The 103,136-nt window shown below is 38.2% G+C and overlaps 3 protein-coding genes across 6 annotated transcripts; 1 reads left to right on the top strand and 2 right to left on the bottom strand.

The window, feature by feature from the left end:
- Positions 1–33,555: 33,555 nt before the first annotated feature.
- selenol (selenoprotein L) lies at positions 33,556–49,439 on the bottom strand. Of its 2 annotated transcripts, XM_052098637.1 has the most exons (10): positions 49,281–49,439; positions 43,609–43,687; positions 43,435–43,488; positions 42,948–42,993; positions 42,693–42,820; positions 41,767–41,881; positions 37,732–37,854; positions 37,057–37,194; positions 36,618–36,760; positions 33,556–34,690 (listed from the first exon to the last, which is right to left on the bottom strand). In XM_052098637.1, the coding sequence occupies exons 1-9, from the start codon at positions 49,381–49,383 to the stop codon at positions 36,638–36,640; spliced, it is 909 nt and encodes a 302-aa protein (XP_051954597.1). In that variant the 5' UTR covers positions 49,384–49,439; the 3' UTR covers positions 33,556–34,690; positions 36,618–36,637. The 2 variants fall into 2 exon arrangements, with proteins under 2 accessions (XP_051954597.1, XP_051954596.1); XM_052098636.1 differs by having other exon boundaries at positions 33,557–36,760.
- A 239-nt stretch (positions 49,440–49,678) lies between these two features.
- ttc13 (tetratricopeptide repeat domain 13) lies at positions 49,679–90,410 on the bottom strand. Its single transcript, XM_052098587.1, has 23 exons — positions 90,207–90,410; positions 85,673–85,767; positions 81,903–81,978; positions 81,736–81,806; positions 80,987–81,052; positions 80,421–80,513; positions 75,067–75,183; positions 73,204–73,314; positions 72,401–72,483; positions 72,022–72,163; positions 71,151–71,325; positions 70,253–70,409; positions 69,964–70,094; positions 65,990–66,122; positions 65,720–65,812; positions 64,786–64,869; positions 64,387–64,471; positions 59,259–59,368; positions 58,653–58,788; positions 58,097–58,176; positions 52,122–52,200; positions 51,578–51,657; positions 49,679–51,042 (listed from the first exon to the last, which is right to left on the bottom strand). The coding sequence occupies exons 1-23, from the start codon at positions 90,373–90,375 to the stop codon at positions 50,928–50,930; spliced, it is 2,481 nt and encodes an 826-aa protein (XP_051954547.1). The 5' UTR covers positions 90,376–90,410; the 3' UTR covers positions 49,679–50,927.
- On the top strand, positions 90,275–98,697 carry arv1 (ARV1 homolog, fatty acid homeostasis modulator). Of its 3 annotated transcripts, none has more exons than XM_052098639.1 (6): positions 90,275–90,400; positions 90,503–90,670; positions 91,905–92,024; positions 92,356–92,509; positions 93,768–93,989; positions 97,046–98,697. In XM_052098639.1, exons 2-6 carry the CDS (start codon positions 90,575–90,577, stop codon positions 97,171–97,173), a joined length of 720 nt encoding a protein of 239 aa, XP_051954599.1. In that variant the 5' UTR covers positions 90,275–90,400; positions 90,503–90,574; the 3' UTR covers positions 97,174–98,697. The 3 variants fall into 3 exon arrangements, with proteins under 3 accessions (XP_051954599.1, XP_051954601.1, XP_051954600.1); XM_052098640.1 differs by having other exon boundaries at positions 90,399–90,436; positions 90,531–90,670; XM_052098641.1 differs by lacking the exon at positions 91,905–92,024.
- The last annotated feature ends 4,439 nt before the right edge of the window (positions 98,698–103,136 follow it).

The following is a 103,136-nucleotide window of genomic DNA, read 5'->3' as shown; positions in this document are numbered from 1 at the left end:
AGTTGTAATGCTCAGAATTTCATATAATTTATATTTGAGTAATTTACTAGGAATGTATTTGCAATGTTTAGTCAGTTAATTATTTACATACGTGTTTACATATTTAACACGGTCAGGATATTCTGCTGAATCTGCCATTCTGATTCTCTCATGTTTACCTCAGTCTAAGTTCTCGCTTCTGATTGGTTAGGGCAGTCACGTGGAAGGTCTGAACAACAAGGAAGTGCTGTAGCTGTGATCGGTGTTCAGTAAAGTACTACTTCAGAAAGTCCTCCGTCTCCATTCTGTTGTTTATTATCATAAGGAGTGATCCACCACCACATACAGAACCCTCACGTTACACACGTATAACAATTAAACGCTTGTATTGTGAAAAAGTGCAGTGTGTCATATCTGTCTGAATGTGATCTGCCAGTTCCAATTTACCTTTGTGGGTGTCAGGAAAAAAAAAACATTTAGAGTGACAAATAAAACAAAAAAACACATCACTAGCATTTTTATGCAGTAAAGGCGTGGAGCAGACTCACACCGTCAACTCTTGGGTAAAAATACTTTCTGTGCTTCCACAAGTAATCCATTTTGATAAACTCTTTTTTTATATATATATAAACTCAGTACACTTCAATCCAAACAGATTGTACGGAGCATGGAAAGGGGGCAGGGCGAAATAAGGTGTTAATTGGTGACGTCACTGTTCTGTGAACATTTCCTGCACATCAAAACAGAGATCATTTAGCAGAGACGGGCCACTTCTATTAAAATTAATGCAAGAAATTGGAACATTCAACGAAATAAATACAGCCTCATCACTGCTGCTTTTAAACACCGAGCGCGCCTCTCCTCGAGAGACCGGTCTCTACCTGCTGGCGTCTTCGCGGGTCCAGGAATGGAGAGGTGAGGGTCCGGTGCGAGTTAGATCCGACGGTATTGGAGCATGCATTGCGGCCGGGTGAGTTAAGCTGATGTGATCAACTAGGGATCGTGTTATCTGGGGGATGTGCGCGTACATGTGAATAATTGTACTTACCTTTTCAGCCGATTCGTTTAATGTGAAATGTCAAGGAGCAAAGAAAATAAGATTTGCACATTGTAAAATATGTTGGTATCATTATTAATCCGAGTTTTTTTTTTTCACAATGTCTGTTCTAATGAATTTGACTTATTTAAGAGCGCTTTTAACCATTTCACAGGGTAACATGGTTGACCATGTAAACGTGGGGCATTGGTTTGAATGGGAACTGGCGATTACATTTGTCAGAACAGTAAATCTCATGTCGAATTATTTTATTTGCAATATTAAAGCATCATATTCTGTTATGCGTCAATAATATACTTTCAATTGCTTTTTATTTCTTTATAATGAATAATGGCTTGTTTGACTAATAATTTGAGTAACTTTCTCCTACCATTAGTCAAGTCAATTTTATTTGTATAGCGCCTTTCACAACACACATCGTTTCAAAGCAGCTTTACAGAAGATCAGGTATTAACAGACGATAAAACGTCTCGGTGAAGTACGTAACCTCGGTTCCCTGAGACGAAGGGAACGAGACATTGCGTTACTAACGCATATGGGGAGTGCCTTCATACACGACCTATTTGAAACCTCTCTACAATAACGCCAATATTTTAATATTGGCTATGGTGTTTGAGCCAGCCTGTTTTGGCGCGAAACTGACCGCTCGTTTCGGCGCAAACTGACCGCTATAAAACAGGTGCACAGACACCATTTCCTCAGAATTTCTGACTGAGAACAAGGAGCGCATTGCTCGTGCCTCAAGAACTCTGAGTCTTGTGGTGCGGCTAGCGTTCGCAATGTCTCGTTCCCTTCGTCTCAGGGAACCGAGGTTACGTACGTAACCGAGACGTTCCCTTACGACTTCAGTCCACTCGACATTGCGTTACTAACACATATGGGGAACAGAATCCCATCACGCCGCACTACACGACATAACTTCCTAGAGAGGAAACATGGTGGCGCAGTCTTATGGGATGGCGACAGACATGTGTATGCCGCAGTGAGTGATCCTCATGATGGCCAGGAGGAGAGCACTCATAATGAATATATGAGCTATAACCATATAGTATTAATTACTCCTTATGAACCCGGCCGGGAAGGGAGTTTATTTATAATGAAGTGCTTGTGATTTATGGCATTATAACAGCCTGAATGCAGGCGGTTGTGTAAATGATGTGGAGCCCGTGACTTAAAAGGGGGCATAAGTATATATATATATATATATATATATATATATATATATATATATATATATATATATATGTGTGTATATGGCCAATGAATAGCAAGGACTTGTGAAGGAAGAGATGTTACTTCTAGATTGTAAAACCTTGCAAACGTGTTTTGCGAGGACCATCCTGCTGCAAAACATATGTCTTGTAAGGACACACCATTCGCCCATGCCCATGAGGAGGCCATGCCTCTATTTGAGTGTGCTTAACACCAATTGGACAAGTCTGAACCTGCAATTCATAAGCCAGGGTAAGAAAGTCTTTGGTTGGAGAAGGACATCCCTTTTGCACATCCTGCATAGCATACAAAGATCTGATCAGACAGTCTGCACTGGCAAGTATGCTCAACGTATGTATGTAGCGCCCGCACAGGGCATAAAAAATGCAATGATTTTTCCTCATCTGAATTAAATGGAGGAGGGGAGAAGGCCTGAAGATGAACCACCTGCGCTTTGAAGGGTGTGGTCAGGACCTTGGGTAAATAGCCTTTCCTGGGTTTGACAGTGGCTCTTAAAAGACCAGGCCAAACTCCAGACATGAATTGTCGACTGATAATGCATGTAGGTCAACGACCCGTTTTTCTGAGTCCAGAGCCAGCAGTAGTGTGGTCTTAATAGAGAGCATAAGCAAATCAACAGAGTCCAAGCATTTAGGACTAAAGTTAAATCCCAAGTCGGGACTGTAGCCTGCCGAGATGGGTTTAATCGTCTTGCTCCTTTAAGGAACTTTATGATTAAATCATACTTGCCTATAGAGGCGCCGGTTTCATGTGCGTGATACGCAGATCTATTTGCCACATACACTTTGAGCTTTGACGGGGTGAGTCCTGCGTCTAATCACTCTTGAAGAAAACTGCCCCATGTATGGGGCAGTTTACCGGGTCCTTGCTGTGTGAGAGACACCAATCAGCGAACACCTTCCATTTTAGTGCATAGAGGCGTTTAGTGGACGGTGCTCTGGCTTGTAAAATGGTGTTTATGACTGAACACGTCAGTTCTGGTGCATTTAGTATGCTCCATTCAGCAGCCACACATGCAGGTTCCACAGCTGGGGCTGGGGCTGGGGATGCCAAATTGTGTGCCTGAGAGAGGAGATCCCTCCTCAGTGGTATTTCCTATGGTGAGCTGTACAGCATCTCCATCATTTCCAGAAACCATGGCTGGTTGGCCATTTCGGTGCAACTAATAGAACGTTTCCTTGTCCTCTCAGACTTTGCATATGGCAGAGTGGATCAGGTATACTGGAGGAAACGCATATTTGTTTTTCACCGGCCATTTGTGTGCCATTGCATCCCTTCCAGCGGGGCTTGGGACTTCGAAGAACAGAGGGATAGTGGGCATTCTCCACTAAGGCAAATAGATTGATTTCTGCTTTGCTGAATATTTCCCAAATCCTCAGTATAGTTTGAGGATGAAGTCTCCATTCGCCCGGTATCGCCCCTTAGCGTAACAGTAGACGTGCACAGTAATTCAGGCAGCCTGGGACATATGTCACTCTCAGGGAGAGATGATGCTCGCTCCATAGGAGGGGGTGATGTGTCATTCTCGACAGTGGCGGTGAATGAATTCCGCCTTGGCTGTTTGTATATACCACAACTGTCATGTTGACTGAGCAAACCAGGACATGACAGCTCACTATTTCAGACTGAAAGCCTTTAAGTCTAGAATTACAGCCAATAGCTCTAAGCGCTTGATGTGCCACGCCCTCCACACACCTGTCCAGGTGCCAAAAGTTGGGTGTCCATTGCACACCGCCCCCCAACCTGTGTTGGAAGCATCCATGGTCACCTCTTTTCGCCTGACAACTTGGGACTTCGAGTACCAGAGGGGACAGTGAGTATTCTCCACTGAGGCAAATAGATAGATTTCTGCTTTGCCAGATATTTCCCAAATCCTCAATACAGTTTGAGGGTGAAGTCTCCTGAATTCTGCCTTGGCGGTTTATATATGCCACAACTGTCATGTTGTCTGAGCTAACCAGGACATGACAGTTTGATATTTCTGACTGAAAGCCTTTAAGGCTAGGAATACAGCCGATGGCTTTAGGCACCGCATGACACTTGCCCCAGTGCGACACCTCGCTGGTAAAATGCAAGAGGATCTGTCCGTGGTGCTGAACAGAGGCTGGATATAGTGATGCGCATGCGTCATCGGCGCTAAGCACGTCACGCCACCCGGCGCTTCAGCCAGCACTCAAGAGGTCTCATGTGTAAGAGAACTAATGGAATGACGGCGGATGCCGCCGCCACATATCCCAGTGCTTTCTGAAACAAGTTTCAGTGGAAATGTTCTCCCCAGTTTTAACTGAGATGGACACTGTAAAATGGCTGAAGCAGTAAAACTGTGCTGGCATAAAAAAACCTCTGATTGTGGCAGTAACAGCCAATTGTCGAGGTAGTTTAGGATGCATGCCACTCAGTCTCAGAGGGGCGACAACCACATCAATGCACTTTGTGAATGTGCGAGGAGCCAAAGACTGTCCGAAGGGCAGGACTATGAATTGATACGCTGTTCCCTCGAATGCAAATCTCAAAAACATCCTGTGATGTCGTACAATTTGGATATGATAGTACGCATCCTTCAGATCTATCAACGCAAACCAATCATGTGGGCGTACATGCGATAAGATCCTTTTCTGAATAATCATTTTGAATAGGCGCTACAAATGCGCCGATTAAAATGTCTCAGATGCAGGATTGGTCGAAGCCCGCCGTCTTTCTTTGGAACAAGAAAATAACGGCTGTAAAACCATTTTGTGCTTGACAATTTGGCACAATCTGGATCGCATTTTTCACGATGAGAGGTGTATTTCGGCTCGTAACACTGGCGCGTCATCGGACGAAACCGTGGAAGACAGAACGCCGTTGAAACGGGGTGGCCGGTGTGCAAATAAGGATCGTATATCCTTGTTCGATCGTTTTTGCACCCATTCTGAAATACCCGTTAGGGATCACCACGCATCCGCATAGTGGGACAGAGGGCAGTTTGGTTTGCTCACTGTATGATATGATGCGACGCTCACACTAGGGAAGCGGTTGCGCATAATGTGTGTGCTTTGAAGAGGAAAAAGGGGCTCTTTATTGAGAATGTGTGAGCATCTCGTGCATTTGCAACGAATGCTGTATTCTTTTTTGCACTTATTGCATTTTTATTTTTGCATTTATTTGAGTGCAAGACACAGAAACAACATTTTGAATAACAATATCCCTTTCCCGACCAACAAAAGTGGGGAGATGGGGAACAGTGTTTTGTGTCTCTCCAATCAAGCCTTTTTTGGAGCAGACCCGGAGGGAATCGCAGCTCTGCTTTCTGCTTCAAATGCTCTTGCCCGTCAGAAGTGCTTTGCTGCGCGTAATAATACGCAGGTGCCTGTGAGGCTTTTAGTCGCGCGCTGACTCGAAACAGAGCGAGGGCGAACCGGCTGTGATATACTCCATGTGGGCATAAAGTGTCTCATAGCCTGTGACTGCTGCTGAATTGCGACATAACGCTCAGCAAACTTATTCATAGAGCTGCCAAAAAGGCCGGCTGGAGACACAAGAGCATCTAAAAGAGTGGCTTTTTCTTTATCACTCATTTCTGCCCTGGAGCGCCGCCATTGTGTGGAGTGCTGATCCAGCTTGTTCTGCTGCTGAGTAAGCTTTTCCCGCCAGTGCGGACGTTTGTTGACACGGTTTGGAAGGATGTACATGTTACTCCCTGGGCAGAGGTGTGCCGCTACCGCCTCCTCCACAGGGGGTAATTGGGCATATAACATTTTCTTTCCCAAAGAAATTATCCACATTAAAGAGGATGGCGTCACTGTGCGAGCACGCCATATAAGGTCGCGCGCCAGGACTTGAATAGTTTTCATTATGAACTCGGGAAGAAATGTGCGGATGCTGCCGCTTAACGGCGCCCGCACTGCTGGAACCATTCATCGAGGCGAGACGGTTCCTCTGGGGAGACCAGTCAGGGTGAAGCTCTTCGACTGCCCTTGTAAGGACGCGGAGCATCTCCTGTCAGTGGCGCTGCACGTTCCTCGCCCTCGCTGGGGGAGGGGCGGCAGCATTATCCACTGATCATTTGCCTGATGTGGCGAGAGACATGACATCGTCATCATACCCAGCGTCAGATCCACCAAACGAGACGAGGCTGCACGCTCATCAGAGGGCCGGAGCTCGTCTCGCACATATAGCGTATGGGGATATATGCGCTTCGTGGAGATTGAGGGGCTCGTGGGGCGTGTGCCGGCACGAAATCCACCTCAAGTTCGTCCTGCTCGGCCTCGCCGTGCCTCCTCGTGTGAACCCTCGGGAATCACAGAAGAGGCTGGTGGGAGGGCGCGAGAGGCTGAATCGTCCCTCAGAACGAGGGCGATTCGTGAGCGAAGCGACTTGAGACTCATGTCTTCACAGTGAGGACAGTCTGTCTCCATGAGAGCTGACTCTGCGTGGGCGTGGCCCAGACAGAAAACGCAGCTCTCATGCTTGTCTGACGGCGGGATGTGTCTCTCACACAAGGAACACTTACGGAACAACATCTTGAAAAAGACATGAACACGTAAGTGGCTCTTCTAGATATATAAATATAAATATAGATTTATATTTATATAACTTATATAACTTACATTTATACACACAAGTACAATTTTGCTTTAAAAGGATACTCTACACCTGACGACGGCCATGGAGAATCAGGATGCTGAGGTCCATTCACCAGCGGCGCCAAGCGGCGAGGCGGAGTGATGTTCGCCGGAGCACTGCAGGGGAGCAGAGAGTCTTCTCGCTGCCGTGGAAGATTCCGGTCCGCTGACTATTGTGAATCGACGGCGAAGGTAGAGGGCTTCGAGACAAGAGGTAATCGCTGTCTTGAAGGAAGAAATTCTGAGGAAATGGTGTCTGTGCACCTGTTTTATAGCGGTCAGTTCGCGCCGAAACAAACGGTCAGTTTCGCGCCAAAACAGGCTGGCTCAATCACCATAGCCAATATTAGAATATTGGCGTTATTGTAGAGAGGTTTCAAATAGGTTGTGTATGAAGGCACTCCCCATATGCGTTAGTAACGCACTGTCAAGTGGACTGAAGTCGTAAGGGAACTGTAATTAAATATAACAAAGTGAAAAAATTATTATAAATAGGGTACTGGTCCAGTGGTAAGTCATTCTGGCAGTAAACGTGGTCCCGCTCAATCAAGACAAATTTGCTGCAGATGATGTATTTTTAATAGCAGATAGGAGTTTTACTTACTCAAAAATTTTCTGAGGGCAGAAAGGAAAATGATTGGTTTACAGCTTCAACCAATGAAAATGAAGCAAAGGCGGGGTCAAGACGTTTGAATGTACGGAGGGAATCAGTCGGACTCGGGAATACAAGACAATACCTGTCAAGTGGTATTGTAGAATAATCATTTTTTAGATGGTATAATAATCATTCTTAGATATCAAAATACTTATATGAGTTTCTAGGCCTTTGTGTGAGCCAGGAGAGAGCATATGAGGTTACTAAAAGTGTTGATGCTGCAGAGAACACAAAGAATGGGATACAACCTTGAAATACAGGATGTACTTCTTTAATCAGTTATTATATGAATGGTGTCTTGTATTTTTGCAGCTGGTGTTTTGCTGTTTTTGTTAATTAGTAGTATTCTGACATATATCCTTGATGTATTTCCTTTATGCTGACACGTATCTCTAAAATATATGGTGTGTCTCATTAAAATACAGGATGCACTTCTTACAAAAATACTTTTAATAAGTTAGATATCTTTGATATGATATGTTTCTGGCATGGTGTTTTACCCTGATGAGTTAAATATCTTTGGAGCTTGTATTTTCTTTCATTAATCAAATGATACTGTGTATGAACAAACAAGGCCAGCCTCATTATGAGGGTACACTGAAATGTAGGGCAAAGGTAAAAGGTATGTGATGGGGACATGGCTGTTTGTATCATACACAGGTGTTTCTAAAATTGATGCACTTTTACCATGAACTATGACTTATGTCAAAAATAAGTGGAGTTACCAGTTGATGTATGTTTTTTTTAAAAATTAGATGGGGATTTTCCACCAATATTTAATTAGTGAGGAAAATAGAACATATTGGTGGCGAAGGAAAGAGACAAGAGTAATTATTCTATTGGTCAGAGATAATGGGCAAGAAGATAACAAAAAGGTATATAACTGAGAACTCAGGAGGATAGAGTCAGAACAATCAGCTGACTGGTCTCTTGTTTGTTGGTGATCAATAAACTACAACTTTGGCATCTGGAACTCAAGACTCTGAAAGTTTTCTTCAACTTAGAGAAACTCTTCGCAATATTCCACGACAGTGGCAGAACGCATTTTTTGCTAGGTAAGTGAATTTACTATATATTTTTGTTAAAATGTAACATCCTCTAACGTTTACTAAGGTAATTAGCGTACATGCACATAACTAATAATCATAGCCTAAATATTGTATTGTATGCATTTTAATTCGACTGTTTCATCAGTCGTCCGGTACAAATCTGCAATATGGAGTAACTTTTGTAAAACATGCTTTTCCAATGCTACGTAGCTCGCTGTCTGTGAAGTTGATGCGACAACAAAAGTCGTTCAAATCTCCGTGGCATTTCGACGGTAAAATTGATAACTGTTACATCTCCCGCCCTAGCGCTGCTCTCAGGGCAGGAGTTCTCAATAGGTTCATATCACTGTGTTATTGTTAGTGAACTACACGCTGCTCTCAGGGCAGGAGTACGCAATAGGGTCATATCACTGTGTTATTGTTAGTCAACTACGAGCTGCTCTCAGGGCAGGTGTACGCAATAGGTTCATATCGCTGTGTTATTGTTAGTGAACTACGCGCTGCTCTCAGGGCAGGAGTACGCAATAGGTTCATATCGCTGTGTTATTGTTAGTGAACTACGCACTGCTCTCAGGACAGGAGTACGCAATAGGTTCATATCGCTGTGTTATTGTTAGTGAACTACGCGCTGCTCTCAGGGCAGGAGTACGCAATAGGTTCATATCGCTGTGTTATTGTTAGTGAACTACGCGCTGCTCTCAGGGCAGGAGTTCTCAATAGGTTCATATCACTGTGTTATTGTTAGTGAACTACGCGCTGCTCTCAGGGCAGGAGTACGCAATAGGTTCATATCGCTGTGTTATTGTTAGTGAACCGCGCTGCTCTCAGGGCAGGAGTTCTCAATAGGTTCATATCGCTGTGTTATTGTTAGTGAACTACGCGCTGCTCTCAGGGCAGGAGTACGCAATAGGTTCATATCGCTGTGTTATTGTTAGTGAACTACGCGCTGCTCTCAGGGCAGGAGTACGCAATAGGTTCATTTCGCTGTGTTATTGTTAGTGAACTACGCGTTGCTCTCAGGGCAGGAGTATGCAATAGGTTCATATCACCGTGTTATTATGAAAAGCAAAGGCACAGAAAAATACCAGAGGAAAAGCTGACTGGCAAGGGTGTGCAGCCCACAAAGCAGACCAAACTGACTTCACTGTGCACTAAACTGTGTGAAGGTAAAACATTTTAAGTGATTTTTAAGTGTCTTTTTAGGTTGGGTATTATATTTTTTTAATAATTCTATTTGTTTACATCGTTTTGTTTCAGATGAATGCAGTGAGCTGGTCAGTGACGTAATGCTCCTGGCAGCAAAGTTTACTCCACAAAGAAAAGTGGTCCAGGAATTGTGTGAAAATGAGGATGTCCATGATGCAATTTCCAAAACTGAAGCCTGCAGGTAAAGTACATTTTATTATGCTGAATGTTTTTAATGACTATGTAAATTGAAACCAAAAGCTTTATGTACTTCAATTGCAGGAAGACCTTACAAACACTTCTGGTGACTTTAGGGAGAAACTGGGAGACATTTGAACAAGCAACCCATGGGCTCAAGGCCTGGTTTAATGGTGGGCACATTCGAGTTCATTGACTCGTGCCTCAAAGAAACAATTCAAACACTTAAATCCTCTACGAAAGATGTGAACTAGTTAAGGTACAGCTGTTTAATAATACCTTTCTGTTGTAATAATATGTTGCTGTGTTTTATAGATACTTATAATCCACTTAATTTATTTTTTTAATTGTTTTGTAACTTGGAATTCAATTTTGTTACTTAATACAAAAGTATTCAATATTTTATTGTAATGTTAAAGCAAAAGACCATTCAATAAAAGCATTATTTTGTGAATTATTTACAATCACCATTTCTTCTTTTATTTTGTTCTCATACAAAGCATCTGTACAACACTCATTGACCAAAACTAAGCATGTTGGCTAGGCAGAGCATATAGTTATTGTTTCATCAATGAAACATTTCTTATCTCTCTACAAGATCAACCACGTTTTTTCTTCTTTTTGACCGTGTAAGTTACAGTGACTGCATCGTTTGCTTTTTTTACCCTTTTACGATAATTATGAAGTGCAGTCACTTTTCTTTTCCTTGTTAGTTTGCTAAACTGTGAAAAAACTAATTTGTGTGCTCTCTGTACTAAACTGTGCACTTCCTTATCCTCGTGAAATTTTCTGATTGGCTCCACTCATGAAGACCTGTGAGCATGTGTTGCAGTGTTACATTTTCTCACTGGATTTTGAGCAGTGTGAATCCTCAGATATGTTCTCACAGGATGTTGTGTAGATAATGTTATGAACTAAGATACATACACACACCTCTCCATAGCTATTTGCAATGCATGTGCAAAATTTGGCCCCTTTACGACGTACAATTCCTACACTCCCATCAAAATGATATACAACAAGGTCTTCATTATCTGCGAAATAGGATTCACTATCAACAATTTTTCTTGCTGCTTCTACTCTAAGGTCTTGAATTACAAGTCCTTGTTTCTCTGCAATGGTTTGTGAGAAAATTAAGTGTTTGCACACAGATCCACAGTGGAATATTTTGCAATCGCAATTATGCATCACCAAGTCAACTCTGTGAGATTGTGTGCTTGTATCGGGTGGAACCAAACACACTCCATCTCCACTTTTGCATCCAGGCCTTTTGCAATCATGCAATGGGCAGCATTTGTGGTCTCTTCAGTGTTCGCTCCTTTTATTCGTCCAGTGTCTGTCAGGTCATCCAGGTAACTGAACAATTAAATCAAAGAACAAGTTGTCAAATGATTTAGACTTTTTAGACATTTGTTATACCCTTAGACATTTGTATAGATTTCATAGGCTATAAACTAATTAAAATAAACAGTGGGGAAAAGACTATTCTAAATAGAGGGAGTGCAGGGGGGGTGGTTGGCTCTTTGTATACTGTGTTTTATGGGATCGAGTTTTATAACAACCAACAATGCCCTCAGAGCTGACAGACCTTTTTACTAAATGTTTTCATTAGTGTGCTTTTTAAAGGAATTGACAATAATAAGGCTATAGAGAATAGCTAATGTTTATACTAGAGCTTCCTGTATCCAAACAAGTTGATAATGGCAACAGGTTGTGGCCAGAGGTAATATATATGCAATTTATAATCAGGGTACCACAACTTGGTCATATTATTTCTGTCATTACAATTTAGCATCATAACAAAAGTAATAAAATTAACTTATATTTACCTGTAATATTTTTGGACATCACCACACAGCAAGCGAAGAAGCTGATCAATCCTGCTATTCATCCTTCCCTTAAGAAACTGGTATTTCATTGTGAGAAAAAAATCTGTGTACAAAAGTTAAAACATTTAGAACATCCTTAAATGTAACGTAAATAACATGATATTCATTACAAATATTCATTAAGTAATTTGAGGGACAAGGTGTTATAATTTTAATAGTTGACCTCTCTGCCTTGTTGTTGGTTTCGCTGTTGTGGTGATAGAATGTCCTTCCAAAATTGGACCACAAATCTCCCAAACAAATCCACTGATTCTTGAGGTAGGTCAATACATGTGAACTGCCCAGACAGGTATCAAGCTCTTTGCACTTTCTAGCGGTTTGACATGCTGTTAAACTCTTCTTCCTGTAACAAAACAACACAACATTGTAAAGTTATGCCACCTTATGTTTACACTCATTTAAAGGCAGTGGCGGTTCTACATTGAATTGCACCCTGGGCGAGACCACCTTTGAGCGCCCCCCCCAAAAATTATAGTTTTTAGTTATATCGAACCATACAGTCAGACGATTGTTCTTAACAGATATAATTTTGACTCTCCTTTTGTGTTAATTTCATATGTTTTGTTCCCGGCACTGTTATATCAGATTACAGATTCATAATAATACAGATTATCACCTTTTTTTGTGATAGATTTTTTATTAATGTTTTGTGAACAATTCTATTTGATATTTATTGCGTGTAACTTACGTTAAGCTCATAAAAATCTTTTTTTTAGCATAATGTATAAATTATTTTGACTAAAACAAATACTCTGACTAAACATATTTTGCTACTTATCACAAGCTTTTTTTTTGTCAAATTCTGTCATCAGATAAACACGCATCACTTCATATCATTGGGTCTAGATCAACATGAAGTTGAGGCAACAGTAAGTTCTATGTTTGTATGTAAAACAGTACGTTTACTGCCACATAAGAAATGCTTCACATACATTCTCAAAAACCTTAATTGATACAATTATACAGATTGCCAATTGCTGTTTCCAAATGATGAGCGATATTGGAATACATCAGGTATATCGATATGAATGATTACTCTCTCTCAAGGCATTTTGCATGTTAACTACTGTGTCAGGTCTAACAATTATTGAATTGATTCATTGTCAGGGAAAGGATGTACATGCCATTGATGCATATGTAATAGCAAGCTGGATGCCCCCTTTAAAAGCAGATCCTAATCTGTCTCTCCCAGTAAGTGAGCACTTTCTTGCTATTTCATTTTGATGCTTAAACACAATTGCATTTTGTGCCCATTAATAAAAACTGTTATCTACTTTCTGTATTTTCTCTTCAATATTATCTCAATAGGTTGATGTAGCATCGAAGGACATGATTCTCCTTCCCGTGTGGAAAACAGGACACTGGGTGTTGTGTGTAGGTTTATTTTGATTTGTAATATTACATGAATATTGCAATACTATGTGGAATGCACTGTACAACTAACTTACCGTGGAATTATTAAACAAATAATCAGGGAAACATTTTATTTTGGAGGCTAAGAAAATGACATGAAATGGAATATTACACATCTGTAGACTATGTATTTCTCAGGTCTTGAAGCCAAAAGAGAGAGTGATGCACTTTATTTGCTCAAAAAATCTCCATGGCTATGGCGATGGCTCACATGTGGCGTTGTTCAGGTTTTACATACCCATTATAAATTTGGCTTGAGTTCAGCCGTTCAACATTCCCCGTTCCACTGTTTAAAAGTTCTTGTTTTGCTTGTTTGGCTTATTGGTTGGTGTTTTCTACAGTATGGTAAGTACATAAAAGTTTTAGGCACTAATGAAAAAAATATATTAAACTGTCTAAAACAAAATGTTTGTGGAACAACTAAAGTGCCCAAAACTTGCACAGTACTGCATACTTTTCACTTGCTGTTCAGTGTTCTTTGCATGTGTTCAGTTGGTCTCAATAATAAGTTATTAAATTCATTGTCTTCACTGCAATCAGTTCAGCAGTGCTGTAGGACAAATAATTTTTTTTTTTTAAAACATATATTCATGTTGCAGCAAACTTGCTATGACAATAGCACCAGGCCGTTGGATCATGATGAAAAACAAGGTAAGGGTATTTTGTTGTCGTATTTTCGTAACACTTTAACGTCCTGTTTGATTTCTTTGTTTTTCAAAATGCAGTTTGCCATTTCAGCATATCCCCCATCAACTTGATATGACATCCTGTGGGGTCTTCATGATTATGGTAAGTTACCAGACTTTTATCAGTCTGTATCCATTCTGTTATATCAAAAATAACATATTGCAAAATTAATGTTTCAGTACGCCCTACACATTGTATTAAATGAACCCGTTGATTTCACTGCTGTAAGTCTTATTTCTACATTATATTAATATTATTATTGTTAATCTTATTCATAGTATTCATTGAAGTATTGCTTTTTTCTCAGCATGACATTCCAGTCATCAGGCGGTGGTGGTGCCTTCTCCTCATGGAGAATTTTGCTCTTGGAGGGTAGGGTTTCTGATTATGCTTTTTTTTTAACCAAATTATTATTATTTGTCATTTAGCAGACACTATTATCCAGAGTGACTTTTAGTAAACTAACTTTAGGGACAGTCCTTGCTCAGGACTGTCCAAGTGCTTTGCTAAGTGCCTTGCTCAGGGACAGAATGGTGACAGCCCCAGGGATTGAATTCACAACCATACTGTGTTCCATTTGGAAGCACAGACTATTGATGACTAGACAACCACCTGATGTATTCTGCACAACTTTGTTCTCATTGTTGTCTTTTTGTATTTTGTCAGACATGGAAGGTGGCTTGCACACTGGGCTGAGGAGGCCATGGCGGTTGGATCTTGCCTCACTGACAGTGAAGTAAGCTTTTGTTGTCAAAGTATTTTTATTTATTTTTTTATCCGATTTTCAGTCGACAATATTCTATACTTAGACTTTCAGGGGACACAGAGATCAGCTGGGTTCTAAAAACACACACCAAGTAAGTCCCATTGATCCAGGGTTGATCCTTGAAAGACCCTAAAAGACCCCTGTGAACACATGTGCCCCAAGCCAAATGGTCTAGAGCTAGTCTGATCATTACAGGCATGTACTACTTTAAATGTATGTTCTTGCTAAATGTAATGTTGTAGTTTTATGATGCAGTATTAAAAAGGGCTTAAAAGTCTTAACTGGTGGACACCCTGTATTAGGGCAGGGACATTGACCTTTGTTATTTTTGTTTGTTTTTGTAAAGTGGATTGATACAAATACCTGAATTCTCTCATGTGTAAATTAGAAGTATATCAACTCTTTGTTTGGTTCTGCATTGAGTATGCATGAAATTATAAATTTTATTAAATGATAATTTTGTAGTCTTATGGACAATTGAAATACATTACATCACATTGTGCTCTTCTACAGCCGATGAATGGACAGGAGAAATTGAGTATGGCGTAGGAGGCTGGAGGGGTCACGCCACCACACAATCTTGAGGTATTTTGTAGAGTTCTGCAATGTATATATTTAGACTTCAAGTTTTATTTATTTGAAACTATAAAATTGTTGATTGCTGTTAATTTTCAAATATTTTTCATAAAGAATGCCAATATGATGAGCAGCATCAGGAAAGGTGTTGAATGGTTGAAGGAAAATCACCAGCTGATGAAGAGCAAGTACTTGCCACCACGCATTGACTGCATGGAGGAGGAAGATGCACTGAAAGCCCTTGCTCGACTGCATACACATTGTGACACAACTTTGGATGAGGATGATGAAATAAGAGCCCCATTCTATTTTACATTTAAAAACAGGGAGGACATGCTCCTTTTCATGTCAGAGGTTAGGGACAACAAAAATGTTAGAGTGTCATCATTTTACAACCCTGATATTTAAAAATGTTTTCCCTATTGGTGACAGACTTGGTGTCTGTCTGTCTCTGTATCTGTCTGTCTGTCTGTTTCAGTATGTCTGTCTGTATCAGTATGTCTGTCTGTATCTGTCTTCTGTATCTGTCTGTCTGTCTGTTTCAGTATGTCTGTCTGTATCAGTGTGTCTGTATGTATATCAGTATGTCTATCTGTGTATCAATATGTATCAATATGTCTGTCTGTCTGTATCAGTGTGTCTGTCTGTCTGAATCAGTATGTCTGTCTGTCTCTGTCTGAATCAGTGTGTCTGTCTGTATCAGTATGTCTGTCTGGTAATTAAATTGAATTATTAAATTGTATTCTTGGTAATGTCTCCAAAATTAATAAAATATTTGAAATTATTGTAAATAATTTGTGTTCAAGTCATTTGTTTCATCAGGCAGATTTAATTAACTTAAGAATAATTAGACATACATTGACTTAGACTAATAGTTCGCCTTTGAATGTCTAATCAGAAGTTTGTGTGTTATACCAGGCATTGAACAATTAAGTGTGTACATATAGGCCAGGCTGTTCGTTTTTGGAGGAAAAACGTAAAAGACGTAAAAAAACGTAAAAGTGTTCCTGACACAAGCATTGTTTTATTTCAGTAAAGGACCCTGAAGGCCTGGGAGTAACCAAAAAATAACTAATAAGCAAAAATAATTGGTAACAATAACCATTAGATCGTTTTAATACTGAACAATATGACAGCGCATGCGCAGGTACAACTGTTGTGGTGAAACTGCGCATGCGCGGGGTAAAACTGTTGTGGTGAAACTGCGCATGCGCGGGGTAAAACTGCTGGTGTGAAACTGCTGGGGTAAAACTGTGGCTCTACGGCTCTGCAGACAGATATTATTGGTTTATTTGGCACTCGACAATGAATCAACAGATTTCCCATCCCCCGCCCCCCAACACTGTCACTCACGTTACGAGTCACGGCCAGAAGTCAAGACTAAACCAATTCACCTTGGTGAGGTGACCACATAATCGTTTTGTATTACTTATTTTTATTAGCCATTTCACACAGAAAAACAAAAATGTGCAGGAACTATAGGCCTGTATTTATAATATTATGAATAAAATGTGCGTTATTTGGAAGAAAGTTGAGTGTGACTGACTTTAGCCCACTAATTTCATTAGAGTATTGCTCTGTTATACAGTGGACCCCCCCCCACCCAGTCAGTCACCCAGAGGTGAACTATCCCCCAGTGTTGCCAACTATTTTCAATAGAAAGTAGCTAAAGCCTGCTCGAAAAGTAGCTAAATGTCGCCAGATGACGTCACGCGTCATTAGCATATTAATGACGTCATCGCGTCGTATTTGCATTCTGCCTAATTTGTCGGTACTGTAGCCTACTTCAGTTTATAATAACGGTTATCTCCCCTAAACCGTGCTCATACTGTTTTTATATAAGTATATAGCCGAATGTCCAGTAAAACGGTTCTCAATTACATATTTTCTGTTAGACAACGGAACGGAACTTAGCTAATGTTACATGTTTATGAGTTTGAAGAAGGTTTATTGTTGTGTTTGGATAAGTAAAATGTATAGAGTCTGTAAATATACGATCTGAAGTTGGAGAGTTCAGAAACCGAACCGGAATGAATTAAAACTCTGATTAGCAGTGAATATAAGCGCATGCCAAGAAAAAACGGTGAAATTAAATGTTTTGAATTAAAACAAAGGAGAAGGCAGCTGCTATGTGATCACTGATTGGTTCCTGCTAACACAGCGCGCACATGCGCAGCTCATTCATGTCTATGTCCGCTGGCGTGCAGTCAACGGAATGTGCTGCTCCTCTCATCTGCTCACTGAACAGAGCAGACGCCGCGGGGAAGTAAGACCTCACGCTTGCAGTACTGGCGATATTTGGAATTTGGAAAGTTGCTAAGGTTTGTCCAAAAAGTCGCTAGATTTGTCGCTAGTCGCTTTTTTGAAAAAATGTCGCTAAAGGGGTCTGAAAAGTCGCTAAAAATAGCGACAAAGTCGCTAAGTTGGCAACAATGCTATCCCCTGCCCGCTGCGCCCCCTCCACTTTCCTCTTCTCACACATGGCACCTTCTCAGCACGCAGGGGCGCCAATTTGCCAATTCCCCACACAGTGAATTATGATAGATAATAGAAAACCTCTATGTAGAAAACCGCTTCGCGGCGCAGAGTTTTTTAATTTTTTTATTTATTTATTTATTTTTTTTTTAATTATTATTATAACTGCTCGTGCCGCCCCCCAAGTGACATGAAAAAAATGCCGCCCCGGATTCGCCCGTGCCTAAAACCGCTACTGTTTAAAGGGGTAGGTAGTCCACCCAAAGTTGAAAATTGTAATTTTGTTACGCATGTCATAATTTACTCACCCTCATGTCACTCCAAACCTATATGACTTTATTTCTGCAGTAGAACACAATAGATATTTTGAAGATATTAAGATATTTTGAATAATGTTTCTGAGTTTGTTTGTTTTTTATGTAATAAAACTTAATTGAGTCCAATACAACATTATACCCCATTGACTTCCATATACTATTGGCGGGGAAAAAAATTAAACATTCTACTGCAAAAGAAAATTTGCTGAAAATGAATTGGAATGACATGAGGACGAGTAAAGAGTGATAAATTGCCTTTTAAAACTTTTAACACAAAAAATTTAAACAAAATATAAACTTGACCAATCCTATTAAAATCCATAGTATACAATTCAAGATTTATTTTCATTATTGAAATGATTTCTAAGTGATTTATTGAATTAAGTGATTTATAATATACAAATATTACCGTTAAACAGGATTTCATTGACACCATTGCTTGAATCACAATATTTCGTTGATTCACTGACAAGTTTCCTCCATCTTTTCTAACATCCACCTATGCACGGCCTACAAAAACATTCGAAAGCTAGTCAAGACATTTTTATATGACCTTTTAAATCAAATTTTAGTTTTAAAATGAATAGGTCTATGACAAGTGATAATTTCCTTTAATTAGCAGTATTGAGTTAAAATAAAGGCCCAAGATAAAGGGAAGGAAATCCAGTAGGATATATCTACCTGGAGTACATGAAACCAGCAAAGAAAAATCTTGGCTTTTGGAAAAACTCTTCTTATAGCATTTCTTAAGGTCACGGTCAATCATTATCGACCTACATGATAAGGAATTAAGAAGGAATTAAGGTCTACATCTGTAGTTTGTCAAAATGAACAGCTTGTGTAAAAAAGTAGTTTACAATTTCTTTATGCAAGTTTTTTACTTCTGACCTGGGAAGAAATCCAGGGTTGTGTTCTGCAAGCTTTTTTTTTTTCCAAGCAGAGAGCAAGTATGTCCGCTGATTCCTCACTAATAATAAAGTAAGCAAATGGGACTGCTCTTCCAATACTGTTGGTCAAAAGAAGTGCATAAAATGCATAACCATATGATGTCATGGCTTTGTAAGTGGCGTCCATGAATACCATGGTGTGAGCATGTTCTCCAAGTACATCTTTTTGCCAGGGCGTCTGCACTACAATTATTAGTGGTTGATTTTCACTCAATAGCTGGAAGTAACAAATGTTTTCCCTGCAGCTCAGATGTGACTAGCTTGTCCACACTAATGCAGTCTTTCGCATCAGGAAAACTAAGAGCATTAATGGTCTTTTTGATTAATCGATTATCTTCAGGCGTAACATAATACCACTGATTATATTTGTCCATATGTCCATGACGCTCTGCCCAGTCCACACATTTTAAAAGTGTTTCTGATATTGACTGTCCTTGATCAAGCCACATTTCAATAAAGGTTAATAACTGGATCAATGCGATTTTTAACACCCTCTTCTTTCAAGCACACATCATGTCCATTATGTTGAAGCATTTTGATGACCACAGCACCTGTGAAACAACCTTCTTTGATTATTTTGAATTACACATAAGCTTTGCAAGAATTAGCTCTTGTCTTTGTTGGATCTCCTTTGCTTTTCCCACTTGCTTTAGTTGATCTTTCACATGCAAAGTAAAAGTAGTCTTTATGAGTAGACACAGGGAACATGAAGATGCTTTTTGTTTCCTCTTCCAGTTTCTTAATGTAACCCTGCATGAAATCAGTTCCTCCCCAGAAAAAGGTATGACCTCCTGAATGACTCGAGCGTCCTTTACTTTCTTTACCTTTCGTCTTATCCCTTCAAGCCAAATATTCTCCATTAACCTGCAAAAGTAAAAAAAAAAAAAAATGAAGGTACGAAATTCAAGTTATAAATACAAGCACGTCTTTGTACAGAACAATAACACTGACAAAAAGCAGCGATATGAACCTATTGCGTACTCCTGCCCTGAGAGCAGCGCGTAGTTCACTAACAATAACACAGCGATATGAACCTATTGCGTACTCCTGCCCTGAGAGCAGCGCGTAGTTCACTAACAATAACACAGTGATATGAACCTATTGAGAACTACTGCCCTGAGAGCAGCGCTAGGGCGGGAGATGTAACAGTTATCAATTTTACCGTCGAAATGCCACGGAGATTTGAACGACTTCTGTTGTCGCATCAACTTCACAGACAGCGAGCTACGTAGCATTGGAAAAGCATGTTTTACAAAAGTTACTCCATATTGCAGATTTGTTACGGTCGACTGATGAAACAGTCGAATTAAAATGACACAGGGGACCTGAAGATGCTTTTTGTTTCCTCTTCCAGTTTCTTAATGTAACCCTGCATGAAATCAGTCTCCTCCCCAGAAAAAGGTATGACCTCCTGAATGACTCGAGCATCCTTTACTTTCTTTACCTTTTGCCTTATCCCTTCAAGCCAAATATTCTCCATTAACCTGCAAAAGTAAAAAAAAAAAAAAAAAAAAAATGAAGGTACGAAATTCAAGTTATAAATACAAGCACGTCTTTGTACAGAACAATAACACTGACAAAAAGCAGCGATATGAACCTGCGTACTCCTGCCCTGAGAGCAGCGTGTAGTTCACTAACAATAACACAGCGATATGAACCCATTGCGTACTCCTGCCCTGAGAGCAGCGCGTAGTTCACTAACAATAACACAGCGATATGAACCTATTGGGTACTCCTGCCCTGAGAGCAGCGCGTAGTTCACTAAAAATAACACAGCGATATGAACCTATTGCGTACTCCTGCCCTGAGAGCATCGCGTAGTTCACTAACAATAACACAGCGATATGAACCTATTGCGTACTCCTGCATTGAGAGCAGCGCGTAGTTCACTAACAATAACACAGCGATATGAACCTATTGAGTACTCCTGCCCTGAGAGCAGCGCGTAGTTCACTAACAATAACACAGCGATATGAACCTATTGCGTACTCCTGCCCTGAGAGCAGCGCGTAGTTCACTAACAATAACACAGCGATATGAACCTATTGCGTACTCCTGCCCTGAGAGCAGCGCGTAGTTGACTAACAATAACACAGTGATATGAACCTATTGAGAACTACTGCCCTGAGAGCAGCGCTAGGGAGGGAGATGTAACAGATATCAATTTTACCGTCGAAATGCCACGGAGATTTGAACGACTTCACAGACAGCGAGCTACGTAGCATTGGAAAAGCATGTTTTACAAAAGTTACTCCATATTGCAGATTTGTACCGGTCGACTGATGAAACAGTCAAATTAAAATGCATACAATACAATATTTAGACTATGATTATGTTATGTTATGTTATGTTATGTTATGTGCATGTACGCTAATTACCTTAGTAAACGTGAGAGGATGTTACATTTTAACAAAAATATATAGTAAATTCACTTACCTAGCAAAAAATGCGTTCTGCCACTTGACAGGTATTGTCTTGTATTCCCGAGTCCGACTGATTCCCTCCGTACATTCAAACGTCTTGACCCCACCTTTGCTTCATTTTCATTGGTTGAAGCTGTAAACCAATCATTTTCCTTTCTGCCCTCAGAACATTTTTGAGTAAGTAAAACTCCTATCTGCTTTTTAATAGGTCTATTGAAAACAATTTTCTAAATCACATACACAGACACAATTTATTATATTGTATTAATAAATCAAAATTGCAACTGAATCTGACAGCCAGTGATTAAAGTATACACTACAGAATTTTCTGAGAATGGTTGAATTACTGAGAGAGAGAGAGAGAGAGAGAGAGAGAGAGAGAGAACAACATTTTCTAAAGTTTACAGGCTTTTTAAAACTGTCAAACAATTTTAAGATTTATGATTGAAAATCTTTATGCTTTATAAATATTTATGATTGAAAAGTTAGATCCAAGATGGTGGCGCGGTAGCACTCAGCGGGCACAGCGGATCCAAAATTGTGCTATTTTTGTCACTTAGCCCGACTTTTACGGCATATGGACATCGGAGAAACCGTTGTTCGTTGTTCGCCAGACACTGTTAAAATATAATATTCATGCAACAACCAAGCTGCATGATGATCTGGAGGAGAAGCTACGCAAACTCGGCTTGCTGCGGAGACCAGGCCTCCAGTCCTCTGCGTCGCCTGATGCCGGTGACCGGTGGAGGGGACGTCGTAAGCGGTGTGCGAGGAAGCGAAAGCACGGCAAGAGCTAAAAACAAACCCTAGCCGGCCGGCTCTCCCGTCTATCCTGCTCTCAAATGTTTGCTCCCTGGACAATAAACTGGACTACATCCGACTCCAGCAGACTACGCAGCGTGAGCTTAGAGACTGCTGCGTCTTTGTTTTCACGGAGACGTGGCTCAGCAACAGAGTTCCGGACGCTGCCATTCAGCTAGACGGGCTTGCCTCGTTTCGTGCCGACAGAAATGCAGCTCTGTGCGGTAAGACTCACGGCAGTGGATTGTGTGTTTACATCAACACGGAATGGTGCAATAACTCTATGCTAGTCTCTAGTTACTGCTCATCGCTGGTGGAGCTTGTGACTGTTAGATGCAGACCTTATTATTAACCACGGGAATTCACCACTGTTATTAAAACCGGAGTTTATATTCCCCCCCAGCACTAACGCTAAGAGGCGCTCGGTGAACTGTATGGGGCTATTAGTGAACTGCAGAATGCTCACCCTGACGGACTGTTTATTGTCGCCAGAGATTTGAACCATGCGAATCTCAATACAGTGCTCCCTAAATTCCATCAGTATGTGGACTTTGCAACGATAGGGGTGAACACGCTTGATCTTGTTTACACAAACATCCCAGGCGCGTACCGGGCAGAGCCCCGGCCCCACCTCGGCTACTCAGACCACATCTCTGTTATGCTAATTCCAGCATACAGACCACTCGTCAGATGCACAAAACCGCTCCAGAAGCAGGTGAAAACCTGGCCAGCAGGAGCCATCTCTGCTCTTCAGGACTGTTTTTTGTACTGACTGGCACATGTTCAGGGAGGCTGCAACATATGGCGACTCTACCAACTTGGAGGAATACACAGCATCAGTGACCAGCTACATCAGCAAGTGCATTGATGATGTCACATTCTCCAAGACCATCACCACACGCTCCAACCAGAAGCCGTGGATGACTGCAGAGGTGCGTGCGCTGCCGAGGACCCAAGACTCCGCCTTGAGAGCAGGCGACAAGGCTGTCCTAAGAACAGTGAGGGTCAAACTGTCCCGGACCATCAGAGAGGCAAAGCGCGCACACGCCCAGAGAATCCACAGTCACTTCCAGGACAGCTGCGACACGCGGCACATGTGGCAGGGCATCCAGGTCATCACCAAATACAGGACAACATCAGTTGCCTGTGACAAAGATGCCTCCCTTCCAGATGCGCTGAACAACTTATACACACGGTTTGAGGCGCAGAACGATGTGGTGGCAAGGAAGACCACCCCTCCTCCCAACGACCAGGTGCTCTGTCTTACCATGGCTGATTTGAGGAAAACTCTACGTTGAGTCAACCCACGGAAGGCTGCTGGACCAGACAACATTCCTGGCAGGGTGATCAGAGGATATGCAGACCAGCTGGCAGATGTTCTTACCGACATCTTCAACATCTCTCTGAGCAGCGCAGTCGTTCCAACATGCTTCAAGGCCACCACCATCGTCCCCATGCCAAAGAAGTCTTCAGTGTCCTGCCTCAATGACTACCGTCCCGTCGCACTCACCGAATCAAGTTCGCCGATGACACGACCATTGTGGGTCTCATCAGCAAGAACGACGAGTCAGCATACAGAGAGGAGGTGCAGCGGCTAACGGACTGGTGTACAATTAATAACCTGTCTCTGAATGTGGACAAAATAGATGGTTATTGACTTTAGGAGAGCACAGAGTGACCACTCTCCGCTGAACATCGACGGCTCCTCTGTGGAGATCGTCAAGAGCACCAAATTCCTTGGTGTTCACCTGGCGGAGAAACTCACCTGGTCCCTCAACACCAGCTCTATTGCCAAGAAAGCCCAGCAGCGTCTCTACTTTATTCGAAGACTGAGGAAAGCACATCTCCCACCCCCCATCCTCACTACATTCTATAGAGGGACTATTGAGAGTATCCTGAGCAGCTGCATCACTGCCTGGTTTGGGACTTGCACCGTTTCGGACCGCAAAGCCCTGCAGAGGATAGTGAGGACAGCTGAGAAGATCATCAGGGTCTCTCTTCCCTCCATCAAAGACATTTGGACATTCTGGCATGGTTGTTGGTGCCAGACGAGTATTTCACAATCTGCTCAGTTACTGGGATTTTCACGCACAACCATTTCTAGGGTTTACAAAGAATGGTGTGAAAAGGGAAAAACATCCAGTATGCGGCAGTCCTGTGGGCGAAAATGCCTTGTTGATGCTAGAGGTCAGAGGAGAATGGGCCGACTAATTCAAGCTGATAGAAGAGCAACTTTGCCTGAAATAACCACTCATTACAACCGAGGTATGCAGCAAAGCATTTGTGAAGCCACAACATGGGCTACAACAGCAGAAGACTCCACCGGGTACCACTCATCTCCACTACAAATAGGAAAAAGAGGCTACAATTTGCAAGAGCTCACCAAAATTGGACAGTTGAAGACTGGAAAAATGTTACCTGGTCTGATGAGTCTCGATTTCTGTTGAGACATTCAGATGGTAGAGTCAGAATTTGGCGTAAACAGAATGAGAACATGGATCCATCATGCCTTGTTACCACTGTGCAGGCTGGTGGTGGTGGTGTAATGGTGTGGGGGATGTTTTCTTGGCACACTGTAGGCCCCTTAGTGCCAATTGGGCATCGTTTAAATGCCACGGCCTACCTGAGCATTGTTTCTGACCATGTCCATCCCTTTATGGCCACCATGTACCCATCCTCTGATGGCTACTTCCAGCAGGATAATGCACCATGTCACAAAGCTCGAATCATTTCAAATTGGTTTCTTGAACATGACAATGAGTTCACTGTACTAAAATGGCCCCCACAGTCACCAGATCTCACCAAATAGAGCATCTTTGGGATGTGGTGGAACAGGAGCTTCGTGCCCTGGATGTGCATCCCACAAATCTCCATCAACTGCAAGATGCTATCCTATCAATATGGGCCAACATTTCTAAAGAATGCTTTCAGCACCTTGTTGAATCAATGCCACATAGAATTAAGGCAGTTCTGAAGGCGAAAGGGGGTCAAACACAGTATTAGTATGGTGTTCCTAATAATCCTTTAGGTGAGTGTATATAAATAATATAGACATTTTGTTGACACATAACAGCATATGATGCTTTAGTGTTGCAAATAAAACACTTCAACAAGCAATTTACTGCTCTGACAAATGTAAAAGCTAGTTCCCATTCAAACCCATGTCAACATGGTCAACCATGTTACCCTGTGAAACCTGTGAAAAAAATTTTAAATCTCACTTTAACTGTGTAAAATTATTTTGCAACAGACATCGATCATACAAAGCAAGGTAAATAATGATATGACAATTTTTTTATGATGTGCAAAACAATCTCCTTGGCAATTCGCATTGAACATTGACCGTTAACACTATCCCCAGTTGATCCATACCACCGGCGACACACACACGCGCCTCTGAAAATACAATTTTACTGCTTATTTGAAATATGTTTTTATTGTAATCTTGACCAACCATTTTGGAGATTTCGGTCTTTCCCCATTCAAGTAGATAGGAGCAGCATTGTCATGACACTTGTTTACATAGAAAATATGCCCAAGAGCATTCCAGATACAGAGTGGACCTGGAAAAAGACACTTTTGTTTAAAGGATCCAGAAATACTTTTGGACAGTTCTAATTAATTTGTTTTGTTCACATTCTTGAAATGGTCTATAATGTGCTCATTAAAGCTACAGTATGTAACTTTTTTTGTTAAATAAATAAAATTTTTTTTTTATTAAAAACCATGTTCCAAACCATGTCTTCACTTTATGCAAATACACTTTGATAAACCTATAATAATGATGAATAATAATTTTAGAGATGTCTGACGGATTGCAGGGAAATTGCATACATTGCCTATGGCTGTGTCTGGTTTCGAAGGCTGCTTGCTAGGAAGGACATGTTCTTTGAGGGCTGCAGTATACTGAGTGTCCTCCTTTAAACAAGTCTCATTTAAATGAGATGGCCTTTGTAGAACAAACGAAAACGGAATGTAACATGGTTGCTATGACAGCACGCCACTCTTTAACAAGTAGGAACGCTTTGAGTGCGAAGGGAACGAAGTCCCTTTAGAAGGGTATGATGTAAATAGAAAAGACAATAGATTTTACAGGTGTACTTTTAGTCTAATACTTTATTTTAATTATATATTAATATAATGATACATATTATATACTCTGCACCCATCTACTGAGGTACTTCAACTTGAGATTTAACATTCCTTGCCTTTGAACATCATATTTACGGGCAAATTGGCATAATTATTTTTAGACATTTCCGTTGAAGCAAAGAATTGTGGGTTGTGAGTGCCCACGAAGGATACACCTCATGCATCCTCCGAATTCCCATTATAGAATGTCACATTCGAAGGCTGCATTTGAAGTGTCCAACTCGCTTTTTTAAAACGAGACAGCCTCGATGACGTATGCAGCAGACAAACGCAACCTCTGGAGGGCGCATCCTTCCAAACGAGACACAGCCATGTCATTCTCCTGTGCGTTTTGACGTCATATCCACACACAGAGAAAATAAGCTCCTGCTACTGTAGCGTGTGAATGGTGTGGGAGTAGCGTGAAGCTGAACATTTTTTGTCTCAATGAATGAGAAAAATTTACCATGGATCATTAAAATGGCAAACCTTCGGTTTTACCACTGGTGGTAAAAACAAAGAAACCCTGAACAAAGCAGAGTCTCCGAGCAAAAAGGAAAGAGTCCATAAAAAAACCTGAATCAACATCGGATTGGCTTTTCAGAGGTAGCGACAACTCCAAGATCTGAAAGGATATATAAGCAACCCTGAAATAGCTTTTTCTTACTCAACAGGTAATATATTTTTATTAATATGGTTTATGTATAGTTGTGTCATCACACACACACACACACTCACTCACATCTGTGTGTGTGTGTGTAGAGAAATACAATAATTATACTGTAATCAGTGCAGAACTTTTAACTTTCTAGCACACGTGTGTATTTTTCTTAATAACGGCAATAATTTATATAAAAAATTATGTGTTAAAAAAATTTACGCAATTCATCGCAATGCCCCCGTATAAGGAATATTCCTGAGAAACGCAAGCTTGTAGTACCACCTGTTTACTCCAGAGGGTAGTAAGTGAAACTTGCCAGCTGCGTGGCAATGCGTAGTTTTTACAGTGAAGAAAACAACCTTCAGCAGCAACAACACAAGCATGCGTTACGTATTTAAAGATAACTATGTATAATTATTTCATCATCATATGTTCAATTATTGTTATATGAGGGGCTTTCTAATTAATGTAATTAATTCGATTAAAATTCTTAATCGATTGACAGCCCTAAAATAAATCCTTTAGTCCTAGGCTTGCTAAGGACATGTGAGTCTTGAAATGATGTTGACCACTGGTTGGTAGCAATGACAATCTATAAATTAGTTACTACCATGGTCTGTTTTGCCAGAATATCCTGCAGTTATAAAAACTTTACAACTTTTGACCTTATCAGACTAGCAATTGTTATGTCTAATGTTACCGAACGTTGCCTAACTTTTGTCATTTATTTCAAAACATCAGTGTTTCCAATAAGTCAAAACAACAGCAGAAGATATGGCTCTTACCTGCTCAGATGCTTTCTTTCGCTATTTATTTATCCATTCGCTCTGATAAGATGACCTTGTATCCATGTGTACACCGGTGCCTCAAACCAAAAACTGCTAGTTTCTCTTTTACATGGGTAAATATTTAAAGGTCTCAAGTGCTGGAAAGTACAGATTAACAGGCTTTTTAGTCATTCTCACTGGATTAGTATTACCAGGGGGTACGTTTTATAGTAGGCTACCACGCTGTAATTTTTGCTGGCACGGAAACACACAGTCCGGAAAAATTACTGAAATAATCGATTGGCACAGGAATTAAAATTACTGAGAAGCTCTGGTAAATATTACATTACCCCACGTCCCCATATAAAACTAATTCCGTCCGAATAGGGCTAGAAGCAGGGGCATAGCAGTCATTTTAAATGTGGGGGGGACATGGCTATCAGTAGGTGGCTCGCACAGACCCAACACCTACATTTATATATTACAGTATATATTATTATTATACAACTATGATATAAGCATTTGTGGCCTGTGCATTTTAAGTCTAGGCCTTCAGTGTTATTCATGCCATTAAGAAACACAGTTCCACAATGATCAAGATCAATGATTATGAGCATCATACATTACCTTGCAGCCAACTAATAATACCAATTGACATTTTAAAAACTTGTCGACGGAGGAATGCCAAAACTTGAAATGACACTGAATGCTGAAGGTAGCCTAACCTTAACAGCAGCATGATTGTTTTGTGAAATATATTATTAAATTAAGAGTCGGATACATCTCTCGAACGGATATTCAAAAATCATCATAATCTGATAATATTTGCAATTTAAATGTTGCTTGCAATAAATCAGACAAATGTCTGATTCTTGAACGAATCGTTCTTTTGAGCCGATTCTCAGCAAGTAACTGGTCGTGCCAGTTCACATCATCAAACTGAATCAAACTTTAGTTCCTGGTTAATGACGCAAGATGCACAGCTGAAGTACATGTACTGTCTACGCAGCACAAAAGCAGAGGGAATTTCAAGACTTGCATATGCTTCCATCTCTTTAGACCTTGATAAAACAATCTGTAAGGCAATTGACAAATTACTTTATAATTTTGTTTGGAAAAATAAGATGCATTATATACTAAAATCTGTATTAGCAAATAGCTACTGTAATGGAGGTCTTAGTAGATTTCACAACATTGAACTACACATTATAATCACTAAAAAGCTGTCACTCATCTTCATCGCGATTTCTAGCACCCCCGTAGGACCAGGCCTATTAATAATGAAAAAAGAGTAAGCCTAAATGTTTCCAATTTATCCAAGGAATACAAAAGCCCCGACATGGATTGGATAGATATAGTTGAAATATATATAGAGAGAGAGAAAATTACCCCTCAAAAAAGTCAGTAAGAAGCTTTCTCTTCCCGACTGCGAGAGGATGTTTATTATTCTCCATTTTTTTTTTAGCTAAACTGAGCTTAACCAGAATGGTGCCAAGTAAGATCTCATGCGCTCAGCGGTCTTTAGATGTGTGACGGGCATTTACGGAAGACATGACAACTAGCCTATAAACAAACTTAATATAAAATATTGTAAATAATGAATTCACGAAATTTACCATATCCACTTCATGAATTTAAGCAGATTTGTCATTATTATTTTTTACTCAATTATTTTACCCAATTATCCTGGGACCCCGATAAGGCATTTGGGATCCAGGACCCCGATAAGGAATTAGGGCTCTGTTCGAGCACTGTTTAGGACTATAGTTTTATTAAATAAAACTTTTATTATAACATGCCAAATCTTTCCAATCGAGAGATGTAAATTTAATTTACTATTGTTTATTGTGCATGCAGATAATATTTTAAATTGTTATAAAGGTGAATCTGGTGAGCTGATTAATTTTATTCTCTTTATATGTTTTAGATACGTAGAACATATCAGCGTTTGTACATTTGTGTCTCTATTAGGTACTCTAGATGCAAAACTTTAATACTGAAAACGTTTCCAAGATGTAATCAGTTGTATTCGACATGTAGGATCACATAATGAAACACTGATGACAATAAATGTCATTATTATTATAACTTAATTGAATAAAATGTAATAATCAGCAATATGCATTCACATATGGCTTTATTTAAATGATTGAGCATGAAAATCCCTTAGAATGAAAATGATTACACAGTCTTGCAGAATGTCTCGAGTTTATAAATCTACAAGGATCCTTTCTCAATGGTGATAACGGCAGTGATGACTGCCGTCTCTGTCTTGATCTCAAGCTCTTAGCTTTCGAAATTACGTACATTACTTAATGCGTGATTGCATCACTCCAGGCCAGCAATAAGCAAGTATAGGTCTCTACAGAACATTAATGGGTGTTTTCAAATCTGTGGGTGTTTTCAAACTGGGATGGACATTTCTAAACTATCCAATAATGGTAGGTAATCGCAGTGTAGTAATCAGTGGGCATTTCAAAACTAACCAATAAAGTAGGGAATCTCAATGGTTTGAAAACGCCCACTGATTGTGAAAGCCCATTTTTGCTCTGCAGAGATACAAGTCTGGCTAGAAGGGACATATCCTAAAGAGCACACTCACCTAGAGCAAATAAATAAATCTAATTTGCTAATGAATCAGACAATAGATACCCATTCATTTGCACTGTTGAGGGATTCAGTGGGAATTCTGAAGGCTTAAGAGGGTTGAGCTCAGACTCATGCACTGCTTCGGAATGCGAGGTGTGAAAGAGCCAAGTATAGGTCTCTGCAGAACATTAATGGGCATTTTCAAACAGGGATGGGTGTTTCTAAAATGAAAGTAGGGACTCTCAATGGTTTGAAAATGCCCACAGACTGGGAAAAGCCCATTTTTGTTTTGCAGAGACATAAGTCTCGAAAGTGCCATTTTGCTTGTAAGCATCAATGTGTAAATTCTGATTGGAACTTTTATTTTTTCCCTATTCGTTTGTAGATTAATTTGTTGTGGAAAGCGATTATCAATACATTCAGGGTTCCCACTCTTTTCAAGCCACAATTTTCCAGGACATTTTCAGTGTATGAGCGGCCGGCCATACACATTTATTTTGAAGCGCTTATCACTTGCAGATTATTTCTATATTCAATTAAATCAGACACTTTTTCTGTATAATTATCACATTAGAACATATCACAATTTTAAATGTACATTCAAACAGTCATTTTCGTCCAAATGCAGTTTATTGCTATTGCCATTTTTATGACTATATTCCATGTTTTCTGCATACTACATGTTGTAACTGCAGAATAAGGTGACTCTTAATTCACATTCCGAGATGATAAGGCTGAATCATCACACTACAAACCCAGTGTGAATGTTTTTTTTTTTTTAAATCAGTGGTCCGACGGTCATCATTGTCTAAAGTTTATAACTTACAGGGATGCAAACTCATGAGGGTCCAAAAAGTTGAGACAATCACTAATCCACAGACACGTTTTCTGGGGTTATTTTTTTTAAAAAAAGAATAAGCTAAAAGCCCCAACTTAAGCTATTTTAATGTTTCAAGTATAGAAAATTATCAGCACAGCTGTGTAGAATTAGCTGCAAAAATAAAGGGTATTTTGGTGTGGCTTGCTTTTATTTCACAAATATGTTCAGATTCAATAACACTGTGTAACACATTTCTTTTTTTTTTTTTTAGTTCCTGGGTAGTATGTGTTATTTCCTAATTGCTATTGCCTCAAACATATAGAAAATGGCTATTATTCTCAACAAACTTTGCTTTTGTGACCAAGACAGTGATATTATAAAATGTATCTATTTTCCAGAACATTCCAGATATGTTCAATGCAGAGTAAACTTGGGAGTAACTTCTAGAACATTCTAGATCTTTCCAGTTCTAAAAATAGTATTATAATTACAGGGGCCTTAAGCCCACCAGTTCAGTTTAGTTCCAGCTGCCTAAGTGGATACATACCAAGACCTTGCTGGATGCCTTGAAGTATGATGAGTATGGCTGGGAGGTCATAGGAGACTTCAAAACGGTGGCATTCCTGATGGGTCTCCAAGGCGGTTTTATCATGTTGACAACAGACCGAGTTCTCTGTGGGGAGGAACAATGTCAAGTGGGAGCCACTGTTGGACCCTCGGAAGCTGCCGGTGCCACCACTGCACATCAAATTGGGCATTATGAAACAATTTGTCAGAGCTCTAGATAAGGAGTCGGCAGCCTTGAAGTACCTTCAAGACTTCTTTCCTAAGCTGTCTGAGGCAAAGGTCAAAGCCGGTGTCTTCGTCGGACCACGGATAAAGAAGATCCTGGAGTGCAATGAATTCCCCAAGAAGCTCACTAGTAAGGAGAAAGTGGCTTGGAACAGCTTTGTCGCAGTGGTTCGGGGCTTGTTGGGTAATCACAAGTCCGAAAACTGTGGAGCTGGTTGAGACTCTGGTGAAGAACTAGGGCTGTAGGATGTTCCTCAAAGTCCATATCCTTGATGCTCATCTTGATAAATTCAAGGACAACATGGGAGCGTACTCAGAGGAGCAAGGCGAGGGCTTCCATCAGGATATACTGGACATTGAACACCGCTACCAAGGACAGTATAATGAGAATATGATGGGAGACTACATTTGGGGAATGATTTGTGAAAATGATTTACAGTATAATCGTAAATCTCAAAAACCTACTCACTTCTAAATCTATTGTAGTCATTTTTGTATTACTTTATTATAAACACGTTAATTTACTTAATATGTTGTTTTTTTATGACTTTATGTGAATGACAAGACACAAATTCTCCTGTTTTTCAAATTTCAAAACATCACTGTCTTGGTCACAAAAGCAGTGTTTTTTAATAATAGCCGTTTTCTATACATTTGAGGCATAAGCAATTAGGAAATAACACTTACTACCCAGGAACAAAAATTGTGTTAGTGACCCCTTCTGGAGATGCCACTAGGTGGCAACAAATTAAAGTCTAATGTGCTATGAGCGAGTCATTGAATCATTTGAAATGTTCATGACTGAAATCTGCCAAGAGACTTATTAGTGTTTAAGCAGTATAAGAACAAAGTAGATCTATAATTTCCACTTGGTTTGTGAACTGCTTAGCATGACTTTAAATCCAAAAAGACAATGATAATAATCTAATAATAATAATAAGAGTATCAATAACGTCCTTACCTTCTACATTATTACAATTTGCATGTCAATCTACTGACTTCAGTAGAATGTTTAAGCATTATATATAAAAAAAAAAAAAAAAGCAGATGTACTGTATTCATTTCCTACAATATTTAAACTGCTGAACATGACTTTTATTAGAAAAGACAACAATAGCATAATAACAATAATTTTGAGTTTCAATGATGTCCCTTCATCATTGTAAAGTGCATTTCAAATGAGCTGAGTTGAGGCATCAAATCTCCACTAAACACCACCGTCAGAGAATGCTATAATGCATTGATTTCAAAGGGGTTGGTATGTCGGAAGGACGAAGAGGGAAATTATGAGACGTTCAACCTCTCTTTCAACCATTTTAAATGATACAATTAACAAATTTGCAGTGCATTGTGGGATTTAAATTTATCCAAGTGGCTCAAGTGTTTTGACTACATTAACAAAAATTAATTCAGATCCATTTAATGATTTGTTTAGTAACCATTTATGGTGATGTCTTGTGTGAACTGAGTTAGTCACTGAATCAACAGTCAAAAGAAAATTTGTATCTTTACAAATTTGTGTCTGCAGACCTACAAAGAGGCTTTGATAGAGGTTTTATTCATTATAAGAACAAAAAACTGAAATAAACTTCACTTACAATATGTGCTTAAAAGGATTGTCTTTGTTGTTTTTTCTCTGAAGTGCATTTCATGTAATGCTGCCAATCAAAAACTATATGCCATTAAATAACTATGTTTGTGTGTTCCTGACAGCCTATTATGTAAGGGTTGTTTCGGCTCATGAAACTCACCTTGTGATTGGCAGGATGGTTGATCAGTCAGCCCAAAGTAACAAAATACAAAGAATACTGTAGATAAATCCACCATTTGGCTCGTATGGGTTTAGCTTGGGAAAGTGTGGGGGACCGAATCACCTTTTTTATAGAGTGTGGGGGACGTCCCCCCTGGCTGGTACACCCTTGGCTAGAAGTCAGTAGTGGTGGGACCAAATCCACAAGTTTGACAACAAGGAGTGGGTCCTAAACTTACACCTCAAAAAGAGAAGGTGAGTTTTTGTGCGAGCGCCTACAGGCACGTCTGCTTCATAAAGACATGCTGTTAAGAAAAGCCTAGGGTAATCTAATATGCGTGTTTAGTCGTAGGTCTGATGTCCAGATATTGGATATGTATCTGATTTAAAACCACATTTAGAAGTGGCTCAGATCAGATGTGAAAAAAATTATACTTTTTGCGTTTACACATGTGCAACACTATCCTTCTGTATTTTTTGTGTGACAGTGTTAACATAGCCGACAGCCGAATCGTTGCGAAACTCGTAGTCTGCAAACCAGCCCTTTATTGAACAAGAACGTCAATTATCAAAACAATCCCAACCCATATTTTTAAAAGATTAATTCCATATTTTATTGCCCTATTTGTAAACATTTATCCTTCACATTATCCTGATTTTAAACAGTAGTTAAACTTCACAAGTTGATTTAATTTTTATTGCAGAATTGTAAAACTATGTAATATAAAACTATTATAAAACTAATTAAGTTAATCATCTGATTTCATGTGAGTGAAAGAGGTGAGGCAGGTTTGTGCTGACTCAGATGAGAAGCTGTGATGACCAGAGGCTGTAAATCCCCATCAGAGAAAACTCTTCATAAGTGTATGAGTTTGAGTCTTATCTTCATCTATACATCCTCTGGGAGAGCTGTCTCTGGAATCAACCTAGAAACACGTGTAAACATGTATCTCAATCACTCATGCACAACACTGTCTGTACTAATGTCATAATGTCCCCAATACACTGAAATTACTGTCTTATCGTGTTTCCTTTAAAGGAATAGTTCACCCAAAAATTTAAGTTCTCTTATCATTTACTCACCCTTATGCCATCCCAGATGTGAATTACTTTTTTTCATTTGCTGTACTCAAATGAATATTTTTAGAAGAATGTCTCAGCTCTTTTGGTCCATACAATGCAAGTGAATGGGTGCCAAAATTTTGAACAAAAATCACACAAGTCAGCATAAAAGTAATCAATAAGATTCCAGTGGTTAAATCAATATCCTCAGAAGTGATTTGATAGGTGTGGATGAGAAACAGATCACTTTCACATTCTCCTTCTTGGGATTTTGGTGATTCACATTCTTTATGTATACCACACACTACTGGGCAGTGAGAAGAATTTCAAGCAAAAAAGGACTTAAATACTGATCTGTTTCTCACCCACACCTATCAAATTACTTCAGAAAATATGGAATGAAGCACTTCAGTTGTATGGATTACTTTTATGATGCTTTTATGTGCTTTTTGGAGCGCCAACATTTTGGCACCCATTCACTTGAATTGTATGGATCTACAGAGCTGAAATATTCATAAAAATAAAAAAAAAATCATAATTTATGTTCTGCAGAAGACAGAAAGTCATACACATCTAGGATGGCATGAGGGTGAGTAAATGATGAGAGAATTTTCATTTTTGGGTGAACTATCCCTTTAATGTGAGTTTCAAATTAATAACATCTCTGTGCAGATAAGCAAAATACTGCTATCCTAAAGTACTGATGTTGCAGTCAATATACATAAAAACTGTACCACTGAGCAAGGCTATTTACCTTAAGTTGCTATAATGATTCAGATAATTTTAAAAGCTAAAGGTAAAGTGTGTTATTTCTGTACCACTAGCATCACCAAACAGCAAAACAATGGCACCATTAACACCTGGTATTAAAGGCATAATTCACCCTCAAATGAAAATTCTCATCATTTACATTTACCCTTATTCCATCCCAGATGTGTGACTTACTTTCTTAAACAGAACACAAATAAAGATTTTTACAAGAATTTCTAGTGAATGGGTGCCAACATTTTAGCATAAGTCAGCATAAAAGTAATCCATATGACAGTGGTTAAATCAATGTCTCCAGAAGCAATTTGATAGATATGGGTGAGAAACAAATATATTATATATTAATGTAAATTTGTACTATAAATTCTCCTCCCTAATCAGTCAGTTTCCACTTAAACTTTCACCTTCACATTCTTCTTGTGTTTTTTTGTGATTCACATTCAATTTCTGATCTGTTTCTTACCCACACCTATCATATCACTTCTGAAGACATGGCTGTAACCACTGGAGTCATATGGATTACATTAATGCTGTATTTATGTGATTTTATTTGACTTGTATTGTATGGACCTACAGAACTGAAATATTCTTATAAAAATCTTAATTTGTGTTCTGCAGAAGAAAGGAAGTCATACACATCTGGGATGGCATGAGGGTGTTTAAATGATCATTTTCATTTTTGGGTGAACTATTACTTTAACATCCATCTCAAGTGATCCGGTCACAAGTGGACAGCAATAAATACTGGTGTAAACAGAGTCCAAAATGTTTTGTGATCAATCGGAGGAAGAGAACATTTGTAGTATAAACACTAATGCATCCCGAACAAAGGCAAAGGACCGCCTAACTGCCCAACATAAAATCACATACTTCACCTTTACGGACAAATCACTTTGGGCAGTATTCTCTGCAGAATAGAACAGCTCTTGTGTTCAGTTGCAACTCTAAGCCAAATCGAGGTTCAGATATCAGAATGATAAGAAGTTTAGTATCAACATGCTAAAAAAAGCAAACATTTAAGACCTTTTCTCCAGTGAGAAAAGTTAAGAAGCATGAGCAGAGACGGCAGCTAAGATCTGTGTAGCTGATGGTCTGTCCACAGGACTTTTACTTTGGTAGGAAAATATCACTTTACCACCCTCATCCAGCAAAAAATCACCACCCATCTGAGAGAGAGAGAGAGAGAGAGAGATGGTGTTTTAATCCATTATCAAGAGTCCTAGACTAAGGGGGAGACACATGTTTTTTCTCTCATTGAGTGTTATGCAATATATTCAAAAGTATTTGTTTGAACGTCTATTACATGAAAGTAACTTATGAATGTCACTCCCCTTATGCAGTCCGACATGCCTTTATGCAATAAATGTTTCAGTGTGATAAACTTGAGGGCAGACATCAAACTCTGTCACTTCAGTGTTTCATTCATGTGCATACTATTGTGAAGAAATGCTGTGAGTGTCACCTGAAATAGATCGTTGATAAACTGATGTGGCACCTCAGGGAACTGTCGGTTTATCACCATAAATTCAGAGAAGTGTAGCAGTGACTTAAACTTCATCACTTTGGCAAAGGATGAACCCAGTCCGAACGCTTGATACACCTGTGACATCACACCCAACAGGAATGGACTTCTCAGCACAAATCTACACATACTGTAAATTTAAAACTAATACCAGTGACAAAATTCAGCAAATGCAGGAAAGATAAAACTCTTTTACAACACAATTAAATAACCCATTTATTGTTTATTTACATTAATAATTTATTTTCTTTTTATCTATATTTTTGGAAAACATATGAAAATTACAAAAAAGTATTGGGGGAAAGTCCTTTGTATGATTATTATGTGGGAAAAAAAAGAAAAAATACTAATACAAAACATTTACTGTATTAAACTTAGGTTAGGTCAATTAAAGCTGAAATCACCTTGACTTTAACAAACACTGTTACATCCCATCCAAATCATAGTACATAATTTTCCAGAAGTATGTACTCAACAAAACGTTTAAATGAATAAGGGAATGTTTTTTGGAATATGATTTAAAGACCCTTGTTTATGTAAACAAGTATCTTAGAATATGATTAGGCAAGGAAAAGGCTCTACATAATCAGATTTTTCAGATTCAATAGTCCTCACCACTCTCTCTGCATCAAATAACATGTCAAATTCAAAGCCTGTCTGACCAAGCCAGAATTTTGCCCCTTCAAAAGAACCACATGAAACCACCAGCACCCGCACTGACTGAGCTTCCAGAAGAGTCTGTATGAGAAATAAAACCAGAAAACAGAGCCGTGTTGATGATTCAAAGCATATGGCAATGGAACGCTTGCTACAAAAATAACAGCACAGCATTTTGTCTTGCCAAAAAATGTTAGAGAATGTAAATAATCCCAAGGTCTTTACAAAAATTTGGGCCATGAACTTTTCCAAATGAACTTTTCAAGAGTCCATAATCAGAAATTGCTGAGGCTGGTTTACTGACTGCGCTTGTAGGTTGCAGCTGTACCCCTGTCATCTCTGATACTGACTGTGCTTGCAAATTGAGTTCATGCCTCAAATCTTAATTAACCAACAGCAGTTTTGAATGCTTTTTAACTGAGTATAGAGTGCAGAATTTGTGTCACACCCACAACATTAAATGATGGAAGCAGCTTCGGTTGAAGACGGCAACTGGATCTTGAGGAGACACACAGCTCATATCTTCATTTGTGCGAGTTAACAAAGACCTACAGCTATGCTGTGCGCATCTCTGTTACTGACTGTGCTTGTAACTATGCAATGTCATCTCTGCTACTGACTCTTCTTGCAGCTGACTGTGCTTTCAGCTGTGCTGTGTCATCTGTGCTGCTGTCATCTCTGCTAATGACTGTGATTATAGCTGTTCTTTTGTCATCCGTTACTGATTGAGCATGCAGCTGTGCTGTTATAATCTGCTACTGACTGTGCTTGCAGCTATGCTATGGTAATCTTTGCTCCTAACTGTCCTTGCAGCTTTGCTGTTTTAATCTGTGACTGACTGTTCTTGCAGCTGTGCTGTCATCTCTGCAACTGACAGTGCTTACAGCTGTGCTGTTCTCATCTGTTACTGATAGTGCTTAAAGATGTGCTGTTGTCATCTACTACTGACTGTTCTTGCAGCTGTGCTGCTCTCATCTCTGCAACTGACTGTTCTTGAAGCTGTGCTGTTGTCATCTCTGATAATGACTAGGGATGCACCGATTCAATACCTGGATCGGTATCGGCTCTGATACTGAAGCTTTTAGAAGGATCGGGTATCGGTCCGTAGAGCCCATTCCAAATCCAATACTGTGTGTTAGTCATGTTTGTTACTGCGAAGCTACAAAATGACATAAAAGAACCATAAAAACACCATAAAGACTTGTGCATTTTATTCAAAGCCACTTGAAGACGTATGATAGCTCTGTGAATCATAAAAGACTGTGTTTTAATAAGTAAATATATAGTATGCGCAGCACCAGCGCATAAGTAAATGGTGCTACTCTGTTGACACAAACTCATGCACAGGCAGGTGCGGCTATTTTTAGCCTTCATAGCGGTGTACAATATATGACCGCTACTCAAGAACAGCATCTCAGATGTAGATGCTCAATGTTCGGTTCACTTATAATATGCATTTAGAATGGCACCGGAGGTGCATTTTACCAGAAATTGAATAAGAAACAAATTAAACTCCTGTGAACTTGCCTACAAACAGACACATACAGGACTTCCTGGAGAGTTTAGAATGTCAAAATAAAAGCGTGAGGGTTTAAAAAGTGCACGATTTAAATATGTTACTGTTATGACTTAAAAAGTCAATAACAATAATATCAATAACAATTTATTAGTATTAGGGTTTCAAGTGCTTGGCGCTGAAACCCTATTGTAATTGTTAAGATTTGTATTACTATTATTTTTATTATTCCACCATAAAACTGATCGGACAGAGGGTACCGTAAGGCCTAGAGACTTGGTCAGATGGTAGTAGTATTGCTCACTACTCACTACTCACTAGAGACTCAGTCAATAGGGGGCGCTACAGCGATCAAAAACACAAAACTGCTCATAACAGCTAGACCGTTTGTCGTAGACTCAAGTGCTTTATAACATTGGAATCCATGGCTCAAACAAAACAAAACGTATATCTCTGATTTCCATCTATAAAAATGTTCCACCATCTTGGATTTTTCCTAAAACCTACTATTGCGAACTTGTATTTAGTACCACTAGTACTAGGATTTTCATCCGATCTGGACCAAATCAGTGTCAAACGATTCTATGGAGTCTCAATATCAAAAGATATAAAAAAAAAAGTTACGGTATGCGAAAACTTTGAAAGTAGGAGTGACCAATTTTGCATAAATGGCTATAACTCTTGAAGGAAATTAGATATCTTCACCTTACTTGGCATGCTTATGTAAGAGGTCAATCTTTGGTCGCCCAAAAAAGTGGGCGCTATGTTGAAAACATGGTCGCCATCAGCCAATCAAATTTCAACAGCTATTACACAAGTTTAACAATGACCAATTTGAATGAAACTTGGTAGACATATTTGACTGTTGATCTGAAAGGGTTGTTCAAAGTTTTTAAAAAATCGGTCACTAGGTGATGCTACCATGATTTTTGTAGATGTCAATGGTTGTATATAATGCAGTGTTGTGAAAAAACACAAGTAATACCTGATAGCTCTTCTCATTCTAAACAACTTTGCCTCAAGAAGCATTTGTGTCTGTCAAACTGTTCGGTAATTATTTCAGATAATGTTAAAAACCTACTTTTGCTAAATAGTCCTATGTTTTTCGCCTGATCGGAACCAAACCAGTGCAGAAATATTCTCTGGAGTCTGATTATTAATAATTAACAAAAAAAAAGTAGAAATTTCGAGAAAAGTTGACATTTTCTAAGGGGTGCCAAAACGTTCAAAAAGGATGGGCCATTTTTACTCAAATGGCTATAACGCCCGAATAAAATAAGATATATTCACTCGGTACATATGTGCATGAGCTCAATCTGAGGTCTCAGTAAAAAACCACAGAGTTTGGCCACTTGTTGGCACTATAACAGGAAACAAACGTGAAAAAAGCTCTAACAACTGTGACAGCTGACGAGTGACTGTTACGTTTGTACTGGACTTTTTTGAAAGTTATATTAAACTGTCTGAAAACAAAACAGGGTTCACAAACTGTCTAAATATTTTCACCATGGTCCATTTCGGTATATAATAACGAGTATAAACTATATATAATCGCATCATAGTAAGATATAAGTCAACATTTGAACCACTTTAAAGTTTTTTTTTTTTTATTATAAAAAAAGTTGGTTTAAAAAAAAAGTAAAAGGTTGAAACCCAATACTTACATTTAAAAGTGTAATTCTGCAATTTCTCACAAAAAAATCCTTTTGTCACTGGTGCACAAATAATTCTGGGGTAGGCAAGAACACCGTTTCGGTGCATCCCTAATAATGACTGTGCTTGCAGCTATACTGTTGTCATCTGTAACTGATTGTGCTTGCAGCTGTGCTGTTGTCATTTCCTACTGACTGTGCAGCTGTTAACTTTGCTACTGAATGTGCTTGCAGCTGTGCTGTTGACATCTGTTACTGATTGTGCTTGCTGCTGTGCTATTGTCATCTGCTACTGACTGTGCTTGCAGCTGTGCTGTTGTTATATTTGCAACTGACTGTGCTTGCAGCTGTGCTGTCGTCATCTGTTACTGATTGTGCTTGCAGCTGTGCTGTTGTCATGTCCTTTGCTCATTGTGCTTGCAGTTGTGATGGAGTAATCTTTGTTACCAAATGAATGAATGAACGTTACACATAGCGTTATTCTAACACTATATAGCTTTAAATAGTGACTAGGGGACTCTCCTCAGCCACCACCGTTGTGCAGCATCCACCTGGATGATGCGACGGCACCCATAGTGAGCCAGTAAGATCGCCACACACCAGCTGTTGGTAGAGAGTTTGAGAGTAGAGTGATAAAGCCAATTAACAGGATTATTAGGAGGCCATAATTGAGAGGGGACAATTTGGCCAGGACACCGGGGTTACTATACTGGGGCATTAGGACCTACACAGACTACAGGATGAGCACCCCCTGCCCCACACCCACTTATTGACTATGCTTGCAACTGTGCTCTTGACATCTCTATTACTCTCAGGTTATCTTACCTTGTTGTCCTTCAGCTCAGTCAGGTGGTCTCGTCATGGCTGTCATCCAAAATGTCGGAGCAGGACAAGGAGAAGCTTCTCTCCCTTCCCCAAGTACTGACCCAGAGACACACTCCTATAAAAGTAAACAACACTTATTGTTATATAAAAGACACACAAAAATAAACATGTATACCCACCATTTATATGATAGATTAGGGCTGGGCGATATATCAGATTTTCCTGATGTAATCACGATGATCTTGCTGGTGAATATCTAATATCTAATGCGCTTTTTATTTGTCTACAATGCTTCCTGAAGAGCATGTTATTATAATAATTTCACGATACTTCAGGGTTGCACAATTAATCAAAACAACATCAGAAGCATGATCATATGTGATTATTAAACCACAAAAAGCTGCAATTTAATTACATCAATACAAGTGCTTTAGAGTGAACAGGTGACGTGCTGTTGTGTGCCCACATGTGGGGCTCGTGATACTTTCCACGTCTTGTGAAAGCAAAGTGATGCAGGTTCAAACATTTGCGAATTTCCAAACATTTGTAACTGCTAAATTATAATACAGATTAGGCATTTAATATCATTGGTAAATTGCAAACAAAGACATGCAGAACATTGAGGACTTTATCTCTTTTTAATCTCCTGTACTAAAGCTATCTTTATGAAACATTGACTATTAACTATAAGTAGAGATAAGTGGATTTATAGCTAGGCATAATTCTGGATCATAGAAATGGCTCCCAGTTTCATAGACAACCTAGAGGGTATATAAAGATAAAAAGAGAGACATGATATAGTGTAATAAAGTGTTGTAACTGATGGCCTTCATTGTTTCAAAAGAATATTTAGCCTGCCTCTTGGAGTTGTTCAGGATTGTGGCTACCACTGAATATAAACAGTGATCGGTGTATGCTTCTCTCACTCTTTAGTTTGAACATGTATAAGCAGTGCATCAGAGCTCAGCATCTGGGCTGCAGGATATTGTGAAAGAACTGTGTCACTCATTTGCATCTGAACATCCAAACGTTTCAAAAAGCTGTCCCACTCCACCTGTCATTCAAACAAACAAACATCCAATTAGCACAATAAACTACTTACTTTTACTAAAGTGATACATTAATAAAATTCAGCATTTAAAAACAAGTGGTAATGCTAAAAAAGGTAACAATTGTATTACTTCCAGTTGCAGTAAGCCTTCGACATTATCTCGAACCTCACTGTTCCTGTTAAATTGGAATCAAATGACAGTACTATTATGCATAATATTTTGGCACTGGTTCACAATATATAAGCGACAATGTACATTCAGTCATTATGGCAAAATAAACTGCAACAGGGTGATCAGGACCCAATGTGAGGTGGATTTTAAGATAATCACTGTATGACTGTACCTTATCCTTCTTATGACAGCAATTTACAAATAAAGAAAGATATGTACATGAAATACTAATGATTTTTATTCAGTGAAAAGCAAGTGTGCAGAGTGATCTGAGTGAAATGCTAATAGCTTAGCTATGTAGGAAATTGATTGCCTGGGTTAACAGTCACTTATACAGTTTACCAGAAACAATCTAGGACAAAAACAGAAAGCCACGATTGGACCATCACAATCAAGTATTTCAGAGAGCCGTGATATACTGTGTATATGACATCTTTCTACTCACTGAAAAAACTGTTCCCATAAATTCTCTGCCAACTTCTTGTTCTTCACACCCAAGCTGAAAGTAAACATTACTAAACATTATTCAATTTCACATAATTATTGGATGGAGTTTACCTTTTTGCAGAACAAAAAATACTAATACATGGACCATGGAGAGTTTAAAGAGTACACCCACCTGTTGAAGAACTTTGCCCCAGCTGACATCAGACCAAATAAAGGATGAATTTTCTGACCAATTTCATACAAAGAACCACCTAAATGACAATAATAAAGAAATAAACACACACACACACACACACACACACACACACACACACACACACACACACACACACACACACACACACACACACATATACATACATATATATACACATACATATATACATTATATATACACATACATATATATACAAACTCACCTAAAGGATTATTAGGAACACCTGTTCAATTTCTCATTAATGCAATTATCTAATCAACCAATCACATGGCAGTTGCTTCAATGCATTTAGGGGTGTGGTCCTGGTCAAGACAATCTCCTGAACTTCAAACTGAATGTCAGAATGGGAAAGAAAGGTGATTTAAGCAATTTTGAGCGTGGCATGGTTGTTGGTGCCAGACGGGCCGGTCTGAGTATTTCACAATCTGCGCAGTTACTGGGATTTTCATGCACAACCATTTCTAGGGTTTACAAAGAATGGTGTGAAAAGGGAAAAACATCCAGTATGCGGCAGTCCTGTGGGCGAAAATGCCTTGTTGATGCTAGAGGTCAGAGGAGAATGGGCCGACTGATTCAAGCTGATAGAAGAGCAACTTTGCCTGAAATAACCACTCGATACAACCGAGGTATGCAGCAAAGCATTTGTGAAGCCACAACACGCACAACCTTGAGGCGAATGGGCTACAACAGCAGAAGACCCCACCGGGTACCACTCATCTCCACTAAAAATAGGAAAAAGAGGCTACAATTGGCAAGAGCTCACAAAAATTGGACAGTTGAAGACTGGAAAAATGTTGCCTGGTCTGATGAGTCTCGATTTCTGTTGAGACATTCAGATGGTAGAGTCAGAATTTGGCGTAAACAGAATGAGAACATGGATCCATCATGCCTTGTTACCACTGTGCAGGCTGGTGGTGGTGGTGTAATGGTGTGAGGGATATTTTCTTGGCACACTTTAGGCCCCTTAGTGCCAATTGGGCATAGTTTAAATGCCACGGCCTACCTGAGCATTGTTTCTGACCATGTCCATCCCTTTATGGCCACCATGTACCCATCCTCTGATGGCTACTTCCAGCAGGATAATGCACCATGTCACAAAGCTCGAATCATTTCAAATTGGTTTCTTGAACATGACAATGAGTTCACTGTACTAAAATGGCCCCCACAGTCACCAGATCTCAACCCAATAGAGCATCTTTGGGATATGGTGGAACGGGTGCTTCGTGCCCTGGATGTGCATCCCACAAATCTCCATCAGCTGCAAGATGCTATCCTATCAATATGGGCCAACATTTCTATAGAATGCATTCAGCGCCTTGTTGAATCAATGCCACGTAGAATTAAGGCAGTTCTGAAGGCGAAAGGGGGTCAAACACAGTATTAGTATGGTGTTCCTAATAATCCTTTAGGTGAGTGTATATATGTATGTGTATATATATATATATATATATATATATATATATATATATATATATATATATATATATATATATATATATACACACACACATACAAATAAAAAATAAACACATCTCTGATAAAAAAAACTGAAAAATTGGGTGTGCAAAATGATTCAGCCCCTTTACTTTCAGTGCAGCAAACTCTCTCCAGAAGTTCAGTGAGGATCTCTGAATGATCCAATGTTGATCTAAATGACTAATGATGATAAATAGAATCCACCTGTGAGTAATCAAGTCTCCATATAAATGCACCTGCTCTGTGATAGTCTCAGAGGTCCGTTTAAAGCACAGAGAGCATCATGAAGATCAAGGAACACACCAGGCAGGTCCGAGATACTGTTGTGGAGAAGTTTAAAGCCAGATTTGGATACAGAAAGATTTCCCAAGCTTTAATCCCAAGGAGCACTGTGCAAGCGATAATATTGAAATGGAAGGAGTATCAGACCACTGCAAATCTACCAAGACCCGGCCGTCCCTCTAAACTTTCAGCTCAAACAAGGAGAAGACTGATCAGATGCAGCCAAGAGGCCCATGATCACTCTGGATGAACTGCAGAGATCTACAGCTGAGGTGGGAGACTCTGTCCATAGGACAACAATCAGTCGTATACTGCACAAATCTGGCCTTTATGGAAGAGTGGCAAGAAGAAAGCCATTTCTTAAAGATATCCATAAAAAGTGTCGTTTAAAGTTTGCCACAAGCCACCTGGGAGACACACCAAACATGTGGAAGAAGGTGCTCTGGTCAGATGAAACCAAAATCGAACTTTTTGGCAACAATGCAAAACGTTATGTTTGGCGTAAAAGCAACACAGCTCATCACCCTGAACACACCATCCCCACTGTCAAACATGGTGGTGGCAGCATCATGGTTTGGGCCTGCTTTTCTTCAGCAGGGACAGGGAAGATGGTTAAAATTGATGGGAAGATGGATGGAGCCAAATACAGGACCATTCTGGAATAAAACCTGATGGAGTCTGCAAAAGACCTGAGACTGGGACGGAGATTTGTCTTCCAACAAGACAATGATCCAAAACATAAAGCAAAATCTACAATGGAATGGTTCACAAATAAACATATCCAGGTATTAGAATGGCCAAGTCAAAGTCCAGACCTGAATCCATTCGAGAATCTGTGGAAAGAACTGAAAACTGCTGTTCACAAACGCTCTCCATCCAACCTCACTGAGCTCGAGCTGTTTTGCAAGGAGGAATGGGCAAAAATTTCAGTCTCTCGATGTGCAAAACTGATAGAGACATACCCCAAGCGACTTACAGCTGTAATCGCAGCAAAAGGTGGCGCTACAAAGTATTAACTTAAGGGGGCTGAATAATTTTGCACGCCCAATTTTTCAGTTTTTTATTTGTTAAAAAAGTTTGAAATATCCAGTAAATTTCGTTCCACTTCATGATTGTGTCCCACTTGTTGTTGATTCATCACAAAAAATTACAGTTTTATATCTTTATGTTTGAAGCCTGAAATGTGGCAAAAGGTTGAAAAGTTCAAGGGGGCCGAATACTTTCGCAAGGCACTGTATATACATATATGTATAAACATATATGTATATATAAACATACATACATACATACATATACACACATATATATATATATATATATATATATATATATATATATATATATATATATATATATATATATATATATATATATATATATATATATATATATATATATATATATATATATATATACAGTGGGTACGGAATGTATTCAGACCCCTTAAATTTTTCACTCTTTGTTATATTGCAGCCATTTGCTAAAATCATTTAAGTTCATTTTTTTCCTCATTATTGTACACACAGCACCCCATATTGACAGAAAAACACAGAATTGTTGACATTTTTGCACATTTATTAAAAAAGAAAAACTGAAATATCACATGGTCCTAAGTATTCAGACCCTTTGCTGTGACACTCATATATTTAACTCAGGTGCTGTCCATTTCTTCTGATCATCCTTGAGATGGTTCTACACCTTCAATTGAGTCCAGCTGTGTTTGATTATACTGATTGGACTTGATTAGGAAAGCCACACACCTGTCTATATAAGACCTTACAGCTCACAGTGCATGTCAGAGCAAATGAGTATCATGAGGTCAAAGGAACTGCCTGAAGAGCTCAGAGACAGAATTGTGGCAAGGCACAGATCTTGCCAAGGTTACAAAAAAATTCTGCTGCCCTTAAGGATCATAAGAGCACAGTGGCCTCCATAATCCTTAAATGGAACGTTTGGGACGACCAGAAACCTTCCTAGAGCTGGCCGTCCGGCCAAACTGAGCTATCGGGGGAGAAGAGCCTTGGTGAGAGAGGTAAAGAAGAACCCAAAGATCACTGTGGCTGAGCTCCAGAGATGCAGTCGGGAGATGGGAGAAAGTTGTAGTAAGTCAACCATCACTGCAGCCATCCACCTGTCGGGGCTTTATGGCAGAGTGGCCCGACGGAAGCCTCTCCTCAGTGCAAGACACATGAAAGCCCGCATGGAGTTTGCTAAAAAACAACTGAAGGACTCCAAGATGGTGATAAATAAGATTCTCTGGTCTCATGAGACCAAGATAGAACTTTTTGGCCTTAATTCTAAGCGGTATGTGTGGAGAAAACCAGGCACTGCTCATCACCTGTCCAATACAGTCTCAACAGTGAAGCATGGTGGTGGCAGCATCATGCTGTGGGGGTGTTTTTCAGCTGCAGGGACAGGACGACTGGTTGCAATCGAGGGAAAGATGAATGCGGCCAAGTACAGGGATATCCTGGACGAAAACCTTCTAAAGAGTGCTCTGGACCTCAGACTGGGCCAAAGGTTCACCTTCCAACAAGACAATGACCCTAAGCACACAGCTAAAATAACGAAGGAGTGGCTTCACAACAACTCTGTGACTGTTCTTGAATGGCCCAGCCAGAGCCCTGACTTAAACCCAATTGAGCATCTCTGGAGAGACCTGAAAATGGCTGTCCACCAACGTTTACCATCCAACCTGACAGAACTGGAGAGGATCTGCAAGGAGGAATGGCAGAGGATACCCAAATCCAGATGTGAAAAACTTGTTGCATCTTTCCCAAAAAGACTCATGGCTGTATTAGATCAAAAGGGTGCTTCTACTAAATACTGAACAAAGGGTCTGAATACTTAGGACCATGTGATATTTCAGTTTTTCTTTTTTAATAAATGTGCAAAAATGTCAACAATTCTGTGTTTTTCTGTCAATATGGTGTGCTGTGTGTACAATAATGAGGAAAAAAAATGAACTTAAATGATTTTAGCAAATGGCTGCAATATAACAGAGTGAAAAATTAAGGGGGTCTGAATACTTTCCGTACCCACTGTATATACACATATATTTATACACATACATACATATACATATATATATACACACACACACACATACATATATATACACACATATAAACACAAACATATATATATACACACATACATATATATATAGATATCTATATATACACATACATATATATACATATACATATCTATATATATCTATACACATACATATCTATATATATATATATAAACATACATATCTATATATATATATCTATATATACACATACATATATCTATATCTATATATACACATACATATATCTATATCTATACACATACATATCTATATATATACATATCTATATAAACATACATATCTATATATATATAAACATACATATCTATATATCTATATATCTATATATATATATATATATATATATATATATATATATATACATACATATCTATATATATACACACACACATATCTATATATACATACATATACACATATAAATATATATACACATACATATATGTATGTGTATATATGTATATGTATATATACATATGTATGTACGTATATCTGTATGTATACATAAACATATACACACACACACACACACATATATATATATATATACACATATATACATGTGTGTGTGTGTGCTGGGTAATGTCAAGCAAAAGTTCATTGTTCAATAATATTTACAAATATTTGTACACAACACAAACGTGACATAACAATTTCTAGAATCTAGTTCATGACATAACAGTTGAGTGTTTGCACAAATGTGCAAAGTCCACTGTCTGGTAAATTAGCAGCAGTAAAAAGTTAAACAGCAAAAGTATTGTAATACCCTTTGAGACGTCTTTCTCCACATACTCCAACGACGTTCTTCCAAAAGTGGCTAGCTCTTTCAGTGCTTCTATGAGTGTGTTTTGGTTCACTGCAGTGTCCATGCTTAGCTTACACGGTGTGCTGTGAAACCACTTCCGCGACGCGGAGCCCTGCCTTTTTCCAGCACAAGGTCCTTTGAACATTTACCACTTAGTGGTCGACTGAAGAACGGCATACCACAATGCAACAATAACTTTCCTAGATTGGCTTTTACGGCCCATAAACGTATTAAGAGACATTTAAACACATACATTGGGACACGGACACACAATCTTTTGGCCAGATATAATCTTCCATGCATAATGTCCTGCCTACAATCCCCACAAGAAATGCAATAAAAGGACTATTTATGTTTTCATTCAACTCATTTTATTGACTGTGGCTCTTTCCCATCAAATGAAAATCACAGATTTGTACATTTTCAAGTTTTTTTTCTTTTTTGCCGTTAAAGAACCTGATTTTCGTTCCCCTTTCTGAAAAAGAAAACTCACTGCTTTTCTTTAATTTTTCACTGGAAAATAAATTAAAGCACCAACCATGAAATTAATAGGAAAACAGAAAAATAAAATATTTAAAATGGTCCACCTTAATACACTTCTAAAATACAATTAAGGATGTAATGAGTGCAACAAAGAGAGTCTTTCTTTGAGGTGCAACTGTTCCCAGTGTTCCTAAAAATCTAATTAATATCTCCAGAATCTGATGCACACCATTTAGCCATTAAATAGATACAACAAAAAGAGTTACACCAGCCAGTGTGGACAATGAACATGGCAATACAACTTATGTCCTATTTTTAAACAAACACATTTGCAAACATCTTTCCTCACTGTGTTAAAGTACTCAATGGAACTCAAAACTGAAGAATATTGCTTAGTTAATTCAACAAAGAAAATCTCTGCAATGTCACAGATTCAACTCTAAAAACAAAAAAATGAATGTCTCAAAAACAAAATTTTTTGTAAATGAAGGACATTTATCTAACATTTTCATTAAACTTCTGCTACATTTTCTGCTTTTTTTAACAGCTTGAAGTGTGAAAACAGATTCTTGCAATAGCCAAACTATAAAGAAATACTTTTTTTTTGGCAGGGGATACATTATCAGTAAATAAGTAGTTTGCTTCTCACACAAAGCTATCGTATGAATTCAGAAGACCTGGAATATAGTGCAGAAGTGGTATGGAATACTTGCTGCTTTGTTTTTTCATTTTTAACTTGACATCCCCATTCGTCAGGTCACTTTAATTATATGGAAAAGCATATTCTTAAAAAAAATATCCTTTTGTGTTTAGTGGAAAAATTTACATAATTTGGATTTGGAGAAGTGAATGAAAATTTTCAATTTTGAGTGAACCGTTTCTTTAAATGACATGATAAATGGCAGAATACATTTGTAAAATGTAATCTAAAACTTGAATAAAACGGAATCAACCTTGAAAATATTATAACTATTTTAAAGTAAAATAAACAAAAACAATTGGATTTCAATTTAAATTGGATATGTAAAAACTCAACCAATGCAAAAGTGAGAACTATGAGCAAAGATTCACTTAGCAAAGTGACTCTTTACTGTATTTTTTCAATAACTGGATGGCATTTCAAGTTCAAGATTTCTTGGGACAGTGTGAAGACGAGTCTGTGTTCAGAACTTCAATCATGGTCCTTGTGAATTGGAACGTCTCTGAAACCGATGGAATGTTCTGGTACCAACTCGGCAAACTAGTTTGAAGAGAGAGAAAAAACAAGGTTTTCACAAATGTGAGTGGTTCTTGCTTGTGCAAAATGTGCCACCAAAATGCTACAGTGTTGTGGCTGGCAACCAGTGTGTTGCTATGCGGTTGCTAGGGTGTTTGTTGCTGGCCCAAGTAAAATGAACCCACCCCCAAGTCTATATAATATTCTAGCTCTAGATGACTCTGGTCCCTCCTCCAGTGTAAATCAATGGGATTGTTTTTTTATCTGTTTTATTGTCCGTCAAGCAAACATTGAAAGTTGGTTCAATTAGAAAAGTAATACACATATCTCCCAAAAAGCCACACAATGTGACGAGTTATGCACACAATTTTAATTCTTAGAGTTTGTTAAAGTCCGTAACCCGTAAGTATAAGCTACAGTAACTTATTAGCAACTTAAAGGTTTAAACACACAAACAGCGCTATAGTGATTCTTGCATCAGTAAACATGCATCAGTAAACAAAAATACTTGCAGGGAATTCAGGTGAAGCATACAGATGTCATATAGCTTTTGTCTCACCTCTTTAAGTTCATCCAGCTTTTGACTGTCTTACTGAAGCGATCAGGACTGGCTGTGGTCATTGCCTCAAAGTCAAACAGCTGGTGACAAACCACAAATAGTTTACACAAGGTTCCCACACCTTTTGACCAATGAATGTCCATGACTTTTCCAGTCATTCATGATGGATCATTTAAGATTAAAAAATCCTTCTAAAGCAAATACACTCACAAGGAGCAATTTTTAGCTAATTAAATATTTTAGATCAGAGCATAACCAAATAATTGTAGATTTAAAATATAGACTAGAAATTTCCATGACTTTCCAAGCTTGAGAATCTCAATTTAAATATTCCCTGATATTTCCAGGTTTTCCATGACTGTGGGAACCCTGATTACAACAGATGCATCAATTGCTAATAAAAACAATGTTAAAAGTGTTTAAAAAACTTTCACCCACAGTTGCTCTTGTGTATATGGTTGAGTGACAATAAAGTGATTTGATTGATTTGACATTATTGATGTGTTTGATTTGATTTGTTTTATAACAACAGCAGTGTATTTACCTTTCCAGATGGGATCCGGCCCAGCACCTCTTTCCTGCTGGCCATTAGTGCTCCCATGACAACAGAGTATGCCACAACACTGCAGGAGTATGAGAGAATTTAAACATCACATGTTTAAAGGTTTTAACTTTATCTTATCATCATCATCATTATGGCCCTATTTTACAATCAACCATGTCCTATATGAAGAAGAACCACTTTAATACATTAATTAAAAAAGTAAATAAATTCCCTTTACAAATTGACAAATATTTTAAATTGACATTTAAAAATGATAATTTAGAACATTATTTTAAAATACAACTTTTAAATTGCATTTAAAAGGCATTTGCTAATTTCTTGTCTTTTTATCCATTTGCCAATTCTGTATAAAATGTTCGTCCTCTGCCAGCCAGACTGAGGCGAGTCACTACGCCACCACGAGGACTTTGGGAATTGGGCATTCTAAATTGGGGAGAAAAATCACAAAACAAAAGTTACAGAACAGTTGACCACGTGGATTCAACTAATGAACTTCAAATTCTTTTTGTGAATTAAATGTTAAATGATTCATAAATATAATATAATTTTAAATACAACTTCTTAATCGAATTAATAACACAATGTTCTGATTAATCAATCAAATTAAATGCACATTAACTTTTAATGAGAAAGCTCCCCTAATAAAGATAGATAATTCAGAATATATTATAATTCCGATAATTCAAAAACATTAAACCATATACATACTTGTATATTGTGGCAATGGAAAAGCATTTAGACAATACAAAAAGTGGCTTTAAAAATCTAAATGTTGTTTGTTTTATTTCCATACATGAACATAATCTTTTTATTGACTACTTCCGTCTGCGCTATTTTTAATGGTTGGTCTTTGTACTCATGTTAGATGGAAGCTTTTGCCTCATCTCACAAGTTTTCAGCGACTCTAGTCATAAACACTGTGTTTTTAGGATGCTGTGTCAAGTTAAATGTAGTTTGAAACTAATTTTATATCTGTAATAAAAACAAATTATTGATTCAAAGAAAAAGACAATAGAGAAAAAGATAACACATACACACCAAATCAACATGCAACTTATAACCCCCACTAATATCCCTCCCCAAACACCAACCCCACCCTAACCCCCAACGAACACCCCCGTGGTCACGTGGTCACATGAACGAACAAACGAACACACACACACACTTTCTTTTTAAAATATATAATAAACATACAATAAACAATATATATAATAAACTAAACTTCTCTCTCCCCATCCCTTCCCCAAGAGTCCACTAAAACCGACAAATACCTAACTCACTTTCTAATACACAAGTCCCCATACCCCAGCGTTCTTCCTGCCACTCCCTCAAAAGCTGCCACCCTCCCCATCTCCACACACCACTCCGTATGGCGCTCCGTCCGACTTCCAACCCCTTAAAATAATTTGTCTGCCAATCATAATACTAATCAGAACCCAATATTTTATTTATTTGTCCCGCAAATTTATGACCGCCCATCACCCAAAATGCAAAGTCTGTGGCAAAATAACATTTGAGTGCACAAAACATCACACAAATAACTGAACCTTCAACCAAAAATCTAGGATCTTAACACACCCCAAAAAGACATGGATTGTGTCTCCAACTTCTGATTGACATCACCAGCAGGTGGGTGTGTCTTTAAGACCAAGCCTATATAATCTAGAGGGGGTCCAATAAAATTTATGTAAAATCTTAAATTGCATAAGGCAACCCTTGCATCTCTAGATGTAGACATTACATTATTTATAATCCTAGCCTACACTCATTCCTCCAATACAAAGTATACATCTTCCTCCAATAATCTCTTAATAAAAGTTAAATCTCCATCCCCCAAACTCTGAATTAGCAGGGAGTAATACACTGATGCCTCACAACCTTTTCCAAAAGCAGTAATCACCTCTCCCAGAGTATCCGCCGCTTTGGGGGGTGGGTGCTGCGCCCAAAAACAATACAGAGCAGATGGTGCAGCTGTAAATACCTGAGATCTGGCAATCCCAAAACGATGAGCCAAATTCTCAAAAGATCTCAACACTCCACTCTCATAAAGGTCACCGAGTGTAATAACCCCCCTCACAATTCACTCCGATTAGCAGAAAGGGGACTTATTAATACATAATTTAGGGTTCAGCCATACGCTTGAGGCAACATTTAAATGTCAGAATTAATCACACTGGACACTTTTCTCCATACCGAGTACAAATGCAAGATAACGGGTGCAACTTAACTTCTCTGATTAGTTTGATAAAAAAGGCTTAGCAATGGCAAAATAGGGGCAAGAACTTCCTGTTCAATATAAAACCAGGGAGGGGCTCTTTCAGGTGGATGCGACCAATGGGCCAAATGTCTGAGACCAAATGCATAGTAATAAAACAAAATCTTAGGTAGGCCTAGCCCACCTTTGTCAATCAGCCCATGTATCTTATTGAATTGTAATCTGGGACGCTTATCATTCCAAATGAAGGACTTCGCTATGCTATCAAATTGCTTGAAATAAGAAAGGGGGACATCTACAGCGAGAGATTGTAGCAGGTAGTTGAATTTTGGAATACAATTAATTTTAATAACATTAACCTTCCCAATCATAGATAAATGTAATGAAGCCCACCTGCCCACATCGCTTGAAAAACATTTTTATTAAGGGGTCTAAATCTAAAACTAAATCAGACAAATATGCTGGGAATAAAATGCCCAAATACTTATTGCCCTGTTTAGGTCACTGGAAGGTGCCCGGCTGGAAAGCCGTTACCGGGCAGTATGCTGTCAGAGCCATAGCTTTGTATTTAGAACAATTGACTTTGTATCCAGAGAACTTAGAAAAGGAATTAATAATTATATATAGATCTAATTGGTTTAGAGACGAATAATAAAATATAATCTGCGTAAAGCAAAAGCTTATGCATCATGCCTCCCGCCACCACCCCTGGAAAATCATCTTCCCTTGTTATCGCGGCTGCTAACGGTTCCAGGGCAAGACAGAACAATAATTGGGAAAGAGGGCAACCCTGCCGGGTGCCCCTATCTGGAGTAAAATAATCTGAAATTAATATATATATGTTTGTACCGCAGCTACCGGGTGTCTATAAAGTAACTTAATCCATCCAATAAAAGTATTTCTGAACATATATTTCCAAAATCTTAAAAATATAATCCCATTCTACCATATACCTTTTCGGCGTCAAGTGAGATTGCCGCGACTGGATACTGATAATTCGCCGCTGACCATATAATATTGATGAAATACCTAAGGTTATCAGAAGAGCTGCAGTCCCAAATAAACCCCACCTGATCTATATGTATAAGAGATGTCATAACATACTTAATCGGTGAGCTAAAAATTTTTACAATATTTTTTATGTCTAGCCGGATCAGGGAAAATGGAAGGCAACTCTTACCTATGCTTGGATCTTTGTCCTTTTTAAGGATCAGACTGATCCAGGCTTGTGTCGTGGTTGGCGGAAGCTTTCCATTCTTTAATAATTCAGTATAAACTTCTAACAAATTAGAGCCAATTCTGTAGCATAAAATCTAAAGATTCAGCAGCAAAACCATCTGGCCCCGGAGCCTTACCTGAAGGCAAGGCCTTAATCCCCTCGCCGATCACCATCCCAACCAGCAGATTTCACTGAGGGAACGGCAGAAAACACTCTCTCTGCTTTATGTATCTACCCAAAGGCTTCCCTGCTTTGTCCCCCAACTCAAAAGAATGACTGTCTTGACCTGAATAGCCAAAACTCCACCTTCCACTACAAAATAGTATTATATCTGTATTTCAATCAGGTCAATTCTCTGAGGCCATCAGACGACATTCAGTGCTTCAGCTCTGCCTCTGCACTAAAACAATAATGGCTCTTCCTAATTTATCTTTAATCTGTTTGAGACATTTGAATTGTAGATGCTTAATTATCTATATAATGAGTCCCCTACTCTTATTTGAGCCAGCACTAAAGAAAGCATGTCCACCCCATATCTTCCCAAATTTTTCAGCTTCCTGTGGGGAAAGATATGTTTTTTGAAGAAACACTACATCATATTTATTACTTTTAAGAAAAGAAATAGCCTTCCTTCTTTTTATGGGGTGCCCCAACCCATTCACAATTCACGTGGAGAGAGACAATCCACTCATATTAACATTAAACACTGACATACAAAAATTATAAAGAACACATTCCAACATTAATGTAACAATCAAACCCCAAACCTCACCCCTAACCAAACAAACAGAAAAACATGCGCATTAACCCTGCGCACGACAGCGCCAACTGGCGTCCATCCCTTTAAACTCAAACAGTCTATGTAAACCTACGAGAGTCCCCACGACAACTTTGCCGTCAGATTGCTCAAGCTCGGAGTTTCTATACAGATTTTGTGAGACAGAATTACATAAAATATAATCTATAAAACAAAATCCAGCCAATAAGCGTAATAAACACAAAAAAGCGTAGACTCATCCATATAACTGTTCCTCCACAGAACAAGCTCCAGCCGCTAGCGGAACCAGCACAAAATGAAACAAAGGAGGCACCCAGTTTACTTGGGCAGTCGAGTGTATGTTCAGTGAGTTAGGCCCGCTAAACAACAACATGAAAATCACCAAAGGGCTTTCTCATTCCAATGTTTTTATGAATGACAGAGCTTGCTGTGCGAATGTAAATTCTCTATGGCCATCCTTAGCATCTATTCTCAGTTTGGCCGGAAACACCAGAGCAAACGCGATCTTCCGTTGATTTAAGAGTTTCTTGCATTCCTTGAATCGATCACGTTTCTCTCGTTGAACTCACAAAGTCTGGGAACAAGAAAATCTTGTGGTTCTTCCAAGAAATCTTTCTTTTACTCTTGCGTAACATTTCTTTATCGAATGATCTCAGAAATTTGGCCAAAATTGATCAGGGCCTGTCTCCCTCCACGGATCTGTGAGCTCGCTCGGTTTCCAGCTTATGGCTTATGTCATTTCGAGCAGACTCGGAAAGAGCTCATCTAGGAATTTCACCATATCTCTGCCTTAATCATGCTCAGGACTTCCCTCTCCGATGACTCCAAATAATTGATCAGTTTTTCAACATCCAACAATCTTGTAACCAACACAGAGACTTCCGCTTCCATGGAAGTAATCAATCGACGTATTACAGCCAAATCCTCAAAGTCTGCGATGACTTTCGTCAGCATTACAGACATACTGGACAGCTGACACTGAATTTATCCCACCGCACCATCCAACACGAGTCCCTGGTCTCCGGGCCTGTCTGGTGTATCAGCTTGAGCGCGGTGTCTTGTAATATCTCCAGAGCCTAAGGATTTTAAATTCTTTGACATATTGTCTTCATAAAACAGTTAAGAATCAGCATGTATCGAATCTCACCGTTTTATGACAAAAAAAGGATTAAAAACTAGCAAAATGCGCAGAGCTCGCTGCTCACGCATCCGACCCTCGCATGGCGTCATGTGACTCTGCTCTAAAAAAAACGCATCTTGAGATCCCTGCATTCTATTGTACTCTGTTAAGCTGTCTTTCAGCACAAAAGCGAGTCTGTGTAGGGATACGCTGCCTGCTCTCTTGGTTTGACCAGGCATGTTGCCTGCCCCTTAGTGCCACAGATTCACAAAAAACATCAAGCTTGAATTGCTTTGATGGTAAGAAGATTCATTTGTGGAATTTACGGGGCATGATTGTGTTAATTTTTTTATTGTGTTAAATTACACTAAATTAACGTTAAATCGTCAGCCCTAGCCCATCATCATACAAATAGTTTTAAATGTCAATTTTAAATGTTTGTCAATTTGTAAAGTGATTTATTTACATTTTTATGTTTTAAATGGAAATACTACAGGTCCATACAATGAAATTCCACAGAAGTATGTGCACAGGGGGATGACGTATAGTGAGCAGCAGACAATGGAATTCACATCTAGTGCATAAACTCTCTGTAAACAGACAGTGTAATTTTTTTTTTTACCTGGAGCCTCTGGACAGTGGCATGAGATTACAGAAGTAATACACCAAAGACAGAATTAAATTACACACTGCATCTGCATCCTAAAGGGGGGGGGGACAAATCAACAAATTAGAACTCAAAATTTAAATTAAAACTAAATCTAGATATAGTTCTCTAGATTATATATATATATATGCCATATTAGTACTTCATCCAAAGGAGACAGTAACATGAGTGCTGCAAAATAATGGCCCAAAATTCAAAGGAGTATGAAAAAAAAAGAAACAAGTGCTCAAGGACCTTGAGTGCATTGGGAATTGGGCATATGGGGAAAAAAGCGGAGAAATGGTTATGATATTTTGTCCACCATAAATTCTACTATACAAAATCTGTGAATTACTAATTTTTATAAAAAAAATAATCAATCATTGTAATAATGGCCATTTGATTAAATATAACACATTTGTAGTTTGGTGTTGGAATATTTGAGCTATAAAGAGAGACTGATAGAAAGACAGAAGATAGAAAGGCAAGTTAACCAGTCAGAAGTACAAGTCAAGAAAAACAGGGTTCTCACCCCTAGTTCAGTTGAGAGCATGAGGGTTTTGCCTTTGGCAGTGAGATCTTTGTAGAGAGCATCAATCTCTGACTGATACTGCTGTGTCCTCTCATCTGTGGTCTGAGTCTCCACAGAAAACAACATATTGCCCACTCTAACACATACACATGAAAGTAATGCCATAAGACACAAAATAAATCCTGCTGCACTGTGAATGCAAACTATTCTGGCTACATAGCTGGAGATTTCTTTTAAAGCTATTTTATTGTGCTTTCATGTGGGCCTCAACAGCCCCAGACCTCATTCTGTAGAAGAGCAGAGAACATTTTATAATATTTCTCCTTTTGTGCTCTAAAATAAAAATAAAAATTGAAAGTCATGTGTGTTTGGCCAAGCATTCACTTCTGAATAAAAAATAAACTTGTTTTCCCTCTGAATTCATTTTTTTTTTTTTTTTTTACCTCAATGGCAAATTATGTTTTAAAGATGTATAGGTATTTTTACTTTGTATGTATAGGTATTCTGGTTTTTATTTTCAAAACCAGAATACACTGAAAATATAGCTAGAACATAATGAACTTTGCATGCAGGATGCTTTAGAATGGTTTAGGTGGAAGTTCTCACCGATCTCCAGTGATGGTGATGGTAAAACCGTCATATTCTTTTCCAGGATCCTTCATACTGTGTACTTTTGAGTTAACTGTGAAGCCGTCTCTGGTTTTACTGTTGAATTGCTTCAGATAGACAAATCACAGTGAAATACATCAGAGAAACATTCACAGCACCTTCTCCTGTATTCAGAACTAAGAACTATTTATTCTCAGTGATATACAGTAGTTGACCGATATATCTTGGCTGGATGGATGATACTGTATAACACTGATACAGCGGGGTCCAAAGACAACTAATGACAATGCTTCTATTTTGCAATTTTTACATAATATAATTCAATTGTAGCAAATGAGACCCATGCAATTGTAGAAATGAAATAAACAATAAACATTCTGCAGTCTTTCTCATCAACTGTTCATATTTAGAGCAGGTTTACAGTTTTAGCCTAATCCTAGATTAAACACTCATAATCATCATAATCAGCCTGTTACATACTGAAGGTATTTCTCAGATTCACATTAGACAAACAATGTTGGAAAGTCACTATTGAGTCAGTGCGTGTCTCAACAAAGATTTTATTGAAATCTGATTGAGTTTTTTGTCACATAAATCATCCAGCTCATGCTTTACTGAGATGTGGATAAGAACACTATGATAAACAGCTGTTAAACTTTTCTGCCGGTCATATTTAAAGTCCTAATCACACCGCCAACTACATGCAGTGACAAAGAGACAGAATCTCATTAACTTTCAATGGGAGCTGATGACTTCAGGCGATGAGAGCAATATTGACAGTTGGCATCTAGATGTGATAAAACTTTTTGAATGCTAAAACTGTGCATTCTACAAAATCAAAATCAGAAAAACAAATAAAAACAAATGGATGATTTGCAAAAGCGTTTGGAGTGAACAGCCCCTTAAAGTTGGTGGGGGTACTTGCTCTCTTAATAAGCATTTTTCAGATTAAGCAATGAGTTTTTTAAAAGCTTATTCAGGAAAGGAGTTCAACTTGGAAATGTGTGTCGAGATCCTCGCGTTCTGTTCTGTTCAGTCTATTTGAACAGCCTCTTGCCTGGGCTCATAGTCTGAGCCACTTATCCATCGAGTTCAGCCGAATACCACTGCTATCTGGGAATATTGCTACCCTACATACACTGTAATGAATAAAAAAACAATGTGGCATTTCAACGTCAATGAAAAAAACTGACTTTAAAATTCAAATATTATTAAATTGTTTTTAAATATTTAAGGAAAAAATTTGAACTTCGTTTATCTTTCAAGTTGACAGCCCTAGTCTGAAGCCCTTTTACAATCGCTTAAGCGACACCCTCTAGGGAGTTACGCCACGGGCTCCATAAAGGTGCTCGCTTTTTCGCCATTGTGTCTGCAAAAGACACGAGCCTGTGCAGCTATGCAGCATCAACATAAACTCGCAGTTCCCCAAATGGGCAAATAATATATCATTTTATGCTCCTTTGACTTAAATGGGGGAGGAGAGAAAGCCTGAAATGTAATGGTCTGTGAGCAAAACAACATAGAAATAACCTTGGGCAAATAGCCAAAACGAGGTCTTAACACAAACTTTGGATACACTGGAGCAAAATCCATTCACAAAGGGTTGACCTACAGGGCATGCAAATCACAGACTCTCTTAAATGATGCCAATGCAACTAGCAGTGCTGTCTTGAGAGTCAACAACTTATCAGTAACTGTTGACAAGGGCTCAAACGGAGCACCCGAGAGTGCCTCTAAAACAACAGATAAATCCAATAAAGGAACATGGACAGGACGGTTCTAAGCCTGCGTACCCCACCCATGAAGTGAGAGAAGAGAATGTCAACCAACAGAGACTCCATTTATAAGTGCATGTTCAGCCGCTATAGCAGCAATATAGACTTTAAGCTTTGCCAAGGCAACCCGGTCCTGAAACACTCCTGCAAAAATTCCAGCACTGTACCGACAGGGCAGTGAATTGGATTTTCACTTAAATATATAGCCTCCTCGGTGATAGAGCTCTAGCATTTAGAATGTTATCAACCACAGCAGGGGATAACCCATCATTCAAAAAAGCACCTAGTTGAGGGGCTACACCAATAACTTCCACAAATCTGGCCAGGGGTGCCAAATGCTGCCCCGAGCCTGAGATAACATGTTCGCTCTGACTGGAATCTCCCAAGTTGTCTTTTCCAGGAGAGACACCAGAGTCAAAAATCATACTTGAGACAGCCAATACAGCGCCACTAACAGAAGCCGAACCCGATCCTCCCGAACCCTCTGCAGAACTGTGTGCAGCACACTGATCAGTGGAAATGAGTAAAGACATGCTCTTGGCCACTGATGCAACAGCGTATCGATGCCCAGTGGTGCCAGGGGCGAGAGAGAAAACCAAAGGGGACAGTGCGATGTCTCGCTTGAAGCGAACAGGTCTGCTTCTGCTCTGCCAAACCTCCTCCAGATATGTTCCATAATCTGAGGATCTAATGTCAATTTCTCCAGGCATCAGACCCTGTCTGGATAGGAGATCCGCCCCTAAGCTCAACCCACCTGGAACATGTATGGCTCGTAGAGATAGTGCATTGACCTGTGCCCACAGAAGAATGCGACGGCCAGCCTTAGCATCAATCGAGAGAAAGTCCAAATGGAACCGGTGAACTCAAAGGCATTCCTAACACGATGCGCTTGGTTGGAATACAAACCATCGTGTGTAATCAAACAGCTGTCTGAAAAGAGCGACATCCATTCCGCCATTGAAAAATGCAGCAGAGATAGCAGTGCATGTCTCTTCTCTCGCCAGAACGCCCGCTTGATCCACGAAAAGGGCAAATAAATTTTTTTTTTTAAAAACCTCACATCTCCTGATAGAATCCAGAGAGAATATTGCCACTGACAAAGTACACTACAAGTTGGTTTGCCATCACTCAGTTGGGTGATATTCTCTTATTCCAGCCCCCTCGTTCTGTGGCTGGGCTCACTGGTCCATGCTTGATACCATCTGCTGCGAGCAGCACTTCGAACAGACAGATGAGAGAGACGCAGAGGCTGCTCCTCTATTGCATTATGGCGGTGCGGACAGACACAGTGGCTACTCCGGGTCCTAAAAACGGTGTTTCTATGTCTTTTAGTCTCTTCCCTTAATCATCAAACTGCTTTCCTTCAATGCTCAAACATAAGGAAACCACTTTACAACATGTCTACAGTCACCAGTGCCTTCTGGAAATCGGTAGTGCATTTAATTATAACCCTTCACCGGTGACCACAGAGAAGCTACGGAGCCTTTGCCTACTGCAGAAGCCAGACACTGAGACAACAGCCTCGCCCACTGGTGCTACAAGGAGGCATCACAAGCGGTGTGAGAGAGGATGGAAATGCAAGCGTGGACGTATACCAGCTAGTCTAAATGCTAACCTCACCAGACTGGCTCTTCCAACACTCCTGTTATCAAATGTATGCTCACTTGACAATAAACTGGATGATATTCAATCTACACTATGTGAGATGAGGGATTGCTCGGTGTTCATTTTCACCGAAACGTGGCTAAACAACAACATCCCGGACTCCGCCATTCAGTTGCACTGGCTAACCTATTACCAAGCAGACAGGGACACAATGCTGTCTGGTAAGACTCGCGGAGGTGGCCTGTGTGTATATTAACAAAGGATGGTGTAACAATGCTGTGGTAGTCTCCAAACACTGTACATCACTGGTGGAGTTCATGTTTGTGAAGTATCGCCCCTTCTATCTACCGTTTCAGCCATTGTTATTGTGGCTGTGTATATTCCCCCTTGTGTCAACGCCAGGAATGCTATTTGCGAACTGTACAGCTCTATCAGTGAGCAACAAACTAACAACCCTGATGGCTTTTCCATTGTATCTGATGAATTCAACCACGCAAATTTAAAGACAGTCTTGCCAAAGTTTTACCAACATGTGAACTTTGCAACAAGGGACAACAACACACTGGACTTAGTTTACACAATTGTAAAAGAATGCATACAAGGCCCCCGCCCCCACCTCGGGTACTCAGATCACATCTCTGTTATTCTAATCCCAGCATACAGACCACTTCTGAAACTCACCAAACCAGTTCAAAAAGGGATCACAGTATGGCCAGAGGATGCTACCCCAACACTAAATCAGAAAGTGCAATGATGATGTTACAATCACCAAGCCATCACCACACGTGCCAACCAGAAGCCATGGCTGACAGCAGAGGTCCGTGGGCTGCTAAAGATCTGGAATGATGCATTCAGATAAGGAGATAATGTTTGGCACTCAAAAAGGAGAGAAAAATATTCATCGCTTCTACGCGAGTCGCAAAAAACAAACACGGGCTTAGACAATTCGTGTACTGAAGAACAGTAAATCTGACTCGATGGCACAAAAGCGAGCACCTTTATGGAGCCTGTGATGTAGCTCCCTAGGGGGCATCGCTTAAGCGCCATCAGCCAATAAAGTGCTGTGATTGTATAATGGCTTCAGACCACATGACAATCGGACAGTGTCCAATAGCGATCATACGCAGCTCGAGTTCTCTGAAACTGAACCGATTCTTATACAAATTAGAATGACGTGTCAATAATAGACAGTATTCTAAGTTTGATTGATAGATCGTTCATCTTGTTAATACAATTCTGCATTAAGCACTCTTGCAGTTTTTATATACACTCTCCCATGCACAAAGTTTTGATTCCTTGCCAAATTAGAATGATATCTTAGTTTTACCTGCAATATGTCTCATCTGTGCTCAGATTTTCAAAAGTTATGGCCAGACGTGCAGTAAGAGCAACAGCAGTAGAAACGCCCACTAGTTACATACAGAACCAGTGACTAGCATTAGAATCCTAGAATCCTTAATAGAATCCTTTATTTTGGTCACACATTATACACACAATTTTTTGCATATATACAGTGAAATGTATTAGTTTTCACATATCCCAGCTAAACTGGGGTCCGAGTGCAGGGTCAGCCTTGATACGGCACCCCTGGAGCAGAAAGGGTTAAGGGCCGAACAGTGGCATCTTGGTGGTGCTGGGGATTGAACCACCGACCTTCTGGTCAGTAACCCTGAGCCTCAACCACTGAGCCACCACTGCCCCCATCAATCCCTGGCAGTGTCAATGGGGATTAATGGTCATGTTACCTTCATGATGGGCAGTAGGTCCTCCACTTTATTCACACTCTCCAGAGCCTGCTTCACTTCCTGAAGACCTTGTGGGTTATACGCCCTGATGGAGAAAGGAGACACCAATTAATTAATGAAAAAGGTGAATGAACGATAAATGACTGAATTAATAAATGACTAAATGAGGTGTATATATGAATGAACAAAATGTGTTAATAAATCAATGAATGAGGTATGTGATAGAAGTGTGTGAATGAATGGCTGAGAAAGGTGAGTAAATTAATGAACAAGGTATTTTAATGAATAAATGAACTAGGAGTGTGAATGAATGAATCAGTAGTATAAACAAATGAATTAACCAAGTGTGTGAATGAATGCATGAATGTGTACAGTTTATGTTAGTAAAATGAGTCTCACCTGTGATAAACCAGTATCCTGTCCTTTACAAAGCTGAGAATGCTAGTGAAATATTCCAAATATCTGATATTGATGATCTGCCCCCTGTGAAACAACAGCAACAACGAAAACTAAACTTAGTTTACAAAGCTTAAAAAAAACTGTGTAGGCAGTGCATTAGATTAGGAGGCAAATGCTTGACAGTCAACTGAAAAGGAAAAAAAATGAGAACAACTAAAAACATCAGTGTAAGACCCCGTTTACACCTGGTATTAAGATGGGTTTTTGATAATCCGATTACATGTGGTCAGCTCTAAATACAGGTCTAAAACATTTTGCAAAAACCATATACGAATGTGGTAAAAACACATATGACCACATCACATTTGAGGCGTAAACACTAATCCGTCCTGAATGCATCATGGCAGCAGCGAAGAGCCACCCCTCATCTGTCAATCAACCGCTGAGCTAAAACAAGAGTTTAAACTTTGCCAGTTACGAGCAGTTTAAAAGGAAAAAACATCCGATCTGAAAAGAAGCGGATACATACACAAACACAAGAACTTCATGAATCTTCTTCAGTGTGTCTGAAATCAACTTGCAGGGACCAGCTCACCCGAGACGCATCTTAATACCAGGTGTAAATGGAGTCTAAGTGAACAGAATGGTTCCTAGCGTGTCCACAACACATGATGATGATGATGGGAATGACGGCTGACTATTGAATCCACATAGATAAATCCAACAATCCCATGGCAATTATATTTTACTGTATATTTGGAAAAAAATTATGTGACATTTTAAAAACTACCTAAAGTCACAGGACTTAAATAAGAAACTTACATGTGTGTAACATTTGCTAAGGTAGGATTGTTATAAAGTTATTAAGACTTAAGACTGACAGCAGTACATTCTGTGTGGACAGGAAGTGACATGCTGAGGGCAGATACGGCACCTGATGAGGTTTATGTGGTTGTTAAATCCTCTGCTAAGTGTCCTGGCAGGTATCTGATCCAACCACAACACAGGCTGGTCTGGATCTGCAATTCTGCACACACACACACACACACACACACACACACACACACACACACACACACACACACACACACACACACACACACACACACACACACACACCAATCAGCAAGCCTGTGAAATGCTTAATAACAGCCTAAGGAAAACCTGTGTGATAAGCTCTCAGGCACATATGCTGGAGTCTGACCTTCTCCATTTCACTGCGATATCAAACATGTCTCTCCACTGCAGCTGTCTGGTCTTTCCATTGACTCGAACCTTTGAGTTACTCCAGGTACGCTGCATGGCCTGCATCACCTCTATGGTGGCCAAACCCATCGCTATACAAACACACACAAAGCAACTTAATCAGAGGCATAGACTAAAAAAACATGCAGGGCTCTATTTTCTTGAGGGAGCAAAGTGCAGCGCTATGCGCTACGACCGCGTACATTACTTGCCAGCACAAAGTGGTGGTGTAGTGGTCTAAGCACATAACTGGTAATCTGGTAATCAGAAGGATGCCGGTTCGAGCCCCACAGTCACCACCATTGTGTCCTTGAGCAAGGCACTTAACTCCAAGTTGCTCCAGGGGATTGTCCCTGTAATAAGGGCTCTGTAAGTCGCTTTGGATAAAAGCATCTGCCAAATGCATAAATGTAAATGTAAAGTGCAAGTGGGAAGTGTTTGCGCAATCTGTGGATGAACGCATGCAAACGGTGAAGTGGCGCAAAGCGCAATTTGTTATTTTCCTGAGAAATAGTTCATTGTGCCAAGACTTTTCAAATGAGAATCACATTTTCCATGAGACTAAAAGGAGCATGCCACATTCATGCATGACATTCATCAAGGACGCAGTTAATGCACAAAAGAATGTCATTTTCAATTCTTTTAATTTATTGCATACATTTCATTTACACTTCCAACTTCTTATGAATGTGCGGTCTTTATTTATATCGCTGGTGCTTGAGGGAATGGACTATGTAATAAGACACAGATGGTGGAATAACCGGAGAAAAACCTCAGAATTATATTGCACTTGATATAACCAAGCCCAAATAGGGCCTGCAGTCCCAAGCCATGTGGACACTTTGACACTTTGGCTTGAAAGCCAAGTTTTCAGTTTCCTAACCGTGTTGTTTTCCAAAATATAGAGTTTTAGAGTGTGTTTTTGAAAGTCTCTGTTTTTGGTGGAGGATAACTGTGGATGAGAGGAGTAAATATAGTCAAATAAATGCACTTTCAAACAAAAATGTGTTTGTGTGGACATGACCTAAAATTCACAATTTCAGGGAAGCAAGATGCAAACATTTGTATCAGTCCACCTAGATAAAAATGTACAGGTATATTAAATGGAATGATAAAAAAAGGAACATTAAAAGTGCAAGGCAGAGCTGAAATACAGAATGCCGTCTGATGTGAGTTTTTGTTATTCAGCAAGACAGTCATACTTTGGGTCAGGGGACAAAGTAGGGAATCTTTTGGCTAGATATATAAAGCAGAGAGAGTCTTTTTCTACCATTCCCTAAGTGTAATCTGCTAGTGGTGAAATTTTTACCTAGGCCATTGATTTGAGATCTTGATCTCTATAGTTCCACGTCTTTGTCTACTGATGAAGATATTAGTTGTGTGACTACAACTAATTAGTTTGTGTGACTACAGGCAAGGCTCCAGTTCCAGATGGCTTTGCCGCTGAGTTTTTTTTAGATCTTATGCTACAGAACTGGCTCCCATTTTTGTTAGAAGTTAAACGGAATCATTAAAGAATGGAAAGCTTCCGCCAACCATGATGGATCCCGATCCGAATCCAGCTAGACGTAAAAATATTTTCAGAAATTTTGGCTAATAGCTTAAGTAATGACATCTCTCTTATACATATAGATCAGGTGGGGTTTATTCGGGGCCACAGCTCTTCTGATAACATTAGGCATTTCATCAATATCAATAATGTGGTCAGTGGCAAATGATCAGACTCCAGTCGCTGCCATCTCACTTGACACAGAAAAGGCTTTTGATATGGTAGAATGGGATTATCTTTGTAAGATTTTGGATATGTATGGGTTTGAGTACATTTATTGGATGGATTAGGTTACTTTATAGACACTCGGTAGCGGCGGTACAAACAAAGGATTTTTTTATTTTAGATTATTTTACTCTGGATAGGGGCACTAACATTGATCTGTCTTGCCCTAGAACCATTAGCAGTCGCGATAAGAAAGGAAGATGATTTTCCAGAGGTGACGGTGGGAGGGGTGCTATTGCTTTTTGCAGATTACATTTTATTATTCATCTACGACTCTATTTGATCTATGCCTGACATGTGAAATTTCGGGGCCTGGGTAGCTCAGCAAGTATTGATTTCTGCCATTCTTCTCTGCAGATCCTCTCAAGCTCTGTCATGTTGGATGGGGACTATCAGTGGACAGCCATTTTCAGGTCTCTCCAGAGATGTTTGATTGGGTTCAAGTCTGGGCTCTGGCTGGGCCACTCAAGGACATTCACAGAGTTGTCCCTAAGCCACTTTTACATTGTCTTAGCAGTGTGCTTAGGATCATAATCCTTTTAGAAGGTTCTTGGTCACTTCTCTTACCAAGGCCCTTCTCCCCCTATTGCTCAGTTTAGCTGGGTGGCCAGCTCTAGGAAGAGTCCTGGTTGTTCAAAACTTGTTCCATTAAAGAATTATGGAGGCCACTGTGCTCTTGGGAACCTAAAATGTAGACAAAATTTTGTTGTAGCCTTCCCCAGATCTGCGCCTAGACACAATCCTGTCTCTGCTGCCCTCAAGCTTTCCAAAGTTGAGTAGCCCTGCTCTAGTCTAGGGGATCAGTGGAGGAGAAACAAGAAAGAAAGAAAACAACTAATTTTGTAAATTCAGGTCGATCAATAAATTAACACTTGTGAAAATTTACAGTACGGGAGGAAAGTGAGGAGAAAATAGTACAGCATGGTATTTCCAGAAAAGGGTGGTTAAATGGTAAGAAAGACGTAAATCAAGGGAAGAACAAAGACATAAAAGCATAATTTGCAATGACCGTATCTAAAAAGTGTCCTTTGTAGGAGAATCAACAAACTGTGTGTAAAAACACTCCAGTAAAGATTTGTTGTAGTCAATGTGCGCACTTAAGTCCCCCAAAATAATAACTGTCTTGAACTTGGACAACACTGACATGGATCAGAAAATTCAGTCAAGGTGGCTTCATTTGACTTGAGGATTTTAAACTAACAATGTGGGTAGCATAAGGTACAGAGACACTTAGAACAAGTTATTAAAAAAAAAGAAAACAATGGCACAGACATAAGGCTTATGTTGTACAACAGGTTTTATATATATATATATATATATATATATATATATATATATATATATCAAAATGATACGCCCACTTCTACCATTGAGACAAAAGAGATCGAACAACCTGTACCCAGAAGGAGTAGTTTTATTAAAAAGACCACTATAATTTTGTTTGTGCCAGGTTTTAGTTATGCACAAGTAGTCCAGTTTTTCTTTTTTCTTTGATAATATCCGATATAAGCAGAGCCTTGTTGTTCAAAGAGCATGCATTAAGCAATGCTGTTTTCACCAGACTCAGAGACTCGGAGGAAGACGGGGTATAATCCCAAAGGGGAATACTCTGTGAATTCTCACCCACAGTAAATACAAAGAGACATAAATTCTGGGCAAGGTGACAACAGGTAAAACTCACAGGTAAGAAAAGCAGTCCGAGTTTAAGTAGTGATCCCATATCGCAACAAGGAATTATTAAAATACGTGCAAAATGTAAAACCTGCGCTGCCATTCAAATAAAAATAAAGAAAAAATAAACAGTAAAAGGAGTGGCAGCCAAACGCCAGCGTTCCATTTTTCAATGGGAAGCCAATCCTTTAAAAAAATATTCTTTCAAAAATATTCAAAGTTAAGAGACCCTTGGTTGCAAGAAAATGAAATCTCCTTGAGCACACCTGTATATACCACTTTGTGCTCAAACTGAATTCCTTTTCCAGATTAACCCAACCTAATATTACTTGAAAATAAATGATGTCTGCGTGTTGCTCTATGCGAAACAATGGTTGAATGTGGGTCTGATCTTAATTTGATAATCAAATATCCACCTAAGCGAAACTACAATAAATGCTACAAAAGAATCATGAGGGATATGATTTAAGATTTTAAAGAGTTCTGACCTCTGTTTATTCTGAGGTTTGGTAAGAAGCCTAATGTGTCGTATTGCATTAGCGTGCCAAGATGATCTGCTGTACAGATGAGCTTTTGAACATCTGCAGAGTAGCTTTCAAAATTCTGAGGTAGAACGTCTCTAAAAATGTCATAGAGAAAAAAAAAAAGAGAATGAAATGTTAAAACATGCCAAGATATACTGACATATTTTTTTTTCACAAATACAGAAGCAACAAAAACGTTATGCCTATAAAGGCAAGAAATGCTGTCTAGGCCTCATTTTGCTTGTAAACTCACTTAATATGAGGCTGAAGTCCGGGCTGCTCTTCATAGTCCTCTATGAGGAAGGGAAGGTTTTTAGCCCAGTGGTTCTTAAAGTTTCCCGGTAAATCTTGATCAACATTATATTCAGCAACAGGTACATCCAAATGAGAGTGCAAATAACGGGAGTACTCTATCACAAATTAAAAAAAGAGAAGTCAGAGAAAGAAAAACAATGAATTAGTTGTAATGCTAAATGACTATCTTGCATTAGGTTTTTTCAAATGTATAAAAAATTACCTTTAATTACTAAATTAAATTATAGAGTAAAAGATTTTTAGTGCTTTAAAGATATATTTTTTACCATTAATAAACACTTTTACATTACAGGGATGTAAAAATGATTGTTAAAATGATAAATCAATGCATCGATTGCAGAATTTAAAAATGGAATATTCAATGCATTGATTGGCCTTTTAAAAATTAAATATTCAATGCATTGACTATTAAATATTGTATATTTAGTGTATTGATTGTGGAATATAAAAATGGAATCTTCAATGCATCAAATGCAAAAACAAATAGAATATTCAATGTATTGATTACAGATTTTAAAAAAACTGTATATTCAATGCATCGATTGCAGAATTTAAAAACTGAATATTCAATGCATCGATAACAGAATTTAAACATTTCAAATAATTACTATATAATACTGTATTCTGCATTAATTTTTCATTCAGTTGTTAAAATTCTACAAATTAGGATCACTAATCTATGTCCAGGCATGGATACATTTGTCCATGCAAGTACAATGCTTAGGTGTGTTCAGCATCATTTCAAATATAATTACACTCCATTTGTATTCATATTTTAATGTGCATGTACTACTGATATGCTAAATATCCTAAGAAATCAAGCTCTGATGTCTCACCTCTGAGGTATTTGACTTTGAGATACTCAGAGCTGGCCTTTTGCCCCAGGAGAGGGTCATTCAGTAGGACTTTGGTCTGAGCTTTGATGCCCTCATAAAACTGCCCCATGGCCACATGACTGAGTCCCTTCATGTACTGGCACACTTCATTATAAGGCTCCAGCTGCAGACATCTCTGAAACACATGATAAAAATGACATGAAAACAAACTACTCAAAATACAACCTCAGCACTCAAAGTTCATGAACCAAATTCAAATGTGCGATCAAAGCACATCCTGTCATTAAATGTTATTGATGTTTTAAAGAGGTACTTTGGAGATGCACTACTCTACACATGTCATCCAAGCAAAGCTCCAATAAAGAGTCAGCAAATATATAACTAAAGAGATATAAATTATATAAATAAAGAAGTATGCAGAAGTAACTGCAGCTCTAATCTATATTTTGATGATCTGTACACCAAAACAGACTAAATCACCCACCATTAATTGGTTCCAACTACATATTAAATATAAAATTCTGCCATCAATTGTTGTTCCAAATTTGTATGATTTTCTATCTTCTGGGGATACCAAAAGGTGATGTTAGGAATAATGTTAGCCTCAATCATCACTCATTTTCGTTGTATGAGAAAAAGATGCAATAAAAGTGAATGGTGACTGAGGCTAGCTGTGTAACATTTCCTTTTGTGTTCCAGGGAAGAATGGCATACTGGTTTAGAACAACATGAGGGCGAGTAAATTATGACTTTGAATTTTCATTTTTGGGTGAACTATATCTTTAAGAAAGTAACTAGGATGAATTTTAAATTTCATGTTGTCAGGGAAATTCAATAGTGATCGTGGCAGACAGATATATGCTTGAATCACCTTAAAGTTGCCAATGGCCTCCTGCAGGCTGCCGTGATGGTACAGCATCATTCCTCTGAGCTGGAGGGACTGAATGTGGTTCTGATCCAGTATCAGAGCTTTCTGGAAGCTCTCCATAGCATTCTCAAAATCACCCAGCTCCCTAGACAAACGTATTTATGCATTTGGAAGACGGTTTTATCCAAAGTGACTTACAATGCATTCAACATATACGTTTAATCAGAATGTGCTTTCCCTGGGATTTAAACCCATGACTTCAGTTGCTAGTGCTGTGCTATACCAGTTAAGCTACAGGAACACACACACACAGTATATTGCTTCAACATGAACATTACAAATGACTGACTGTAGTATCATGTGTGAGTTGTCAGTGTCTCACCTGTAAGCCTGGCCCAAACTCTTATATGCATCTATGAAGTCTGAATTAAATTTAAGAGCTTCTTTAAACACCTCTATAGCCTCCTGCATGCACAAAACAGCATTATAAAATCAGTTGAACCGAGTTACATTAATAAACTGCAAAGTAGTGGTTCTCAACTGGTGGGTTGCTGGTCTGTTCTGATAGGGACATAAGCAGAATGGAGAAAAACAATTCTAACTGAATACTAAAAAATTAAATACAACAAATCATATTGTTGTGCATAGTTAGAATAGCAATATAATGGGCTAATAAAAATGCTTCCCCTATTTTTTGTTGGTGTCAAAAGCCGAGAATCCAATCAAAATAATGTATTTTAAAACTGTATTTTGTCTGTTTGACATTTTCCAACTATACAAGGTAAAAGAAAATACGACCAACTTAAATAGGAGTTCACTTGCAGCAATGTGTTTTGTGCATTTAATTATTGGCTGCCGAAAGCACAAATCCATTGAAATTCAAATAACATTTAGCAACCAATAATAAACCAATTAATACTTTTCAATTGGTAATATTTTTGTTTTGTTTTGTACAATAATAAATTCTGGTACCATTTCGGACACCACTTAATGTCCAATGCAAAATCTGTGGACTGAAGCAAAGTCAGTTGCGAACCATTGCTTTGCAGTCCAGTGTTAAATTTGCCAAACTCCTAAACAGAGCAGTTCTTACGTAAATGTAAACTCCATAAGGTTTATCAGTCAGCGGTTCTGAATTATGCAATAGTAAATGTAGTTTTGTGATGGTATGAAGATTTGGTTTACCTTAAGGAGGCCTCTGTGGAAGAAGGTCAGGCCTTTATAAAGCATAGCGATTGGTTGATTTTTCTTCAGCTCCAGAGACTGCTGAAAATCCTCCATAGCTGCCATATAATCCTGAATGACAATGAGACAAGAGAAATATGGTTTATCTGTAAACATGACTGATTAATAAGCATTTAATACTACAATCATAATATATTTTATTATTAAGTGACTATATTAATTAATAATAATGAACACCATACAAACCATATTTAAAAACATATCAAACATTAGCACATAAATGATTATCTGCTGATGTAATGGCAAAATTCATACAATTCACACCCTACAGTAGGTTGAATTGGAATGAGGAGGAATTTACTGAATTGCAATTCAAAGAAATTCAACAGTCAAACAAATGGAGGATTTCATTAGTCCAACACAAGCAACAAGACAAACAATTACATCATAAAATTCATTTTGACTAATTATTTATGCCCATTCATTTATATACCGATACGTAGAAAATATTTTTCAGCACCACAAAATTTCCACCATTTTCAGTTAACATTATAAAAGTTGACATGTTGAATCTATTGATAATATAAAATAAATTGAGCTTTAACCACACAAGTTAAATAAAAATAAACAGTTTAGGCATTGTTGAGTGTAATTTTATGTGTACAGTAAGGGTCAGACAGTGGGTGGAATAGGAAAAATGGTAAAGTTATACATTTTCTGCCCTGTTTAAAAACTGCTAAGTCTTAAGCACAGAGCTATGCGATACATCATATGAGCAAAGTCAATGGGCATGGCCATGAAGTTTTTATATTTTTGTGCAAGCATGCACTAAATCTAGGGGCAATTGGTTTGGCGAAATCATTGTCAAAAAACATCAACATAAATTAAGACAGCCTATTCATAAGAATGTGGTAGTGTAAATGGGCTGTATGCAGTGCATTAGAAGAATTTAAATATGGAACATTTGTGTCTTGTGTTCTTTATCCTATATCCTTGTTGAATGTCAGGTATATTTCTATGATATACAGTATATATGCATGGAAAATGTGGTGCTTGTCATTTTATTTTTTGTGCTGCTGTGAAATTTCTCCCAATTTGTCTGCCATTTATCCATTGCTATGGTGTATGGCAGTGAAAAACTACATGTTTGCTCTCGACTTTGCGCCAAAAATAGATGCGGTTCTCTGACTTCTTAGTGCAATGCCCTATTTCTCAGGAAAATAGCAATTTGCGCCACTTTATTAACATTCAATGCACCCACAGTTTGCGCACAGATGCAAAAACTCCCACCCACGCTCACTTGTGCTGGCATGAAAATTGCTTAGAATTCGCGATCTCAGAAAATTAGAAAAGACACAACACATGATCATTGCGCGTAGCCTAGAGTATGGGCCTAGCACAGTCACAAATATAGAGCCCAATGTCTTTGGTGCAAGAAACTATTCAGTGACACTTTAAGTGGACTATGTAGAAAATACATTTAATTGGAAGTATATAATTGCGCAATAACAAGTAACGTATGGCTTACTTTTCCCTTCTCTCTTTTTGCATAAAATATAATAGTTCTATTATAGTTAATAGATTAGTTGAGGTATTTATCATGCATGAGTCATAATTACTGTTTATTTACATAATCATGTAAATAATATATTTTACATGTCCTAAAGCCGACAAATGTGATCTAAAGTTGTTGGACTTTGTACCCACCCCAAGACAGATCTAGTGCTACCTAAAGGACATACGTCTACTCTAAAACTAGGACGTAATACATCTATCTATATGTTACAATAACACTTATCTATTAGAGCCAAATCAAAATGCAGAATAACAGACAAGACCACTGCGGTGTGTATGTGTGTGTACCTCTGATATAAAGAGCAGTGTCCCCCTGTGTCTGTAAAGTCGAGCTGAAGGCTGTAGCTGAATGGCTTTAGTTAGATCAGACAAAGCTTCACCGATGCGGCCCAGAGGAGACAGAATCTGAAATCCAATAACATCACTCACATCTTCATCATTAATAATAAACCACATTAGGGATGCACAATTCATTGAATAAATCTAAATTAACAGCTGCCACAATTAATTGAACTAATCAATTACATTAATTCAGGAGCACAGTTCTCAACATGTTTTGGATGTGTAGCCTACAAAAAGAATATGGCATGCAGTTGCCCCAGAATATGTTTTTTTATTAATCGCAATTAATATTGCAGGAAATAATCAACAATTACGATTAAAGCAATAAAAAAGCCATTTTTATTTGTTTAACACTTTTAACATTACACTATTTCAAAGTAGCTTAACAGAACATTATGCTGTAATGTCTTTAATGCCTTAAGAGTAATCATTGAGCAGTTTCATTAAAAAGCGTCATTGAAGGGGGTCACGTGACACCATGCGAGGATCGGACATATGAATGGCGAGCTCTGCACACTTTGCCGGTTTTAATAATTTTTAGGACATAAACCAGTGAGATTCGATACACTCCGTTCCATAACTGTTCTAGAAGGACAATATGTAAAAAAATTCACAATCCTCGGGCTCTGGAGACATTAAAAGACACTTAAGTGCTCAAGCTGATGCCCCCGAGCAGGCCACAGGCCTAGGAAGCAATGCTGACGAAGGTCGTTGCTGACTTGGAGGACCTTGCTGTGATATATCGCCATGAGGCGAAGTTCACTGATGTGGTTACATGAGTGGGGGATGCCGAGAAACAGACTGATTACCTGTAATTCAGGGACAATGTCTTATTTTGGCTAATATTTATGCACCTAACGTTGATGATCAGGGCTTTTTTATAGATCTTGAAGGGATGTTGCAAGCTGCTGGCACCCCTCATGATATAATATTGGGAGGAGACTTTAATCTTTTGATGGACTCAGTCCTTCATCATAGTGAAGCAAAAGTGTGCAAGCCCCCCTAGAATAACACTGACGCTTCCCATGATGACTTTTGAACCCATTTGGTAGGGACTATACATTTTTATCAGTCCATAAGATTTATTCTACTATCAGAACTATTTGTCCAATGCGTAGTTCACTTTCAGAAAACGAGCTTTTGAACATTTCAAAAAGTTTAAATATTTTACATCTAACACTCTTTACCTCGGATCGCATTTGCTTCTTCGGAAAATGTAAATTGCATTATGACGCTAAAATTTATTTTAGATGACGAAGTTCAGTTGATCATTAAAAGTTGACTGAGAAATATGCAGGACATAATGCAGTTGTGATGTGATGCTTTATATTAGATGATTGTTCAAAAAAGTCTATTGAATATGACAGGACTATACAGGACTGTTTCTGGAGTCAGGACTACTCAAACTGAAGGATTTGGTTGCTTTACTTTATTAGTTGTTCATAAAGCAAAATACTGCTTGTTACCGCATGGACTGCAAACTCTTTTTACTGTAAATAGTGGGACAAGCAGAAGAAATAAGGACTTTAAACAACCTTTTGCTGGAAATACCCTCAAACAAATGTGTGTTTCAGTTTCTGGTGTGAAAAGATGGAATTTTCTAGAAAATGATCTAAAATGTTGTTCAAACATTCTACAATTTAAATACAAGTATAAACAGAAGATACTTAATTTATATAAATATGATTGTGAAAATTGATAAAATTACAACAACAATGGTCTCGTTGTCATCATTCCATCATTGTTGTTTTTGTTTGTTTGTTTAGTGTTGTGTAAGCAGAATTAATAATAAAAAATAAATAAAACAAAAAAAAGGAAAATTGTTAAAATTGAAAGTAGACTATCTGGTCTGGGCTATTTTGTTATTTTTTGTTGTTGTTATCTTTTGTCATGTCGGTGAGGTCATCTAATTTGTACAAAATTTTATTATAAGAATGGGGTAGGAGTTTATAAGATTTTTTTTTCTCCTGTTCTTTTTGTCATGGAATGTACTTTTGTTGTGTTTGTTGGATTTGTTAAATTGCTGTTGTGGCATTTCGTGTTGCATTACCATGAAAAGAGAATACATAAATAAATGAAATGAAATGAAATATCAGAAATGTATCATATGTACATCCTGATATTACACCGTATCAGTTTTTCTTTAATAGCTGTGCACACATCATATACACATCGATGGATGATCCTTATACTAAGACTGAAAGTTTACCCCACTACCCTACACTACACCTATACTAACCTGCGATAGGTGCAACATCAGGACCAATATTACGGTCCTATCAGAAGGGCAACTGCTTCTGATTGCATTTATTTGATACATTAAAATTACAGTAAGCTGGTTAATTTCAATGAATTGTCTCAATAATCTCCCCATTTTAACAAGAATTCTGAGGGAAAAAATTAGGGACATCTGTGAGGCAAATTAGCTATAAACACATTTCTGTAAGGAAACATCTTGTTTTTTCTGTTTTTTTTTTTTCAAGTGCAGATTTCTGTTGCGATAACCAAAACGTATGCCACAGTGATTTTTTAGGCATGACGTCTTCACGCACACAATGTTTATCAATAAAAGGCCATTTGAATAGAAACAGACAGAAGATGTAAAATTTTGCTCAATTTGTTTTACGCATTTTCACTTTGTCGAAAACAAAATAGCGTGAAAAATGGATGGAAACTAGGTTATTGACAGTTGCTAAGCAACCGTCAACCGCTGGAAAGATTAACATTAGAAGTCATGTGTGGTCAATATGACCATGCCTGGAAGTAATTATTTTCTTTGTTTTTTGTGTTATTTATATAAAAACATTATAAAAGAAAATACAGACACTTTTAGGAAAAGTCAGGTACCAGCAGAATTGTATTTTTATATTCGACAAAGTTATTACTAAAATAATATTTTCATAATATTCAAAAGCATAAACATTTTACTTTTGTTCCCTAGGCTCTGCATTTAACTTTAATTTAAAGAAGCAGCAGAATAAATGATTCTAAAATGAAAAACTTCCGCCAACCATGACACAAGCTTGCAATAGGCTGATTCTTAAAAAGGACAAAGATCCAAGCGAGTGTAAGAGTTACCGTCCAATTTCCCTGATCCAGCTAGACATTAAAATATTGTCAAACATTCTGGCTAAACAATTAAGTAAAGTTACGACATCTCTTATACATATAGATCAGGTGGAGTTTATTCGGGCCGTAGCTCTTCTGATAACATTCAGCGTTTCATCAATATCATGTGGTCAGTGGCGAATGATCAGACTCTGGTCGCTGCCATCTCACTTAATGCTAAAAGGGCATTTGATATGGTAGAATGGGATTATCTTTTCAAGATTTTGGAAATGTATGGGTTTGGAAATACTTTTATTGGATGGATTATATTACTTTATAGACACACGGTAGCAGCAGTACAAACAAATGGATTAATTTCAGATAATTTTACTCTGGATAGGGGCAACCGGCAGGGTTGCCCTCTTTCGCCATTATTCCCCACAAACTTCGTTCTTAACCTGGAAACATTAACAGCCACAATAAGAAAGGAGGATGATTTTCCAGGGGTGATGGCGGGAAGTATGGAGATATTTTATGCAGATACGCAGAAGATATTTTATTATTAATCTCCGACCCCACTAGATCTATGCCTTGCCTCCACAAAAATTATGAATTGCTTTGCTAAGTTATCAGGATACTTTAACACAGTTAATTGGTCGAAATCCAAAGCTTTGGCTCTGACAGCGTACTTCCTGGTAATGGCTTTTCACCCAAACAATTGGGTCCTAGCCAGTGTTATTATCGGCAAATATCATAGCATCATGGTGCAGAGATGGGCAGGGTAGCGGCATACTAGGAAATGTCACGTAGAAGGCTAGGCAACTTAGATTAATTTAATAAATAAATGGGGCAGCTATTTGGCCTTTTTGGAGGGCTCTCGAGGAGGGGCAGTGGAGAGAGAAGTGTAGTTTTAAATGTGTTAATTTCTTATACATTTTTTAAATATATATTTTCTTTTTTTTTTGTGTGTATGCTCAAGTGTGACCACAGGGATATTTGTTGAGGGTCAGGGGAAAGGGAATAAAGGGGGTTAAATGTTGATTCTGTGAATTTTTATAAAAGCACAGTTTTGCTTTTCTGTGTCAATTGTGTGAATCAATAAAAATTGTTAATCAGAAGAAAAAAAAGGGTAATTGAAAAGAATGCATTAAAATTATTTGTCTTTAGTCCCCAGGAGAGTAAGCCAAAGGCAACTGTGGCAAGGAACTCAAAATTCCATAAGATGGAGAGTAAAAAATAAAACTTGGGAGCAACCAGGCTCAGCTGCGGGAGCAATTGCCCCTCTGAATATACAGCTTACATATATAAAAGTGGACACACATAAGTGATTTTACCATAGTTAAAGGATGTTGCTAAGCATGATGTTGCATGGATTGCCTAAAACCCTTTTAACATAGTAAAATCAAGATCCAGCTGAAAACACATCTGTTCTGCGAGCACTTAACCAATCCAAACTAATGGCACATACTAATAATAATGACTACATTAAAAAAGAAAAAAATATTGTCTGTCTCGTATATTTTTTTTAATAATCAAGAATCTTTCTAAAATAATCTAATCAGATCAGATCGTGACCAAATTTCAGATTCATTGTCAGGCAAATATTTACTCCCATAAAAATCACTGTTCTTTTTGGCCTCAATTGACTTGTTGATTTCATACAATGGCAGCAACAGTAATATGACAAAACACACCAAATTTTAATCATTTAATTTAATAATCATTGGACTAACTCTTGGCCATTTATCGGCTTTTACAACAGGTTTACTCAAATATCCAATGGCCCTTCATTTCATCTTAAGTTTAGTTAAATAGTAAATTTGACAGTGTTCTCTCAGAGTAAGAAAGTCAAACATAATCTAGTGACAGATCTGTCATTGTCAAGTTTACATATCCTAGCCCTAAAGAATCTGCAAAATGTTTATTCTTTTTTTAATAGGGTTGCACCTTTACCCGCGTTTTTACTGGTTTACCCACGTGAGTGTTGTGCACATGACCGTTTGCGTTTTAACATTTAACATTTTTAACAAAAGCAAAGGATAATTTTTAATCTCATCCAAATGCGGTTTTCTTGTGTGCTGCGTTGTCTAAATAATGTGTTGTCTAATTTTTTAAATAAGCTGATTTTTGGTCGTTATCAGCGTATTGGTGTGCGTTTAAATGTACTCGATGAGTCTTTGTTTCCTTCTTTCGAAATAAAAGGTCTGTTTGTCATGTTGATCAAAGGCTTTTGTCTGAGGAGACAAACTTACTTCTGCTCTCTGTTCATACACCTCTGGTCGGTTGGGCTCCAAAATGATGACTCGACTCAACTCATACAGAGCCAAGTCTGCATTTTTAATGTCCTTTGGAGATACAGAAAGAGAATCACCTTAATTTGTATATCCATCTAAATTCTACCATCCATTAGCAGTGTTCATATATTTAACAGTGTTTGTTGAGGCAAGCATCACTATTACTATTGTTCATACTGAGTGTTAGGGATTTCAACAAAACCCTAACCCAAAGTATTAAAATCCAGTATATAACACAGCCCACACCATTTGTACTATGGAAAAAAAGTGCTTTTACTTTTCCATTGATCAGACTTATACTTTTCACCTAGTGGACAATAATATGGGTGAAGAAAATCCCAAAGACTAATTGAACAATGATCTAGATTCTAGACATCAGAATATCAAGCCAAGCACCACTCACATTTTCTCAAGAAACTTTTTAAATCAGATCTGTCTATTGCTGACCACTGCTTTCCAGTAAAGAATCAAAATTGTTTACTCGTAGCAGGTAAACACACATAAAGCACATTATAATGACTTGCCTGTAGACTTTTTTTGCCGTACGCTATTCCCCGACCATAGATGGCACTGACCAGCTCATGATCTCCCTGGAGGGAAAGGACAGTCTTTATAAGGGTGCTTAAAACTTTGGCCACTATTAACTTTATTCTGTCATTATTTACTCATCCTCATGTCATTCCAACCCTGTATGCTGTTTTTCTTTCCATAAAAAAAACAAGGAGCAATGTTGCTCGTTATGTTCCCTAACCGGAAATGTTGTCAGGTCTTCTGAGGTCTTTTCAAGTTGTTGGAAGACGAGCACAAGGTTATTAAGCCAAATCCTTATTTTCTTTTTAGAGGACATTTTGTTTGTAACATCTTTCATCTACAGTATAATATGCATGAAAACCATCTTTTAAATATTAGAGTTTTTAGAATGAAGTTTAAAAATACACTCCATTGTATTTTTTTCTTCATTTAGGTCATTTATCTTTCACAATAATACTAAGATTAATATTTACCACAGAAACTCACAACAATGTCATTTAGAAATCATTGTTGTTGTTTAATATGACACATAAATGACAAATAATAAGAGCATATGGGTTTGAAACAATACAAGTATGAGAAAAAAATTATTCATTCATGAATTCATTTTGGGTGAACCATTGCTTTTATTAAAGAAAAGACTGTCTATTTTGCCTTCAATAAAACATTTATTTAGCATAAAATATAAATTTTTAAAATAAAAACAAATATATGTTTTCTGTTAAATCACAATCAATCTGACCTGTAGCAGCAAGGAGAAGTGTTTGATAGCTTCATCATAGAGGCTATTTCCAATGAGAACATATCCTATGGCTGAAATAAAAATAGTCAAGCATTAGCAGGTTACAAGACATGTGGACAAGACACACTGACCAAGATCAGACAGTCAAAAACACAAATGTCACTTACCAAGTTCTTCATTGGTATTTTGGTTTTCCACAGCAAATGGAAAACGACGCTGTTCAACAAATAACTTTGCCTGATTCTGTTGTGCCAGAGGGAGGGGAGAGAGAAAAAAAAAATACATGTCAGGAAATCCTAGTTTTCCAAACCAATGAAGGGAGATCCATAATAACAGAGGATGATACAAACATCTTTTAACTATATTTTGATGTCCTGGAGGGGATGTGTTTTGGTTTTGGCTAGACACTAATGTTGATGTAACCTGTCTGTTTAACATAACAAAAGCTCAAGTGTGCAGGTGTTTATAGCACAACAGGTAACACCAAATTTGTCAGAATTTTTCAATTATTTTTTAAGTATTACAAGGTATTTTTACCATTTAGTTTCTCCATAGGGATTTTTAAAGATTCTTCAAAAAAAATTCTAAGCTTTGAACAAAAACAACAATCTCTGAGATCATAAGATTACAAACTACAGTTTTTCTTGTTGTTGATGGAACTACTAATCCCAAGAAGCACTGCAAATTATCTAATTGAATAAAACAAATGGTAAAATGTTAAACTATTGACTATTCCAGTCACTGATTATCTAAATACAAAACTGTAACAAAGGTTCAGGTTGGGCAGATAAAGGAGGAAGCAGGAATCCGGTTTCCACAGTTCACGTGAGTCCGTTTTATTCACAAATAACCCGCAATCGCTGTACAGCTTCACTCAAAACACAAGACGACTTTTCAGCATCACTCAAATAAAGATTTTATTTACATTTCCATTGTAGCAGTGACCTCTGTGATTGGTGGAGTCACTGTGATTCACCTGGAATTTGGTGATTAAACACATTTTTGTGTGTGTGTGTTACTGAAGTTTAAATCAAACTACTTTTGGCTTTACAGAAATCACTTTAACATCTTGGAGCTCATGGTCTGAATATGGCATAGAGCCAACTCCCGTATTGCAGGTATGTTGTCTGAAGCAAACAAGTCAACTAATTTGTAGTGTCCAATCTACAAGACCCAACCATATTCCAAAACAATGGATCTGAGAAAACAAGAACACACTTGTCCTTTCAATGTGTTATTGCTGTTTTTATTTATTATTTTTAACAATATCAGCAGATTGACTATGCACTCGAAGGACTGGCTAATAACAGCTCTATAATGTCCAGTCTATAAAATTGGACCAAAGTGTGGCTGACGACCAACTCGCAGCCGCACAAATGTCCTGGACTGAAATGCCCCTAAACAGCATGCACAAGGTAGCCTTGCCTCTGGTAGAATAAGCTCTCAAGCCGTCTGGAGGTCGTAAACCAAACTATTACAAATCAATATAATATAATATAATAGCCTATTAGCCTCCACTACCCAATGAGACAGCCGCTGTCGTGATATGGGTCTGCCTTTACAAGAAGGGTACGAACTGGACACAGACAATTTGGTCGCTTGTCCTCTGACGAGGTAAAAGGCAGCGGGTGAAAAGTCAGCAAGTCACCCGGCTTACAGTTAAACGAATCCAGCCTTTGTGCCTAAAGTGACTGACTTGGCTTATCTGTAAGCCAAGTCAGTCACTATAGGCACAAAGGCTGGATTCGTCTTAAGAGTCACTCTTGACAAATCCACAGCAAAGATGTTACAAATTACAAGACTGATGAACCGACAAAGCATGCTCATTAACTTTGCGTTAAATGTTTAATGTTAACGTTCCTGAAGAAAATACAAAATGTCTATCACCAAGCATAAAAATGGAACAATGTGTCTGTGCGCACACCACTGCTCAAACACTACATTTTCAATTGTATGCAGAGCGAGTTGAGGCAGCCCTCGTGCTCTAAATATTTTCAAATCACCCTTGGGGGTAAACCTGTGACAATTAAATTTATCTTGTCATGGGCCAGGCAGAGAGAGCTACTCGGTCTGGGACGGGGTGAAATATTTCCCCCATAATTGTGATAGCAAGTCCTTGTATTGCGGGAGAGGCCAGGGCTGGCAGCACAGGAGTTGTATTATCTTCGCCAGCCACGTATTCCCTTACCATTCTTAGAGTTGGAAAGATTAGACTCCGAGGGGCCAAGGATAAGCTAGAGCATCCACACCCATAGGAGCACCGCCTCTCACCAGACAGAAGAACAGGTCAATGAACGTTTTGCGAAGAGATAAGGCAGCTCACTCATATCTCTCCGACAGCTGACTCAATGCCTGTGGGTTAAGTTTCCATTCTCTGTACAGAGGATTCCCCCTGGACAAGAAATCCGCTCCAGTATTCATCATCTCTGGATAGTGCGTCGTCCACAATGAAAGAAAGCACGCCACACAATCAACTTTTGTGCCAGGCTTTGTAGCTTTTGTTAATACGTCCCCTTGGCTGTTTATGTATACCGCAGTTGTCATATTGTCCAATCTGACTAAGACGCATTGTCCAATCTGACTGGTGGCCTTAGAGGAACTGTACAAAGTGCTTCAATGCTAGAAACACTGTCAGTAATTCCAGAAAGTTTGTGTGTGTTTTGTAGTGATGCGGGCCAAACCCCATTCACTATTCTGCCTTTGCACACCTAGGCCAAATGTGACGTGTCTGTCATCGCCACTTTCCTCTGAGAAACCGCCCTCAAAGGGGTTACCCCCATGAAGGAGACCAGGGATTCTCCAATGAAGGAGAGCACACATCACCTCTGAAGTCACTCTCACTCAGCGATTGAGATGACGGCGGGGACACAAGTGCTGATCTGCTATCAAGTGCTGACACTTTCATTCGCAGTAGTCCCGATGGAATGACTGACACTGTCGAGGCCCAACAGGAGTAGACAAAGTCTGAAGGAGACTTTTGTTCCCTCTCTGAAAAAGGGACAAACAACCACGAATCAATCCGATGTGCTTCTCTGACAGAAACACTAGATACAGATAGGAGTTCAGTCTGAGACCCAGATATATTTCCTGTGAGTGCACCAGACGACTCTTTACCTCATTTATTTTTATGCCAAAGCTCTCCAAATGAAATAGCACTCTCGTATCTATCTCTGCCTGCTGCCGCGACGGAGTGCAGTGTAGATCTTTCAGAAATGCAAACACTCTGAGACCTGTTAATCTCAGCAGCATTAGCATTGCTTCTACACACTTACTGAAGACTCTGTGCCAATGAAAGTCCGAAAGGCACCGTAAAAACCTTGAAGGTTATACCCTAATAGGTGAACCTTAGGAATTTTCTTTGTAATGGGTAAATGCCTACATGGAAATATGCTTCCTTCAGATCGACTGGTGTAAACCAGTCTCTAGGATGAATATATTAAGAGCATGAGCATTTTGAACTTGCACCTTCTGAAGTGTTTGTTCAGGTTCCGCAAATCCAGAACGGGACAGAGACCACACTGGCTGATCTGTCACCGCATCACAACGTGCCGGAGAGTATAAAGCTATTATGGCTTTATATCTAAAAGTGAGCAGAAAAAATATTTACCCTGACAGTAAGTATCCTAACAGAAAAATAATCGTGTTCTGCAATGTACCTGACGGCTCATCTTATGAACAGTTTTGCGACCACTCCACTGCGAGCCCTGCTGACGATGGGAAGAGAAAGAGAATGAAGGAACCTTTGGCAGTGTCTTATATTAGGGAGGTGGGGATCCCTTATCACTGCTGAGATTGGTCTGTCAACTGACAGCTGTGGTGTCACTGCTGCTTCCAGGATCGTATACGCTGAGGCGATATCCCATAGTGAGATACTGAACTAATGTTAGAAAGTGAACCCATCTATTGCACGCTATATAGTACAGAATGTAACTCTTACAAGGATTTTCTCTGCATTGAGTGAGAAGATGGACTCGCATGGCAGGTTACTCCCCTCTTCACAATCTGGATCTTTTAGTTGCAGGATAGATGACTCTGAGGGACCAAAAAGAAACATTAAACAAAAATCAATGAATGTGATGAATTTAGACAATAACTGTGGATAACTGAATAAGTGGATTTTGTGATCCGATCACATGTGGTCAGCACTAAATACAAGTCTAAACGGGTTCTAAAATGTTTTGTGATTGGATATGAAAAACCAAAACCACCCCTCGCAACCAACGCCTCAACCAACCGCTGTGCAATAACAAGAGTTTAAACTTTGACGTTTACAAGCAACTTCAAAAGGAAAAAAAATTCTGATCTCTAATTTAAAAAAAGACATACATACACAAGCATGAATACTTCACTGATCTTCAGTGTGTCTGAAATAAGCATGCAGGGACAATAAAGTGAAGCACGATTATCTAAAGCTACTTTAATATAGGTAATCCACTAAAATAACAAAGAATTCTGCTCGAAATACTTCGTTTGTCCTTAGATTAACTTTTAAATGCATTAGGGTGAAACAGTGCACAGGTTTTTTCGGCACTTTCTTTGTCTTTTCTGCACTTTAATGTCATGCAGTAATAACACAATGACAGAGTGATTAATGTATTCATCATGAAATCAGAGACCCTCCCCTCTAAATCCGAACACAAGTGGTCACAAGAGACACATTTAAGCAACATGGTGTAAACAACGAAGTGTCTTGTCTGGCCAAATGTGATCGGATCACCCAAAATGCATCTTAATATTCCTCAGACAAACACAATATTTATCCCAGTGTTTGTGGTTCAATCAGTGACACTGCTGGTATATAATAGGATTCCAATTCAGCTTATGTCATGTTTATAATTTTGCATACTGTTGGTCCTGGGAAGTCCATGATACTATTAATACATTTCATTGTTTGATTTTGAGGACATCATTGTTTACTTGTGTATGGTTAACACTTTTGGTACTGTGTTGGGCTGCAGTTGAGAACTACTGCTCAAACACATTGGCCCAATTCACAATCTCCATTCTTTAAGTATAAGAAGAATATACTATGCAGGTGATGAAAAAGCATTTTGTATGACAATATTGAGACATATGACCATTTCATAAAACTGCAGATAAATCTGCAAACCCTTCTGTACATCACCGGGTTGAGGGCAGTATTTGACAGCATTTTTAAGCAAAAAAGGTTAGATGGACCTCATTCCAATTTTGTTTGAATAGTATATGTATAGTGTATGGTTACATTTCTATTTTGTGATAACAGTAGTAACCAAGCAAGATATGTTTTTCTGTAGTAATAACAGCTGGAAGTATGATATTTTGGTGGAAGGGTGTGTCTCATTCGGTCCCAAGTTCATTAGTCAGGACACTTAACAGGGAGTCAGACATTTTCAGGGCTGTCTCATTCACAAATCTTTTGCTCCCTAAAAAAAAAAATCCCACAATGCACTGTAAAAACCAGTGAGCATCGTTGCTCACTATGTTCCCTTACCGGAAACGTCGTCAAGTCATCTGAAGTCTCTAATGTCATTAGAAGACGAGAACAGGTATAAAACTATGAAGTCCAAGCCTTATTTTCTCTTTAAAGCAATGTTGTTTGTAATGTCTTTCATTAATAATTACATGAAAGTGAAACAATCTTTTAAATATTTGAGTTGTTATTAGGTTTAAAATGCACAACAATATATTTTTCTTTCTTTCTTTATGCCATTTATCTGTAATAAAAACACTGTACTTTGAATATCTTCAACAAAAAAGAATAATGGTGTCCATTTATACAGCGATAGTGCTGATTAATAACAGCTACACTTCTATGCGCAAGCTTGTTAACATGTCACAGGTGATTGAGTCACAAATGTTCCAATGTTTAGTGGATCAGTTCCCTTACCAGTGCCCAAAAACATGGGGAGCTGACTGGTAGGTTACCAAGGCACATTTTTGTAAAGGATGCCGTCACTGTTTATTAGTTTATAAGTCATGTTGTCAAGACACTGGGTTGATACAACAAGTGTTTTTGAGGAAGAACTAATCAATGGATTTGCCAAAAAGTTGTCCAGTTAGTGACATCATATCTTTGAAAGATATTCAGAGTTTTGTTTGAGGCACTTGGTACAGTTAACTGGGACCCCATTTACAACTGGTATTAAGATGCGTCTAGGGTGATAAGATCACATGTGGTCAGGAAAGACACATCGCTATTTACACCTGGTTGTTTTAATCCAATACACTTTTTGTCAAATTCTGCAAATATCCCTTCACGGTCCGCTAGCTGTTTGTTCTGCGTGTGCGCGCTGAAAAACAAAACTGGTGTTTGTACACAGCTCTGGCTCTGTTACTGGGAATATATATATATATACGCTTTTTTTTTCTTAATTTTCCGATCGGACTGTTATTTCTTTTTAAACTGCTCCTAACTGTTTAAACTCGTTTTAGCGCAGCAGTTGATTGACAGTTGAGGGGTGACACTTCGCTGCTGTCGGGACCCATACAGGACTGATTAGCATTTACACCTAAAACGTGATGCGTTTTTGACCACATTCATATTTATTTTTGTGATCCGGTCACAAAACATTTTAGACCCCGTTTAGACCTGTATTTAGCTCTGACCACATGTGATCATATCAACAAAAACGCATCAATTACTTAAAGGGGTCATATAATGCCATTTTTGTACAAGTTAATATGAATCTTTAGGGTCTAAATGAAAACTTTGTAATATACTTTTATTAAAAATTCTCATTAGTATTTTAAGAAAACACTAATTTTACCTGCTCAAAAACAGCTCTGTTTTCAGCACGCCGTTTCAGTGCATATGACTTTAAATGATAATGAGCTTTGGTCACCCCGCCCCTTCTTAGCAAAACCAGCTTTAGTCTGACTGACCCTCGTTTATAAAGCAGTCTGGTGAAAAATGATTCGCGCAAACATGAACGCATTGACGTTGCTCGTGGGGAATATTCCCATAGTAAACAAAACTCAGCCACTGCGTCTTCAGCGGTTCAGATTTAGGAACATCAAAATGACTGCTGTGTTCGTTATTACACCGAAGAACAGAACACCACAATCGCTTAGGCGCCATTCTGCTCCAGTAATGATGACGGACTATGATTGACAGCTCGCTCACGAGCGAGGGCGGGTCTGTGTTGAAACACTGCTGGGAGGGGCGTCCGACCGTATTTGGCAGGGGAAAATATATAAGGAGATTAAAACAAAAACACTGGATGGATTTTTATCATAATAGGATGGTTGTGTACAGGCACAGCCAACACACATTTCAGTACAATCAACTTGAAAAAGTGCATGTACCATTATGTGACCCCTTTAAAGGAATAGTTCACCCAAAAATGTAAATTCTTTCATGCTTTACTCTCCCTTTTACCATCCCAGATGTGTGTGACTTTCTATCTTCAGCAGAACACAAATGAAGATTTTTAGAAGAAAATCTTAGCTCTGTAGGGCTAAGAGAAGAATTAGCCCTACAGAGCTGAGGAGAAGAATTTCTAGCAAAAACTTACTTAGATATTGATCTGTATCTCACCCAAACCTCATTCCACTTCAGAAGATATGGATTTAACCATATGGATTATTTTTATGCTGCCTTTATGTGATTTTTGGAGTGTCATAATTGGCACCCATTCACTTCTATTGTATGGACATACAGAGCTGAAATATTCCTCTAAAAATATTAAATTATGTTCTGCAGAATGAAGTCAGTTATACACAACTGGAATGGCATGAGGGTAAGTAAATGATGAGAGAAGTTTAATTTTTGGGTGAACTATTCCTTAAATACTAGGTGTAAACGTGGTCTGTGAGCAGAACTGTATATTCTGCTTTGTTTTCTGAATCACCTCTTTAACATTTGTATTAATTACTTATAGACAGAAAGTATTTTCATATACACACTTTCCACAATTTTTTTCTTTTTTCTGTACAACCATTCCATAAGTCCACCAATTCCATAACGCCTAGCAATTATTAAACTCATTTGTTGTGATATAATTCATGTATGATAAAACAAAAAATGTTGTTTGCGGAGCTTAGAAGATTTAACCTGGTCAATGTCACAAATTTACTTGCCCTAAAATAGTGACTTAAAAATAGCGCAGAATTTTACATTTCTAATTGTAAATAAAATACTTAACGTTTATTTCCAGGATAGCATGTGAACTCAGACTTCTGAACTCCAGTGTATACCAAAGCACCGTCATTCAAAGACTACGGTATTGACATGGTGCTCCAAGTCACCTCAAAGAATACCATGGTCTTACCATACTACCATGCCTAAAAAATAATTTTTAATACCATGGGCCTGTTTTATAACTAGTTGCTGAAAGCAATTTTGAACTTGGTCCTGCTTCTTGTCTGTACGGCTGACATAAGAATGTGTACAAGACCCCAACAGTTTCGGCATACATGAGAATAGACTCATGTCGCTGTATGCGGAAGAGATTGAATCATACACAGATCAGGACGTGGCAGAAGCTCACCGCAATCCGCCGCATACTCCTCCCACTCAGCCGGAGAGCTGCAGCCGTGCTTATGAAGATCGCTGTTGAACAAGGTCAACGTGGAGAAATACTCGCTGGATAAAATTGCACCGCACAAGTACAGCAGCGACACAGCCGCCAGCACAACACCCCCGCCAGCAGGTGCCATGTTGTGAGTATTGAAATGTGTGCAGGTGAGGAGCGCTGCAGTATGGGCAATGTAGTTGCATGTGAGTACATTTGCTTCGATAGAATTCGTGTCTGTGGAAAATAAAATAACTACATTTCCCATTAAGTTGCTTCATAGGCCCCGCCCTTTCTCAGGATTCAGGAAGTTGAATGTGTGTTTTCATGCTGTTTCATGAAGAATGGCACCGGGTGTGTTAAAATGTATCGAGTGTAATGCGGATGCAAACGAGCTACATCGAGATTACAGCAACGGAATACTAAAGATCACTATATGTGTAAGTGTAAAGTTTGAAGTGTAAAATCTGGGTATCAACTTTTCTGTTGATTTTAATACATAACTGTATGCCCATTGGAATGCAAATACCAAGGTCTGGGATAATTGTCACACTTTGTACTGCAGTTAGTAGCCTATCGCTCAGGGTACTGTAGGTTTAGGATTTAAATACAGTTTTTTTTTTTATACAGTCACATAGCATAAAGTCTTCCTTGCAAAAGCTATTGAAATTGAAAGCTATTGAAATGGTGGGAGGAGACAAAAAAACGTATTTGAATTCAACAAAGACTAATCTACTTTAGAAGGCGGTGGAAGAGGTCAAGCCCCTCAAACTGCTTGACAACTCTGACATTATAAACAGCACTGAAAAAAAGAGGAGAACTGTGCCGCATCAACGTCAATTATCATCAATAATCATCGCTCTTACTCAAATGTATCGCATTTATTCTGTAGTAGTAACACAGTGGCTGGACAGTTAGTTTCATTTTAAATCTATTAGAGGGAATCTATTAGACTCCTATTTTATATTATTTGATTTATTTACATGTGTTTTGGCTGTCATATTTTCCAGAACGAATTTTTTTAGAAAGACTAGCTACATTTACCTAACTACGGTAATAAGGAGCCATCCATTGTGGTTATGACCCTAATATAACAAATGTTAAACAATGGGAGAGCTATGGGAGTCTAAACAAGGTTTATATTGTGACAACAAACAATGACAAATTGCCAGGATCAGAAATGAATGGGGGCTAGGGGCACAAATTCCACTGAAATTGACAAAAATGCACCCAAAATATTTTGTATAATAATAACTAGGCCAAGAAAAAAGCATATCAACTGCTGTTTTTTGAGAGTATTAATCAAGAATGTCTTTGTTTGAAATATAAAATACTACAAAAAATGTTACATGCAAAAATAACAAACCATTGTTTTGCATTCCATAAATTGTTTAATTGTTTGAAATTTCAACATTAAACAATTGTGACAACTTGACATATATATTATATTAATTTTTTAAATAACCTTGTTCTGAAAACCCAGTTCAACTTTTTTGTTGTACTACATGTTTAAAACCAACATGCAAAACCATTACTAGAGAAAACAAGTATTTGGGTAGATGGATTTTTGACTCAAGTCAATGGTAGTTCTGTAGCTGACTCAAGTTCATAGTAGTCTGTCATTTTTTAATTTTTAATTTTTTGAAAGTAAATAGTTTTTTTTTTTCTGTGCAGGGCTCATGCAAGAAACCAGTTGACAAATACATCGAATATGATCCAGTTATTATTCTAATAGATGCCACGTTATGCAAAACCCAGGCCTTTAGGCATATTCTCTTCAACACTGAGATCAATGTGAGTCGAACTATAATCTTATTGTTTCTTAACAGATTTAGAAGAGACATTATGTGGTCATCATGATCATAATCATCTCTCTCTCTCTCTCTCTGGCAGAATATTCAAATACTTGTTTACTGCATATACTGTGCAATATACACTGAATACTGCCTACAAAAAAAAAAATATGATGTGTTTATTTTATGTGTGGTTCTTTTGCATTTTTACAAATTTTTAATGTAAAAAAACAATCTCTCTCTCTCTCTCTCATATATATATATATATAATTTTATTTATTTTTATTTTATTTGTTTATTTTTTTTAAACATAACCTCTTTCTCCTCTTTAGATCCACTGGAAACTGTGCGTGTTCTGTCTCTTGTGTGAGGCGTATCTGCGGTGGTCTCTCCTGCAGGGGTCACAGCTCAGCAATGACCCAGCTGACATCATCAGATACACTAAAGAATGGGATTTTTACTGCATGTTTGCACTGGCTGCTCTGGGTAAATTATTATATCCATTTTGATGCGGTCGATCATATCACAGTAATGAACTAAATGGTATTACTATGTGTATTACAACTGAAGCATAGGCCATTATGAAAGATGTGGGGGTTTGTAGTGCTTGTGGCCCAGGTGTCTTGATGTGTCCTGTGATCTTTACCATTGACCATGATGGTTTTCAGGTGAATTTCATGAAGAACATGCCCAGGGCATATTCAGCCCAAAATCAAGACTAGTACATTAAGATTTTATTATTATTTATTTTTTGCATTGTGACATTATTTTATGACAATTCTGCACATATTCCCCCTAACCTTTCTGTAATGTAAAAAAAAACAACAAAAAAACATTCCCACTGAAAATATTTGATATTAAAATTGTAAAGTACAGACACATTTTCATGTTTAAATACTTTAGTACATGCCTTTAATTTATGTGGAGAAAAAAAAATTGTATTGCAGTATTTTTTACTGTAATAATATATGCTGAAATAAACATTATTTCAGTAAAGAAAAATACTTTAATACAAAGTAAAAATGTATGTTTAATTATCATGAAAATGTCAATGGCAAAAATTTTAATGGTCCTACAAATAAACCTAATTTTGTTTGTTTTAAAAAAAAGGGCGGTGGGGAAATGGATTCAATATGAAATATGATGAAGACGTGACTCACTCAATACTTCAGCACCATGATGTAATTGAAATAATATATTATTTCTTTCATATTATGATAATGAGAATAAGAGTTTTTGTTATACATTTATGAGAATTTGGTTTTAAATTGGCATAATTTATATGAAAGTAATGTCACAAAACCAACCAATTTTAAATATAGGCTTCATTTTCTAACTGCAAATATAATTTATAAATTATATCTAATTAGTTTTTTTTTTATTTTGGGGTGAAAATCACCCCATTTGTGCCTCTTGCCCGACTCATTAACTGTCAAACATATTTAATTGGACTGTGGTATTTCTAGTCCTCTGCAAAATTAGTATTATTCTGCTGATGCCCTTGATATGGTTTTTAACAGTCAGTCCAAAATAAAAAAAAATTTAATTAAAGTTTTAATAAAAAAAATATTTTTAGTTTGGTTGAAGTTTTTGGTTGTTTTACCTGCTTTTATTTTAACCTGGATTTTGCCATGAAAATAGCCATAGAAGCTTGCATGGCATTAAAATAAAATATATATTTTTTTTTTGTGTGTGTGAACTATGACCAGACAACATCTGCTCATGTATTGTTGTGTATTTCTAGAGTTGGCAGTGTTCTGCGTGGGTGTGATGGTGATTCTCTGGTCAGTGCAGTGGTTCTGTGGTGGTGTATTAGAATGTACTCCCCTGTTGAAGGCTCTTCTGCTCTCCAGCTACGGCAAAGTGCTGTTGATTCCAGCTGTCATCTGGGAGCACGATTTCTCCCCACTCTGCTTCAGCCTCATACGACTGTTTGTTCTCACCTCCAATACACAAGCCATTAGAGGTAAATATCAACACACACAGCTTATAGGGTCCATACAAGTTAAACACACAAACAGGTAGCATAAGACAATCACATGCTCTCTCTCATTCACAATAAATACCCAGAGGAGAAGTGTACACATCACACACACACATACATAGTAAACACACTCTCTTTTGCTCTGTTTCCCACACATGGGCAGGAAAGGGGCTATATTTTTTGGAATAGGACATTATTGTTAATGTATACTTAATTCCAGTTCCAATCATAAAATTCCAATTATTCCTAGTTATCTGAAGTCATACAATAGCTAGGTTTCATACAATAGCTAGGTTTGAGGAACAGAACTTAAATTTAAGTCATTATTCATTGATAATTTTCCCCTCCACTGAAGCTCTCAAATATCATTCACACATGCACACACTGTATTTTGGTGTTCCTCTGAGAAAATCTGGAAACTGAAAAATCTATTGCTTGTTATTTGTTTCTTTTTAATTTTATTACTGACATTTAGCGTTTTAAATTTGAAAAAATTGCTTGAAACTTGAAAGCTACATGCCATTGTTACGTTTTTTATTTAAAATTCAGCTGGTTATTATTTATTTGGGCCGTCAATTTAATGTATTCATTTAGTGTGAGACTACATTTAACTAGGGCACAGCGTCCTAAAACCATGTATTTTTTACTAGAAATGCTAAAAACTAGACGCACAAAAAGCATCCGTCTGATGCACGAGTATTCATACGCAGTACTCCGTGCCCATATCAGATGTGGCGCACATGCACCAACTGCCTGTGAATATGCTTATTGAAATTAAGTATTATTTGAAAGGCTAGCGTTCAGTTGTATGCAGACGCTAAGTGTTCGCATTTAAATTTGAAATATTCTTTGGGGGAGTCGCGTGGCGCCATGCAAGGTTAGGACGTGCGAGTGGCAAGCTCTGTGCACTTTGCTAGTTTTAAAACTTTTTGTGTCATAAACCGGTGAGTTTTGATATACCCTGAGTTTTAACTTTAAAGGAAGACAGTATGTTAAAGAATTAAAAATCCTAAGCCTCTGCAGACATTAAAAGACACTTACGTGTTCAAGCTGAAGCCGGTAATTAATTAAAAAGCCTTACCTGTGATTCAAAGCCCACTATTTCCCGTGTGCTCCTTCCCTCCTTGTGGGAAGTTTGTTACACTGGTGCCGAAACCCAGGAGAATTATCCAAGGAGGGAAGGAGCACATGGGAAATAGGGGGCTTTGAATCACAGGTAAGGCTTTTTAATAAATCAACTCTCACGCTTTACAGCTTCCAAAATAACACGAGAGCTTTTTAGCTTCACAATCTCATCAGCTTCTAATCTGGTCTCTATGTGTCAGACTCTCTCTGCTGACTGGAGGTTCTGTGGCTGTTTTTATGCCGCTCTCCCCGTGCTCACTGAAATTAGAGACAGGTGTTAGACATAATTTAGCTCAGGTGCAATCGCCCTTACCGCTTTCTTCCCCCGGACGATCGCTTGACCAGGCCCCCGCTGCCACAATAGCGAAGTCCTTTATTTAGAATGGTAAGCGCCCCAGATTACATTTCAGTAAGTTACATAGGCCGATTGACAAAGATGGGCTAGGCCTACATAAGATTTTGTTTTATTATTATGCATTTGGTCTCAGATATTTGGCTCATTGGTCTCTTCCACCTGAGAGAGCCCCTCCCTGGTTTTATATTGAACAGGAAGTTATTGCCCCTATTTCGCCATTGCAAAGCCTATCTTTCAAACTAATCAGAGAAATTAAGTTGCACCCCGTTATCTCGCATTTGCACTCTGTATGGACAAAAGTGTCCAGTGTGTTAAATTCTGACATTTATTTAAATGTTGCCTATAGCATATGGCTGAACACAAAATGATGTATCAAGAAGTCCCCTTTCTGCTGGTCAGAGTGGATTGTGAGGGAGATAAATACGCTCGGTGACCTATATGAGAGCGGATTGTTGAGATCTTTTGAAAATTTGGTTCAACATTTTGGGATCCTCAGATCTTTAGGTATTTACAGCTGCACCATCTGCTCTGTACTATTTTTGTGAGTAGCATACACCCCCCTAAAGATACTCGGAGTGGTGATTACTGATTTTGGAAAAGGTCATGAGGCATCAGTGTATTACTCCCTGCTAATTCAGAGTCTGGTGGACGGAGCTTTAACTTTTATCAAGAGATTATGGGAGAAAGATTAAAACTTGGTATTGGAAGAGGGAGTTTGGGCTAGTATTCTAAAAAATATCAAGTCTGTATCTAGAGATGCAAGGGTGTGTCTTATGCAATTCAAGATTTTACATAGATTCTATTGGACCCCCTCTAGATTGTATAGGCTTGGTCTTAAAGAGACACTCACCAGTTGGTGATCCTATCAGAAGATGGATACACAACCCATGTTTTTTTTAATGTTTTGTTTTTGGTTCGGAGTATTGTGTGTTACATGTTGGGCACTCTGGTTTCGTTTTGCCCCAGACTCTGTATTTTAGGTGATTGGGCTTTCATCAAAATAGGGGATAAACGCATAAGAAATTGGGTTCTGACCAGTGTTATGACAGATTGTTTTAGGGGGGTGTAAGTCAGCTGGAGCACCCTCGTTTCGGGAGTGGTGCACGGAGATAGGGAGGGTTGCAGCTTTTGAGAGGTGTCATTTAGAAGGCTGGGGATCTGGGATTCATTTGATGGGAAATGGGGCAGTTATTTGGCATTTAGAGGGACTCTCGGGGAGGGGATGTGAAGAGAGAGGCATAGTTTTTGATGTGCATGTTTCTTATTTATTTTATTAAAAAAATTTGTGTGTACTTATGTGTGACCGCAAGGATGTCCATTGGGTGTCGGGGTGGGGCTGGTGATTGGGGAGGGGGAGGAGTAGAAGAGGGAGTTAAATGTTGATTCAATGTATATTTGTTTTGTTTTTCTTTGTCAACTATGTGAATCAAGAAAAAAGGTTAATAGGAAATATTATTTGGGCTGAAGCATCCCACAGTGTATTGTATGATGACAACCATACAATGTTGTACTTTTCATGTTTAAAGTGAATAATTCCTGTAATATCTTTATCTTTCAGTGATTCTGAACTGCAGAAGGCGTCTCGCTCTCTTGGCAGTGTGTGGTGGGTTGCTGTTGGAGACGTGTGTTTCCCAGGCTTTAAAAACACTGCAAGTCTGCTCACAAGACTATCTGCCAGTGCTCTAGAAGAACGCAAGGACCTCACTTTGAAACATTTATTAAACTGACTTTAGGATTGTCTCAAAGCTTTGACCATAGACATCAAGTAGTCTTGTCCAAATGTAAATGGATCCTCTATGCATTGATGCAAAACTTGAAAGTCCTCCTTGCCATTCGTGAGACTGAGGAACACAAAGTTTGATTTATGCTTCAAACAAAACGTTTTACCCTGTTAAATCACAATTGTGGATGTGGAGGCAAGCTTGTCGTTATTTTGGAAATGTTTAATCAAGTTGTTCTTTACAAAGACATTTTGTGACAAGGCCAAGTGAAACTAAATGGTCATAGATTGCAAAGATATGAAAGCCACGAAAAGCACTAGTCCCGGGGAAAGGTTCCTAAAACGGGCTTAAGTGCAGCCAGTGGGAAAGGCCCTTATGGCAACAGTGTGCTTATTAGTTCTTTAACATGCATTTGCCTGGTATTTGCTAAGCCTATTCCTTTTTTAAGGGATGGTCCACCCAAAAATGTAAAATTATGTCATCATATATTTGCTCTCATGTTTTTCCAAAACTGCAAGTCTTTCTTCTATGGAACATTTTTGGATGAACTATTCCTTTAATACCTGTATTAGTTTGACTTCTATTGTAAATTCACCTCAAGGCTGGGGAACTAGGATCAGTGTAGGTAGAAAAAGAGCAAACCTGCAGTTTTCTTGGAATCCTGTATTTTTACTTTGCCTTTGAAGACACAGCTTTACATTCCTGTGGTAATTTGTCAAATTCTTGCCATTTAGCTCTGCTGAGAAAAGACGAGACGAGAAGACTCGAATACACTATAGATGCCTGCAGACCAATGTAAACACCATATGTTCACAAACTGGTATGATCTCAATGTCGTTTCATGTTGGATGCCTTATGGACTTTCTTTTACAAACACTTAAATGCTTATATAATTTACTTATAACTTGTGCAACATGAATGAACTCAGCATCGCTTATTGTTTCGTAACAGTTTAGTGTTTCTGAAGCATGTTCTGGGGGAAAGTGGTTATTAAGGGATATGTTTAACAGATTTCAGCATTGTTCTGAATTGGTGCAAATCTCAAGTGCTTAAAATTGTTAATCCTTCACATTTCATCAGCATAAATCAAGCATGTTTTTTATGTAAAAAACTATTGTGGTAATTATTGCATGTATTAGTATTTCATTACATTTAAATTACTATATGGGGTGAAATATTTTTTCAATCTATTCTATACTGCATATTTTGTCATGTGAAGATTTTTAGGACTAAACACAGGTCATCGTGAGGTGTCACGAGTCGTAACCATTGTTTTCATTGCACAGCCATGCCTAAGTTTTTGTTGAACTCCTTGGTAAATGGTGAGTATTCAGGGAAATTCTGAGAGACCTCTGTGTGTCTGTTTCACAAATCACTATTGTTTAGCAGTCATGTTCCTAATAAGTCTTGAAACAGGTTTATCCATTTGTTTAAGAATGTAAGGCCAGGCTCTTCTCAATGCTGATTGGTCAATAAAGTGTACCAGTTCCATCTTGAACAAAACAAACCAATTTGCATTTATTGTAGAAAAAGATAAAAAGCACACTTTTCAAGCAAAACATTTAACAAAAAGAAACTTGTTTTGTTTTAAATTATAAAACAACAGATAACTGGTTTAAAATGAAGATTATTTGGACACTTGATATGACTTAATTAAAGATTAAAAGTTCAAGTTCTTTAGTTGTCATTTGCAATCACTTCATTCTCAGACCTTCTTGACAATGTCTGGGCATAGAATCAACAAGTTTCTGTAAAAGCTGTGGTGAACATTTCCTCCAGCTTTAAGCCACCAAAGCTTTCCATTCATCCACATTAGAACATAGACATTTGTGGTACACATAGACATATGAGGTGCTCTCGCCAGATAAGGAAAAACTAAATCTTCCATCCTCCACAATTGGGTATATTGCAAAAACCTCAAAGATGAAGGACTTATGAATGAGAACAGAAAGCACACAGACAGACCCAGAAAAAAAACCAGCAGATTGGACAGGATAATTGTGAGTAAAATCAAGAGAAACATGCAAGAAACCACTGAAATGATTGCCTCACACATAAATGAGAATTAACAGATGCAGCGTAGTTTGCAGACCATTCAAAACAGGATAAGTGAGTATGGGTACAGAGGGAGAGTAGTGTGGCGAAAACCATTCATTAGCTTAAAGAATAAGAAAGCCAGGATAAAAGAACATGAACAGAAAGACAGCAGCTTTTGGAGAACTGTCTTATCAGATGAGTCCAAATGGAATCTGATGGCAGAGTATTTGTGTAAAGAAAGGCAGGGGAAGAATTCCAGCCACACAGAGTCTGGGGTTGTTTCTCTTACAGTGGTGTAAGTGAGATTGTGTTCATTGATGGAATCATGAACTCTGAAGTGTACGTAGAAATTCTGGATGCAAACTTGCAGAAATCAGAAAAGAAATTATTTAAGACAAATTACCTTTCTACAGGATAATGATCCAAAGCATACCAGCTGCCTATTGAAATAATTAAATTATAAAAAAATCAAATAAGGTCCTAGAATGGCCCTCCCAGAGCCCCTAAACTCTATAGAGCACATATGGGATGCAATTGAGAAGAAAATGTCAGATCGTCGATGTTCTAGTGTGGATCAACTGAAAGCTTTGGTGGCTGAAACCTGAGGGAAACTTTCACCACATCTTTTACAGAAAATTGTTGATTCTATGCCCAGACGTTATCAAGAAGTTATGCGAATGAAAAGATTGCAAACTAAAATACTTGAACTTGTAATCTTTAATGAAGCCATTATCAAGTGTCCAAATAATTGTTTTCTAATCTTTAAACCATATATGTTGTTTTATCATTTAAAACATAACAAGCTTCTTTTTGTAAAATATTTTGCTTGAAATGTGTGTTATGTGATCTTTCTTTACAATATAATACAAATTGGATTGATGTTTTGTTCCCAAATGCAAAGGAATTCATATATTTTTAAGATCAGCTTAATACACTGTGGCAGGGCGGACGGCTGGGCCGGGTCGTGATCCTACACACCCGGTCCCGCATTCCGCCCTGCCACATACATCAATCAGTCACAACATTAAAAACACCTATTGTGTACAGAATAGCATTGAGATGCGGGTTGGTGCTGTTTTTGTGGCACGAAGGGGACCTACACAATATTAGGCAGGTGGTTTTAATATTGTGGCTGATCGGTGTATATATACTGATATATATATATATATATATATATATATATATATATATACACACACACACACACACACATACATACATACTGATCAGTTACAATTTAAATAATTTGTAATTAGAATACAGTTACATTCAAAAATTGTTTTGATTACTGAACAGATTACTTTGCATTTTATTGTCATTTTTAGTCCTTTCAGATGGAAAACATTTATAAATATAAATGATGCGATCCAAAGGGCATTTGAACAGCGATGAAACACTTATGATGCGTTACATTCATACAAGCAGACAGAGAATTAAGTTTGAAGTAAGTTTGGAGCAGAAGAAATAGAAATAAACTTTGTGTAAATTGTCAGCTTTATGCTAAACTAAAATGCTATTTCTAGCCATTTTATATGCACGTTACCAGACACAATCATATTTTTTTATCAAGAAAATTTACGTTGGATCATAATTAATTTTTTTCTAGTAAGACCTTTGATATTAGGGCAAAACTCATATTCTTGATAATAATTTCTGTATTGTTTTCCTGTAAAAATATCTTCTTTAAACAAGATCAATTTGATTTAGGTTTTTCATCAAATTTATTTTTATCATGTGTATTTTGTCTTACTGTACTGACAGTAAGTCAAAACAAGTGAAAATAATCTACCAGTGCTGTAGAAGTAATCCAAAGTATTTACAATATGTTACTGACCTTGAGTAATCTAACAGAATATGTTACAAATTACATTTTACAGCATGTATTCTGAAATCTGTAGTGGAACACATTTCAAAAGTAACCCTCCAAACTCTGTGTGTGTATATATATATATATATATATATATATATATATATATATATATACACACACACAGTGCATCCGAAAGCGCTTCACTTTTTCCACATTTTGTTATGTTACAGCCTTATTTCAAAATGGATTAAATTCTATATTTTCCTCAAAATTCTACAAACAATACCCCATAATGACAACGTGAAAAAGTTTGTTTGAAATCTTTGCAAATTTATTAAAAATGAAAAACGAACAAAATCACATGAACATAAGTATTCACAGCCTTTGCTCAATACATTTTTAATCCATTTAATTCATTTTGGAATAAGGCTGTAACATCACAAAATGTGGAAAATGTGACACGCTGTGAATACTTTCCGGATGCACTGTATATATACACACATACATACAGTATATATAGTTACTGTACGTATAGTTACTTGCAGAATTTGTACAAAAATATTTAAATTGATATGTAGAACAAGTGCTAAAATGGTACGGTCTCTAAGAATATGGCAGTTCAGGAACATCTTTTGGTTGAGTGATATTAATGAGTCAAAAAACGTTTTTATTATTATAATATTGTTTTTAATGTAATCTTTTAATACATTAATAATGTTTTAAAAGAGTATTCAATGCCAAATGGACTTTGTGGATCTCGTTTTTGGACACATATGAAATGAAACTAGTATAACTATTACTCTTTATATGCAGTGAAAGGGTCTCGGTGCATAGAGTAAAAGATCAATCTGGGATTTTTTAGGGATTGTCAAAATGAGGATTGAAATTAATCCGAAAATATATATTTTTACCTAGCAGTAATTTCACATACCCCTGGAACCTGCTTATCACTTCAAGATATGCGATTATACATTCTGAGTTTAAGAGAGGCATGCAATACACTGTTAAAATTCAGTTTAATTGCTGCCATAAAATTAAGTAAAATAAAAAGTGCAAATGATACAAATTTCAGTGATAATCCCCCCCCCAGACTACTATGAAATTAAATGCCGATTAAGAAAGTGAAGTTGAAACTCTGAAAATAAATACATTACAAAAGATACATTTATAAAATAATTATAATAAAATTAGCTTAGCTCAGTGAAAAAAGTGTCACAAATATTTTTTTTTAATAACAGATGTAATGGCTCCTTTTGGCATGGTCTCTGCAAATATTGCCAGTCTGCACCTCATGGTCTTTCAATTGAGCCGGAAAATCCCCAGTCAACGTGACATGAACACATTCAATAAAGATTATGGTAATCCCACTTTATCTCCTGAACAGGTGCTTAGACCCAAACTCAGAGGTGTGGATTTAGATTTAGAGATTTAGTGCACAGCAATAAAAACGTCGACAAACAATTAGTTTAACTTTTGCTGAAATACACTTACTGCATCATAATTTACACAATATCCCATTAAATATACAGTGAAAACACAAAAATGGTGAAAAAGACAGTTACACTTATGCATACGACATGAATTTGTGACTTTTAATCCTATTGTCAGTGCATTCTGGCCAGATCAGGACATGGACTAAGCGTTCTGCCAGTTAGTAATAAGTCAATTTGAGCGGGACAGTACACACAAAACAGAAACAAATGGACTGGTGTCATTGTAGCATCCTAAATCAGAGTGTGTCTCTGTCATTATATTGTTCTTGAGATAACAATCATCAAAGAGGAATCCACAAAGATTCATTGCAAAATAACTGATAAAGAAATTAGTCAACATGTAAAGGTGCTTACAACCCATTTTACTTCCATAATATTTCTGAATGAAATAAAAAGAAAAAAAAAAAGTAGGGTGGGACTTTTTCAATATTTAAGTATATTTATTTATATAAATCTCCACCTTTTACCAGCCCTGATCAGTAGGTGGTGATGTATACGAAGAATGTGAAATCGGCAAAAAACAAAAAGAATAACGTGGAAGCGAAAGTGGAGATTTATAGTTAAAAACCTGGACATTTTCTGCAATGG

This window comes from Xyrauchen texanus, chromosome 30, assembly GCF_025860055.1.
Source record: "Xyrauchen texanus isolate HMW12.3.18 chromosome 30, RBS_HiC_50CHRs, whole genome shotgun sequence".
Classification (NCBI taxonomy): Eukaryota; Metazoa; Chordata; class Actinopteri; order Cypriniformes; family Catostomidae; genus Xyrauchen; species Xyrauchen texanus.
The sequence above is the reverse complement of the archived record's forward strand: the minus strand, read 5'-3'. Positions and strand labels throughout refer to the sequence as shown.

Bases quoted from the DNA above. Each gene is read 5' to 3' on its own strand.
- arv1 (XM_052098639.1), top strand. From the start codon at position 90,575: ATGGCACCGGGTGTGTTAAAATGTATCGAGTGTAATGCGGATGCAAAC. The intron at 90,671-91,904 runs GTAAGTGTAAAG...TTTTCTGTGCAG, and splicing joins TACTAAAGATCACTATATGT to GGCTCATGCAAGAAACCAGT. The intron at 93,990-97,045 runs GTAAATATCAAC...TTTATCTTTCAG, and splicing joins CAATACACAAGCCATTAGAG to TGATTCTGAACTGCAGAAGG.
- ttc13 (XM_052098587.1), bottom strand. From the start codon at position 90,375: ATGGCACCTGCTGGCGGGGGTGTTGTGCTGGCGGCTGTGTCGCTGCTG. The intron at 81,979-85,672 runs GTAAGAGTTACA...CTGGCACAACAG, and splicing joins TCAATGCAGAGAAAATCCTT to AATCAGGCAAAGTTATTTGT. The intron at 65,813-65,989 runs GTCAGACTCCAG...GTGTGTGTGCAG, and splicing joins ATCGCAGTGAAATGGAGAAG to AATTGCAGATCCAGACCAGC.